The 137247-nt window shown below is 43.8% G+C and overlaps 1 protein-coding gene and 1 pseudogene across 3 annotated transcripts; both read right to left on the bottom strand.

The window, feature by feature from the left end:
• Window positions 1-37167: 37167 nt before the first annotated feature.
• PGGHG (protein-glucosylgalactosylhydroxylysine glucosidase) lies at window positions 37168-107353 on the bottom strand. 3 transcript variants are annotated; one of them, XM_063438773.1, is made up of 13 exons: window positions 107101-107353; window positions 103223-103430; window positions 102566-102995; window positions 100910-101029; window positions 99667-99798; window positions 87265-87376; window positions 85191-85260; window positions 67458-67594; window positions 66130-66263; window positions 58135-58230; window positions 48029-48126; window positions 39651-39862; window positions 37263-37399 (listed from the first exon to the last, which is right to left on the bottom strand). In XM_063438773.1, the coding sequence occupies exons 1-13, from the start codon at window positions 107351-107353 to the stop codon at window positions 37347-37349; spliced, it is 2055 nt and encodes a 684-aa protein (XP_063294843.1). In that variant the 3' UTR covers window positions 37263-37346. The 3 variants fall into 3 exon arrangements, with proteins under 3 accessions (XP_063294844.1, XP_063294843.1, XP_063294845.1); XM_063438774.1 differs by lacking the exon at window positions 39651-39862 and having other exon boundaries at window positions 37168-37399; XM_063438775.1 differs by lacking the exon at window positions 99667-99798.
• On the bottom strand, window positions 71973-75389 carry LOC134579028 (uncharacterized; annotated as a pseudogene).
• Window positions 107354-137247: the final 29894 nt, after the last annotated feature.

A 137247-nucleotide genomic window follows, 5' to 3' on the forward strand; every position in this document is an offset into this window, starting at 1 on the left:
CTCTGGCGGCAGAAATCAAGTGGAATGAGCAGGCGTATATGGATGTATTTTTGAATGGCCTATCTGATGTAATCCTTGATGAGGTTGCTACCAGAGAACTCCCTGAGAATTTAGAGGATTTAATTTTGTTCATCTCTCGTATAGATGAACGTCTAAGAGAGAGACAGAACACTCGAGAGAGGAACCAGAGACCTTCTTTTAGGTTAGCTCCCGCTTTTCCAAGTCCTGACTCCACGATATCTTTGCTTACTGAACCTATGCAGATAGGGTATACCCGCCTCTCTGAGGAGGAAAGACAGTACAGGAGAAGAGAGGGTTTGTGTATGTATTGTGGAGCCAAGGGTCATTTACTCTCGAACTGTTCTAACCGCCCGGGAAACGCTCGCACCTAAGTCTCTCTAGAGGACAGGCCTTGGGTGTTTCTATTTTGTCCTCTACTCCTAATTATAAAGATCACAGGCTTCTGCTACCAGTTTCCTTAACTTGGGGGAAGGAAGTAGTAAGGGCTATGGCATTGATAGATTCCGGTGCTGCTGAGAATTTTATCGACCAAGCCTTTGCTAGTAAGAACAATTTCCCATCCCAGCTAACGGAGACACCTTTGACCGTTGAGGCCATAGATGGTAGACCACTACTAGACCCTGTTATCTTTCGTGAGACCATATCCATTGATTTAAATGTTGGTATCCTACACGTGGAGAATTTATCTCTTATGCTCATTTCGTCTCCTTCCGTTCCCATAGTTCTGGGGTACCCATGGTTGAAAAAACATAACCCTATTATCGATTGGGAGTTAGGAGAGATACTCTCGTGGGGCCAGGGCTGCCAGGATCGGTGTTTGTGCAAGGTCTCTCCATTAGCTAATATTAACATACCGGAGAATCCTACTCAGTCCACAAAAAGACAAATACCAGACCTTTACCTAGACTTAAGGGCAGTGTTTGACAAGAAGAATGCCGATTCTTTGCCTCCACACAGGTCATTTGACTGTGAGATTAAGCTTCTACCCGGCACTATGCCTCCGAGGGGCCATGTATATCCTTTGTCTGTTCAGGAAAACTCGGTTCTAGAGGAGTATATTCGGGAGAATTTAGAAAAGGGATTCATCAGGAGGTCTTCTTCTCCGGCCGGGGCTGGGTTCTTTTTCATTAAGAAGAAGGATGGCACGCTGAGACCTTGTATCGATTACCGAGGCTTGAATAAAATAACTGTCAGAAATGCCTATCCTATCCCACTGATTACCGAGTTATTTGATCGTCTTAAGGGCTCCAAAATCTTCACCAAGTTAGATCTCAGAGGGGCTTACAATTTGGTGAGAATCCAGTAAGGTCACGAGTGGATGATGGCATTCAATACCCGGTATGGCCATTACGAATACACTGTTATGCCATTTGGACTATGCAATGCTCCTGCAGTATTTCAAGATTTGATTAATGAGGTACTTAGGGAGTTTCAGCATGATTGTGTTATTGTTTACCTGGACGACATACTAATACACTCTAAGGAGATTGAGACTCACCATAGACAGGTCAGAAAGGTATTACACAAGCTGCTGCAACATGGTCTATATTGCAAATTGGAGAAGTGCAGTTTTGATCAGTCTCAGGTAGACTTTCTTGGATACGTGATTTCTGGGGAAGGTTTTAAAATGGATCCTGTAAAACTCCAATCTATTTTAGACTGGCCCTTGCCCAAAGGACTCAAGGCTATCCAAAGGTTTATTGGTTTTTCCAACTACTATAGGCGCTTCATTAAAGGATACTCCTCTATCATTGCGCCTATTACCAATATGACCAAACAAGGGGCTGATACTAAGTTCTGGTCTAAGGAAGCTCTTGGTGCTTTCAAGACTCTCAAGGAACTTTTTGCCTCGGCTCCCATTCTAGTCCATCCTGATACGACTCTGCCTTTCTTGCTTGAGGTCGATGCCTCTGAGACAGCAGTTGGGGCTGTTCTGTCTCAAAGGTTAGGGGTGGATAAACCGTTACACCCTTGTGGTTTCTTCTCTAAGAAATTTTCTGGGCCTGAGAGCAGATATGACATCGGGGAAAGGGAACTGTTAGCAGTCATTAAAGCCTTAAAGGAGTGGAGACATTTGTTGGAGGGGACCCTACACCCTATTACGATTTTGACGGACCACAAAAACTTGTCCTATATTGGGGAGGCTAAGCGCTTATCCTCTAGACAAGCTTGTTGGTCCTTATTCCTGACTCACTTCAATTATGTACTGACTTACAGACCTGGTTCTAAAAACTCTAAAGCCGATGCATTATCTCGCCAATATGAACCTTCTACTGTACCTGAACCAGTTCTTTCTTCTATAGTTCCGAAATGCAATATCATTGCTAATACGAATCTCAGGATTCATTCTCCATTACTGGCCGAGATCATTAAGTTGCAACATCTAGCACCTAAACAGACTCCTGCGGGCCGTCATTTCGTTCCTCCTGCTCTTCAACTGGAACTTTTACAGTGTTTACATAATAGCAAGATGGCGGGACATCCTGGTATTCGCAAAACTTACGCGTTGATCTCTAAGGACTTCTGGTGGCCTGCTTTACGGAGGGATATTGAGGAGTTCATCGCTGCATGTGAAGTTTGTACTAAAACCAAACAACCCCATACGCTTCCATGTGGATTCCTGCACCCCTTGGAGGTTCCAGAAAAACCATGGTCCTGTTTGGCCCTGGACTTTATTGTCGATCTACCTTGGCAGAGATATTCGCTAAGGAGATTTTTCGCCTACATGGGATACCCTCTCAAATTGTATCGGACAGAGGCTCCCAATTTGTTTCCCGCTTTTGGAGGTCCTTCTGCTCTCAACTTGGTATTAAATTAAACTTTTCTTCTGCCTATCATCCTCAGTCTAACGGAGCTGCTGAACATACCAACCAGAAAATTGAACAATATTTACGATGCTTTGTTTCTGAACACCAGGATGATTGGGTCGGTTTGATTCCTTGGGCGGAGTTTGCACACAACAATCTTGTTTGCGATTCTACTCATTCTAGCCCCTTCTTCATGAATTATATGGTTTTCATCCGTCTATTCTTCCTGCGGATTCTCCTTCCCAGGGGGTGCCGTCGGTTGATGTTCATGTTGCCAATTTGAGGAAGTTGTGGGATCAAACTCGGCAAATCCTTGTGCACAACTCTATGTTGGTCAAGAAACACGCTGATAAACGTAGAAGGGCGGCTCCGGTCTTTGTTCCAGGTGATAGGGTATGGCTGAGCACGAGGAACATCCGTTTAAAAGTGTCCTCCATGAAGTTCGCTCCTCGTTATATTGGACCCTACAGGGTGCTGACCCGTATCAATCCAGTTGCGTATCGTTTAGCTCTTCCTAATACCTTACGCATCCCGAACTCGTTTCACGTTTCATTGCTGAAACCACTCATATGTAACAGATTTTCCTCCACAATAGCCCCTCCTCGCTCCGTTCAGGTGGAGGGTCAGGAGGAGTATGAGGTTAACTCTATTATTGATTCTCGAATCTCCCGGGGGAGAGTACAATATCTGGTTGATTGGAGGAGAGGAGTTGGGTACCTCAGGAGGATGTTCATGCTCCCCGTCTCCGCAGGGCGTATCACTCTCGCTTCCCATCTCGTCCCGGTTCATTCCGCCCGGTGGGCGTATCTGAGAGGGGGGGGTACTGTCAGGGTACCTGTGGTCTCTACCTCCGAAAGAGGTAGAGACTTAGCTGTTCCTCCATCCAGACGGTCTGATGGCTCCCTTCCCCGCGGTCTATCCGGTCATGCTAGGCCGGCCGCGAGGGAGTGACTGCCTTTTACAGCATCTAGGCAGGAAGTAGTCATCAGGACACTCCCCCGGAACGACCTGTCAGTCAATTGCTGCAGGACCAACCAGGACGCCTCGGAGGCGTGGTTACTGCTCTGAACAGGGTATTTAACAGAGCTTCTTTCATTAGCTCATTGCCCTGTCGTGGTTCTAGCTTGTTCTAGTCACTCAGTGCTTGTGTATTCTATTATCCCTTTTGGTTTTGACCCGGCTTGTTTACCCTACTCTGCTTATCTATGTTACCATTGATTCGGCTTGTCTCTCGCTTACCTGTCTTCTGTTACCCTCGACCTCGGCTTGTCTTTGACCATTCTCTACTGTACTACTTACGTTAGTCCGGCCATTCTAAGGTCCGGTATACGTATCTGGCTACTGTTTGTACTCTGCGTGTTGGATCCCTGTCCCGATCCTGACACACCCTCAGCGGGAGATTACCAAATAAAAATGTCAATTTGGGGAGAAGGTAGAAGTTTACTGCTTCAATCCTTCCCAACCAGGACAATTCCAATCCCTTCCAGTTTTTTAGGATGCTCCTAAATTGGGTAGCAATTTCTGTATAATTAAGTTCTCCAATTTCTCTGTAATCTAGAGATAGTCTTACCCCTAAATATTTTATATTCCTTGCTTCCCAGTCGCATTTAAATTCTTTTTTAAGTTTGTTTACCCCAAGTCCAATTAGACCTTTTGTCAGGATTTGTGTTTTCTTTATATTTATTTTGTAACCTGAGAGTTTACTATACTCGTTAATAAGCCGAAATACGGCTGGGATAGATCTAATAGGGTCTGTAAGGGTCAATAGAACATCATCTGCATAAAGTGCAATTTTGTTCTCCAAGCTATTCCCTTTTAACCCACTGATGTCATCGTTCTGTCTAATCGCGGCTGCCAACGGTTCTATAGAGAGGATATATAGCAGGGGTGCCAAAGGGCATCCCTGTCGCGTCCCATTTCTAATTGGGAACCATTTTGATTGAAACGTATATCCTGAAACTCTAGCTTGAGGATCTTTGTATAACGCCATTGTGCACTCCTTAAAAAGACCCTCTATGCCAAAGGCCTTCAATACCTCCAACAAATACTTCCAGTTAACCCGATCGAAAGCCTTCTCGGCATCGAGGGTAACCATGGCAAAAGGAGACAAACTTTGATCCGCATGATATAAAACATTCAATAGTTTCCTAATGTTATCAGATGTACCCCTACCCTCTACGAACCCACTCTGATCTAAGTGTACAATATCAGGTATATTTTGTTTGGTCTGTCAGCCAAAATTCTAGAGTAAATTTTAATATCTAAATTAATAAGAGAAATTGGTCTGTAATTCGGGGTATATATTGGGTCCTTGTTTGTCTTAGGAATTGGTATTATAGAAGGTTTGTAAGTTTTTAAAATGTTTCTTAATAAACATTATTTGAAGAAAATGTAAAGTGTTTCTAAGCTATAAAATATAATACTTAAGTGCACATAAAGAGAGTGTAGAAAGTTACAGTTGAATAAACATTTAGCATAACTGATCTATACTTCAGTAAATACAGAATAGAAAGTTATTTTAACATCTAAAAGGTTAAGGACTACTAGGCTTGAGCACAAATGTAATCACACTGTTTCAACTGGCACACAAGAATCAAATGCAATCTCCCAAACAAATGGATTTGTGGGTTTACCTGTGGAGTCTTATTCAATAAATAAATATTCCTTTTTTTTTTTTTTTTTTAATCTACGTCCACATGAACCAATACATCCAAGATTTCCCTGTGAAGTCTTAATGCATATGATTCTACAGGTAAATCCCAGACAGATCTAGTAGTTTGGGCGTAGCTTCAAATATATCTCCAGCATCCGCCAGTACATGCTAAAAATCACCTGATAGTATCCCTGCAATCCTCACTATAATAAAGCCGCTTTTTTTTTTTTTTTTTTTTTTTTAATGCCCCACCTCCTTCAGGTGAATGATCAACAACACAAGGGTTAGTTCTTTAACCCTTCCTATGCCAATAAAAACATGGTTGGTTAAACCTTCATTTTAAACACCACTATTATGAGTTTCATGGCCAACAATAGTCATCTAATAGTTCATAGTACTTAAATATCATCTTAAAAGCAATACAGTCTAAAAATAATGGTTCCACTTATTACAATTGTCCAATCCTGGAATGGAAGGGGACTGCGTTCTCTTAAAGGGACACTCCAGGCACCCAGACCACTCCTGCCCATTGGAGTGGTCTGGGTGCCATCTCCAACTACCCTTAACCCTGCAAATGTAATTAGTGCAGTTTTTCATAAACTGCACTAATTGCCTAACAGGGTTAAGTCCTCCTTTAGTGGCTGTCTATGAGACAGCCAGTAGAGGAGCTTCCAGGTTCTTAAAACACTTTTAGTGTTTTAAGAGATGCTGGACATCTTCACGCAATGCATGAGGACGTCCAGCGTCGCCGGAATCCCAATAGCAAAGCATTGAATAATGCTTTCCTATGGGGTGGTGTAATGCACGCTGCCGTTGCCGTGTGCGCATTAGGTCTCCCCCGCCAACTGACGGCGGGTGAAGGAGAATTGGCGGAGCCTGACCCAGCGGCGAGGGACATTGTCGCTGGGTACAGGTAAGTCACTGAAGGGGTTTTAACCCCCTCAGCAACCTGGGATGGGAGGTGGGAGGGAGAGGGGACCTGCAGTGCCATGAAAACAGTTTGTTTTCCTGACACTGGAGAGTCCTTTTAAAGTCTCCCTTGGTGTTGCTGTGGCCTCCTCCTTCAGTGATGTCATTCTGGATTTGTGCCGCCAGGATGACTGTCATAGAGGAGCATTGTGGACCTTAGGCACATGTGCAGCACTCATCGTGATGCAATTACAATTCTACCATAAAGAATCATTGAATGCCAGGATTCTCTATGGCAGACCACGATGGCCCTGCACATGCACAAATGTTACAGTATGAGAGCGGAAAGTAGATGTCCCGGCTCTCATATCCAGGGGCTTGAAGGCGTGGAATGAATTTGTGCTTCCAAGCTTTCTAATTATTAAAATTAGGTTTCGGAGGTAGGTCAGGTGAGGCAGAACTGAAGACACTATAACAACTTCAATACGATGAAATCATTATGGTGCCTTTAGTGTATCTTTAAAGTGATACACACATGCATCAAACCAATCAGTAATGCTAGCCGCAAAAAATAAATACTTTCCCATGTGTTCCATTGAGTAGATATATGAATACTCATTAGTTTCACAGCTAATACACAACTTAATGGGGAATGACTGCCCTCTAGCACATACATTTAATTTGTATTTATGAATGTATATATTTTATATATATTTATAACGTTAAATTGTTCAGACTTTTTAGATTGTTGAGCCTTCTGTTTAAGATAAAAAAAAAAGTATAACTCATCTTTAATCCAGTGCAGTCCCTGTCTCGGCACTGCAGTGACTCCCTATTTGAGATTGTGACGGTAGTGATCATCTCCTGGGGTTTCATACAGACATTTTATGTAGAACCCTGGACTATTCCTATATCACCCTGTGTCCATTGTGGGAGCAGGGTGTGTGTGTAATGTGGTTGTTTGGGGTTAAATGTTAGTGTGCTTTCCTGTCTTGCTAATGCTTGCAATCAACTAGGTGGATTTGGCTGTGGAGCCTGTACAGCGCCAACTGTTCATTGCAAGGATCTAGCCACCACGATATGCACTACTTGAATAGCAAGGCTAGCTAATTTGCATATTCAGGTAGATTTGCATATTGCTAATTCTGCAGACAGGAGAGTTATTTTCTGTTAAATATTGTCTTTGCCACCTGTTTTTAGGAATCCCAGTGACAGAGACTTCAGACCTGTTTGCTGGCTGAAGAATCCCTCTAGCCGTGGAATAAGTCAAGAGAGCTAGTCCTGATAGCCACACATGCCTTTGTAAAGGCAATAGCAAGCACTATAAGCAGAGCTCCAGAGAAATAGGCATAGGGGACGATACCTGCCTGGAAGGAGAGCTGCAGCCTGGTCGGGTGAAAGAGCTCCGGAGAGATACCAGTCAAGCTTCGGCGACTGGTGCTGAAGCGTTCCAGGGTGCCTGCAAGCGACTAGGGAGGGGACTGGGCGTAGGTACTCGGTCAGAGTACAGGAGTTCCGTCACAGAGATCATACTGACCGTTAATGTCTGTCCAATCCAATGCTTCCAAAGCAACGGGGACCTACTTTGCATACACAAGAAGCATTCATGAAGACTCCAATTATTAATAGCCTTCACTAAAAAATGTCTCTACTGGAAGACTTTTTGTCTGCGTTCTGACTGACAAATGTAAAGTTTCCATTTCTCACCAATGACAAAGTTTAAATTTTTCAGACGAAAGGTTCTTTTCTCCAAGTGAAGTTCTTGCCACATCTGTAACTACCTTCTTATTTTTCATAGCATGCAGACATTAACTTGGAGATAACCGAGACAAAAGAATGCACAATATCTGGTGATTTCTGTGAACTATTTAGTTCAGTTAAATGCAATAAATTAGTGTTTTGTTTCATGCTTCATGCTATTGGCATTAGATGAGTGGGAAGACTATTGAGGCCCATTGTATGAATGGTTTTATCGTTGCCTGCATTAAGTCTTTATCCAACAACTGTTATAATTTATTTTGCTTGTAAGTGCAAAAATGAACCAATCACATTCCCACTATTGTCATTACATACTACATTATTTTAATTTATTTATCACAGGTTTTCTTTCTTTTTTTTTTTTTTACAACTGTTTTTGTCTATATATAAAGACTGGCATGTGACTAGCAATCTGATTGATCATATAAACAATACGAATTTGTTTGCCTTTTTGTTGACTTCACAGAAGGTGTATCAGGCTTAGAAGAGGAGTCCGTCTTGGCACTTAAATATATTTAATGTCTTTATTTATTTACTTATTTATTTATTTTTTCTTCTAATTAAAGTGATTCCTTAATCATTTTAATTTTAAAAAATGTGGTTATAGGTCAAACTAGATTTGACCTCTCTCTGATTTATATCACATTGTGATGTTTTATTTGTACGGTATATTTGTGTACCAGCAAATAAAAAAATAAAAAATGGCAAAAATAAAAATGGAAAAAAAATGAAAGTATGATGAATGTATGATGAACCCTGTCTATTTAAAATTACTGGAGTCATACATATTATTTCCCTTTTGAGCTGGTTGTATTTGGCATAGTGGTATAGTTGAATACAATTATTCTAGATTCTATTTAGAAACGTTAAATGCCCTCCCCATTGCCCACTCATGTAAGATGTCGGAATCTGTCCTTCCAACCTCTATACTATTCCACAAATTAATCTTTTGCAGAGCAATTACATCACAAGCACAGGAAACAAAGAGAAATCTAATTTCACTAAGGCAGTGATGGACAGTTTAGGTATGTAACAATTTAAGGGTTAGCTTCCCCAAATCCAATGTGAACTGATCAGTTTATTCTCTTTTTTGCCCTGTCCACATAGGATGTCCCACCTATCCACCTGTGTGTGTGTATCTTTATGTCTGTGTATCTGTATGTGTCAGTTTGTGTATCTGTGTATGTGTCATTGTGTGTGTCAGTGTGTGTATCTGTATGTCCGCGTATCTCTGTGTCAGTGTTCATATTTGTGTGCCAGTGTGTATCTGTGTATGTGTCAGTGTGTGTATCTGTATGTCTGCCTATCTCTATGTGTCAGTGTTCGTATTTGTGTGTGTCAGTGTGTGTATCTGTCAGTGTGTGTATCTTTATGTCTGTGTATCTGTATGTCAGTTTGTGTATCTGTGTATGTGTCATTGTGTGTATCTGTATGTCTGCGTATCTCTGTGTCAGTGTACGTATTTGTGTGTGTCAGTGTGTGTATCTGTATGTCTGCGTATCTCTAAGTGTCAGTGTTCGTATTTGTGTGTGTATCTGTATGTGTCAGTGTGTGTGTATCTTTGTCTGTGTATCTGTATGTGTCAGTGTGTGTACCTGTGTGTGTGGCAGTGTGTGTATCTGCAGGCATGTCCCACCCGCGGCCTGCATGCAGCCCTGAACCACTTGTAATGTGGACAAGTTGCCATCCAAGCTGCTGGGCGCCCATTACTTGCTGTGCTCTTTCTGCAAACCTCCCCCGCATGCCCTGCAGCGAGTCGGAAGCTGAAATATGACATCTTTCTGACATCGGCATCACTACTGGGTATGCAAGAAACCTGTGCAAAAAGCACGCAGTGATCCCATCACAGCAGCAACCACTGGCATATTACACCCTTTAATTTATACATTTTGGACTTTAAATGTCTCTCTGAAGTGCCTATTCTGTCCAAAAATGCCTGTATAAGATGTGGCTAGTCCGAAATATATGGAGGTAGAAAGTTCAGTGGGACACGGCTAGCCTCTGATCCGGCGCAGAGTTCCAGATTTCTATATAGAGTTCCCTGGTCACCTAAAACATGGCATTTGCCATGGGCAATGTAGCTTCCTCAAGTCTTTGATGTCATTCGATGCCTCTTCATCTCCTCTGTTAATTCTCTAAAAAGCACCCTGATTGAGTGTCCTGGGACTGAAAGCACTGTAGTTAAAGTTTTAGTGGATCGCGATGACTCTGCGATCTGCTTTGGAGTTCCATGATAATTTAGAGTTGCTCCCACTCAGACGCACCATGTCTCAGCGGCCCCCATGGCAGAGGACAGGCGGTTCTGGGCAGCCGAAAAGGTGTGCTAGGCTGGGAGACATTGGATGGAGGGTTAGTTTCTAGTGTTATAGTCTTTTCAGAGGAGGTGGAAGCCTGGGGAAGAATATACCTAACGTAATGTCAGGTCTTACCTGTCGGCTCCGCCGTTACTCAGACACTTCCAGGTAGATGGAGCAACACCACGCCCCCTTCTCTGATGCGGCCTCCTTACGCTACATAGGGAGACCGCGCCAGTTTCAAAGTGCTTGGTTATTGTTGAGGCTTCCTCAAGATTCCCTGACCAGCTACCAAAAAACTTGCTTATACTAATTATTGTGTACCGAACCTCTGGACTGATTACTGACGACCCTCTTTCTCCTCTCCCTGACCTCGGATTGTTTTAAACTATTCTTCTCCTTCTTCATCAAGAAATTGGATTACTTTCCCTGAGCTTCAACATTCCAGGACTTTACAAAACGGACGTGGAAGTCAGTTTTCAGCTACACTTAAGTATTAACATTCTGCTTAATCAAAAGTAATTATCTGGACTGTGCCTGCTTTCTTTGTTGCAACAGCTACATAGTCGCTACATTTCTGCTACTCTTTCTGTTACCAGCAATTAACTACTCATTGGAATTGCATTAATATTTACTTGGACGTTGTTGCTACACTATTGCACTCTGATACTACTAATCTCCTGCTTGTAACTGCTTTCAGCAATTAACCTTTAAGGAAAAATCCTTAAAGCTACAGGTCTTATTCTTCTTAAGGTCTCTATAAAATTATTTTCTGTTCCTGTAATTAAGGAAACTATCTTAATCTTTCTGCAGTTGTGTTCCACTTCCTATTTACCAATTTAGCATAACGCGTAGCTGACCAGAGGGTCTGGCATAATATTTATGTTATGCTAAATACATAGCTTTTCAGACATTGCACACAATCTCACTGATTTTTTTTTATATTTATTTTATTTATTCAATAGAAATTTCAATAAAAAGAAAACAGTTTCTTATCCTATGTAACTTTATCAATCCAAATATTTAGATATATGTAACAACAGGTAGGAATGTCATATACATACGTAAAAGATAACAAATCAAGTTAATACATGTCACACACTTACATAGGAGTTGACAATTCAATAGCTATTTTGTATATAAACATTAACAATAACCAAAAAAAAAAAAAAAGGAAAAAGAAAAGATACATAACACATATTCTGGTAAATTTTGAGGAGCGAAGAGAACAACCAATAAATACAAGTTACTTGTACTAAGAGGCTATGAAAGTCCAGGGGGACCAAATCTCACTGATTTTAAGCACTCTCACTCAGTGGCGACTCTAGACTTGGCGAGGCCTTAGGCAAAACTCATACATGAGGCCCCCACTAACACTATTATTGAAAAAAATAGCAGTTGATTTGTGTGTGTATAAGAAGCTGAGTGTGTGTCTGGCAGTGAGTATCCTTGTATATGTATGTATGTATGTTTCTCTGAGCATGTGTATGTTTGTGTACTGCCTGTGGCCTTTGGCACTGAGTTTATGGCAAAGCTATGTTTCATGACAGTGTGTATAATTATTGCCTTCAGGGGGTGACAGGGTGAGTAAAGGGGTAACTGTGGCAGGGTAAGTGTAAAAGAGCAGGAGGGTGCCAGATTGTATGGAGGAGGGTGCCAGAGTGTTGAGGACTGACAGTGAGAATGAAGGGAGGTGCCCGAGTGCGGAGAGTGGTGCCTGTGTGCGCGGAGAGTGGTGCCCGTGTGTTTGGAGGGAGAGATAGTGTGTATGGAGGGGGGTGACAATGTGTATGGAGGGGGGTGACAATGTGTATGGAGGGGTGACAGTGTGAGCCGAGAGTGGTGTCAGTGTGTGCAGAGAGTGGTGTCAGTGTGTACAGAGAGAGGTGACAGAGTGTGTGAGGGGGTTGACCTAGTGTGAGAGGGAGGGTGACATAATGTAGAAGGGGTTACAGAGTGTGAGGCAGGGTGACATTGTGTAGGGGGGTGACAGAGTGTGAAGGGGTGGCATAGTGTGAGAGGAGGGTGACCGTGTGAGAGGGGGGTGACCGTGTGAGAGGGGGAGACCTAGTGTAAGAGGAGGGAGACCTAGTGTAAGAAGGGGGGAGACGTAGCGTGAGAGGGGGGGTGACAGAGTGAGAGTGGGGTGACAGAGTGAGAGGGAGGGTGACAATGTGTAGGGGGGTGACAGAGTGAGAGGGGGTGACATTAGTGACAGATTGTGTAGGGGTGACAGAGTGAGAGGGGGGTGACAGAGTAAGAGGGTGGTGTCATTAGTGTGAGAAGGGGTGACATAGTGAGAGAGGGTTACACATAGTGATAGGGGTGACAGAGTGAAAGGGGGGTGACAGTGTCAGAGGGGGTGACAGAGTAAGAGGGGGGAGACATAGTGTGATGGGGTGACAGTGTGATGGGGTGACAGAGTGAGAGGGAGGGCGACATAGTGTGAGGGGGTGACAGAGTGTGAGGGTGTGACAGAGTGTGAGGGGATGACAGAGTGAGAGAGAGGGGGGATGACAGGGTGAGAGGGGGGTGACAGTGTTAGGGGGTGACATACTGTTAGGGGCTAAAAGTGTGAGGTGGGGTGGCAGGGTGAGAAAGGGGTGACAGGTGGGCTGGCAGGGTGAGAGGCGACAGGTGGGGTGGCAGGGTGAGAGGGGGTGACAGGTGGGCTGGCAGGGTGAGAGGTGACAGGTGGGGTGGCAGGGTGAGAGGGGGTGACAGGTGGGGTGGCAGGGTGTGAAAGGGATGACAGGTGGGCTGGCAGGGTGAGAGGTGACAGGTGGGGTGGCAGGGTGAGAGGGGGTGAAAGGTGGGGTGGCAGGGTGAGAAAGGGGTGACAGGTGGGGTGGGTGACAGGTGGGGTGGCAGTGTGAGAGGGGGGTGACAGGTGGGGTGGCAGGGTGAGGGGGTGACAGGTGGAGTGGCAGAGTGAGAGAGGGGTGACAGGTGGGGTGCCAGGTTGAGGGAGGTGACAGGTGGAGTGGCAGGGTGAGGGGGGGTGACAGGTAGGGGGGCAGCATAGGCGTGCGCACGGGGTGTGCCAGATGTGCCTGGGCACACCCTAATCCCTGCGGCACGCCTATGGAGTGAGACCGGCAGGGGAGATCTCAGGATCCCCCCTGTCGGCTCATGCAGAGCCGGCGCTATCCGAGCGCCGGCTCTGCTCTCAGCCTCCCCTTACCGACCCACAGACAGTGAGGGAGGCAGAGAGGACCCGGGGAGCTCTTGCCAGCAGCTCCACCGGGTTCCTCTCGCCAGCAGCTCCACCGGGTTCCTCTCTGAGCAACGCTCAGATCTCGCGAGAGTGAACTCTAGCCCCACAGGCTAGAGTTCACTCTCCACTGGACCACCAGGGATGGCAGCAGGAACAAGGATCCCCCCTCCCAGGCATAATGTAAGAAGGGAGGGGGGATATTAAACAATCTGCCCCCACCTCCACTGGACCACCAGGGAAGGCAGCAGCAGCAAGGTCCCCCCTCCCTACATAAGGTGAGAAGAGAGGGGGGATATTTACTAAACGGCCCCCACACAATACACACAATCCCCCAAACATCCAGCACACACACACAGCACCCACATACAGCACACAAACAGCACCCCCCACACACAGCACCCTCACACATACAGCACACACACAGCACCCTCACACATACACACTAACAGCACCCTCACACACACATAACCCTCACACACACACCACACCCTCACACATACACACTAACAGCACCCTTACACACACATACAGTGCCCTTACACACACAGCGCCCTCACACACACACAGCGGACTTCACACACACACAGCGCCTTCACACACACGCAACGCCTTCACACACACACACAGCACCCTTACACACACACAGTGCCCTTACACACACAGCAGCCTTACACACATCGCCCTCACACACACATCACCCTTACACACACAGCGCCTTCACACACACACAGCACCTACACACACACACACAGCAGTATATGTGTGTGTATGTGTGTGTGTATATATATGTATATATATATATATATATATATATATATATATATATATATATACGCAGCGTGTGTGTTTTCGCTTTAGGGTGCACACCCTTATACAATAGGCTGCGCACGCCTATGGGTGGCAGGGTGAGGGGGTGAAAGGTGGAGTGACAGGTGGGGTGGCAGGGTGAGGGGGTGACAGGTGGGGTGGCAGGGTGAGAGAGTTGTGACAGGTGGGGTGGCAGGGTGAGGGGGTGACAGGGGGGGTGACAGGTGGGCTCTCCGGTCTGCAGCTCTGCCGGGTGTGAGCTGCAGACCTCATGGTGAATGTCTCGCGATCTCCAGTCAGAGTGTTGCTGTGGTAAGAGAGATCATGAGATACTTCAGTCTGCAGCTCACACCCGGCGGATGGCGGAGGCTGCCTCTCCCGGGCAGACTGACAGTAGGCATACAGGCAAGCTGCCGGGCCCCCCCCCTGTGTCGGGTCCTCGAGGACCTGACACATGTCAGTCTGTCCTATGGTGGTTTAGGCGTCCGCGAGGCCCCAGAAAGTGCGAGGCCTTTGGCAGCTGCCTAAACCGCCTAATTAGAGAGCCGCCTCTGCTCTCATTGACAGTCACACACACTCTTACTGACAGAAATACAATACAGAAAAACACTCACAGTCACACACACACACTCACTGACAGACACACACTGACAGACACACACTTACTGACAGACAAACACACACACACTTGGAGACAGACACACACACACTCACTGACAGACACATTCACACATTCTTGCATACTCTCAAAAATTAATTTTAATTTTTGTGGTTTTATTTTTAAGGGTCCATCCAGCCTCTCTACCTCTCATTGGGGTCCAGTTAAGATTTTCTCCCTAGCTTCCAGTGTGGGGCTGTGCTGTAATCTTGCAGTTCCTTACTCTTCCTGCGCACTGTTTAGTATGCCGAGGCCGGAATAATGTCATATTTTGGCTACTAGCATCATAGAGGATGCGAGAGAGGAGTGAGGAACTGCAAAATCAGTGTTTCCTCCTTGCCGCCAGCTACCTGCCTCCCTCCTCTCCTCCCCCCTCCCTATGACACATATCAGCAGAGTAGGTGTTACGGAGCTAGGTACTCAGCCTGAGCATCTGCGTTAAAATCCCTCCTTTTCCAGCACGACACCTTCAATGATTATAGCAGCTCACCCAAACATCAGTCTAGATTTAAAGGGTGAAAACAAAAGACACTTTATTTAGTTCAAATGTACATTGATAAAGGCAGCCAGTTGGTGCCGAAACGTTGGGGGGTTTGGTGACTCGTGTTTCTGTCTGAGGCTTGTAAGGATTTTTGTGTTTATTTATAACTATTATTTTATTGTATCTGCCTTTACTTCTATTACTTTGTTTATATTCATTTTTTCTTATATGTTTTCATTCTGGTACTTTTTTGTACATAATAAAATTAAAATATTTTTTTGAGATTGTTATGGTGTGCATTCTATGTTCTATATACATTTGAATATTAACAGTGTTCTGTGCACATCCTGCCCTCATTGGGACTGGACAGGGTTATAACCAGATGTGCATTAACTCCAGGCTGACATGCCCCTTTTTCAGACGGGCCATCCCCATTGGCAAAACCCAAGAAGTTTGTCTTCCCTAATCCGTTGTTGGGAGGTATGTTTGGGTAGAACATCAGTGTATGTGATTGCATGTTTTTGTGACTATGTCCAATTGCTTCCGGTCTCTATGTATCACACTGATTTGTGTCTACAACCTTTCTGTGTCCCCAAGTATGTTGTGCCAGTGTGTCCTAGTTTTCTGTCATTTCCCACCAGTTTTGTGTGCGTGTGATTCCCAAGCTCTCTGTGCCAACTGAATTGTGTGTCTATATCCCTCCAGATTTCTGTATTCACCAGATTTCTATTTCTGTGCCCAATAGCTTTATATATTCACTAGATTTCTGTATGTGTCTCCTATATTTCTGCCTTTTTGTTTCTGCCCAACCTCTATGTATCCCTCAGCTTTCAGTGTTCTCATGTCTACCAAAAATAGCGTTCTGTCAAACCTGTTCCTCTATCTGAATCTAGTGCAGCCTCTCCTTGTGTCTGTTCTCTCCCATCCTTTCTTCTTGTCATTTAGGAGCTCTTTGTGCTCTACTTGCAGTCTTTCCTAGTCCCATCCTCATCACAGTGTGGCAGAGCCTATGCCAGGCCAGCAGATCAACCTGTGCAGGACTATAATTTACAAACTTTACAACAAGAGATAATCACCCCCAGGTTCCCTCTATCCCTCTATCCCTCTCCTAACCTCCACGCTGTTGAGTGCTCTAAGTCCAGCTTGTAAAACTCACCCAGGGGTCTGGAGCAGCCGCAACATTTTCAGCGGGATGGGGCACTAATTTAATGGAACTCAGAGTTGGCCTGGTCTCACGCAGCTGCCCCGGTTAACTAATGGTCAATCCTTCTACTTGAATTTAATACCTACAAGAGCACTTTTTGGAGGGGAGGTAGTGAAGAGGGAGGCTATCAATTGCTATCTAAGAGCCAGTGGGAGCCCCCCTTCCCCACGTCAGAAACAGGCAATTTTTCAGTAACCGACCCTTAGCAGCGGCAGCCTGGAACTCCACGCTGGATCACAATGCAATATAGCTTTATTTGACAATTTCTCAAGCTAGGCACATCCAATCTGGGGCACTTTACTTGGAAAAATTAAACCTGTTCAGGGATCTATAAAATTTACATGAAAGATATGTGAGTTATAAATTTACACTTTTTTATTACTTGTCCACCCTCGTGTCTGTGGACTTAAAAATATTAAGGGTCTTTAATTAGTTTATCTCACAGACTCAGAGATGCCAGGGCAGTAACCCATTGTTCTTGTGTGTGATCCTTTCCTCAAATTATCCTTACATGAAGCAGTTTGTGATAAAGCCAGTTCTTGTACCCAGCACTTTATGTAGTCTAGTATTGTAGGAAGCTATAATCACTGAAGTGTGACTTTCTCTTGGAATAAGAAAATTATAACGGAGGTAGCCAGCCTGGGAACTAAGCTCCACTAAATATCATATCTGTGGTGGATTGCCTCTGTACCACTGCCAAGTATTCCCTTTCCCATAGTGTTATAGCTCCTTCCAGTGTAAGTAGTGCTTATAACTAGTATAGCTTTCCCCCATATATTATCCCAGACTTAATGTTGGGAGAAGATCTGTTTTTATTCAGTACAGCACAGCCATTTATACACAGACCCCAGCATGGGGTCCCTATTCAATAGCAAGTAATTCCACCTTGGTGCCTCTGTGTCTGGGAGATAATTGAGTTGCTGCTCGCTAAACTAGTTATCTCCTGGATACGGAGAGCACAACCGAAAAACATCCCAAAACATGACAAAATATACAGGAACCTCAACACATGATATATCCCCAGGTAGCTCTGATCCGAGTGCCTATGTTGGCAAAATAGCACCCGGATCCATGAAGAATTGACAAATCGCCATCAGGGTAAAGTTTTGACCGAATGCTAAAAGAGTCCATACCCAAAAGAGTTCCAGGATAAATGGGGCTTTAGCCGGTCAAATGTCAGGAGTTCATGTGGCAGATATAAGGGGAACTCCCCCTGGTTCTCAGGAAGTGATTGTTTCCCATAGTCTGAGGCACCTTTCCTCCAAACACGCTCTTCTAGCTGTTCAGGAAAGTTGACCAGGAGATGGGGTTAACCACGGCCGACCCATAGTTCCAGGGGAGTTGTAGAGAAGTACTGCAATAGTCCTCGCAGCTTTCTGGACTCCAGTTAAGGCCAGAGGAAGGGGCATTTAATACAGAGGTGTATTTGTGTGTAGCGTTGGTGTTTAAATGCTGAGATATATGCACACATACACTGTCACAAACACTGATACACACACCGATACATATGCAGATAAGCAGACATACAGATACACACTGGCACAGATACAACCAGATACGCACTGACACAAACTTGTGCAAGAATGTTTTTCCCCTCCATTGCAAGGGTGTCCAAAAGGTAGATCCACACACAGACACACATATAGAACACTGACACACATACTGACACACAGAAACACACATTCAGACACACATACTGGTCAAACCTTTAGCCGCAATCCAGTTTCCTCACTTTTGGAGGCAGGAGGGTGGATTCTGCCAGCTGAGGCTGTTGGGGAACAGAGGTTGGCTGTAGCGGTTTGCACCACCTCCTATCTGCTTTCTTCTTCTTCTGTCTTCCTTCCCATTTGGTTTATTGTGTGTTAGTTGGGAGGAAGAGAGAGGCTCTAATTTCCTTCCGGGCTGCCAGTATGATGGGGGTCTGCCCATGTTTCTAAAGGGCCGCAGTGCACAACCGGGTCCCTGAAGACACATCACTATGGGATGGCTCAATGTAGATAAGCCACCCAATGGGGCTCCTGAGTGTGCGGTTACATCACATCTGAAAATGGATTCATTATTAAGAACTTGTGGCGAAAACCACTTCACCACTGGGGTTTGGAGGGGACTACTTGCCAGCCTTTTACCCTTTTTACTATGGCCCCTTTAACTTCTTGTGGTTGAGAGACCCTGTTTGTGGCTATTGGGACTTTAAACAATGGTTCTTCAAACTCCCGAACTGTCGAAGTGGCCGCCATTCGAACACGTGGTGGCGTCCATCTTGTTCGCATGGACCAAAACCTTGAAAAGACTTCAGGGGGACAAAGCCGCAAATGCCCTGGAACTATTTCGGCATGAAAACCTTGTGGCTCCCGGTCCTTCAGCGGCACTTAGCCGCAATTCTATGGAACTGTTTTGGGCATGGGACCATGCCTGCACCTGGGCAAAAATACGACATCCATAAAATTTCTTAACCCCTTATCTGATTTGGGTGATTTATGGATATGTTGTTCACCCAGATCATTTATGGGGATATGTTGTGTTTTGGGGTACTTATGGTACTTTATAAAAATGTGTTATTTCTGCCTGTGGATAATTAAGTTAATGCATTATCTGCCTTAATTATATCACAGGCAGAGGGGAGGGATTGTGTAATGTATGTGGAGTGTCATTCATGGTCACATTGTTTTTATTGGCTGTACACTTTGTGTCCCTGTGCCCAACAAGGTCCACCTGGGCATCACCCTTGTTGGGAAACTTGCATAAATGGCCAGTATGCCTTCATTAAAATTAAGTTCCTGTTTAACCCTCAACACGTAGCCTTGTCTTGTGATTGGAGGGAAACTGCTATATTCACACTGGGAATTGCTATACTCTTTATACTCTGCTGGGTTCTAATCACTAGCTCTTCTAAGAGCTGTTCCTGCCACGCTCTTTGGAGTAGGAGATGTCTTTCCCACTTGGTCCTGGATGTCAGAAGTTGTTCCAGGGTTGGAGGAAGAAGGGGAGATTCCAGTTAAGCTACGGCGGTTGTGGAGTCTGATGTGCTTGTGGTGTCCAGTGCGGTGATTATGGTATTCAGCGTCAGCTAGGAAGCATCTATTGGTGGAGGTGCCCAGTCGGGGTTCCAGGTGATCCGTTACAGAACTGTGCAATAAAAAGACTATGCAAAGAACCCGAGAAAGGGACAGATTTATATGTCAGAATTCTAAAGTGACTCTGCATTCCCCTAATAAAAGAAATGCAGATAATGTGAGTTTCATTAATTCATTAACAGGACATTGCAAGCATAAAAACAGAACTGTACTTGTGACAGGCCACCTGTTCACCTTGGATTGGTATATGTCTCCCAACCGCCACTTTCCTCCAACAAGGACTATAATTACTAATTGTGGCGAAACCAACCTCGCCACTGGGCATTGGAGAAGCCTGTTTGCTCGCCTCCTGACTATGGCCCCTGGGAGATTTGACCCTTTAAATACAGTATTTGGGCATATTGTATTTTATTATGCTGCTGCTGGCCCTTTAAGAACCATCTGGGGACATACTGTGACTTTTGGGAACAATGCCCCTTTAAGACTATGGCCCCTGGAAGATATTGCCTGTTAAAGACTATTTTAGCAGATTGGATTTGAAAAGACTTGCTGCCCCTTTAAATTGTATTGGAGCAGTTCTGCAGCTTTAAATTGGCACTTCGGATGCAGCTGAAGTGCCGAAGTAGTCGAAGTGGCCGCCATTGAACAAACGAACACGTGGCGGCGGCCATCTTTGTTCATTCGAACAAGGTCAGCGGTATGTGTAGCCAAATTCATGGAACTGAAATCGGCTACACATTTCAACGAACACCGCTGACCCTTACCTTCTCCTACACACCGTTTTCAGCTGCAGAGACTAAGTCCCGTTCGGCAGTTTGAACTCACTGCTATACTAAGCTAAATGCACAAATGGCCCCGTTCGTGCATTCGAATGGGACTTAGTCATTTTTCTGTGTAAAATAGACCGACCGCACAGCCCAAATCTATGGAACTGTTTTGGGCAGGAAAATCTGCTTGCGGTGGGTCATAAAGGACTCCCAGCTAACTTTGTATCTACTGGATGGATTTATATTTCAAGTACGCTGATTAATAATATGTAATTTTTATGAAGATTGGATGTATATTTTTAAAGTTATAGTACATATATAAAAACTGTATTTTTCCTGCTTGTGATAATTATGTTAACCCATTGTGTACCACAATTAGATCACAGGCAGAGGGGAGGATTTTGTGTGTAATTGCTGGGAGTGTTTTCTGTAATGTACGTGTGTTATTGGTTGCTCTGTAAAACCCTGTGGGCAGTACTAAGTTTGTGGATTGGGAATAAAAGAGGCTGTATGTGCCAGTACAGTCAGTTCTGCTTGACCTCAAAACAAAGTGTCGTCTCGTTATTGGGGGAATTGGATTGTATGCTGATTGCCAGGAGTGTAAGCTGATTGTATGCTTTTCCTGTTAAGCTGTTTACAGCATTCATATGCTTGAGATCATTCATATGCTTCCCCAGTTTGGTGGTTGTGGTGTCTGCTGCAGTGCTTGGAGTCCTCAGGAAGCGCTAGGAGCATCCTTCAACGGAGGTACCCAGTCAGGGTGCCCGTCGATCCGTTACACTTATGTTTAACCTTTCGAGGGGGGCGTGGCCTGAACACCGACCGAGATGGCCGCTTGATCTCTGAGCTCCGCCGAACCATACCCCGATAAAGTGATCCACCGTTAGCAGCAGAACACAAATGGGTCGCAACCGACGTTCAGAGCACCCACAGACACCTAAGACCCCACACCCGAGCTCTCAACAGGGACCGATGGACGGTTACCTGCAACCCCCGCATGCTGCCGCCGGCAGAAACGAAAGCCATAGCTGTTCAGGAAAGTTGACCAGGAGATGGGGTTAACCACGGCCGGCCCATAGTTCCAGGGGAGTTGTAGAGAAGTACTGCAATAGTCCTCGCAGCTTTCTGGACTCCAGTTAAGGCCAGAGGAAGGGGCATTTAATACAGAGGTGTATTTGTGTGTAGCGTTGGTGTTTAAATGCTGAGATATATGCACACATACACTGTCACAAACACTGATACACACACCGATACATATGCAGATAAGCAGACATACAGATACACACTGGCACAGATACAACCAGATACGCACTGACACAAACTTGTGCAAGAATGTTTTTCCCCTCCATTGCAAGGGTGTCCAAAAGGTAGATCCACACACAGACACACATATAGAACACTGACACACATACTGACACACAGAAACACACATTCAGACACACATACTGGTCAAACCTTTAGCCGCAATCCAGTTTCCTCACTTTTGGAGGCAGGAGGGTGGATTCTGCCAGCTGAGGCTGTTGGGGAACAGAGGTTGGCTGTAGCGGTTTGCACCACCTCCTATCTGCTTTCTTCTTCTTCTGTCTTCCTTCCCATTTGGTTTATTGTGTGTTAGTTGGGAGGAAGAGAGAGGCTCTAATTTCCTTCCGGGCTGCCAGTATGATGGGGGTCTGCCCATGTTTCTAAAGGGCCGCAGTGCACAACCGGGTCCCTGAAGACACATCACTATGGGATGGCTCAATGTAGATAAGCCACCCAATGGGGCTCCTGAGTGTGCGGTTACATCACATCTGAAAATGGATTCATTATTAAGAACTTGTGGCGAAAGCCACTTCACCACTGGGGTTTGGAGGGGACTACTTGCCAGCCTTTTACCCTTTTTACTATGGCCCCTTTAACTTCTTGTGGTTGAGAGACCCTGTTTGTGGCTATTGGGACTTTAAACAATGGTTCTTCAAACTCCCGAACTGTCGAAGTGGCCGCCATTCGAACACGTGGTGGCGTCCATCTTGTTCGCATGGACCAAAACCTTGAAAAGACTTCAGGGGGACAAAGCCGCAAATGCCCTGGAACTATTTCGGCATGAAAACCTTGTGGCTCCCGGTCCTTCAGCGGCACTTAGCCGCAATTCTATGGAACTGTTTTGGGCATGGGACCATGCCTGCACCTGGGCAAAAATACGACATCCATAAAATTTCTTAACCCCTTATCTGATTTGGGTGATTTATGGATATGTTGTTCACCCAGATCATTTATGGGGATATGTTGTGTTTTGGGGTACTTATGGTACTTTATAAAAATGTGTTATTTCTGCCTGTGGATAATTAAGTTAATGCATTATCTGCCTTAATTATATCACAGGCAGAGGGGAGGGATTGTGTAATGTATGTGGAGTGTCATTCATGGTCACATTGTTTTTATTGGCTGTACACTTTGTGTCCCTGTGCCCAACAAGGTCCACCTGGGCATCACCCTTGTTGGGAAACTTGCATAAATGGCCAGTATGCCTTCATTAAAATTAAGTTCCTGTTTAACCCTCAACACGTAGCCTTGTCTTGTGATTGGAGGGAAACTGCTATATTCACACTGGGAATTGCTATACTCTTTATACTCTGCTGGGTTCTAATCACTAGCTCTTCTAAGAGCTGTTCCTGCCACGCTCTTTGGAGTAGGAGATGTCTTTCCCACTTGGTCCTGGATGTCAGAAGTTGTTCCAGGGTTGGAGGAAGAAGGGGAGATTCCAGTTAAGCTACGGCGGTTGTGGAGTCTGATGTGCTTGTGGTGTCCAGTGCGGTGATTATGGTATTCAGCGTCAGCTAGGAAGCATCTATTGGTGGAGGTGCCCAGTCGGGGTTCCAGGTGATCCGTTACAGAACTGTGCAATAAAAAGACTATGCAAAGAACCCGAGAAAGGGACAGATTTATATGTCAGAATTCTAAAGTGACTCTGCATTCCCCTAATAAAAGAAATGCAGATAATGTGAGTTTCATTAATTCATTAACAGGACATTGCAAGCATAAAAACAGAACTGTACTTGTGACAGGCCACCTGTTCACCTTGGATTGGTATATGTCTCCCAACCGCCACTTTCCTCCAACAAGGACTATAATTACTAATTGTGGCGAAACCAACCTCGCCACTGGGCATTGGAGAAGCCTGTTTGCTCGCCTCCTGACTATGGCCCCTGGGAGATTTGACCCTTTAAATACAGTATTTGGGCATATTGTATTTTATTATGCTGCTGCTGGCCCTTTAAGAACCATCTGGGGACATACTGTGACTTTTGGGAACAATGCCCCTTTAAGACTATGGCCCCTGGAAGATATTGCCTGTTAAAGACTATTTTAGCAGATTGGATTTGAAAAGACTTGCTGCCCCTTTAAATTGTATTGGAGCAGTTCTGCAGCTTTAAATTGGCACTTCGGATGCAGCTGAAGTGCCGAAGTAGTCGAAGTGGCCGCCATTGAACAAACGAACACGTGGCGGCGGCCATCTTTGTTCATTCGAACAAGGTCAGCGGTATGTGTAGCCAAATTCATGGAACTGAAATCGGCTACACATTTCAACGAACACCGCTGACCCTTACCTTCTCCTACACACCGTTTTCAGCTGCAGAGACTAAGTCCCGTTCGGCAGTTTGAACTCACTGCTATACTAAGCTAAATGCACGAATGGCCCCGTTCGTGCATTCGAATGGGACTTAGTCATTTTTCTGTGTAAAATAGACCGACCGCACAGCCCAAATCTATGGAACTGTTTTGGGCAGGAAAATCTGCTTGCGGTGGGTCATAAAGGACTCCCAGCTAACTTTGTATCTACTGGATGGATTTATATTTCAAGTACGCTGATTAATAATATGTAATTTTTATGAAGATTGGATGTATATTTTTAAAGTTATAGTACATATATAAAAACTGTATTTTTCCTGCTTGTGATAATTATGTTAACCCATTGTGTACCACAATTAGATCACAGGCAGAGGGGAGGATTTTGTGTGTAATTGCTGGGAGTGTTTTCTGTAATGTACGTGTGTTATTGGTTGCTCTGTAAAACCCTGTGGGCAGTACTAAGTTTGTGGATTGGGAATAAAAGAGGCTGTATGTGCCAGTACAGTCAGTTCTGCTTGACCTCAAAACAAAGTGTCGTCTCGTTATTGGGGGAATTGGATTGTATGCTGATTGCCAGGAGTGTAAGCTGATTGTATGCTTTTCCTGTTAAGCTGTTTACAGCATTCATATGCTTGAGATCATTCATATGCTTCCCCAGTTTGGTGGTTGTGGTGTCTGCTGCAGTGCTTGGAGTCCTCAGGAAGCGCTAGGAGCATCCTTCAACGGAGGTACCCAGTCAGGGTGCCCGTCGATCCGTTACACTTATGTTTAACCTTTCGAGGGGGGCGTGGCCTGAACACCGACCGAGATGGCCGCTTGATCTCTGAGCTCCGCCGAACCATACCCCGATAAAGTGATCCACCGTTAGCAGCAGAACACAAATGGGTCGCAACCGACGTTCAGAGCACCCACAGACACCTAAGACCCCACACCCGAGCTCTCAACAGGGACCGATGGACGGTTACCTGCAACCCCCGCATGCTGCCGCCGGCAGAAACGAAAGCCATAGCCCGGCCCCGCGGTCCCCCGCCTCGACAACGGGCGGCGACTCCCAGACACTGGAGCGGATAAGCGTCAAGCTGAGGACCATGGCGGCCGCCATGGTCACTAAGGCGGACCTACTCACCCTCACAACAACAATCCAGGACGCACTGAGAGCAGAGATGGCGGGGCTCCGGGCAGAGGTGGACACGCAAGCAGGCCGTATACAGGCCTTGGAGCAATCGGCCGAGGCCCAGGCGGGAAGACACATGGCCACAGACACCGCAGTTGCCCAAAAAGGGGATCTGATTCTCAACATGTGCAGACACATGGAAGACCTCGATAATAGAGGCCGAAGATGTAACATTCGGATAAGGGGGATCCCGGAGTCCGAGAGGGAGGAGAACACAGAGGAGGTCCTCACAGAACTATTCAACTCCATACTACGCGCGGACGCTCCGCAATCCTACAAAATTTGAAAGGGCACACAGAGCCCTGAGGCCACGAGTGCAAGAAGAAGGTCCTAGAGACATAATCTGCTGCCTCCACTCCTTCCCCATTAAAAACACTATTATGAGGAAGGCTAGAGAACAACCCACATGGCTCTTCAGAGGCTCCCAAGTGTCACTATACAACGATTTATCCCCACTCACACTGGAAGCCAGGCGAGCACTTAGACCAGTGACGGCGCTGCTCCGAGAAAATAATATTACATATAAGTGGGGCTTCCCATTTGCGCTACTGGCGAGACACCACGACTCCTGGATACCAGCCAGATGGCCCGAAGAAGTCCCCCGGTTCTTGGAGGAACTCAACCTACCACCCACACCGGTCACTAACTGGGTCCTGGGCCCAGTGGAACAGGCACCTCGACAGCAGCAAGCCCTGCGCAGACGCAGAGGTGGATCCCCGGCCTCCTCAACTCCGCCGCCAGGGACATGGAGGTCGGGACGCGTGAGTACATCCCTCCCCCACTTAGTTTTTGCCCCTCACGCTCCCGGGTCGAGACAATCTTCCCATCGCCACCGAAGCCCATACCGCCAACCGGAGACCCGCTCCTTGATCACGTTTTATTTTATTTCCTTTTTTGGGAGGGATGTAGGGTGGCCATGGATAACGGGGATTGCCGCAGGTCTGGGGGGCGAGTTAACCATCGATACACCTGGTGAGACAGCCCCCCCTGTTAGTCCGACTAGGGCCCAATCTTCATGCCCCACGCCACCTGGCTGGAGGGGGCCCCCTCCTGGAAACATACAGCCCTGCTGACCTCTGGTCACCTCTACACAACCTGGGGAGGGCGAGAACCCCGTTTCTCCTTTTGGGTGGGGGACGGCTCCAAGGTATGATGGGGACTGGTCCCCATATGACAAGTGGTTATCCCCTCAACACCCCCACAGGCTCTACCCTCCCTTCTTCCCCAACCTGGGCCCTACCTGCTGAGACACCCTGGGTCCCGGAAATATGGCCCGTATGCTACATCACATTGCCACCAGATCCGCCAGCACGGAGCCATCATGTGAAAGTTGTGACTCTGGGATGGCATGAAGCATCCTCGGGACTAAGGTATTGGGGTGGGGGCACAGGGGACGGGGCACTGGGACTGTGAGGACCTCAAATACTATATGGGATAAGGGAATAATGTGATCAGGATGCACTGCATGTAATATCGAAAGTTATGTCGACAACCTTTACACCCTCATCTATGTCTAATATCATATGCAGTTTGAGGGTATTGCACATCTACCTGTTGACCTCACGCTACACCCACACACTGACTGGGGGGGATGTGAAGACTTTAGCAAATCGTCACCTGGGACTTCCCCAGGCAAAGGCAGACGCCCTAACCCCTATGACGACACAGAGGATCCCAGTACCAGCCCACCCAAGACGTGACAGGCTACTGTGACACATATAGGCTACGTGATGTACACCACCCAGGTCACCTCACCACATGACTTTATAGTGATAACCACCACTTACGTGACGCACTGGGGCGCTAAGCTTCCTGATGATCGGTGGGCTTCGTACCACTCCACCACATACTGAATAACCATCGAGATAACATTTTAGGAACATGGCCCCTCAACTCTAGTCACTTTACCGCCCCAACCTAGCACACATGCCTCGGGGAAACAGGGGAACGGATCAGAAAACATGTCAGGCTGTGACAAAATAGGTGAAGAGACCGGTTGGAAGGGGGGGGCGGAGATGACCAACCAAAAGCGGGTGATGGGAAGACTTCCTGGGAAATATAGGGGCGGGAAAGCGAGTGGGGGCAGGGAGGGATTGATACCTCACCATACGGTTACTTACATGGCACCACTATGCCAATTTTGATGTTCTGTTGTACGAGCACAGTTAATAAGATGTAATTATACCCTTATTGTTGTTCTGTTATTTATGCACATTACTGACTGAAATGGATCACTCTTCATCATCTCTAATATTGCGTACTAGAGGGGGTCGGTTACGGAGACCCACTTGTATAACCACATACTACTCCATTCTCGGCTGGTGCTAGGCCGCACACCCCAACACACACTCGTGCTTACCCTGCACAGCGGATGCCAGAGGCTTCCTGCTACCTGGACTGGAAGCCGGAGGGGGACCTCTGGTCTCTAGCTGTAGCACGAGTCTCCTCCCTAGCGGAGGTGGTCCTTCTGAGACACCTGCGGTCTCAGTTGTGAAGCCTGTAAATACAGGCACCTATCTTTTACCTCTCTCCTCTTCGCCCAATCTCGGGTTCCCCTCTTTCTGCGCTGTCCTACCTAACCTCCCTTTCCCCCTACCTCAGGCCCTGAACTACCCTATCCCTCTGTGGCTCTCTCTGGCCTGGTCCGTGGGGGCGGCGACCCCCCTGAGGGATCGTGCCGCTGCAGCGGGTGGGAGAGGTGAGACCGGGCGGGGCTACCATGAACGCCGACAGACCGCCTGATTCCCCTGATGCTTATCGCCCCGCTCCCCTGTCTGTCCTCACCCTAAACTGTAGAGGTCTGAATATACCGGAATGACGGACCCACTTACTACGAGAGCTAAAAAGAAACCGTATATCGGTTGCTATGCTGCAAGAAACACATTTCCGGCAGGGAGCCACTCCCAAACTACACAACAAGTCCTACCCATCCAACCACTTCTGTGATCACCCTACGGCACGGAAGGCGGGAGTCGCCATCCTGCTAGCGGCAGAACTGGAGTTCCAAAAATTGGACAGTATATTAGACCCACAAGGCCGCTTTCTTTTTGTTAAAGGTACAATAGGCTATACACGTTTGCCACTGCTTACGTGCCTAACAGACGACAGGCTCCGTTTCTAAGGGACCCTCTAAACAAACTGAGCTGCTTCTCCGAGGGAACACTAGTCTTTGGAGGGGACCTCAACGCTCCCCTGGACCCACTCCTAGACTCCTCTACAGGGCACAGTAGCATCCCGCAACTCACCATACGCTCTATGAAGAGATCGCTGGGGGACCTTGAATTGGTAGACTGCTGGAGGACACTGCATCCCTCCACTAAGGACTTCTCATATTACTCGGCAGTACATGGTCGATACTCCCGTATCGACTATATTTTCATTCGCCAAGTAGGGCTTCAACGACTGATCTCAGCCACCATAACCCCCGCCACTTGGTCTGACCACGGCGCGGTCGTGGTTGAACTTGACTCGCCCCTTTTTCGACCTTCTACGTGGTCCTGGAGGCTAAATGAAGCACTCCTTCTAGAACCTGAAACACGCACACAAATTACCCACGCACTGGAACACTACTTTCAGGATAACGACACACCGGACATATCCCCGGTATCAATATGGGAGGCCCACAAAAGCATTATCAGGGGCGTACTTATCCAAATAGCCTCCAAAAAGAAAAAAAGACACCGCCCGAGAAATGGCGGCTCTCTACAAGTCCATTGCGGAACTGGAGCAACGACATAAGCGTTCCCAGTTGCTTGAGACATATGGGGCCCTCATGCAGGCTAGGCGCCAACTACGAGACCTCCTCACGAAACGCTATCTCAGATCCCTACACCGATCTAAGGGGTTCTTCTATACCCATGCCAACAAGGGTGGAAAATACCTGGCACACCTCCTGAAAGGGAACACACCTCGCTCCCAGGTCCGCGCATTACGCACTTCATCAGGCGCAACAACGATCTTCCCGAGTGAGATTGCGGGAGAATTTAGGAGCTACTACAATTCACTCTATAATATACATTCGCCTACAGGACCTACCGACTCTGACGTAGAGGAGATCAGGATGCGGGACAACCTACAGGAATCTGTCACACGAGTGATCGACCAAGACACAGCGGAGAACCTAGATGCCCTAATCTCTGAGGAGGAACTCTCGTCAGCCTTAAAATCGGCAAAAAAAGGTAAATCCCCGGGCCCAGACGGACTATCCATCGGATATTATAAATCGTTCTCCTCCATATTAATACCCTGGCTCACGAAAGCGCTCAATGCGGTCGCCGCTGGAGAGACTTTCGGGGCGGAATCCCAAGCGGCTATAATAACAGTTATTCCGAAACCTGGGAAAGACCCGATGATCTGCGGCAATTATCGCCCGATCTCCCTGCTGAATGTGGACGCCAAACTGTTCACTAAAGCCCTGGCAACGAGGCTTCAGCCGGCCGTGCCTGCGCTGGTGCATATAGACCAAACGGGTTTCATACCTGGCCGCGAGGCGCGGGATAGCACCCTGAGGGCCTTTGCGATACAGCATGAAGCTAGAATAACGAGAAAACCACTGCTGCTCCTTTCCACGGACGCAGAAAAGGCGTTCGACTGGGTGAGATGGCGATATCTGCTGGCCACCCTCAGTACAATGGGGATTGGACAGAGGCTCCTCACATGGATTCGGGCGCTGTACCACAAACCACGGGCCTCGGTGCATGTGAATGGGGCACTCACCGCTGACTTCGCCATCTCAAACGGTACGAGACAGGGATGCCCGTTGTCGCCCTTGCTATTCGCCTTGTCCCTGGAGCCCCTTCTCCAGACAATCAGACAACATCCCGACATTCGAGGATACCCAGGGCATAGAGCGGAACATAAGGTCGCCGCGTACGCGGATGACCTTCTGTTCTTCATCACCTCGCCCAGAACCACGATACCAAACCTGATGGAGACGATAACTCGATTCGGCAAGCTATCGGGTTTCAAGCTCAATTTATCCAAATGCGAAGTACTTAACATCACTATCCCGGATGCGGAATACCGAGCTTTGGACTCCCTGTTCCCATTCCGATGGTGCTTCTGCAAGATGAGATACCTTGGAATCTGGCTTACGACGGATCCGGGGGTACTCTATTCTCACAACTTTGACCCGCTGCTGAAGAAGGTCCTAGCAGACATGGAGAGATGGTCATATCCACACATAACATGGTTCGGGAGGATTGCTGTTCTTAAAATGAACATCTTACCCAGGCTCCTGTACTCATTTTAGACAATCCCGTTATGCCTACCACCTCACTTTTTCTCCACACTGAGGTCAGCAGTTATCCGATATGTGTGGATGGGGAAGAGACCACGGCTTCGACACGACCTGCTCTGCCTACCGAGACACCGCGGGGGACTAGCACTGCCGGACTTTCGACGTTACCACCAGGCTACTGTCTTACAGTGCATTCTGGAATGGCATGCCACCACACGTCGCAAACAATGGGTGGCACTAAGAGGTTCACCTGAAATCTGCCATTTGGACAGGAAACATCAAAACCGGCTGCAATTGGGAATCAGGAGGCATCATTGCTCAAACCCTTACCAGCTGGAACCGGGTGAGAGACCAACCCCATATATCCACTGTCCCGAGCCCATTACTCCCAGTCGCATACAACCCGGCGATAGGTGGGGGATTCCCACTGTGGCTGTGGCCCTTCGCAGAAGGTCGGGAATATGTACCCTTCTCCATGATCCTACGAGACGGAGCTCTGCGATCCCTGGACTCCTTGCTGGGTCTGGCGCCCCGGACGCCCCTGATCATTCTGAGATACATGCAAATACAACACTTCTACAATACCATGCGAGACAAGCTACGGTTGCACAGGGACCTCACATGGTTTGAAAAGAGGTGCGACAGGGGCTCCACACTCAGTAAACCAGTATCCACCCTCTACCAACACCTACTAGTAGGACATCTAACGGAAAACAATACATTCCGTAGACAATGGGAGACAGCCCTGGACACCACATTCACAGATCAGCAATGGGAAAATGCCCTGTTCTGGCAACATAAGAGCTCCATAAGTACCCAATTCCAGGAAACAAACTACAAATTAATCTCATCATGGTATAAGACCCCAGCGCTGCTCCACAGAATCTTCCCCACGACATCCCCCACATGCTGGAGATGCCTGGAGGAGAGGGGCACGCTAATCCATATATGGTGGGAATGTCGCTTGATAACCCCATATTGGGATCTCATCAAGGATAAGATAATGGAAATCTTGGGAGGTGCGATGGATTGGTCCACGGCTCTTGCCCTTCTACACATTTCGCAGCTCTCAAGAACCAAGTACAAACGATCTATCCTACGCCATCTACTTAATGCGGCCAAAGCCCTAATCCCGCTATACTGGAAGAAAACAGAGGCACCAGGAATTCAGGAATGGATCCGCAGGGTCGAGGACATTCAGGGTGCAGAGGCAATTCAAGCCACATTAACGGGCAGGGAGGACAGGCACGCGGAACTGTGGCGGCCGTGGTTCGTGTTCATTTCAAGTAGCGGATAGGCCACAGGTGAGCAAGTTGGGCGGTGACTGGGTGGGGGGAGCCCGGACCCGCGGACCTGGACTGGGACAGTTCATAGAACTCCTACCCCTCCTAAACCTTCCACCCCCTCTCCCCTCTCATATTCCTCACACTCTTCTCAACCTCTTAACTCCATCTACTTCTCTTCTACAATCTCTGTCACATTCGCGTACACATATATCTCAAAAACACACTCATAGACACGATAACATCACGCTTTTGCAAAACACACGCACCCTGGTTGGGACCGGTCAGATGGCACACGAGCAGAGGGCACGGCAGCCACCTCTCACACAAACGCCTGCTTCCACGGCAGACACGGAGATATGTCAGTAACAAAACACGCATGCGCATATCCACACTTGACGGATGGCACAACACCCCAGTATAGCCAACCTTTCCGATTATCACTAGGAATCCGACAAACATGTGACATCCTCACAGCTGAAATATCCAAGACACCCTGGATTGCAGGTTGTACCAGCGACAAGCAACTCACTCTGAGTTTGTTCGGGGTTATGCACACTGACACTAGGAGCTGATAGGTGATGAAACGTAATATTATATGTTATTTGTCGACCCATATACGTGTGTATGATACGGCTGGCCTCCACCAGGCCGAAGCATTCCTGTTAGTTAACTCCTATAATATATATTTGTGTTCCATGGCATTTCTGAAAACTCGAGGACCTGCGTGTCCGACATGCTATTCTCTTATGCATTGTATTGATTGTTGCAACAATTGTCTATCTTCTTCTTGAAAATCTAATGACAGATTAAAAAAAACAAAAAAAAAACCTTTCAGCCCTTGCCTCCTTACCTAGCGTCCCTTTTTCAGAGGCCAGGAGTCTTCATAGGCTGGCCAGGAACCCACTGAGGCAATGTGCGCCCCACCCGGAGCAACCCTCAAACCCTCTGGAACTCCTCATTGGATCACAGAGTTGCCGTAATCCAGTAAAACTTTGACAAGGGCACTTTCGGTCCTAGAACCACCAATCAGGGTGCTTTTTGGAGGGGTGACAAAGAAGGTGGCAAGGCATTCTACAACACCAAGGATTTGAGGCAGTTCCATGTACTGCCTGAAAGCAGCATAATTGTAGGTGACTGTGATTTCTATCTAGCACTGTGGAAAGCCGGATTGAGGATTGTGGCAGCCTGCTGAAAACAGGTGTGCACCAAGTTACGCTAATTTAGGTCCTACTGGAAATCCCAGTTTGTGCATCCAAACCAGTATCGCTATAAACAGTACATTGATTATATTTTTCTCATTTGGAAAGGGAGCAATGGAAATCTTAATCTCGATCTTAATTTTTTAAAGGTTATGTGGAGTATCAAATTTGCATGTAATATTAATATTTAAAGGTTTTTGGTTTTTTATATCTCAAGATTTTTGTAAAAGATAATGTTTTAAATACACACACTTATTTTAAACAGGTCGATGTGAAAAGCTATATTAACATTGACAGCTGTCATCATCCCCCAATACCTAAGGGGCAGTTTATGCATATACAAAGAAACTGCACCTATGATGACAATTTATTACAGCTAGCTAGATTGTTATATACCCAGTTTTCACCGAAACGTTATAAAGTTGATGAGGTTTTTAAAATTCCAAGGCAACAACGTTTGGAATACAAACAGAAAGATTATTTAATTCAGAAATATTCAATTGAAATGTCAGAGATGCCGTTGATTTTAACCTCTTAAGGACCGCAGACGTACTAAGTACGTCCACCAAAAAAGGTCTTTAACCCCTTAAGGACCAAACGTCTGGAATAAAAGGGAATCATGACATGTCACACATGTCATGTGTCCTTAAGGGGTTAAGGACCGCGGACGTACCTAGTACGTCCACGGCAAAAATGAGTGCTGGAAGCGATCATGATTGCATCAAACCACTCTAAGGGTATTGCAGCGATGCCTCGATGTTGAGGCATCCTGCAATACCTCTCCTGATTGCCAGGCCACTGTCAGGATCCCGCGGGCGGCTGTTAGGGGAGGCTGCAATCCGCTTGCAGCCCGCGGTCTCGCCTTCCTCTACCTGTTGGCGAGCGGCGTCCTCACAGCCCCGGACGGCGCTCGCATCCTCCTTCTCGTCTCCCAGCGGCAGCATGTATAACGCTGCACGCTGGGAGACCGCGCATTCATATAAACACCGGGGTTAACCACGTGACCCGGCGTTAAAGTCACAGCACTACAATCACAGTTGGAGGTATAGATATCTCCCACGTGTGATTGTTAATTCTGATTGGAAATGAATCAGGAAAGGTAAGTATATAAATCCTGTGTTTAATTCTGTCTCTCAGTGCCCTGTTGTGGTCTTTGCTTGCTAGTATTGCTACTGAAACTTGAGCTTCTGGTTACATACTCTCTGGCTCGTTTATCTGACTTTGTGACTTTCTCCTAGCCTTTGACCTCGGCTTGTTTCTCGTTATTCTGTCTTCTGGTTCCCCTTACTCGGCTTCTCTCCTGACTATTCTTTGTGTGCTTAGCCCAGCCACTCTAAGGTCCGGTACAGCGCCTTTTCTGTGTGTGTGTTAGCGTGTTTGGTTCCCCGAATCGTGACAGCCACTGAGTGATCACTTCCCAGGAGCAATCACTTCCGGCGCCCAGCAGCATAGCAGAGCATCGGAAGCCATGGATGGGTAGGCTTCCGCTGCTCTGCCTCTGTGCTGAGTACCTCAAGGGATCGAGGCACTAAGTGAAATAAATAAATAAATATAAAATAACAAATATAAAATAAATATAATAGCTAAAATATCTGTTACAATGTAACTCTCGTTAAATTTTGAAAAAAAAGGTTCGGAAATAGCAAAGTGCTACTTGTACTTATTGCCCTATAACTTGCAAAAAAAAGCTAGGAACATGTTAACATTGGGTATTTCTAAACTCAAACTTACAAACTATTTAGCATGGGTGTTTTTTGGCGGTAGTAGATGCGTAACAGATTTTGGGGGTCAAAGTTAAAAAAAGTGTGTTTTTATTTTTTCATCATATTTTTGTAGTAAATTATATATGATGAAAATAATGGTATCTTTAGAAAGACCATATAATGGCAAAAACAACTGTATATAATATGTGTGGGTACAGAAAATAAGTAAGAAGAAAATTACAGCTTAACCCAAACACAGCAGAAATGTAAAAACAGCCCTGGTTCTGAACGGTAAAAAAATGGAAAAATGGTCTGTCACTAAGGGGTTAAACTATTCTGGCAACATTGGAAAAGCAGAAAATAAATGTTATAATTATGTATATAATTCTCCAACAGGACTTAGATCTAAAAGAATTGATTTTTAGAGGAACAAAAAAGTTTCAAACGTAAGTTGACCTGTAGATACGTACCTCCCAAAAAGTTAAAACAGAATAATTTTAGGAATAGTTTTAAGGTAGGATAATAATAAAGTTTATTTTAATTGTGGCTCATGTTACCCTTCCATTAAAACAGGGCTAAAAGGGGAAGGTATAGGGTTTTAGTTTTGTTATATATATAATATTTTATTACTTGATACTAATTAATGTCATCTATCTTACTTGGCTGTGTGAGCACCAATATGTGGGCATCTAGGAAATATAAGAGAGCATCTAGGAAATATAAGAAGAGGCTTTTTTAAACCATGGAGTATCTAAGCAATTTATTTTAGAAACATCAGTCAGACCCTGGGAAATAAGGCCTACATATGGATTTTGATATCACCTCTTTGATCTGATGTTAGTTTTATATAATAAAAAAAAAACGAGGTATGAAACAGCACCAAATAGAGTAAATAGGAGTCCTTGGAAAGGAGGATATGCTTACTGGAAGGTTTTGCACCTGACCTGAGGATCATGTGTGGTTTAAAACATGTACTTTTTCCTGTATTTTACTTTGTTTTACTTATTGTATTAATAAATATTACAATATTTAATAATACAATAAGTAACACAAAGTAAAATACAGGAAAAACCACAACAGCCTTTTTCACCAGTGGTTTGTGGGGATGTCATAATATACATGGAACAAATTACAGCGGGTGGTTGATGATCCTGTTTAAGATTACCTATGTGCCTTCTGAGTGTTGAGCCTACCTACATAAGACTCTACTGTCTACTCTATGTTTGTGACCCAGTTGGGAATCTGAGATATATACAATTGTATTGATGCCCTACATTATGATGTTTTTGTGTATATTTCTACAGAATTACCACAGCCTCATCTACTGAAATTTGTGGGCAGTGACTATATATATCACCGTTATTCCTGTTGTTTTTATATTGTATAGGTGGGGTAGGAGGTGACACTACTATGAGAGAAAACAAAGGAGGGATCTGCACTCTCATCACTAGACCACCTCGGTGCACTGTACCTAGGGCTGGCAAACCCCCATTCTATATAGTGAAGACAATTTAGTCCAGGCACTCAGGGTCTTTTTCAAACAGTAGTTTTATTGGAGAAACACGGCAAACATAGCAACATTTAGATCCACACTTGTCAAGATTTGAGTGTGGATCGAAACATTGCTGTGTTTGCCGTGTTTCTCCAATAAAACTGCTGTTTGAAAAAGACACTGAGTGCCTGGACTACATTGTCTTCACTACTATGAGAGAAGCAGTTGTAATAGAATATTCATTGGGTGACATGTAACACTGTTTTTCTGCCATCACTAGATATTCATATATGCACACACAGACGTTCATATGTACACTCATAATTGCATGCATACACACTGTGACGAAAGCACCTTCGTCACTGGGATTTGGAGAGGCCTGCTAGCCAGCCTCTTGCCCTGTGACTATGGCCCCTGGGATATATTGCCCTTTAAAAACAATATTTGGGTATATTGGATTTTAAATTCACTGTTTCTGCCCCTTGGACTTCTTAAATTGTCCAGCAGTGTTTTGCCGTCAAGTGTATGGAACCTGATCATACCTTGACAAGGAGAGCTGGTGTGAAACCTCATCACTAGGATCCACCTGGGACCGGTCTATGCACGGATTTTCCATCTCCCAGCTGTTATGTCCTGTTGCAGAGGTTGGTATGATTTCATACCCTAGCTCCAGCACCTGTACAGGGAAAGTGCAAAGTAATACCAGCAGACCCCTCTGTTCTTGTGTTTTCTGAATGATTATTTTTAACTGTGCATAGTAGTAAATTAACATCTTCCATCTGTATTCTTAATAAAGAATACAATGTCCTCCACCATGTCATATGCTCTCCATATCCTCCAATGTGAAGTGATGTAACCATTGTAAACCAACTGCTAAAACAATATCCATTTTCGTAACAATAATCACAGCTCTATGAACTACTGTTGTGATTATGGTTCAAATATGTTTTAATGAGACAAGAGGAAAGACACACTTGTATCAAAACGACCAACATCAACTCCTTTGCTTGATGCAACCTGCCTTGGTTGGAAAGGACACTGGCTTTCCTAGAAAAAAGGGAAGAAAAAAAGCGTAAATATTATTTTGTTTAAAATGTGTAAGTTTTGATATCAATTGCTTTAAAGCTTCCAAAAATTATACATATAACTATACATGTAATCTATAATTACATTTCATTAACCATAATATTCTTTTAATAAACGAGAAGTAAACATTTGTTGACAGTTGTCTTTTACAATAAAGTAGTTTTGGTGCTTAAAGTGTCCCTCTACAGAAAATATACACATTGGAATTTCAACAGTTCTTATTTTATAATGTATATCCCAAGTACTTTTTATCTCTTCATTTATTTGTTCCAATTCTTTACTTTCATTTAAAATTCCATTGAGATTTGAAGACTGGCTCAACCCTCTATGCAAATAGTTTTTCATATTACTGCATTAGCATCTTGTGTTTTATTAAACTATTTCCGAAGACATGAGAAGGACACTGTTTCCATTGTAGGCCTTGACATCTGTTCTCATCAAGAAGTATGTATGTTTCAGGATCTCAGCGGGCTACTTTCCCGTGGCGTCATGGGTGGCGGCTTCTGCTAGCTGCGCGCCACCTGTGGCATACTTACAAGTCTCTTTTCCGCGAGCGGTGGGTTCGAGTGACCCTGCGCTGCTCGCGACAATTTTCCTTTGCTGCCCACCGCCAGTGGCGGTATCTGACATCTGTCCGCTGCCCATGGCCGTTTTAAACACTGCAGGAAGGGTGTCTGAGGCTGCACGCTCACGTGCAGCATATTTAAATAGGTGCCTGAGCCAGTCACCTGACTCGGTGCATATTAGTGAGGTCACAGTTTTTAGTGAAAGAACTAAGTACCCCCCACGTGTCATAATTAACTCTGATTAGAAGTTAGCCAATCAGAGTTGCACTAAGCATATATAAACTTACTGTGTATTTTTACTCTGTTTTATATTAAAGTATTTTGTTACTACCTTTTACTTTGGGTTAGTTCATTTACTTTATATGCTGCTGTTTTATCTTGGCTGATTTTTTATCATCATTTTTAACAAGATCCAGTACTGCAAAAGGAATCCCTGGTGGGGATTATTCCACCTACGCCTGTTTCATAGAGCAGTGTGGCTGCTCTGAACACTGTAAGTACGTTTCTTTTTATTTCTTTGTCATTTTTATATATGGAAAACACTATGGGCCCTGCCTTGTGATTTTATTTTTCATAAGACCGGCACTACAAGCATCACTAGAGGAATATCCTACACGTGGGGAGTTCAAATACCACTGTATGCTGTTTTACTTAGAGCTGGTTATAGCTCTTTAGATTGTAAGTTGGCACTCTTAGGACCTCTGTGTTGTCTGTTGTTGCAGTACTACCAAAGATATTGCACCATTGGGTTTTTCCCTTTATTTATTTTATATGCTGACGTCTGTCTCAGAAGTTTTAAAGAATCGTGTGGAGACTCCAATTGCCCAGTTATATCCTACATGTGGGGAGTATCAAATACCACTGTAAGCTGTTTTACCTAGAGCTGGGCTTAGCTCTAAAAATTGTAAGTTGGCATTTCTCTACGTCTGTGTTGTTCGTGATCCTCTCTACAATACGGTTTTGCACTATTGGTCCCCCTCTTCTCTGCTTTTGTGTTTCATATCCAACTACTGCGATTCCAAAGCGAGAACAGAAGAACAGTTACTCAAGGTCTACACTGTACCTATAGAGACTTTTCTTTCCGTGTTTTCATTTTCTTTTATTTTATCCAGCGCACCCTGTATTTGTTGTCTTTTGTTTTCTCCATTTTCTGAAGGGTTTGAGGGTTGCCCTTCCTCTCAGGTGTGCAGCTTTATTCCCCCTTGTGAACAGTACTATAGCGCTGTTCCCTTCCCACCTTTTCTCACTACATATATAAACTTACCTTTCTCATGTCTCGTTGCCCTGTTGTGGTCAATAGCGTGTATACTCTGTCCGTTTGTCTGATTATCTGGTTACCGAATTTTGGCTTGTCACACCATTTGTCCTGCTTTCTCTGATCCTTGACCTCGGCCTGTCTAATCGATTATTCTGTCTCTGTTTCCCTCTGACTTTGGTTTGTATTCTGACTTCTCTCTGTGTGCACAGGCTGGCCACTCTAAGGACCGGTACTGCAATCTCTGTGTGTGTTCTGTCAGCGAGTCTGGTTCCGGAGTTTGTGACAGTGTGTTATCGTCTGCATGTATTTTCACTTCACAGTTTATCATTTGGCTCTTTAAAATACAACAAAAATGCAGAACTTGTGCTCACAAAAGTGATCAACTTACCAATATACAATGGCAAACATGTTTCATGTTCCCCGATAATAACATCCAATGAATAATTTTGTGACTTAAGTGCCGACATCAGCTCTACAGTCATTATATCTCTGGTAAACATAAAGTCCAATTTGTTACCAAGGTAACAAATTCCTTTAATGCAAAGTTTCTTGACATCATCAGGGAATATGGGGTCAAATTTCAAACTCTTATCTGTGATCCTAGGAAACAAAGATTAAAAAAAAAAAAAAATACCTAAGTTAACAGAATGAAAGATATAAAAAATAAATACAAAAAATAAAACAAGTGTAACTTGCCCATAAACATAAATAACTAGAGTGATAAATTGTATGATCCATCTGCTTCGGGACCTTTAACCCCTTAAGGACTGAGCCAAATGTACACGTTGTGATTAAAACAAAACGTAAACAAAACCTGGCATTTGCGCTATATGTCTGTCCAACCGTAATTCACCTCTTTCATATTAAATGCACTCACACTTATATATAATTTTATTCAGGGAAACAGGGCTTTTATTTAACATCAAATATTTAGATATGAAACATAATTTAATATGAATAAAATATTTTTAAAAATGGGAGAAAATACGTTTTTTTTTATTTTTTTAGTTCTACGTGACATTTTAACTGTGTGAATGTCATAATACTGTTTGCTTTAACTGCAATAAAATACACATATTTGTATTCAGCGATGTCTCACGTGTAACACAGTACCCTCTATATACAGGTTTTATGGTGTCTTGGGAAGTTACAGGGTCAAATATAGCATGTTAAATTTTTTCAATTTTTTTTACATTGAAATTCGCCAGATTGGTTACGTTGCCTTTAAGACCATATGGTAGCCCAGGAATGAGAATTACCCATGATGGCATACCATTTGCAACAGTAGACAACTCAAGGTATTTCAAATGGGGTATATCCAGTCTTTTTTAGTAGCCACTTGGTCACAAACACTAGCCAAAGTCAGCGTTAATATTTGTTTGTGTGTGAAAAATGCAAAAAACTAATTTGAACACCAATTTTGGCCAGTATTTGTGACTAAGTGGCTACTAAACATACCCCATTTGCAATACCTTGGGTTGACTACTATTGCAAATGGTATGCCATAATTTGGATAATTTTCATTCCTGGGCTACCATACGGTCTCTAAGGCAACGTAACCAATCTGTCGAATTTTAATGTGAAAAAACTGAAACGCAAGCCTTATATTTGACTCTGTAACTTTTGAATACACCATAAAAGCTGTACATGAGGGGTACTGTTATACTCGGGAGACTTTGCTGAACACAAATATTTGTGTTTCAAAAGAGTAAGAAGTATCACAGATATAATATCGTCAGTGTAAGTGCCGTTTGTGTGTGAAAATGCAAAAAAATTCACTTTCACTCACGATATCATCGTTGTTATACATTTTACTGTTTTGAAACACTAATATTTGTGTTGAGTGAAGTCTCCCGAGTTAAACAGTACCCCCCATGTGCAGGTGTTATGGTGTCTTGGAAAGTTGTAGGGTTAAATATAGTGCTAAAAACACACAGTGGGTCAGCACTAAATAACAAGAGTAAGATAAGGCAGCAACCCTAAGAAGGGGATCCCTCTCAACCCTTCAAAATCACATACAGAAAAAGGGAAACAGATAGAGAAGGGCTGTGCCACAGAAAAGAGCACTTGAAATCTTGTCACAGTAGTGCAAGATATATCACATATAAAATGTCTCTTATTAAAAATAAATAAATGCAGCTGTGGCTTCTGGGTTCTTTGTACTTGGGGGATGTGGAAGGTCTGGGTCTCTTCAGTCTCCGTATGTGGAAAGAGGAAAGACAGAGCGACCTCATAGTGCAGTATGTCTGGGTTTGACGGACAACACATAAGAAGTAAAAAATATTTCACTCACGTATAAAAGAACTATGATCAGCTCTATTATATCTCGCATATAGTGGTATAATCCCCACTTATGGGATATGATGATGGTGGTCTTTCACAGCAGATGATTATCTAGGTACTCAGAGAAGAAGAAATAGCCACAAATAGTGCTCTCAGTAATATAATACAAGTATATTAAAATAAGCAAAATATTACTCACAAGCGTAGAGCAGACTCACTGCTCTATGACGACAGCGTTAGTGGTATGATCCCCACCTAGGATGTTCTTGAGAGTAGAATGGATTAAAGGTCTTTAGGTAAAAATAGATAAAATGCCAGGAAAAAAAATCTCTTTTTTTTTTAAGTAGATTATTGAAATAAGGAGGTAGTAGGTTGTAGTAAAACCAAAATCCTTTATTCAATATTAAAAATCTTATGTCCATAACGCGTTTCACCGTGTAGGCTTTCTCAAATGGATCAATCATTGAAAGCCGTACTTATGACTAGTTAGATGTCCGAGCAAGTCGGTTGTGGTGTGCTGAAACCGACGTATCGGGTAGGCCTGTAATAAAAGAGGGCCCACCTGGTAGTAGTATTGTTGTGTAAGGGGAGAGGTGGGAGGGATGACTCGGAAGCATCAGCCCTGTGGTGTAGGGGGCCCGAGTTTAAATAGCCGGGTAACCCCTTCCACAACTTCAGGCTCCGCCTTCTAATTTGTAGTCAGGGACAAAAGCCGTACTTATGACTAGTTAGATGTCTGAGCAAGTTCGTTGTGGTGTGCCAAAACCGATGTATCGGGTAGGCCTGTAATAAAAAAAGAGGGCAAAAATTGAATGACAATAACTTTATTTACATATCTTTACATGGCAAGATTCATAAAGGCTTGTCTCAACTCTAGCTCTGGTTGCGGTATGTATCTGGAATACACTGCGGACTTCAAGCATCCTAATCTTTTAATGATGTGAGCAGGGACGTTTTGTCTTGAAGAGGCTGAGGCTGCCCCAATTCGGAAAGAGTGTCCCGTAAAGGCAATGGGGTTGAGTCCCAACCTGGTTAAGAGGGTTCTGATATACGTAATGAATTTGGCTGTAGTGAGTGGTTTGCCCTGTATAGTAAATAGGGGCTTGTTGGGGTTTGTGCCAACGAGTGATGCTACAAACTGGTCTAGTGTTTTCACTGGGAACCATTTATTGGCTGTGGGATAGTAATTTATCTCTGTAAGTGGTCCTGATTGATTGGTTTTCATATGACTGATAGTGAGAACGTAGTGATCAGATTGTTTGTTCAGATCTGATCATTTGAGCTAATTTTGGCAGTATGTGATATTGTCTGTCGTAAATTTGTTGGGTATTAAGAACCCGTAGAATGCCAGGTACACTGCAGTCTAAATGGTGAGGTTCGTATTTGGCTCGAATGGATTAGTGTCTATGGGTTGTCTTTTTGCTGTAGTGATGTTATCTAGACGTTGTATACCTCTGAGAATATTCTTCACTGGGTAAGAGGACATGAAAGGTTTGGTACTAGGGTAGGCACTTAATATATGATGTTGTATACTAGTGATGTAAAGTTTTATGGTGTTGAGTAAGAGTTTTAAATTAAAGTGGCAAAAGGAGATGAATGCCACTATGGAATCAAGTGAATGTACGTCAGCAATTTGATATTCGGATGTAAACTTATTATAGATGGCGAAGGCCCTATTGTATGATTTGGAGGTGTTGACTGAGAGGGCAGAGCTAGCCAAGAATCTGCTGTGAGCCATTAAGCGGGTCAATCCAGGATTAGGTCTTGGAACAAGAGGGTTGGGACTGGAGTTTTGTCGGCCAACGGGTGGGCTTCGAAGAATTTATGAAATTTAGAGCGAGACAGTGCGTCAGCTGATAAGTTCATGCAACCGGGTATGTAAAAGCATGTGATGTGAAAATGTGAAGTGGCTGCCAACCATGTGAGGCGTCGGATGAGTCTCATGATGATGAGGGAAGAGGACCTGCCTTTATTTAGGATGTCACTTGCAGCCTTGTTGTCTGTAAAGCATTTAACTGCCTTACCTTACCATAGGTGCCCCCAGGCCTTTGCGGCAGCCACTATGGGGTATATTTCAAACAAGGCTGACGTAGAATGGAATGAGGGCAGATCGATAGTTTTGATTGGCCAAGTGTCCCTAAACCAGGCGAACACCGGTGAGACCTCCAGACTTCCATCTCTGTGCGTGTGGGTGTGATGGGAGTAGTAGGTTAGACAGGAGAAATGGACCGAATTAACTTATGCATTGAGAAATTAGACCGAACGGTGTAGTATGCTTTTCTGTCGCTAGGGGGCAGCGTGTGTCAGTGATTTCACCCATGTGTTCAACTAATTTGTCAGTCACCGAACAGGTGAACTTACTGACTGTAACAACCGTGGAGACAGTATGTGAATGGAGGGTTCATGCGGCTGAACCGTTCGAATGGTGTCAGGCTAGTGTGTATTTGCCCATTCAGGCAGACTGTTCGTGGAACTGAAGACAAGAGGTGGAGAAGCGACCCGGAAGTGAAGGTTTAAGCAGTAGGTCGGCGGAACGACCTGCGGGAGCTGTGGAGCCGACTGAGCGGTAACGGGGAGGTGATTCCAGGGCTGAAGCAGGTTACCGACGTCCAAGGCTGGTGCTGATGAGGCTGTGGCAAACTGCAGAAGTCAGTTGGCCTGACAGGCATGGTAAGTAAATACCAGCGAGATCGTGCGCTTGGTGAGACAGGCTATGTCGGCGAGGGATCGCGTTACCAGGTGAGAACTTGAACCAGAGGTACAATGGTCCTCTATGACTCGGAAGCATCTGCCCTGTGGTGTACCCCTCCCATAACTTCAGGCTCCGCCTTCTAATATATACACCCTGTTCCAAATTATTATGCAAATTCTATTTACGTGTCACAAAGATTAAATATTTTGTTTTTCAGTTTAACTCATGGATGGCATCATGTCTCAGGGCTCTTTTGATCACTGAAAACAATCTCGGACACCTGTGATAATTAGATTGCCAGGTGAGCCCAATTTAAGGAAAAACTACTAAAGGAGGGTGTTCCACATTATTAAGCAGAGCACCATTTTCATGCAATATGGGGAAGAAAAATGATCGCTCTGCTGCCAAAAAGAGTGAAATAGTTCAATGCCTTGGACGAGGTATGAAAACATTAGATATTTCACGAAAACGTAAGCGCGATAATCGCACTATTAAGAGATTTGTGGCTGATTCAGAGCACAGACAGGTTCATGCAGATAAAGACACATTGAGGAAGATTTCTGCCAGATCCATGCATCGGATCAAGAGAGCAGCTGCCAAAATACCATTACATAGCAGCAAACAGATATTTGAAGCTGCTGGTGCCTCTGGAGTCCCACGGATATCAAGGTGTAGAGTCCTCCAGAGTCTTGCAACTGTGCATAAACCTTCTATTCGGCCACCACTAACCAATGCTCACAAGCAGAAATGGCTGCATTGGGCAGAAAAATACATGAAGACTAATTTTCAAACAGTCCTGTTCACTGATGAGTGCCGTGCAACCCTGGATGGTCCAGATAGATGGAGTAGTGGATGGTTGGTGGACGGCTACACTGTTCCAACAAGGCTGCGATGTCAGCAGGGCGGTGGTAAGAGAGCTGGTCGGCCCCTTTATGGTCCCCGAAGGTGTAAAGATGACCTCTGCAAAGTATGTAGAGTTTCTAACTAACCACTTTCTTCCCTGGTACAGAAGGAAGAACTATGCTTTCTGTAATAAAATCATCTTCATGCATGACAATGCACCATCTCATGCTGCAAAGAATACCTTTGCATCAATGGCTACTATGGGGATAAAAGAAAGTCATGGTTTGGCCTACATCCTCCCCGGGCATCAATCCTATTGAGAACCTTTGGCACATCCTCAAGCAAAAGATCTATGAGGGTGGGAGGCAGTTTACATCCAAACAGCAGCTCTGGGAGGCTATTCTGACATCTTGCAAACAAATTCAAGCAGAAACTGTCCAACAACTCACAAGTTCAATGGATACAAGACTTGTGAAGCTGCTATCAAAAGAGGGGTCCTATGTTAAAATGTAACGTGACCTGTTAAAATGTTTAAAAATAGTTAAAATGTTATAAGTTTGATTGAAATAGCTTTTGATTTCAGTAAATACCGTATATACTCGAGTATAAGACGAGTTTTTCAGCACATTTTTTGTGCTGAAAAACACTCACTCGTCTTATACTCGAGTCAGTTGTCTGTATTATGGCAATTTTCATTGCCATAATACAGACAAGGACCGGGGGCTGTCAGGAAGCTGTAACTTACCTTCACCGCAGCTCCTGTCAGCTCCCTTCTCTCTCCTCCGTCCGTGCAGCTCCCAGGTCAGCTCCCTCTGCAACTCTCGCGAGAGCCGCGGGGTCAGAGCGTTGCCATGGGTTACCGTGGCAACGCTCCGCGCGGCCGCGAGAGTTGCAGAGGAAGCTGACCTGGGAGCTGCAGGGACGGAGGAGAGAGAAGGGAGCTGACAGGAGCTGCGGTGAAGGTAAGTTACAGCTTCCTGACAGCCCCCTCCTACAGCCCATCCACTGGACCACCAGGGAGTGAGAGCCCCCCTCCCTGGCCAGCTAACAAGCAGGGAGGGGGGACGAAAAAAAAAATAAAATAAAAAAAATAATAATAATAATAAAAAAACATTAAAAAAATATATATTACAATAATAATTATTAATAAAATGCCCACCCCCACCAATGCTCTGCACTCACACACACACACACTGCATTCATACACACACTCATACACACACTGCACTCATTATATACACACACTGCATTCATACACACACTGCATACACACTGCATTCATACACACACTGCATACACACTGCATACACCCTGCATTCATACACACACTGCATTCATACATACACACATACACACACTGCATACACCCTGCACTCATACACACACACTGCACTCATACACACACACTGCACTCATATACACACTGCACTCCATTCATTATATACACACTGCATTCATACATACACACTGCACTCATTATATACACACTGCACTCACACACTGCACTCATATACACACACTGCACTGCATTCATTATATACACACTGCATACACACTGCACTCATACACACACTGCACTGCATTCATTATACACACACTGCACTCACACACTGCACTCATATACACACACTGCATACACACTGCATTCATACATACACACATACACACACTGCATACACACTGCACTCATACACACACACACTGCACTCATATACACACTGCACTCCATTCATTATATACACACTGCATACACACACAGCATTCATATACACACTGCATTCATACACACACACACTGCATTCATTATATACACACACACTGTAAATAAATATTAAATTAATATAATTTTTTTAGGATCTAATTTTATTTAGAAATTTACCAGTAGCTGCTGCATTTTCCACCCTAGTCTTATACTCGAGTCAATAAGTTTTCCCAGTTTTTTGGGGTAAAATTAGGGGCCTCGGCTTATATTCGGGTCGGCTTATACTCGAGTATATACGGTATGCTGCAAACACAACAAATGACAATTTTCTGTTCTTTACAACCTATAAAGTGTTTTGAAACTTACTGTGTGTAATAATTTGGAACAGTGCATTGTAAGTTTATGTTTTTTTAAAAAAAAATACTGTTATCATTAGGAGGTTTGTTCAATAAAATTTGAATTGTACTCTTAATTGTTGATAAAGAATTATGCTGTTATTTACATCAATTATTTAGGTAAATGAGAAAAATAGCATTTGCATAATAATTTGGAACAGGGTGTGTGTATATATATATATATATATATATATATATATATATATATATATATATATATATGCGCCTGCAGGTGGTCCCTCAGCTCCAGGACATACGGTACAATGGGGACACTACCTTCCCCTGTGTCTCCATCCCAGTGTTTTCCTGTATAAGCCTACCAAGAGGTTCCTCAAGAATCTACATGGTTTTCCCCTTTGAAATATTCTACAGAAGAAGAGAGTCAGGGGATCCCTGTATCTTATACAGGAACACTGGGATGGAGACACGGGGGAAGGTGGTATCCCCATTGTACCGTACGTCCTGGAGCTGAGGGACCAACTTCAGGAAGGAATCTCTCCCAGTTCTGGCAGGAGGCTGTGAACGAACCATTGAAGCATTCATAGAGTCCGTTCATCTGGGGGTGATACAGGGAGCTGAGAATGGGTCGGACCCACAGCTTTGCCAGAGTTGCTGAGTAATAGCCGCAGTGAATTGGGTCCCTTGGTCGGACAAAATCACTCCAGAAAAAGACTACCCATGTGAATATTCTAACCAATGCCTCTGCTACCTGCATCAATTTTAGGGAGGGTGTGTATGCAGTGTGTACACATGCCATGTGTCCTTAAGGGGTTAAAAACATGACTTTGAGTTTTTGTTTTAAATGTGTTTAAAAATTTGTGTTAGAAGATTTTAGCTGTGCGAATACAAACCGAAATCCGGTGTATCCAAAAAGTATTGCCTGCAGAAATCCTCCTATCCCTGTGAGAAAATTTACAGCTCCGGAGCCATCTGCATTCTCAGTCCATATCTAGAACCAATAGTAGATATGCATTTAGCATAGACAGACACATAGGATATCAGTACATTAATAAGACTTGTGCATGGTGGAAAAATTTAGTCATTCCAATACATTCATCAAATTGACATAATTGTGCCTGTTTTGGCAAATTTTGTTTGTGAAAAATTTTTTTGCCAGTCAAAAAAGTAGGTAAAAAGGCAATTTTTAGTGTGCTGCAATGCAAAAATAGCTACAATATTGTGTAAATGCCAATAGCTAGACATCTTTGCAATTCCATTCTGAGTTTGCAAAATTACATTATATACCCGAATTTAAAAAAAATAATAAATAATAAAAATAAATATAAAGTAAACAAACTAATTTTCTAGTGATTGATTGTAATATTTTCCCCTTTGCTATCTTGTATTAAAGAAAAATAAGTGTCAGGAGTCATTTTAAGTTTTGAAATGGGATTTCTCAAAAACTTAAAGGAAAAATTCAGTGGGAAATTAATGGCCCACTCACCAACTCCACCCTTAGGAGAACAAATGTTTCCTTTGCATCCAGTCTGTAGAGCTAGTGATCGTCCTTCAGTGTAAAAAAAAAAAACCCAAACAAACAGTGCCCTAGGTAGCAGACATGCAAGACTCAATCAAGTAGGATGAAAACACTACAATGAGAGGCCTTTTAAAAAAGAGGAATAGCAGGAGTCATTTATTCAGGTGAATTTAGTAGAACTCCAATACCCCCACTGGGTATCTCCTCCGAATATCCTTGAAGCTGGAAGAAGTGCTCTTTAGTGAATAGCTCTATTCCCCCAAGTAACTAGACACAGTTCTGTGAGTACAACTGTTTTTATTGAGCCAAATGCAGCCTTTTTTGCACAGACTCCCAGTGTGGCGAAACCGACCTCGCCACGTGTCCTTGGAGAGGGCTGCTTGCCCGCCTCTTGCCTTTGGACTATGGACCCGACTTTATGTAAATGTGTTAACCCAGATAGCTATGCCATGGAGCCCATTCGTGTAGTTAAAGACTTCGGCTCCATGGCAATTGAACTGTGTGAATAGGATCTGAGCGCTATTTGGTAGTTTTGTGCGCTCAGATCCCAGCTATCTGGGGATATGTGACATGTCTGTGTTTTATGTATAAAATGTAACTTTGTGTATTTTATAGTATTTTAATGCTTTGTGCTCACCATGTGCATAATGGAGTCTTGTCTCTGTCCTGGGAGATAATTGAATTACTTCTCAATTATCTCAAGGATAGAAGACTCTGAAACTGGTCTGGGCCGGAAAGCCATGCTGGCAGGGGTTTTTAAAAGATACTTTACTAACTTTTGAACCCCTGGTCTGATTCATGCCATTTTTTTAATATGTTGTTCCCCTGAATAGATTGATTGTGAATATGTAATTTTTATGTGAATGTGTATGGTTTTAGAGTTATGAAAGTTGGGTAAAAAGTATGTTTTAAACTGTATGTATAATTGGATTACCTCTCAGGCTAAGAGGAGGGAATCTGTGGGATGTAACCATTGTGTGATTGGTGTATTGTAAATCCCTCCCTTGCATGGGAGAATCCTTTATAAGACAGTGTGTGAATAAATCTGGAGTTCCTGTTTTAACCCTCAAGCTGAAGTGTCGTCTCATTCTTGGGGGAGGATTTATTGCATGCTGTTTCAGTTTGACTGCTAGGAGTGCAAACCTATTCGTATGGTTCCTATTCAACTGTCTACAGCATTCAGAGGCTTGATAGGATTTATATGCTTCTCAGATTCGGTGATTGTGGAGTCTGCCAGAGTGCTTGGAGTCCTCAGGAAAAGCTAGGAGCATCCTTTAACGGAGGTACCCAGTCGGGGTGCCAGGTGACCCGTTACATTGGTGGCAAGCGGTGGGATGGCGTCCTAGTGCGAGGTAAAGCAGCTCAAAGACGTTCGTTTGGAGTTACAATTTGAGGGCAACGCTAGTATTCGTACAGCGCCCCTGGTCACAGCAAACATGACCTATCGCTTTGAGGGCGACGCGTACAGGGACGGTTAACCAGATATGGCCCGAATCCTTCAACAGAGGCGCTTATGGCAACCGTACGCAAGTTGGATGCGGAGAATCGAGCGGCATGGGAATGCGAGTGCCGATTGCGGAGATTGGGACTGTGGCCAATTGGTCTCTCTGCCCAGCGGCAGTGTGTGTTACAGGGAGATGAAGGTGCCGTCCTTGCTCCCCAGCGGCAGTGTGTGTTACAGGGAGTTGAAGGGGTCGTCCTTCCTCCCCAGCGGCGGTGTGTACCCCAGGGAGCTGAAGGTGCCGTCCTTCCTCCCCAGCGGCAGTGTGTACCCCAGGGAGCTGAAGGGGTCGTCCTTCCTCCCCAGCGCCAGTGTGTATCCCAGGGAGCTGAAGGTGTCGTCCTTCCTCCCCAGCGGCAGTGTGTACCCCAGGGAGCGGAAGGTGCCGTCCTTCCTCCCCAGCGGCAGTATGTGTTACATGGAGCTGAAGGTGCCGTCCTTCCTCCCCAGCGGCAGTGTGTGTTACAGGGAGCTGAAGGTGCCATCCTTGCTCCCCAGCGGCAGGACAATATATGGATAGGGGAAACAGTTGGTCCCCCTCTTCACCAGCAGACAAGTATGGAAGGTTTTGGAGATAATTGGCTGGCCGAAGTAAGGCAGCGAGTGGCCCAGTATGGGGATGATGTACCATGGAGACACGCCGGGTGATCTGGAACCAGGTCATGGCCGAGCGAAACACAAGGCTGGGCCGAGAATTCCAGCGGGCGAAAGAGAGAAAGCATCAGGGAGAGGAGCTTGTTACCCCCTCTCCCCAGCGGCAATCTACAGTTCAGGGAGAGGAGCTGGTTACCCCCTCTCCCCAGCAGAAGCATAACCCACCAAGGGGAGACACTAAGCCCCTCACCAGAGCAGATGGGACCGTGGTCTCTGCGCCCAAGCTACAGGGAGTACGGAGGGTCAGCCCTGCTCCCCAGCGGCAGAATATTTTACCAGGAGGGGAGAGTCTCGTTCCCCCTCCCCAGCGGCAGCCTAGCCCACCAAGGGGAGACACTAAGCCCCTCACCAGCACAGATGGGACCGTGGTCTCTGCGCCCAAGCTACAGGGAGTACAGATGGTCAGCCCTGCTCCCCAGCAGCTGGAAGTGTGTAAGGGAGAGGAGTTTGCTACCCCCTCTCCCCAGCGGCAACCTAACCCACCAAGGGGAGATGTTAAACCCCACAACTGTGCAGATGGGACCGTAGTCTCTGCACTTGCAGCACAAGGGGTAGGGATGGTCAGTCCTGTCCCCCAGCCACAGAGCAGTGTATCCAGAGGGGAGTCAGTCGGTCTCCCCCTCCCACAACCAGGCTCCAACCAGGCTACTTCCGGGGTAGCGCTGGCACCAGGGCAGAGTACCCCTAGTCTCTGTCCACTCAGCAACCCACCAAGGAAGCCTACCAATCCCCCACACAGCCGTGGTGAGGCACGTGAACAAGTTTCTCCTTCATCCAGGTGTAGTAACTATTTATTGTGGATGGGCTGTACTGCTGTTTGTGCTTCGTGGGTGGGTTGCTGGACTAAACAGGGCACTGACCGGCAGGAGGTCAGATACCCTGTTAGTCTAGATGGTAAAGGGGAGAAATGTGGTGAAACCTACCTGCCACGTGTCCTTGGAGGGGGCTGCTTGCCCGCCTCTTGCCTTTGGACTATGGACCCGACTTTATGTAAATGTGTTAACCCAGATAGCTATGCCATGGAGCCCATTCGTGTAGTTAAAGACTTCGGCTCCATGGCAATTGAACTGTGTGAATAGGATCTGAGCGCTATTTGGTAGTTTTGTGCGCTCAGATCCCAGCTATCTGGGGATATGTGACATGTCTGTGTTTTATGTATAAAATGTAACTTTGTGTATTTTATAGTATTTTAATGCTTTGTGCTCACCATGTGCATAATGGAGTCTTGTCTCTGTCCTGGGAGATAATTGAATTACTTCTCAATTATCTCCAGGATAGAAGACTCTGAAACCGGTCTGGGCCGGAAAGCCATGCTGGCAGGGGATTTTAAAAGATACTTTACTAACTTTTGAACTCCTGGTCTGATTCATGCCAATGAATTAATATGTTGTTCCCCTGAATGGATTGATTGTGAATATGTAATTTTTATGTGAATGTGATGTATGGTTTTAGAGTTATGAAAGTTGGGTAAAAAGTATGTTTTAAACTGTGTATAATTGGATTACCTCACAGGCTAAGGGGAGGGAATCTGTGGGATGTAACCATTGTGTGATTGGTGTATTGTAAATCCCTCCCTTGCATGGGAGAATCCTTTATAAGACAGTATGTGAATAAATCTGGAGTTCCTGTTTTAACCCTCAAGCTGAAGTGTCGTCTCATTCTTGGGGGAGGATTTATTGCATGCTGTTTCAGTTTGACTGCTAAGAGTGCAAACCTATTCGTATGGTTCCTATTCAACTGTCTACAGCATTCAGAGGCTTGAGAGGATTTATATGCTTCTCAAATCCGGTGATTGTGGTGTCTGCCAGAGTGCCTGGAGTCCTCAGGAAATGCTAGGAGCATCCTTTAACGGAGGTACCCACTCGGGGTGCCAGGTGATCCGTTACACCCAGCATTCAGTATATTCAGTGCCCATTCAGGCGCCTCTGTATCTGGGAGATAATAGAGTTGCTGTCTGCTAAACTAATTATCTCCCGGATACAGAGTGCCTAACATAAAAACACACCAAAACATAGTAAATACACAGAGGAACCCCACATGTTATACATCTCCAGATAGCACCTGGACCCATGAAGAATTGTCCAATCTCCATCAGGATAAAGTTTTGACCAGCCGCACAAGAGGTCTAAGCCCAAAACAGTTCCTGCGTAATTATGGCTAGGGCCGGTCAAATAGTGGGAGGTCCTTCGATCCAAAAAAACAGGGCTCCCCCTGGTTTTGTGGGAGCTATTGCTCAAATTGGTCTGTAGAACCTTCCCTCCAATTAGCGCTCTCCTGGAAGGCTGGCAAGTGGAGTAAAACCGTGGATCAAGGTTACCAGGAGCCACAAGATTGCAGTGGCAGTGTTAGCGTTCCAGAGGGTTTGCATCCATGTACTGCTGGAGACCTTTCAGGTGTTTTTTTTAGCCAAATGACTGCGAAAGAGGCATTTTCAGCAGTTAACGTTTGAGAGCAGGGAATGTACTGAAACAGGGGGATAGTGAACAGCTCTTTCAGGGAAAAGATACAGGTACAATGATAGGGTCCACCACACAGCTCCTCCTTAACACAAGTCAGCATGCACACACACATTTACAAGAGCTGTTTTTCGTTGCTGGAATGGTGCTTAGGAAGGTTCTTCTGGGGTGCAGATCGCCACCACTTCCTCTGCCCTCATGGTAGGGTTTGAACATATACACGTGGAGCATGCGTCTCCCCCCAGCACAAGAGCAAGGACAATCACATAGGTGGTATCGCACTTTTTTTATACCACCTGATATAGGATCTACCAGCCAGCCTGCAGCTTGTCTTTGTGGATTGATATTAAAATCAAAACCTTCTGTCCTACTTAGAAGCTACGGTCCCTGGCTCCCTTATTGAACCATGAACTCTGCGGGATAACTAGCTGCTTGGTGGGGATCAGTATTAACCCAGCTACTATCCTTTCTCCCTCTAGCCCAGCTTGACTGGAGGTGACCGGTTCCCTTTTTACTTGGAGCATTGGGTCAGTGGCTACCTCCCTCCCAAACTCAGCAGGGGCATCCCACTATTCTAATGGTGGGGTAATAACTCCTACCTAAACCTCAGAGTGTGAGCGCTGGTCCATGGTGTGAGGCTGTTGCCTGGTGGTTAGAGAGTATGTCTCCTCTGCCATCGGTTGGTGAACAAAAGCAGAAGTAAGCTGTCGTTCAACAAAACGTAGGTAACTCCTGCATCAGCCCCACATTCCCCATCCCTGCTCCCGCACCCCAATTCAAATGTACTTTTGCGGTAGGCAGGCTGTAAACTGCTTCCCCTGCCACCCGAATGGCTACTGAACCTCCTATTCGGGCACAGTCTGGTACCATGTGTCTCTTTACCAGGGTCAAAGTGGCTCCAGTGTCCAGGAGCCCTTGTACAAATTTCTCATTGAGGCAAACTGAGTGCCGGTGATGCTGGTGGTTGTCTGCAGCAGCTTGAACGGGGTCAGCCTCATGCAGAACACCACAGTTCTGTTTCGTGTTATTTTGGCTCATAAAAAAAAACGGGGGATGCCTCAGCATGATAGCAGTGAGCGGCCTCTCGGGAGGTTTGGGGGGTGATCCAGGCCTAATCCACTGGTATCTGTTTCTACCTTGGGTGCATTCGCGTTTCATATGCCTGAATCGCTGGCATTGGTGGCACTGTACCCCAGCTTGTGGTTGAATCCAGGGAGGCACATGGTTAACTGTACCTCTATACCGCTGCAGAATTGGTAGTCCTGCGTTCTGTGGTGTTTTTTGAGGAAACACTCTGGGCTGAGGTCGTTTATGACAGAGGACATCCTGATATTCATCAGACCGCCTGGCTGCTTCAATGAGGATGGTGGGGATTTAATCCTGTACCCACTCCTGGATCTCCGGGGCCAACACATTGTAGAATTGCTCTAGGAGTATATGTTGAAGCAATTCCAGGCCCACTTGGAGCTCCTGAAATCACTGTCGCTAGGCCTCCTGAGTAATTGCATACCGAGCCAAAATTACCTCTTTTACCTGAGCATAGTCTCATCTGGAACCACCCGGTATGCCTCGGCCACTCAACCAGATAATTTGCTGGCCAAAAGTAGAAACCAATCTAAGATTAGTTTGACATGATCTCCCTGAAGTAAGCCCATGTTGTCTCTGATCTTGAAATCCATGTGATTTTAGATGTTCAACAATCCTATCCTATCATGGATTCCATCACTTCCCCCACTACAGAGTAAGCTTACTGGCCCATAGTTGTCTGACTCCTTTTATCTTTCTTGTGAATTGGCACAACATTCGCAAAATTTCCATTCTACTGGGACAACTACTGTTAACAATGATTGGTTAAATAAATCAGGTAACAGTTTTGCTAGTACACCACTAAGTTATTTTAATAACTTTAGGTGTACTCCATCAGGTCCCATCAACTTATTTGTCTTTACGGTTGACAGTTGAAATAGAACCTCTTCCTCTGTAAACTCACATGTAACAAATGACTCAGTCTTATTTCCTAATTGTTCCATTTCCTTCATTTTTATCTGTAAATACCAAACAAAAATATTAATTGAGGCAGTCCGCTACAGATGTATCCTCTTGTACATCCCTTCCTGCTTTTGTTTTTAGTCTAACTAATTATAGTTTTACTTTCCTTTCTCATTCATGTGAGTGGTCTGAAGGCTGACTATGGTTTGCCCTCTGTGGTTCCAAAATTCTTACCAGCTTGTCTAAACCACCATATGCCTACATTCACTTATAGATTGTGTATGGGAAGCCCTCTTTTATCTTGCCTTAAGTGATGGTTAGCCTTCAAACTACAATGGAAATACACAGCAATTCTCCTTGCTAGTAAGATTGAGGATTACTGCATACTGAGGATTTGTCTTCAGAGAAAATATGTGATTCCTCATCCTCAATAATGCAGAACACTGTCAGTAACACTACTACTTGTAGCAACTAGGCACAGAGGGACTCAATTTGTTTTATTTTTTAGTTCACCTGATGAGATTTTAACTATTCCTGTCTGACCTGCCTCTCTCAACCATCACTATCCTTCACAACTGCTTTGCCAAAGAGTGGTGTTAGTAATGGGGATCGTACTGCTGCTGGTGGGAGGCGGTAACAACTGCACATAATCAGATAGAGCACCAGTGGACTTGCTGCCATAGTACTTTCTTGTTCTGAATCTTCCCTCACTAACACAGGCTGGTCGCTGCGCACTTAATATTTAAAGGGACAGTCTGGAAAATGACAGACATGCGTGCATCATCATGCAAGCACATTCTGACGTCAAGTGACCAGAACCTGCCTATCACTGCCATGGGCGTCCGCAGGAGGGTGAAGGGGGGCACTTGCCCCTCCCTGCATTTTTCGCTTTGTTCTGTCAATTTTCGTGTGAGAGTGAAAATACAGTGTAATACCAGCGCCGACCAGTAGGTGACGCTGTGTATGGAGATAGACAGGGATAGGAAGCTTCATCTATCCCTACTTCTCTCTGCTGATTGAAACCGCAGGGGAGCAACACATGCAGCCAGAGACAGCCTACAGATCAGATAAGCATTTGTGTGAGTGCCACTATGCAGTAGCTAGGCCAGAGGAACTTTGTTATATGCAGTACCTGTAGTTATATATATATATATATATATGGGGTGGGGGTGGGTTTAAAATAGCCTAGAGATTAGGGAAGTGAGGGATGGGGGGCAGCCTATAGATTAGGCAAGTGAGGCATTGGGGGGCAGCCTATAGATTAGGCAAGTGAGGCATGGGGGGCAGCCTATAGATTAGGCAAGTGAGGCATGGGGGGCAGCCTATAGATTAGGCAAGTGCGGCATGGGGTGGCAGTCTATAGATTAGGGAAGTGAGGCATGGGGGAGGCAGCCTAAATGAAGAGTAAGCAAGGAGCAGGAAGGGTCTGCAAGGAGCAGGGGCAGCAAGGAGCAGGAAGGGTATGCAAGGAGCAGGAAGGGTATGCAAGGAGCAGGGGCAGCAAGGGACAGGAAGGATCTGTAAGGAGCAGAAAGGGAGCAGAAACATGTATTCCTGACACCATAGATGTAAAAACGCTATTCACCCTGGCTTTATGTGATAATGACTATGCTCCTCCCCTTCATGACACTGTCAAAAAGGGACCAAGCATGGATGTCATTACAATTATGCCTGCCCCCCCCCCCCCCCGGAACAATTCCTGCGGACGCCCATGATCACTGCCAACAGTAAGGTATCTAAACTTATTTCACGTATCCTTCAGTTCTGTCATGGTGTCCACTTGTCGTTATCAGAGAGTGCTTTCATCTTGCTTTCCCTACTGGTATTTTGACTTTGACTTGTTTTTGACTATTCTGATATTCTTGACCTTTTGGTTTGTATCCTCATTATTATGTCTTTGTGTCCCTGAACATTCTCTTTTGTATTAAATTCTAAGGCCCGGTGATACATTTCTTTGTTTTGGTTTCTTTTATTTCTACTTAATTCTGCCTGTTGGGTCATATGTCATCCTGACAAGAAGGCTATGTTCAACTCAACGTTTGTGTGAGTGCCACTATGCTGTAGCAAAGCCAGAGGAACTTTTTTTTATATGCAGTACCTGTAGATATATATATATATTTTATTTTTTTATAGGACAACATACTCCCTTCCCACCCACAAAAAAAAAAAAAAAATAATTTAACAAATACTAAACAAAAATAAAAACTATCAAATTGTAATTTGCTGATTCCAAGTTGGTGTTAAGTGCCAGTGGCTACTAGCAGTAGACAAAGCAGTAACCTAAACACTGTTTTACCTAGCTAGCAGTAGCTCGTCACACAATCACTGCTGATCTGTCTCCCTCAATAACTGCCAACAGTCAGAGTGTCAGGAAGAATCCTACTTGGAAGTATATATTGTTTAACTGCTCCTCCTTTTCTCCTCTATTGTTATGTTGTCACTTGATAGGGGTATAAAATCAACATTGTTTGGCTGTATCAATGATAGTAGTTTAAAAATCAACATTTTTGTTTTAATATCTTAATTGGACAGGAGATACGACCCACATGATTGGACAGACCTCTTGTCCATTATGGAAAAACAAAACTACGGTATTTATTTGCCCCACCAAAAAAAAAAAAAAAAACCTGCTTTTTCTCCATTTCACTCTTTTTTTCCTGGCACCATTACAAATCACATTAAAAATGTTCATGCATTGTGAGAGAGTCGTTTGTTTTGTGATTCAGTCGTATAGCTGTTCAAGAAACAAAAAAGAAAGAAAGAAAAAAGAAAGAAAAGGAAAGGAAATTGTACTGTCACTGCAGGACAATATTTAATCATTTGATTCTATTACGGAAAGACTAAAGATCTAACATGAAAACATCGAACCCCAATTCTCACCTTAAAAGGCTCTGTGATGTTTGCAAAGCATTTCTTCAGTTGGTCCTGCGCCACCTGTGCTTTCTTTAATTCCATCCAGCCGATTGCAAACATGCTCTGCATAGGAAGAGAGTTCAGGAGTTTTATCTTTTAAAGGAGCACTAAAAGGGGAGGTGCTGAGGATGATTCTGTTCACTCACATAGTGGTGTACCACAATAAAAATTTAAATTCCAAAATCATGTTATAAATTTATTATTAGACATTATGAACTCGTACAAAGATCAAATCAATGTAGCTTTCAAAGCTACTGCAGTACCTGTAGTTCAAATGTGCTTAAGTTCTACACATGTTTAAAGGAACACTAAAGCGGTAGGAATACAAACATGCATTCAAAACGCTATAGTGTTCATCTGCTTATTTAGTTGTCTGCTCCTCCCAGTTGAGTGTTTGAAAGCTAAGATTTACCCACCATGTAGACTGTGGTAACATTTGGTCTCACCACGGCCACCCGGTGTCAGGGTACCTGAGGTCTCTACCTCCGAGAGAGGTAGAGACTTAGACGTTTATCCGTCCGGACGCCATGTTTCTCCTGTTCCTCGCGGTCGACCCGTTCACATAGACGCCGGCCGCGAGGGAGTTACTTCCTTATGTAGCATGGTGCCCGGAGACCGACGTCATGACGCCAATCCGGAACGACCTGTCACTCAATCCGTTGGAGACCAATCAGGACTCGTCGGAGCGTGTCTATCCTCTCTAGCCAGGGTATTTAAACATACTTTGCCCTGTTGCTCATTGCCCTGTCGTGGTTCTAGCCTGTCTAGTCACACAGTGCTCTGGTGTTTTCAGTTATCCTTTTGGTTACGACCCGGCTTGTTTGACTTACTCTGTTTACCTCTGTTATCCTTGACCCGGCTTGTTACTCGCTTACCTGTCCTCTCGTTCCCTCGACCTCGGCTTGTCTCTGACCATTCTCTATACTCTCTGTACGTTAGTCCGGCCATTCTAAGGTCCGGTATACGTACCCTGTACCTGTTTGTACTTTGCGTGTTGGATCCCTGACCCGATCCTGACATTACGACAGGGCCAATGGATCCTGCAGGTACAAACAGTCAGGTTTGTCCCTCTGATTCCAGGTTTGAAGCCATGGAACACAGAATGGACCAAATGGCCTTAGCACTACAGGCGTTATTATCTCGTGCTAATAACCCACCAGAGGAGACGCGTACTACTCCAATTTCCTCTGTAAATTCAGGCCTAGAGGTAGCCACTGTAGGTGCCTCTTCCCGTATTACCCCACCAGTACGTTATGGTGGTTCACCGGAGAAGTGTCGTGGTTTTTTTAAACCAGATCAGTATTCATTTTGAATTACAACCTCGCTCCTATCCTACCGATAGGGCAAAGGTTGGATTTATTATCACCCTACTCATTGAGAAAGCTCTGAGATGGGCCAACCCATTATGGGAGAACGATAACCCGTTGGTATATAATTATAATGCCTTTGTAGCTGCCTTTAGAAGAACTTTTGACCCGCCTGGTAGGAAGGTCAATGCAGCCAGATTACTGTTGCGCCTGAGACAGGAGAACCGAACACTTGTGGATTATGCACTAGAGTTCAGGTCTCTGGCGGCAGAAGTCAAGTGGAATGAGCAGGCTTATATAGATGTATTTTTGAACGGGTTATCAGATGTTATCCTTGACGAAGTTGCTACTAGGGAGCTGCCTGAGAATTTAGAGGACTTAATTTCGTTCATTTCTCGCATTGATGAGCGTTTAAGAGAGAGACAGAACACTCGAGAGAGGAATCTTAGACCTACCTTTAAGTTAGCACCCGCATTTCAAAGTCCTGATTCCAATACCTCACTGTTTCCTGAACCTATGCAGATAGGCAATACTCGCCTTTCAGAGGAGGAGAGACAGTACAGGAGAAGGGAGGGATTATGTATGTATTGTGGAGTCAGAGGTCACTTGCGCCTGAATTGTCCTATTCGCTCGGGAAACGCCTGCACCTAAGTTTCTCTAGAGGACAGGCCTTGGGTGTTTCTACTTTGTCCTCTACTCATGATTATAAAAATCACAGGCTGCTGTTACCAGTTTCTTTAACGTGGGAGAAGGGAGTGCTAAAGACCATGGCCTTGATAGATTCCGGTGCTGCTGAGAATTTTATCGACCAAGCCTTTGCTACCAAACACACTATCCCATCCCAGTTAAGAAAGATACCTTTGGCCGTTGAGGCCATAGATGGTAGACCGCTACTCGAGCCTGTTATCTCGCGTGAGACTATACCTATTAACTTGACTGTTGGTATCTTACAAGAGGAGAACTTATCACTTATGCTCATTTCGTCTCCCTCTGTTCCCATAGTTCTGGGGTACCCATGGTTAAGGAGACATAATCCTATTATCGATTGGGAGTTAGGGGAAATACTCTCATGGGGTCAGGGTTGTCAGGAGAGGTGTTTACGCAGGGTATCCCCATTGGCTGTAATTAACACACCAGACAGTTCTACCCAGTCTAAGGGGATACAGATACCCCCTCTATACCTGGATTTAAAAGCAGTGTTCGACAAAAAGAACGCTGATACGCTACCCCCACACAGGACATGATTGTAAAATTAATCTATTACCTGGTACCATGCCGCCCAGGGGTCATGTATACCCTCTATCCACTAAAGAGAATGCTGTTTTAGAGGAGTATATTCAGGAGAATTTAGACAAGGGATTCATTAGGAGATCTTCCTCTCCAGCCGGGGCTGGATTTTTTTTTGTTAAAAAGAAGGATGGTTCACTCAGACCTTGCATCGATTACCGAGGTTTGAATAAAATAACCATCAGAAATGCCTATCCTATTCCCCTGATTACCGAGCTCTTTGACCGGTTAAAGGATTCTAAAATTTTCACCAAGTTGGATCTCAGAGGGGCATATAACTTGGTGAGAATCCAGCAAGGCCACGAGTGGAAGACAGCGTTTAATACCCGCTATGGTCATTATGAGTACACGGTCATGCCCTTTGGTCTTTGCAACGCACCTGCAGTTTTTCAAGATTTGATTAACGAAGTTCTTAGGGAATTCCAACATGATTGTGTTATTGTCTACCTGGATGACATACTCATACACTCTAGAGAGATTGAGACTCACCATAGACAAGTCAGAAAGGTGTTACACAAACTTCTGCAACACGGTTTATACTGTAAATTGGAGAAATGCAGTTTTGACCAGACCCAGATAGACTTTCTGGGATACGTGATTTCTGGGGAAGGCTTTAAGATGGATCCTGACAAACTCCAGTCTATTCTAGATTGGCCATTGCCTAAGGGACTCAAGGCTATTCAGAGGTTTATTGGGTTCTCCAATTATTATAGGCGCTTCATTAAGGGTTACTCGTCTATTATTGCGCCCATTACCAATATGACCAAACAGGGGGCGGATACTAAGACGTGGTCTACTGAAGCTCTCGTTGCTTTCAAGAATCTCAAAGAACTTTTTGCCTCTGCTCCAATTTTAGTCCATCCTGATACGACTTTGCCGTTTCTACTCGAGGTCGATGCCTCTGAGACAGGAGTAGGTGCGGTTCTGTCACAAAGGTTAGGGGTGGATAAACCACTACACCCGTGTGTTTTTTTTTCCAGGAAACTGTCTGGGTCTGAGAGCAGATATGACATCGGAGACAGGGAACTGTTAGCGGTCATTAAAGCCTTAAAGGAGTGGAGACATTTATTGGAGGGGACCTTACACCCTATTACTATTTTGACGGACCACAAAAACTTGTCCTATATTGGGGAGGCCAAGCGTCTGTCTTCTAGGCAAGCGCGTTGGTCCTTATTCCTGACTCACTTTAATTATGTGCGGACTTACAGACCTGGTTCTTAGAACTCTAAAGCCGATGCTTTATCTCGCCAATATGAACCTTCTACTATACCGGAACCAGTTCTTTCTTCTATAGTTCCGAAATGCAATATTGTTGCTAATACGAATCTCAGGATTCACTCCCCGTTACTGGCCAAGATCATTAAGCTGCAACATTTAGCACCTAAACAGACTCCTGCGGGTCGACATTTCGTTCCTCCTGCTCTTCAACTGGAACTGTTGCAGTGTCTCCATAACAGCAAGATGGCGGGACATCCTGGTATTCGCAAAACATTTGCTTTGATCTCCAAAGACTTCTGGTGGCCTGCTTTACGTAAAGATACTAAAGATTTCATCGCTGCTTGTGAGGTTTGTACTAAAACCAAACAACCCCATACTCTCCCTTGTGGATTCCTGCATCCCTTAGAGGTTCCAGAAAAACCATGGTCCTGTTTGGCCATGGACTTTATTGTCAATCTACCTATCTCTAAAAAACAGACTGTTATTCTCACCGTGGTTGACAGATTCACTAAGATGGCTCACTTCATTCCTCTGCCTAAACTACCGTCTTCTCCCGAATTGGCAGAGATATTCGCTAGGAAGATTTTTCGTCTACATGGGATACCCTCCCAGATTGTATCTGACAGAGGCTCTCAATTTATTTCCCGATTTTGGAGGGCCTTCTGTTCACAACTAGGTATCAAGTTGAACTTTTCTTCTGCCTATCATCCTCAGCCTAACGGAGCTGCTGAACGTACCAACCAGAAAATTGAACAATATTTACGATGTTTTGTTTCCGAACACCAGGACGATTGGGTCGGTTTGATTCCTTGGGTCGGAGTTTGCACACAACAATCTCGTCTGCGATTCTACTCATTCAAGCCCCTTCTTCATGAATTATGGCTTTCATCCGTCTATTCTTCCTTCGGCTTCTCCTTCCCAGGGGGTGCCGTCGGTTGATGTTCATGTGGCCAATTTGAGGAAGTTGTGGGACCAAACTCGACAAATCCTTATGCACAACTCGATGCTGGTTAAGAAACACGCTGATAAACGTAGAAGGGCGGCTCCGGTCTTTGTTCCAGGTGATAGGGTATGGCTGAGCACAAGGAACATCCGTTTAAAAGTGCCCTCCATGAAGTTCGCTCCCCGTTATATTGGTCCTTACAGGGTACTGACTCGAATCAATCCAGTTGCGTACCGTCTAGCTCTTCCTGCTACCTTACGCATCCCTAACTCGTTTCATGTTTCATTACTGAAACCACTTGTATGCAACAGATTTTCCACCACAACAGCCCCTCCTCGCTCCGTTCAGGTGGAGGGTCAGGAGGAGTATGAGGTTAACTCTATTATTGATTCTCGAATCTCACGGGGGAAGGTTCAATATCTGGTCGATTGGAAGGGTTATGGTTCTGAAGAGAGGAGTTGGGTACCTCAAGAGGATGTTCATGCTCCTCGTCTCCGCAGGGCGTATCACTCCCGCTTCCCATCTCGTCCCGGTTCCTTCCGCCCGGTGGGCGTATCTGAGAGGGGGGGTACTGTCAGGGTACCTGAGGTCTCTACCTCCGAGAGAGGTAGAGACTTAGACGTTTATCCGTCCGGACGCCATGTTTCTCCTGTTCCTCGCGGTCGACCCGTTCACATAGACGCCGGCCGCGAGGGAGTTACTTCCTTATGTAGCATGGTGCCCGGAGACCGACGTCATGACGCCAATCCGGAACGACCTGTCACTTAATCCGTTGGAGACCAATCAGGACTCGTCGGAGCGTGTCTATCCTCTCTAGCCAGGGTATTTAAACATACTTTGCCCTGTTGCTCATTGCCCTGTCGTGGTTCTAGCCTGTCTAGTCACACAGTGCTCTGGTGTTTTCAGTTATCCTTTTGGTTACGACCCGGCTTGTTTGACTTACTCTGTTTACCTCTGTTATCCTTGACCCGGCTTGTTACTCGCTTACCTGTCCTCTCGTTCCCTCGACCTCGGCTTGTCTCTGACCATTCTCTATACTCTCTGTACGTTAGTCCGGCCATTCTAAGGTCCGGTATACGTACCCTGTACCTGTTTGTACTTTGCGTGTTGGATCCCTGACCCGATCCTGACACCCGGCCTCTTCGGTTGAGATCACTAATCCTCACAGCTGAGAAGCAGCCAATTAAATAACCGAGTCTAAATCGATTATAGCAGATTAAAATCAGCTCTAGTGGCTGTTAGGAAGACAGTCACTGGAGGCATGTTAAACCTGTAAATAAAACCTTACTGATTGAACAAAACCTAAATGTTTTACATTGAGGTTTTGCAAATGACAGGGGCGCTGCACTAAAACCACTTCATTAAAATGAAATGGTCTGGGTGCCTTTAAGATCACACTGTATTTAAACAGCTAGCCATAAAATCTGGGCTGTTCGTGATTCTAGAAGACTGGTTTAATAAACATTAAAGGGACGTTATAGTTAGCAGAACCATGACAGCTTAATACAGTGGTTCTGGTGTTTACAGCCTGTCCCTGCAGGCTTTTCAATGTAAACGCTACCTTTTCAGAGATCAGGCAGTGTTTACATTGCTGCCATCAGTCAGATGGCCACTCAAGATGCTTCCTAGTCCATGCAGAGCATGGAGACACTGAATGTTCCCCATAAAGATGCTGTATTTTGCTTCACATTGCGTTTGCAGTTGTGACGGTAGTCACCATCATCAGGAGCTTAAGATGGACAATTCAATTAGGTCCCTGGATGGCTCCTATGTTTAAGTCACCCTGTGCCATTGTGGGTGCAGAGTGTATGTAATGTGGTTGTTTATGGTTAAATGTTTTGTGTGGTCTCCTTCCTGCTGCTGCTATGAACCAACTGGGTGGATTTGGCTGTGGAGCCTGTACAGTGCCATCTGTTATACGGGTTTTGAAACCCCTATATGCACTACCTTAATAGCAAGACTTTTTAACTTGCATATTGAGAAATCTACAGGCAGGGGAGATATTTCATGTTAGTTATGGTCTTCCACAGCCCTTTATAAATATGTTATAAGTTCCTGTATAGTTTCCGATATGATTTGGCTATTTGTTGAGTTGTCATAGCAAGTTTAATTTTATGCAAATATGGGCTAGTCCTGAGTAAAACTATAGCTTAGTATGTTAGTTTTCTTGTGACGAAGCCCCTTGTACCCCGACTGGGTACCTCCGCCAAGCTTTCTTCCTAGCAGCCACATTAGAAAACCTGGAATGCTTCTGCCCCAGCTTGACTGGAGTCTTCATGGAACTTTTACACCCTGGATCAGTACACAGTGCTATAATTGTATAGCAGTCTCACCCAAACACTAGTCGAGATTTCGTAAAGGGTGAAGTAGAGCTGATTTTATTAAACACAACACAGGTTTATATAGGAGAAATCACAACATGGGGTCATCAAACGAAAAATACAAGTCACTCCCTGGAGTCTTGGTGTTCAAGACATAATTAGGTTAATTTTCCATAATTGAATTACCTGCCTAACACCAAGACCCATTGCACAATAGCTATTGAATAATAAACTAATTATTTTCTCCTCATATACACACAGACATGATAACACAATTATCTCCCATAGTACAAGAAAACTCCTAAAAACACATGTAATACTATACATCCCTGCCTGGGAAAGGAGCTGAAGAGAAAAAGCCAGAGGGAACGATACCTGTCTGGAAGGAGAGAACTACAGTCTGGTTGGGTGGAAGAGCTCCTGAGAGAGCCCAGTCCAACTTCAGCGACTGGGGCTGAATCAGTCCAGGGTGCTCTGAATGTGGCTAGGAAGACGACTGGGCAGAGGTACTCAGGCGTAGTATTGGAGCCCCGTCATATTAACCATAGAAGTCAGCCACAGCATGACCGACACAGCGTGGGAGTAAAGAGTTCAAAAGAGGGGCTGGACACCTAAACAGCCACTTCAGGGCCATAGTGTCAGGAATAAATGTTTGTATTCCTGGCACTATATTGTTCCTTTTATGCATTTACCTCTTTTATACATTATATTACTACAGGAGATTTAAGTGCTCACAATGTACTACTGAGGCCTGTTTATATTTGTGTAGGACATTAGTGATTGCTAAAATTTAATTTTAAAAACTAGTTGTGTTACATAAAAGTATTTAAGTAAACTCTTTAGTCAGATTATAGTAATCCAAGAAACATCAATCAAGTATCATTACCCAAGTCATTGCAGGACCATCAACATCAGTTACGGATTCATATATTTCAAGGTCATTTTTGCGTTGCTCAGTGGTCATTTGAAACATCATGGGATAACCTAGCAAGACAACATCTGCCTGTTTCACCTTCTCACCTATGAAAAAGAAGACAACCCTTAACATATATGGTAATGGAAAGAATCCCAAACTAGATTGTGCGATTGTACATTGAATATTAGTTAATTCCCACTTTTAAGCTGGAGTTGTCTCTCTCTCTCTTTTAATACAATATACATACATAGGATGTTCTGTTTCTAGAACTGCGGTTTTTGCAGAGACTTTAATTCACTCATACAAACCAAACCGTACAGTAGTTGGATACCAAAAATGCACCATACCTCCAAAATAGTCATACTTAGAGGAGGTATGCGTCTGCAAAAGAAAGAAAAAATAATAAAATAAACAAACGGCTGAGATTTCCAAGCTATTCTGGGTCCTCCAAACGCTTTTGTAGAATGGCTGCGTATATGTTACAAAAAGACCAACTATGCAAGGGTTTAAGACACCTATAACAAGACTTGTGCAATTAGCTTTTAGTTAACGTATTACATTGGCACAACTATTAATATGCATTTTTTTAACCTGTTCCTCTTAGAGCTGTATAAGCCTGATGCCAGTTTGCTCACTACAGCTACTCATTGAATTTGAAACTCACCACTGAGATGACAATCTCAGCAAATGAATGAATGCTTCCATCATCAAAAGGCTTTTCCTGCTAGCAGCAGGACCAAGGTAAGAGTCAAACTAAAACAGCACCAGGGAGCTACTGGCACTACACACGGTCTCTTGGGCAGATCCCTGTTTATAACATTTATAATGTATCCTTTTGGAGCTTGAGTGAACTTGGGGAGTTAAACAAGTACCATTAGCCTGTGTCTATCTTTGATAGAGTTGCATAAACAGCCATAGAGGGTGTAAAACGGAGTGCTGTCCCAGCTCCTCCCATGTCTGTATGTGAGAATAGACAGGAAGTGTAAGGGAATAGCAGGGATAGCACTGAGTGATGCATATCCCTTTTCCCCAACCCTAAATTTAGCCCCTCCCAGAACCTAAATACTTTCCTTAGTCCCAAATTTAAAGTGAACCAGTTATGAAAACATAACTTCCCTTAAATCACACCCACATACATTGAACGCATCATATATCACAAATATAGAATAATTACAGTTTTCATTAACTGATTACACCTAGGGATGCTTGGTAGCTTCTGTCATGTTATGTTTACCATCTTAGAGGATGCTATAGAAAAACACATTCATCTACAAAATTAATTCAGCATTTAGATTTACCAATTGTGTATCCATCATATTCTGGGTGATAATTCATTTTGGAATCATATGGCAATTTGATTTTATTTGCGATGTCTTTCCATAAATCAGGGACATTTTTTTTTAATTCACCAGCCAGGTCCATAGCAAATTGTAAACTGTACATAAAACACAATAAGATAATTTAGTAGGTAAGGTAATTATTTTAGGATTTAATTAATTTCATCAAGACTGATGACAACAGAAAGTCATTACAATCATACACTTAGGTAAAAATAACTAAACAGCAAACATTGTTTAGATAGTTTACTCCCCCTCTTTACACTATTAAAGGATAAAATATGCAATTCTCCAATTTCCAGCTTAATCAAGCACTGGACACAGAAACCAATTTTTAGTTTAAAAATAATTGTATGTACATTCTACGTCAACTGCCTGGCTTGCAAATTGTAGATTATACTAGCTTTAGTGTAACTATAATCTTATTTATTAATGACAGGAGGCGAATATTTGCTTAAGTCTCTCTTTACTAGAACTCCACAGCAGCACATTAACATAGAGATAAAAACAGCAGAGACAAAAAAAATCAGGAATCTATAAAAGGCTTCTCCCAACTAACTATTTCCTCTTTCACACTGCGACAAATAAAGTATATAAAACAATACACCACAAATACAATAACAGGAGAAACAAACATAACATAACGATGAATGCCATCCGAAATTGAAACCGTGGAACCAGTGGGTGAAGCCTTGACCTTTATCCTGTAGAGTAGTCAGATCTAAGAACTGTAGCCTAACCATTAAACTGAAACAAGATAAACAGAGTCGAAAACACTGATTAGCGAATGAAATGTACTGAGAAAACATGAATCCCCATCGTAAATACTGACAGTATAATATCCTAGATAGTGAAAAAACCTGAATCCCCATCATAAAATACTGTTGGTACCATATCCCAGATAAACCCCAACTTCCCCAGATAACCAACATAGCCCAGGAGACCAGGTGAATAAACAACAAGTCAGTCAAACCAACAAACAATAATAGACAAGGGCGGGTGAATGGTAGTGAGACCCAAGTGCAGGCAAGCCTCTGTATACAGGTCACTCCAACCTTAAACAAAACATGCAAACAAACCGTAGAAGGTACAGGGCGCCACAGTCACTATATGGGTGATCTCATAAATAGGGTTAAGAAAGAGTAAAAAGTAGAGTAGATAAAATACAAATTTATTGAAAGTATTGAACAATATCAGCACACAAGATGTGCAATGGATAAAAGATAAAAAAAGCCACAATGGGCTATAGGTTCCTTAAGTATAGCAGCTCGATGCAATAAAGTACAATGGTGCATATAATGTGTGAAAAGGTGCAAATGCTAAAGTGCAAAATCAACATAAGTGGAGAGGCAAAAAAGCCCAATCACTAGTGGAGATTAAAAACAGCACTAAATAAAATACAAATGCAGCACAACCAATAATAACCAAAGTACAAAAAAGAGACTGCTACTACCAAAGTACAGGGTCCCAGCTGTTGCTCAACGCGTTTCGTCTGAATGACTTCGTCAGGAGCATCTTCTTTCTTCCCATCTTCTTTCCCTTTTAAATCTGCCAGTTCGCCGGTCTGTCCTTCCGGAATCGTGATTGCGCATGCGCACGTCACGTCACGCGCTTCGACATACGTCATGACGCACACATGACCGATCGGCGCATGCGCAACCACGCTGGAACGCAGAGAAACTTTATTGATATTGTACACATCCACATTATGATCGTTTTACAGCAAAAACGCTCCTATTTCTTGTGGAATGTGTGTACAAACCTGCCTGGCCACCAGCTAACCCCTAACATAAATCACTATCAGCCACAAAAAAGGACAAATGAATATAAATAGGACTGATGGGGTATAGAAATGCATAAAAACAGGGTTTATAAAAAAATGGGTAAAGATAGACTTAGAAAAAAGGTATAATAATTAAAACATAAATGGTTAATAATAAAAAGTAAACCATAAAAAATGGATAATAATAAAAAAAGGAAATAGCAAATTAGAAAAATAGTCCATTTATATTCCTGATACCAATAATACATAAATTACATATATCATGGCTATCTATACATAATAGTAATCTAGCTATATCAGAGGATTTAAAGGTGTAAAAACCAATCGTGGAGGTATATCTTTCATAGGAAAAATAGTGCGGTGTCACAATAACAAATATATATGTAAATTCGTAGATACGTAAACATTGAGGATCGTAATATATAGTTTGGTCATAGATAATAGATAATAAAATAGTAATAAAAGGAAGCCATAATATTAGGCTATAGAAAACCAGAGCCTTCAAACATATTAGTACTATATGACGTACATCAATGATTTGTCTTATTTAGTCTCATCTAAACATATGTTAGAAACATTAAAAAACATTAAAAAACACAGATAAAAAAGGAACATCCAGATAAGATCAAAAAATACACTGAGAGTTACTTAATAATAAGGGATATACTGAGAGACACAATGAGAAAAATAATAATTAATAATAATAAATAATTAATAAAATGGAGTGATAAAAAATGAGAGATAAAAATGAGAAATAAAAATGGAGATAAAACAGAGGGGTTAGTACAAAATTAATCAATGAAGGCCAGTATATCTAAATCCGTATTGAGTCCTGAGGGGACAGAGGATTTCATTTTGTATATCCATTCTGTCTCCCTCATGGCTAACGTTTTCTCAGTATTTCCACCCCTCCAATGTGGTGTAATTATGTCAATACCAATGCAAATAAAATCCTTAAAATCAAACTCTCTACAAGTGTTACAATGTCTAGGTACACTATGCTTCACGTTCTTGTTCTTAATTCCATTAAAATGTTCCAATAGTCTTACGTGCAATTTTCTAATAGTGCGTCCCACATATTGAACCCCGCATTTACATTGCAACATATAAACCACATTCTTGCTTTGACAATTAATAAAGTGCTTGATTTTAAAAGTCTCTTTTGTCACCGTACTACAAAATTCTGTGACCTTATTTTTTTGGAATTTGCAAGTGGTACATCTTCCACATCTGAAAAAACCATTAGGTTTCCCTGATAAAAAGTTAACTCTCTCCTTAAAACTCTCTTTCTTAGGTAAAATACTAGGGGCTAAAATATTCCTCAAATTGTTAGATTTCTTATATATTACTTTAGGTCTCTTCGGTAAAATCCTTTTTAAAAAATTGTCTTGTAGTAAAATAGGCCAGTTTTTCCGAATTGTCTTCTCTATTAAATTAGCTTTGTTATTAAATTTTGTTAAAAATGCAAATTCTGAACAATTCTTGTTATCCTTCTTCCTTTTGCTCACATTTGTTAAAAGGTCTTTTCTTTGAAGGCTCTCTATTTCTCTCTGTGTGTTATGTAAAAGTTCTTTAGGATAATTTCTATCTGAAAATTTTTTATTTAAAACCTGGACCTGCTCTTTAAAATCTTCTTTCTCTGTGCAGTTTTTAAAAATCCTCCATATGTTGTCCCTTAGGGATATTAGTTAACCAACAAACAACAAGGGGAGGGAGAAACTGGGAGGGAAATATTTGCCTCCTGTCATTAATAAAATTAAGATTATAGTTACACTAAAGCTAGTATAATCTACAATTTTATAGCATGACAGGAGGCTTCATATTTGCTGTTTTAACGCTCGGACAGCAAAGACCAAAGAAACACGATCCGCCGTACCAACCTAAACTCTGCGAAGATAGCTCCTCGTGACCGGCAGGAAAGCGTACGATGTCTTGGAGAAAAATCACCCGCCAAGTCGGTACCTGAAGTCGCAGTGTTACGGACTGAAGTGAACCGAAAAAAACCTATACGCCCCGCCAATGCCAACCAGAACCAAGCGGTACATAAAGGGCGAGAAAAAGCGAAGAACCATTTAAACAAACGGTGACGTCGAACACCGCCTAAAGTTGGGAGCGCTACCAAAGTAAGTATATGACCCTCGGGTCCGACTAAGGTCCGAACCGCCGAACCCATCTGAAAGAAATATAATTACGGAAATGAATCCAGAATCAGTAAATGGGCAAAACCCGACAGAACCCACCATAAGAGCATGACAAAAATGCTTGTACCCCCTGGGGAGATGAATACCCGTCCTCAGGAATCGTAAAGGGAATTCTAAACAGAGCGAGGCCCGCCGACAACAGTCGTACGCGCTACCTAATCTAATTAATATGGCAGTCCCAGGTAATAAAGTGAGCGAACAAAACCCGAACCCTGTAAAAGCGGTAGCAAAGTTAGGAGATCCGTACCAGACCCAACTACATCAGGGTCGCCATGCAGACCAAATTCTCACAATCCCTGAGATCCAATGAGCAAGGGTCCAGGGAATCCAGGAACTAGGTTAGTCTCTGCCGAAGCGGAGATCATAATTCCAAAGTACCAGCAGACCGAGGCACCTGTAGAAAGGTCCTGAGACCTAATGGAGGAGACTCGTCCGCGTCTTCGTGTCGAACACTCCTGGAGGGAGGCGTCCATCGCTGAGCAAACGGGTCCGTCATCCAGCCGAACTGGTCGGGGCCTGATGGGTCCTCCTCCGTGGACTAAAGTCTTGACGTCGGGTCCTCCCAGAGAAAACTATTCCATACGTACGAGAACTCTGGCAGAGAAGAGCGTAGAGGAGAGCGTCCAATCCGCCCTCCAGGACTCCACTCCTTGAGATGTAGAGGAGGTCGATATTTTCCTGGTTGAAAACGAAATCCAGGGACTCGAACAACGGAAAACGCAGGGAGCGTCTGACCTTTCGGTCTTGGAGGTGCCTTGCAGAGGGTCCAGGAAGCCCGTCCAGGTAGACTGCACAGCAAGATGTCCTATATCGATGAAGAGTCGCGTCCAGGTCCCAACGCGTGGAAAACGAGAAAGATCTCTTCAGGTAGTTCTGGTATTCCTGAATGTCCTCCCAACCAGGTTGTATTGTCGCCCAAATAACTGATGCACAAGATACCTATCTCACCAGGAAGAAAATAGAGGCCACCTTACAGTTTCTAGAAGTTTCTTGAGGGCCACGTCTAGTTCAAAGTAACTAATGAATGTACGTTCAATCGTAGACTCGTGCCGGGACTCCGAGGGGCTCAGATCCCTTTATCCCAAGCACCTCCAGCGGTCCAAATTGCGTTTAGGATAGGGTCGTCTGCCACCCCAGACTCGGGGCCCCGTCTGGGATGGCATCCGAAAGTGGAGGCAAATGTGAAATTCCGGGTCAAGGGTCCAATCCCCTAGAAAAAGTTACGGGTTGGAGCTGAGATAAGCCGTCAAGTATTTCCATGTAAAAAAAGGACACATCTTATACTTCCTCGTATGTTCCGCTAGCACAACTCACTCGTGTAGCGGAGAACAATCGGCTTGCCAGTAAGGACTTAATAGTATAGGCACTGCAGTGGGCCGCACTCAGGATCTCCTGAATACTAGACATGTGCTTAACCAGCAAAACCGCAGTGCCCCATCGGGGTCTAAGTCTGGGTTTGCGGCTACTTTGTTCGGGAGCCCGGCTGGGAATACCGCTCGAATTATCCTGCGGGCTTCTCAAGCACCGATGGGTTTGTTTAAGGCGATCCACGAGACGATCTCTTCTTCCACGGACGTCGGGGCCCCTGTAGTGGACTTTGTTCTACATCTCATGGTGCCACTAGGGATCATCATCATAATCCACACCCCCATCGTCCTCTCCCTCCGAGGGGAACCGGTCCGCCCGCCATTCCGCTAGTGCGGCCATGGTGGGGGGGTTACGGGGACCTTCACCCCTGCGCCACATAGGCAGTGTCGTCTGGCCGTCAAGACCGATCGCATCAGGGCTAGACACTTCTCCAGAGTCTAATCTTTCTGGGCGTCTGGTTCCGGGCCTTCACCCTACCCATAGTGCTTATGCGCCCTTGCCCGCTCTCCACTTGGAGAGTCTGACTCCTTCAAGTCGTCTGCCTTTTTAAGAAGGTGGTCACTGCCACGTCCAGTGGTCATCTCCTCCCCCGCACCATATAGGCAGGTCCGTCTGGCCGATTGCAGAGGGGTTAGCCGCTCCTCGGAGTCTTATCTTTCCGAGCCTGGTTCAGGGCATTCACCCTTCCAGTAGCGCTAATGTGCTCTTGCCTGCTCTCCTCTAGGAGACTCATTCAAGTCGCCTGCCGTTTTAAAGGTGGGCCCTCTAGCGTTACGCTCCTGATAAGCTTAAGGGAGGACCCTGGCTGAAGCCTAATTCCACGGAGGCGGTCACTGCCATAGTAGTCATTGTCTGTGCTGTTAAGGGTTCTCCTATGCAGCGGTCCCCGGCAAAGCAACCTCAAGGAGTATAGAGGACAAGTGTCACCGGCAGGGAGTTAGGGGCAGCACCCCATATAGTGACCGAGGCAAGTTGGGCAGCGCATGCAATGCACAAGCGTGAGTATGTGGCAGTAGGCTTGGCATGCAGACATTCTGGCACAGACAGCACAGGCCAGATTAATGGGGCACAGACGAAGCAGGCCAATCAATGGGGCACAGGCAAAGCAGGCCAATCAGTAAGGCACGGACAAAGCCGGCCAAGTACATTCTTCTGTGTATGTGTACATAACACTCTTCTGTGTAACTGTATATAGCATTCTTCTGTGTAACTGTACATAGTATATTACTGTGTAACTGTACATAGCCTTCTACTTTGTAACTGTACATAGCATTATTCTGTGTAACTGTACGTTGCATTCTACTGTGTAACTGTACATAGTATATTACTGTGTAACTGTACATAGCCTTCCACTGTGTAACTGTACATAGCATTCTTCTGTGTGACTGTACCTAGCATTCCATTGTGTAACTGTAGATAACGCACTTCAGTTAAATAATGCCTGACACTCCGTAAATAGTGAACTTGCATATTGAGTACACCTGTAGTCAGGGAACTCACCAACTGAGTTACCTCACAAGAGGTGCTCCATTGGTCAATATGATAAAACAGAGCGCTGCAAGCAATCATCTGAACAAACAAAAAGGGGGGGGGTGAGTATAAGTGGTAACACTGCCAGTTGTGCCTGTAACCCTTCAGGGGTTGTGCACAGTGGTGTATCTTGGTTTTGTGCTGCCCTAGGCAGGACAAAACTCAGACACCCCCCCCCCCCCGCGCCACCCCACCTAACCCTTCCCCCCTGCCCCGCCTTCTAAATACACACACATTCACTGACAGATACGCATACACTAGCTAACAGACAAACACAGTCAGACACACACAGTCGGGGACACACACTAACAAACACACACAGTGAGACACACACACTAACAAACACACACAGTCGGACACACACACACTAACAAACACACACAGTCGGACACACACACACTAACAAACACACACAGTCGGACACACACACACTAACAAACACACACAGTCGGACACACACACACTAACAAACACACACAGTCAGACACACACACACTAACAGACACACACAGTGAGACACACACACACTAACAGACACACACAGTGAGACACACACACTAACAAACACACACAGTTGGACACACACACACACTAACAGACACACACAGTGAGACACACACACTAACAGACACACACAGTGAGACACACACACTAACAGACACACACAGTGAGACACACACACTAACAGACACACACTGTCGGACACACAGTCAGACACACAGTCAGACACACAGTCAGACACACAGTCAGACACACAGTCAGACACACAGTCAGACACACAGTCAGACACACAGTCAGACACACAGTCAGACACACAGTCAGACACACAGTCAGACACACAGTCAGACACACAGTCAGACACACAGTCAGACACACAGTCAGACACACAGTCAGACACACACACTAACAGACACACACACACACACACACACACAGTCACAGACACACACTAACAGACACACACACACACACTAACAGACACACACACACTAACAGACACACACAGTCAGAGACACACACACACTCACATTAACACATTTTTTTTTTTATTTACTCCCCCCCCAGCCTCCTTACCTTTGGGAATGCTGGGGGTGGGGGGGTTCTCCCATTACCTGGTGGTCCAGTGGCTGTAGGGCGGCACTGGCGGGCAGGCTGGGCGGCCGGCGAGGGAGCTCTTCCCCTGAGCTCTCTGCTCAGCTCCCTCGCGTGCCACCCGCATAGTGAGACTGGGAGCCGGAATATGACGTCATATTCCGGCTCCGCCTCCCAGCCTCACTCTGCGGGCGGCGCGCGAGGGAGCTGAGCAGAGAGCTCCCTCGCCGGCCGCCCAGCAACCAGCCCAGCATGTCTGTTAGCCGCAAGGAAAATGCCCTGGAAAATGCCGCCCAAGGCAAATGCCTTGTTTGCCTCGCGGCTAATACGCCCCTGGTTGTGCACAGCTCTATATAGCATGCCTGTGATCTAGATCATCCACTATGGTTCCCAGTAGCCTAACCTGCCAGCCACATGGGGCACAAAGCCAGGACAGCCCGAGGGTGCAATGCGCCCAAGTCATAGCTGAGTCCAAGTCAAAGCTACAGCACTAATGCGGTAAGTCTGGTAACTGGCCGGCCCCGCCCCCACCCGACCACGCAGTTGCGGGGAAGTGGATGCTCAGGGCCGCTGCACTGCATGGGAAGGTAATCACCCCCCTACCCACGCCGCGGGAGCAGTTATACCGCAAGCGGAAGCGTGGGTCGGTGGTGGGTGGAAGCAGAGGATCTCGCTCGGCGGACGGAGCCGGCGGACGGAGCCGGCGGGCGGGATCCAACACGTGGGGTCTTACTCCGGGTCCCGGCGGTCGGCAACGGAAAACGGTCGGAGGACAAACAAATAAATCCCTGCAGCCATAATAATGTAGATGCAGAAAAACAGAGTAAATCAATCAAGCAATCACTACAGCACTAAGCAGGTATGTGTAGAAAATACAGATTAGCTAAATAAACCAATCACTAGAGCACTAAGAAGGTAGATGCAAAAATACCCTCTAAATAAATAAATCAATACAGTAATAAACATATAAATACAGTAAAATATCCACAACCACCCATATATAACAGGAGGCAGTGGTACTCTGACCTGTACTGACTGCGGAGCAGCAAAGAAAGAGGAAATAGTTAGTTGGGAGAAGCCTTTTATAGATTCCTGATTTTTTTTGTCTCTGCTGTTTTTATCTCTATGTTAATGTGCTGCTGTGGAGTTCTAGTAAAGAGAGACTTAAGCAAATATGAAGCCTCCTGTCATGCTATAAAATTACATACATTTGGAAATATTAAAGAGGGGGGAGGGGGGGAGAGGCATTTAGCAGATGTCCAGTCCCAGCGTTTCAAAATGTTGCAAGTTTCTCAGCTTGCATAATTGAACTCCAATGATAATTTAAGGGTAATTGTATCTATATATTAAGATAACTTATTGAATTGGTAGATAATGTAAAATGTATATTACCACTTACCCTGTACAACCAAAAGTAAAGCAATCCTGTGGCACATTACATAAGGTGTCTGGAATGGTTGAGGTTAACACTACAAACATCCTTATGGCTAGCATCCCCACAGACATACATACTTTATTTTTCTGACAATACAGCTAACACAACATATATATTCAATTATAAGTGGAGAACATTGAATCCCCATCTTGCATAATTGCACCTGACACACTGCTTATCCAATTGTGCTGCAATAATTAAAAATAATAATTTGTCTGGAATTCAAAGTGGCAAACAGATTTAGCTTTAGATCGCTCTGTTGTCAATACAATATATTATGTGTTGGTTTTAGGTGATGAACTACTTATTATTGTACTGCAAAAGATGCAGAGTTCTGTCTGGATAATCTCCACCTGCATAATGAAGTACCAGTTGTGAAGAACCAGTATTATTTTTACTTAAAAGACCTATATTTACATAAAATGACTTCCCTGAACCTTTTTCAGGCACCCCCAGCGAGAGTGCTCTAGCTAAGACCTACCCGGCACCTTCGGCATGCCGACCAAGGCCAGAGGGGAGCACTATTTCCAGGTCAAAACTTTAACCACGTGGCATTTCTTTTTTCAGATGTGTGGGGCTTACCACTGTTACCTGTGTTTTTGGAGGCTGTTTAAAGTTTGGGAGACAAGTGTATTAAGCGCCTGGGAGTTGATTGAATTAGCGATGTGTGTTGCAATCCTCTCTCAGACACAGAGGTGCCTGGGCATGCTTACCTACGCTTTTGCTAGATACCTCATGCTGGGGCTCTGTGTATATAAACACATGTTTCACTCAAAGTGTTCACTATTTTCACCCTTCATCAAGTCTTTGTTGATGTGAATAATCACCAACTACTTTGCGGGTCCAGTAAGAGTCCTGGAGTACACCTACACCTGTTGACTGTACGTCTCACAAATGTCAAACTTTTTATGGAGGTGTTAAACCTTGCTGTTATATTATAAATAGTGTGAATTGTCCAACACCCTTTTTTAAACATGACAGTACTTACTGGCCTTTGCAGCTACTGCCCAACACTGCACATTGCTGTTTTATCTGTAATAATTTCCAAGTCCTTTACATTTAATATCCATAGCTTTACCCAATTTAGAGTATATGTTGCCTGTGCAATGTTCATCACATAATAAGGGAATGTGCCTTTATCTGCACCTGTCACTTGCCTGCCTGGTTCCCTAATTTTTTGTACTACCTATGCAAAGAAGAATCAAACTAGTACACTGCAGGCGAAATGTTATTTTCCTTTCCCAGCAAGAAAGGAGCAGGTTATGAAAAATGCAGTTTGATAACATGACCTAAACTTTAATTATTTTACCATTAATTAACAACTAATATGTGATATTTTACTATTACTTAACAATTGAATCCTAAAAAAAATATGTAGTAATAAAAGAACCAAAACAAACTTTAATTAAAAAATGTTATTAAAAACTTATTTAAAAAAAAAAAAAATACGAAAACAATAGTATCTGGGTTATTCATTAAAGTGTGTATTGTCATGAATTCAAAGTGAATATTGGATTTTAAGCAAAATTAACCAAATTGTAAGAATATCTTTGATTCTGTTATGCTTCCAGAAAATAACACACAAAAGCTGAAGAAGGTGTTGTTTGGCAGGGAGTTTGTAAAATATCACTAAAAAGTTAAGAACTGGGGGGCGGGGCCTGGCCGCAGAAGGGAGCAGACGCATGTTGATGCTGCTCCCGTAGCTGATCCGACTTATTGCCGATTTTCGACTAACGGAGACCGTGAGCTGGCTCAAGCCGGAACCCACCCGACTGGGGAATCCGAGATCTGCTGAATGACACCACAAACGTGGACTTTGGCGGAGGGTCAGTGCCTATTAATGTTGCGGCCTACAAGCATGGCGGCGGCGGCGGGGGAGACGGCCGCTCTCCCACCGCTCCCAAACACAGCATGGCAGAAACTGAGTCCCCGTTCCCCCCCCTATGGACCGGCGGGGGTAATCCCGGTCCCTACCACGCTGACACACACTGCCCATCGACCCTTAATTGCCCACTCAAGCCAGGGTTCTGGATGCTCCAGACCCGGCAACTTGCTACCCCTCACGAAACCGCATGGCGAGGGCCCTAAGCGTGAAACAATGCAGGACAAATCGAGCTCGGCAAAGATGGCGGCACGAGAACAAACTACTGCTAAGTGACTACCCATTCAGCCACCTAAGCATGCACTGGAGTTCGTGACCCGGCTCAGCACCTACCTCCGGGCAAAGTTCAAAACCCAGAGGCAAAACTACAACCTAGCGTTGAAGGAGGTGAAGGCGTGGATTCGCCCAGCCACCCGGCGCCATCTGTCGGTTAACCCACCTTGTAACCCGCGAACAGCCTCCAGAAGGAAGGCACACCGCTCAGCAAGGCGCGAAACAGAAACGGGGCCCACACTCAGCGACGCCCGCGACCTCCAGCCCCAAAGCCGGACCCGGCGATCCACGCGTCCAACCTCCCACCCAGCAGAGCAAACAACACCGACCCAGCTCAGAGGTGACCCTCAAGGTACTGACCAGCCTCACAGACTACACTCCTGGGACGTATGGGACCAGCACTCAGCAGCACCATCGGTAGACCCGATAGCTTTGGCCTCACCCGACCATAAAATGAACTGTCCTCGATGGCCCGTAAGAGGTATTGGCTGAAGAACTCTGACTTCATCGGCGCCTCTCCTGTTGCCTGGTACACGGACTGATCTGAGACAAACCTCAAGTAAACTCTACTAATATCGAACCAGCCTGTGATTTATAATCGATACCCCATATCATAATAGTAGTTTTACCCTGTTAACTACCTGGAGGTGTTATTTAGTCAGTCATGTAGACAATTTGACGAAATTTGGCAACACACCTGTGCTCACATGTTTTAAAAATGTCGTAACTTGTTCATAGCTTAACTTACCTGACCAGTACCACTAACGCTGAACTAGCCAGACCTGCTTGCATATTGAAGTTAGCATGTACCTAGCATAAGTAACTAATGTTTTTGTTTTTTTTTTATTTATGTGTAACCTGTCGCCTGACTAGCATGACCTAGCGAGATACTAATCCGGATCCTACGATCCTTAGCTTGTATTTTCAAATTGGAGCTTAACTACGTTACATAAAAAAAAAAAAAAAAATTAGGCATTGAAAATCTGGAAATGTACTTTAACTTTGTGTATTGTTGTACCAACCCTATAATGTAACTCGCTTAAACGTTTCCTCCGTCTTCTCTTTTGTACCCCATACTATATGCCTTAATAAAAATCAGATTGACAAAAAAAAAGTTAAGAACCAAACAAAAAACACTTATAGTATAATATAAAAAAAAAAAACTAATTGAAAACGGATGATCAAGAAAAAAAAAAAGTATATAAAAGCAAGAACCTGGACCCCAATATGAAATTAATCCCAAACATTGTTACAAATAATGGAGATAATAGTGAGAAAATACTGCATATCACCTAGATTCTGTGTGTGCATTTTGTTCAACAGCCAATTTGTAGAGCTATAGGATTTGCTGGTAGTATATTGCAACTGTATCCGTAAAGTCTAATCTGTGACAATTGTAGCAGCACAGGGTATCAGTAATTATTTGAAACAAAAGTGGTATGATCCTCACCCAGGATTTGTAGGACCAGAATGCCAGTAGGTGACAGAGTTAAAAATCCAAAATTAATTACATTTAAAAGGATTAACTTTATTAGAATATAAAAAGCAACACAAGTATGTAAATTAATTAGGTATAGTATAAAACCACACTTTACGCAGTTTGCCTTGGGGTTTCATCAAAGGTTCAATTTACAAAGACAGTTTATATAGGTAAAATCATTGTACATTAATTATATCAGCTGTTTAAGAAACCGTAATAATTATCTTTCAGGGTTAACTCCATCTCTAGTGGCTGGGGAGGGCCACTAGAGGGACTTTTGGTCACCTAACTGATGCTGGACGTCCTCACGCTATGCATTGGGATGTCCAGCGTCACCCAAAACCCCATAGGAAAGCATTGGGGAAATGTTAATGTGAATGCGGCCCTTGCCATGCATGCGCATTAGGTCTCCCCCACCGGCTGACATTGGCAGGGGAGGAGCAAAGAGATCCGATAAAGCGCTGAGGATCATCAGCGCTGGACCCAAATCCCAATATCTCCGCTGGTACAGAAAGTAATCCATGGAAAGCACTGAAAATGAAGGCAATATTCCAAATCGACGGCAAAACCCCGCTGGGTCTCCGAGAATAAAGATGGCCGCCGCCACGTGTTACGCCAGTACGCGAACGGCGGCCACCCGCAACATACATTAATTGGACCTGGCTACAATGTTGCAAAGTACTTAATGGGGGAGACATGACCTGCTGGGGTGGTCTCTCATTCGGTACTTTGCTGGTTCCACAAACAGTGTTGCGATTCACTGTTCGTGGATATCCCAGCTGACTGCTGGCGGTTAGAAACACACGAATGCTTTTAACTCTGCACTTTTACCTGCCTACATTGCACATAGGGAATACAATTACAGATCAATGAATTACAAATGCAAACATGGGCAAACAATTTTAAAGGGATAACACCATATATATATGTAACATAGCAGTCCGAAGTGGCTAGGTTTGCCACACCATGTAAGGGACATAAAGGGTTTATAACCTCTTCTGCACCACCGGGGCGGACGCGAGGGAGGGTGAAGCTATAGTGCCAGGAAAATAAGTTTGTTTTCCTGGCACTATAGTTTCCCTCTACGTCTTAATACCCAAGTTTAGATTGTTAGTATTATTTTTAAGATCCAACAAATTCTGTATCACTCTACAATTGCTAGACAACAAACAAGTAATTTTTGCTTAGGGCCCTTCTCAAATCAGCTTACACTTTAAGGGGAGTGTGGCAGACCCTGCCTTATTTGTACTATTTCCTGCATCCAATAGACTAGGTCACTACCCCTGGCTCTTTCAACCTAATCCTCCAACCTAATATGTACCACCACTAAGTGCTCTCTCTCTCCACAGTGCTGGTTTATGGTTCAGGGTGAGCCGGAGAAAGCCGCCTCGTCTTCAGCAGGACCTGGCCGTGTTCATCTGAAACTCCGGCTTGGAGGGAAGATACATTCCCTGAGAGTCAGGGAGAGTGTCCCCATTTCACTCCACAGGAGCTCCCGTAAGTTGACCAACAACTCACGCTGAAACTAATTTCGTCCACAAACTCAGACGAAAGGTCAATTCTACCGCAATGGCGTTTTGTCAATTTCCTATGGATCTGAGCACTATTACCAAAATGGGCACTTAGCTAAGACCTTTCCAAGGATGTATCATGCGTAGGAGGTTGGGGTTGTTTCTCTAATGTTTGTGGGGTTATTGTATTTTGTTCTGCTCTGTGTCCAGGAGATAGTTACTTGAATACGGATAGTTAAATTGTCTCCCATAGACAGACACCAGGGAGGGACTACCTATACTGTTAATGGACCGCTAACAGTCTGTAAAGGGTTGCATTATCCCAAATAAAGTTTATCATTGCCCCAACATCAAGTGTTGTCTAATGTATGGGAGAATAAGTGCTACAAACACAATTTAGTGCTTTCATTCAGCTTCAGAGATATTCCAGCTGAGATACCCAGCCGGGGTATTGGAGCTTCACTCAGGGAGTGGGATAATATGATACAAGGGATAAGGGTATGCTGTATTTCATGTATGGAAAAAGTAGATTGCTAAGAGAGATTACAATGAAGGTGTGACAGTAGTCACTATCACCAGGAGTTTAAGATGAACACTTTATATAGGTCCCTGGAGTACACCTATATCCAAGTCATCCAGTGCCCATTATAGGTGCAGGGTGTGCATTGTTGTTTTGCATGCTCTCTTGTCCTGCTGACGCTTGCTACCAACTAGGTGGATTTGAATGTGGAGACTGTACAGCGTCAGCTCTTGATGGCAACAGCTAAATGCACTGAATAGCAAGGCTTGTTAATTTACATATTCAGGTAGATTTGCATACTATGCTTTCTGCAGGCAGGAGAGAAATTTCATGATCGTTATTGTTTTCCACGCTCTTTTATTAATATATTAATGTGTTATTATGCGTGCCTGTATGTTTCTCCACATGATTTGATTTTATGTATATTTTTAAGCTTTATGTAATGATTATGTGGGCTTGTCCACAGTAAAAAAAATAAAGCTTTGCATGTTAGTTCCTTTTGGAATTGTGTATTCTGTGTGGATTTTTAGGGATCCCAGCAACTGAGTCTTCAGACCTATTGGCTGGCTACACAAACCCTCCAACCAAGGGGCAAAAAGAGAGCTAGGCCTGAAAGCCACAAGGTTCTTTATAAAGACAGGAGCTATCACATTGCAGGCAGAGGTGTATACCTGCCTGAAAGGGGAGCTGCAGATGAATAGACAGAGGGGACAATACCTGGCTGGAAGGAAATGACCCCAGTCAAACGTCGGTAAATGGGGCTCAAGGGATACAAGGTCCTGGCAAGCGGCTAGGAACCGCACTGTGTGGAGGTACTCCATCAGAATACAGGAGTTCCACCACAGAAGGCATTGGTTTGGGTTTTTGTTTTTTAGATAACACAGCTATAGGACAGGAAACAAGGTTGTATAGTGATGTCATGGTAACGAAGGCAGTTGAGTGTTAAGGGATTTTTGAAAAGGAATGGTGTTACAGTACCTACCTTGTATGCCAAAATGTTTCCCTAAAGACTATCACTCACTCTGGTTTTCCCTACCTTCTCTTCTGGACCTACCCTGAAAGCGCTCTTGCCTACTCTACCTCTCAGTGGTTCCAGGAAGCCGGAATAAGCTATTCGTACTTAAGCAGGCCATAGCTGTAATTGTCTGGAACTCCCGCTCTGCCATTAGAAGTATCATCCTTGTTTTCCCCTACTTTCACTCTGTCCATAAGAGCGCTAATTGAAGGGAAGGTACAACAAACATTGAGGAACAATCGCTCCCTAAAAGCCAGGAGAAGCTCCCTTTTGTCACTGCACAAGAGCTCAAGTAAAATGAACTGCCATGGGCACTGAACTTATGGAACTTATTTCAGCTGGGATTCAATGAACAGCCTGTAAGAACTTTAACCTGGTGGTGTTTCCCCAATTCTTTATGAATCTGAGTGCTTTTTTGTCAGAATGGGTGCTCAGATTAGACCTTTACAGTGATATATTACTTGTGGGGGTTCGAGGTTGTTTCATTGCTGGTTTTGATGTTTCAATATACAAGGCTCTCTGTATCAGGGAGATAATTTGTTTAGAAACAGAGACGCCGAGGAGGAACTACCTCTGTGCACAAAGGAGACCCCCTGCCGTGGGTCTGTATAAAAAAAAATCCCCTAGTCCCATTAAACTTTGTCATTGTCCCAACATCAAGTGTCATCTAATGTATGAGGGGAATAAGGACTATATCACTAAACAGCGCTTTCTTCCAGCTTAAGGGATATTCCAGCGGAGATATCCAGCCAGGGTATAGTAGCTACATACCCTATGTCCACTTCCATAGACTTTGTCCCAAACAACTGGCACTCCTCACCATTACCTCCAAACCCATTCACCAGAAGCACCCCTTCCCTTGGCCATCCAGGGAGTTCAGAGAGCAACGAGAACTATAGAGGGATTTATCTACAACTTCCCTGGAACTCTGACCCAGTCACAGCCAACTCCCTCTCCCAGCCAACTTCTACCTCCGTTTTCACTCACTTCCCGACCAGCATGGAGACCTTTGGAAGGAATAGACCATAAACTCTCACGAACAATTGCTCCTGGAGAACCAGAGAGAGCTCCCCCTTTTTCAGTCCACAGGAGCTCCCGATATTTGACAGACCAAAGTCCCTTTCACCCTGGAACTTTTTTCGGCAGAGACATTGCTAGCAGCCGGTCAAATCTTTACCTCCGTTGCGATTCCCAAATTCTACATGGATCTGAGCACTATTTTGCAAACTTGGGTGCTTGGATCAGAGCTACACAGTTACTTTAGCTGAATGTTTGATCTGAACCCAATTTAGTTCTTATAGAATAACCAAGAGAGAAGCAAGCCCCATCATACTTGGGCTGTGGCCATTCACTACCGATCATACATTGTGATATGACATCTGTGGCTATATTCGGCCCTTAAAGAGGAGCTGTTACAAGATTAGGTGCAGTGCCTGTGTGAGACTGCCTAGCTTAAAGTACAAGTACAATTAGACACAGAATGAAAAGAAACAATGCTCATGTATTTTTAACTTGCACCGAATATCAGTAACTGCTACAATCTGCAAAGTCTAAATTATATATCAATAAAATGTAATTAATTTGAATATTAAACAATGTATTACCTGGTTTGCACCAAAGCATTTGTATATATGGAGTTGTCAACACTATGATATTCATCCGGTGGCATCACACCTGAAACAGAAGTACACAGGAACCAATGAGGTTTTGAAATGCAGTAATTGAGTATATCACAGTCTAATCCAAATACATAAAAACCAATATAGTAGGGTTGCGCTCAACATACAACTTGTATTATCATAAAGCAATTGGCTCTTAATGAGTGCATCAGTGAGCATACATAGTAAGTATAGCACATAATAAGACCATATATAAAAAGATAGTGCAGATCAATAAAGTAAAATAACAGTAAAGTAATTATTGGGAAAATTATATGGATTTCTGCACAAATTGGTCATAAAATGTGATCTGATCATCATCTAAGTCACAACAATAGACAATCACAGTCTGCTTAAACTAATAACACACAAAGAATGAAATGTTGCCATGTTCTTATTGAACACACCATGTAAACATTCACAGTGCAGGTGGAAAAAGTATGTGAACCCTTGGATTTAATAACTGGTTGAACCTCCTTTGGCAGCAATAACTTCAACCAAACGTTTCCTGTAGTTGCAGATCAGACGTGCACAACGGTCAGGAGTAATTCTTGACCATTCCTCTTTACAGAACTGTTTCAGTTCTGCAATATTCTTGGGATGTCTGGTGTGAATCGCTTTCTTGAGGTCATGCCACAGCATCTCAATCGGGTTGAGGTCAGGACTCTGACTGGGCCACTTCAGAAGGTGTATTTTCTTCTGTTTAAGCCATTCTGTTGTTGATTTACTTCTATGCTTTGGGTCATTGTCCTGTTGCAACACACATCTTCTGTTGAGCTTCAGCTGGTAGACAGATGGCCTTAAGTTCTCCTGCAAAATGTCTTGATAAACTTGGGAATTCATTTTTCCTTCGATGATAGCAATCCGTCCAGGCCCTGACGCAGCAAAGCAGCCCCAAACCATGATGCCCCCACCACCATACTTCACAGTTGGGATGAGGTTTTGATGTTGGTGTGCTGTGCCTCTTTTTCGCCACACATAGTGTTGTGTGTTTCTTCCAAACAACTCAGCTTTGGTTTCATCTGTCCACAGAATAGTTTGCCAGTACTGCTGTGGAACATCCAGGTGCTCTTGTGCAAACTGTAAACGTGCAGCAATGTCTTGTTTGGACAGCAGTGGCTTCCTCTGTGGTATCCTCCCATGAAATCCATTCTTGTTTAGTGTTTTACGTATTGTAGATTCGCTAACAGGGATGTTAGCATTTGCCAGTGACTTTTGTAAGTCTTTAGCTGACACTCTAGGATTCTTCTTCACCTCATTGAGCAGTCTGCGCTGTGCTCTTGCAGTAATTTTTACAGGACGGCCACTCCTAGGAAGAGTAGCAGCAGTGCTGAACTTTCTCCATTTATAGACAATTTGGACTGATGAAAAGCAAGGCTTTTGGAGATACTTTTATAACCCTTTCCAGCTTTATGCAAGTCAACAATTCTTAATCGTAGGTCTTCTTAGAGCTCTTTTGTGTGAGGCATCATTCACATCAGGCAATGCTTCTTGTGAAAAGCAAACCCAGAACTGGTGTTTCTTTTTATAGGGCAGGGCAGCCTTAACCAACACCTTCAATCTAATCTCATTGATTGGACTCCAGTTGGCTGACATCTCACTCCAATTAGCTCTTGGAGATGTCATTAGTCTAGGGGTTCACATACTTTTTCCACCTGCACTGTGAATGTTTACATGGTGTGTTCAATAAAAACATGGAAACATTTCATTCTTTGTGTGTTATTAGTTTAAGCAGACTGTGATTGTCTATTGTTGTGACTTAGATGATGATCAGATCACATTTTATGACCAATTTGTGCAGAAATCCATATCATTCCAAAGGGTTCACATACTTTTTCTTGCAACTGTAGATCTCCACCAAGGAGGCGGGGCAAAGCATAATGAGAACAGTGCGGCGCTGGAAATGAGGTGAGTAAATTACCTTTTTGAAGTCAAGCAAGGGAGCCTGCTTCTAAACAGCACTTGTTTGTATTCTTGACACTATAGTGTTTTTTTAATAGTGTCTTGGTTTGTTACATACCATTTACATGATAACACTGCTCTTCTGTGTTCCAAATAACCCTGCTGCACCAATATTCTGCAATTGCATTCACCACATCCCAACCTCCAGCAGATGCAAATAAGTCTAAATCCTACAAAAGTGGAATATATACAAAACGTTTGCAAATATGGCATCAGTGTCAATATCCCTAAAATTCTACAGTTAACATTTAAAATAAATGCATTATATGATTTTTTTTATATATTGGTTCACAATAATGTTTATTATCTTTTTATTTTGTCTATATCCATGACTTTTATTTAGTGAAAATAAAAAAAGGGTTAGAGCATTTACTCACATAATTTCTTCATCTTAATTAACCCTTTCATCATCAGTTCATTTTCAAAAAGCAAGAATTAACAGTGAACATGGGGCACAAAGCTAAATTGTAAATTTAAGACAGAACAGTAAATTAATGTTTACAATGCATTCATAATTATATAAACATGTAGAATGTACTTGTTATATTTGATTGTAGAGTAGTTTAGGAATGGTGGTGTATAAAATGTAAAATGGACATGCATTTCTTCTGTGGGGGTAAGGAGAAAATGTTAGAAAGAAAAATATACATTTCATATATCACATAGGTGGGAAACTAACACAAATAGTCAAAAACCATCTCAGATATTAGTATAAGGAAAAAACCTCTGGCACCCATCTGACACAATGAAACTGTGACAGCTCTGTGTCTATTTCTCAGAACTCAGTTAGATAGCACAAAGGGAATAACACATGTATAGAAATCTTACTGCTAACAGTTGGTAAATGGTAACTAAATGTACACATCAGTCAGTCCCCACATGGGGAATGCCAAATAAACACAGCTTCATCTTCCAAGATAAATTAAATAGCAATACATGTATTCCTTCATTTTAAAAAAGACATAAATTGGTGATCAAGAGGAAGAACTCTACACATGGAACTTGGGACCACTGTCTTCTGCGATTTGAGCATTTAGCACTTCATCTGGTCTCAAATGTGTAAAAAATGTGTAAGTTTGGATATGTAAGTAGAGGTGGTGTGTATATACATTTTTTACATGTGGAGTGCCTGTACTTTAAATGCGGAGGCTGTTATCCAGATTCATTCTTCTTTTGCTCCAGTATCAAAGTAGTTTATATACACCACTTAATAAGCAAAATAAGACATGCGATCAAAGGCAAATATCTGATCTGAATACAGTAAATAAAAATCCTAGACATGAGTCAAGTCAAGCGAATGCAACTTGGACGTAAAAACCCAAGGGCAGAGTATAGGATATTTAATGCCCTACTAACTTCAACATCTGAGGAATGGGATCTAGGAGTAATTATTTCAGATGACTTAAAGGTAGGCAGACAATGTAATAGAGCAGCAGGAAATGCTAGCAGAATGCTTGGTTGTATAAGGAGAGGTATTCACAGTAGAAAGAGAGAAGTGCTCATGCAATTGTACAGAACACTGGTGAGACCATACTTTGACAGGGCTGGACTAACATAGGGGCTGATGGAGCTGCAGCTCCAGGCCCTGGCCCATGGAATAGGCTCACTGATTTAAAAAAACATTTTTTATTTTTTTTTACTCACTACTCTTAGGGTTGCCAGGTATGTCTCCTGTATTTCTTATGGTTGCCAGGTATTTCTCAGAAGTATTTCTCAGGTATTTGAGGCTGCCTAGACAGTGCCGGTATATAAACAGAGTATAAACAGAGATTATTCTGCAATACCAGCGACAGCCAGTAGGGGTCGCTGTTTGTGTGGAGAGAGGCAGGAATAAGAATTAACAGCATCTCTCTCCCTGCCTCTCTCTACTTACTGATCCGGGGGGGAGCAGCTCTGCACAGAGAGGCCAGACAGCAGCTCCGAACCTGCTAGACATGGGGACGGTGAGAAACTTGGGGACGCTGAGACATTGGGACACTGGGAGACACAGTGACTCATGTTTCCCAGTGGCCCATAGTTGCTCAGTGTCCCCATGTCTCCCAGCCAGTGTCCCTAGTGTCTCAGTGTCCCCATGTCTCCCAATGTCCCTGGTGTCTCTCAATGTCCCTAGTGTCTCTCAATGTCCCTAGTGTCTCCCAATGTCCCTAGTGTCTCTCAATGTCCCTAGTGTCTCTCAATGTCCCTAGTGTCTCTCAATGTCCCTAGTGTCTCTCAATGTCCCTAGTGTCTCTCAATGTCCCTAGTGTCTCTCAATGTCCCTAGTGTCTCTCAATGTCCCTAGTGTCTCTCAATGTCCCTAGTGTCTCTCAATGTCCCTAGTGTCTCTCAATGTCCCTAGTGTCTCTCAATGTCCCTAGTGTCTCTCAATGTCCCTAGTGTCTCTCAATGTCCCTAGTGTCTCTCAATGTCCCTAGTGTCTCTCAATGTCCCTAGTGTCTCTCAATGTCCCTAGTGTCTCTCAATGTCCCTAGTGTCTCTCAATGTCCCTAGTGTCTCTCAATGTCCCTAGTGTCTCTCAATGTCCCTAGTGTCTCTCAATGTCCCTAGTGTCTCTCAATGTCCCTAGTGTCTCTCAATGTCCCTAGTGTCTCTCAATGTCCCTAGTGTCTCTCAATGTCCCTAGTGTCTCTCAATGTCCCTAGTGTCTCTCAATGTCCCTAGTGTCTCTCAATGTCCCTAGTGTCTCTCAATGTCCCTAGTGTCTCTCAATGTCCCTAGTGTCTCTCAATGTCCCTAGTGTCTCTCAATGTCCCTAGTGTCTCTCAATGTCCCTAGTGTCTCTCAATGTCCCTAGTGTCTCTCAATGTCCCTAGTGTCTCTCAATGTCCCTAGTGTCTCTCAATGTCCCTAGTGTCTCTCAATGTCCCTAGTGTCTCTCAATGTCCCTAGTGTCTCTCAATGTCCCTAGTGTCTCTCAATGTCCCTAGTGTCTCTCAATGTCCCTAGTGTCTCTCAATGTCCCTAGTGTCTGTGTCCCTAGTTTCCCAGAGTCTCCTAGTGTCCCAGAGTCCCCATGTATCTGTGTCCCCATGTATCTCCAGTGTCTCAGTGTCCCCATGTCTCACAGTGTCCCAATGTCTCTAAGTGTACCCTAGTGTCCCCTAGTGTCCTAGTGACATCGGGACACTTGAAGACATGGGGACACAAACTCTAAGGGATACTGGGAGACATGGGGATACAAACACTAGGGGACACTGGGCGACATGGGGACATTGGGGGACACAGGGAGACACTGGGAGACTTTGAGACCTGGGTGACATGGGGCACTCCCAGTATCCCCATGTCTCCCAGCCAGTGTCCCTAGTATCTCAGCATCCCCATGTCTCCTAGTGTCCCTGGTGTCTCAGTGTCCATAGTGTGCCAGTGTCCCTAGTGTCTCAGTGTTTCCTAGTTTCCCAAAGTCCCCTAGTCTCCCAGTGTCTCAGTGTCCCCATGTTTCCTAGTGTCTCAATGTCCCCTAGTATAAAAGAAAAAATCTCAGGCACTCACTGTGATAGATTTGGGCAGGTTTAATGGACAACACAATGTTTTGACCTGTACCCAGGTCTTTATCAAGTCTCCAGTGTCCCCTATTTATCAGGGTGTCTCAGTGCCCCATCTCTCCCAGTGTCCCTGGTGTCTCTCAGTGTCCGTGGTGTCTCATTGTCCCCTAGTCTCTCAGAATTCCTAGTCTCCCAGTGTCCCCATGTCTCACAGTGCCCCCAAGTGTCTCAGTGTCCCCTAGTATAAAATAAAAAAAATCTCAGGCACTCACTGTGATAGATTTAAGCAGGTTTATTGGACACTGCAACGTTTTAACCTGTACTCAGGTCTTTATCAAGTCTCCAGTGTCCCCTATATATCACAGTGTCCCCTATGTATCACATTGTCTCAGTGCCCCATCTCTCCCAGTGTCCCCTCATGTCTCAAAGTCACCCAGTATCCCCAGGTCTTCCAGTGTTCCCTAGTATCTCAGTGTCCCCAGGTCTCCCAGTGTCCCAATGTCTCTCAATGTCCCCTAGTGTTCTAGTAACATAGGGACACTGGGATACATGGGGACACAGACACTAAGGGACTGGGAGACATGGGGACACAGAAATGCCCCCTTTTTGGGTATGTTCGTCCCTTTCGGCAGTTCTGGTTATGTGATTTGTGTCAGTGGCCCACCCTTTTACCCCATCCATAGGCTTCCTGCTTTACTGGACACTGCTGTTAGGGGGTATGGGTTTACTTGAAAGCGTGAGATTAGCATAGGGTATGTGTTTTCTCATAGCTGCATCCTATGAGTTTCCCTCCAGCACCATCTCCATCAGATACATGACGCTTAGGAGGTAGGACTGTTTTTAGTGTTTTTGGTCAATAAGATTTTGTAATTAGGCCCATCATAATTGTCAGCACCAGGCCCATTGGGTTCTTAATCTGGCCCTAACTCACGCCCTACCTAGTCCGCTGACAATGATGCAGGACTGAATGTGGTGTGTATAGTGGAAGTGAATTAGAATGTGTGTAATGGATGTAGTGTTTGTGTGTATTAGATACTGTTTGAGCAGTGAATGCAGAGTGTGCTTGTGTAGCGGATGCAGTGTGTATAGTGAACGCAGAGTGTGCTTGAGTAGTGGATGTAGTGTGTGTACAGTGATGTAGTGGATGTAGTGTTTGTGTGTACTAGATGCAATGTGTTTAGTGTCTGTAGTGGATGTAGTGTGTGTATTAGATGCAGTGTCTCTGTATAGTGAATGCAGAGTGTTTCAATGTGTGGTGGATGTAGTGTGTGTACTGTGAATACAGGATGTTTGTGTAGTGAATGCAGAGTGTGTGCATAGTGTAGTGAATGCAGAGTGTGTGCATAGTGTAGTGAATGCAGAGTGTGTGTTAGTGTGTAATGAATGCAGTGTGTGTTAGTGTGGTGAATGCAGAGTGTGTGTCAGTGTAATGAATGTAGTGTGTGTTAGTGCAGTGAATGCAGAGTGTGTGTAAATGTGTAGCGAATGCAGAGTGTGTGCTGTATTAGTGTATGCAGAGTGTGTGTTGTATTAGTGTGTGCAGAGTGTGTGTTGTATTGGTGTATGCAGAGTGTGTGTTGTATTGGTGTATGCGGTGTGTGTGTGTTGTATTGGTGTATGCAGTGTGTGTGTAAATGTGCAAACTAGGGGGAAGGAAGGGGCATTTTCACATGAAATTTAATTAAATGTTTCTCCCCCTCCCTGCTTCTTACCTGTGTCCAGGGAAGGGGGAGATTCCATTCCCTGGTGGTCCGGTGGCATGGTGGGGCCCCCGGCTCGCTGTTACCGCAGAGGGGGCCCAGCACACTGCGTCTTCACATTCAGTTCATTTCCTCCAATAACTCTCGCAAGACCCGCGCAGAGCGTTGCCATGGTAACCCGTGGTCGCGGGTCTCGCGAGAGGTATTGGAGGAAATTAACTGAAAGACGCAGTGTGCTGGGCCCCTTCTGCGATAACAGGGAGCCAGGGGGCCGCAGCTGCACACATAGGTAGCGATAAAGTTACAGGGTATGTGTAAAAACTGCATTTTTACGGTCTGTGATAATTATGTTAACCCATTGTGTAACATAATTATATCACAGGCAGAGGGGAGGATTGTGTGTGTAATGGCTGGGAGTGTTTTCGGTAATGTACGTGTATGATTGGTTGTTTTGTTAAACCCTGTGGGTGGTCCTATCTAAGGGAAACCTTCATAAAAGAAGGTTCTTTTGGTGCCAATAAACAGATTGACTTGACCCTCTAACTTGCAGCCTTAAATCATGTTTGTAGGGGACAGCTATAATCACTACAGGGATTGCTATGCTCTTCATACTCCCTTAGCTACTGAGCTCTTGTAAGAGCTCTTGTTCCTGATTCTGCTTCGCTCTACAGAAGGAAGAGGTTCACCTACTGGAACCTGGAGCCTGGTTGTAGGTCCAGGGCGCAGAGCAGACGGCGAGATACCAGCCCAGCAGCGGTGGTTCGTGGAGTCTGCAGCACTTATGGTGGCTACGCAGTAGTTATGGTGTCTACGGTGCTGATGGTCCTTTGGTGAGCGCTAGGAGCATCCTTTTCTACGGTCCAACTTCCAGCCAGCCTGGAGGCAACCGTAACAAGGCGACTTGGCCTAGATAAGAACAGTTGTTTTGTCCCCTTCATAAAGTCTTGGCGGATTTTTGGGTATGCAAGAGGCAGAGCTCTATAATCACTGGAGGCTTGCGGGAATCAGGAGAACAAGTGGTTCATCACACAGCACTATATTGGGAGTATAAGGGCACGAGGGCCAAACACTCTCTCTACCGCAGAGTAGCCAACTTCCCAGGGAAGGAGCCTCCTGCTGATGTAGGCTATGGGATGTTCTCCTCCGTCCTCCCCCGACCTGGCTTAGAACAGCCCCCAGTCCAAACATTGAGGCATCTGTGTGGACAATGAAACGTTTCTTAGGATCTAGGGCGGCCAGGACGGGGGCATGAATTAATGCATTTTTAAGAGACTGGAAGGCCTGTTCAGGGGACCACAGGACCTGCCTGGGAAGATTATTTTTTGTCAAGTCTGTCAAGGGTTTGGCAATGGCACTATAATCTGGGACAAAGCGTCTGTAGTAGCCGGCTGTCCCTAAAAATGCCATGACTTGGGTCTTAGTTTGGGGGGTGGGCCAGTTAACAACACCATCGATCTTTGCCAGCTCTGGCCATTGCTTCCCGCGCTCGACCCAGTGTCCAAGATACTGGACCTCAGCCATCCTCAGCCATGTTGAGCTGGCTGCCCTGATCTTATCCAAGACCGTGCCTACGGGGGTTAAGTATTCCTCCCAGGTATTACTAAAGACCGCAATGTCGTCCAAGTACACGCACATAAAGTCCTGGAGGCCATCGAGGAGTCTATCCACCATCCTTTGGAAGGTCGCCGGGGCATTCTTCATCCCGAACGGCATAACTCAAATTGGGGTGACGATGGCCGAATTGGAGAAGGGGACAGGGGAATCTGCCAGTACCCTTACATAGGTCAATAGTGATCAGATATTGTCCCCTGGCAATACGGTCCAATAGCTCATCTACTCTGTGCATTGGATAGGCATCTGTCACAGATTTGTCATAAAGGCATCGATAGTCTACACAGAAGCGAGTCGTTCCATCCTGCTTCGGTACTATTACTACCGGCGAAGCCCATGGGCTTTTGGAGGGTTTTGTAACCCCTAATCGTAGCATTTCATTGATTTGCTTCCGCATCCCTTCCTGGACTGCCTCGAGAATGTGGTAAGGGGGCTGCCTAAGAGGGGTCTGCCCTGGGGTTTCTACCATGTGGACCACTATCTGGGTGTACCCGGGGTTCTGGGAAATGGTCTCCTTTTCGACCAATAACTGTCTGGCTTGCTCTTTTTCTCGGGGGTTTAACCCTTCCCGTAGCTGCACTTGTTCAAGGTCTCCCTCACAATTCCCTTTTCCCAGGAGGTGGAGACGGGGCAAGCTATCTGGGTCATCTGAGGAGGGGGCACATACTACGGCCACGTCCTCTGCTCTCTCATGGCACACTTTCAACATATTTATGTGGAAAGTGCGCCTGAGCTGCTTGTTTGGTACAACTAGCCACCACATAAGTGGTGTCGCTTAATTGTTCCACTACCTGGTAGGGCCCTTTCCTAGGCTGCTTGCAGCTTGCCATGTCGAACTGGTTTGAGGACCATCACTTTCTTGCCGACATGCAAACTATGAGTTCGGGCACCTCAGTCATACCAAACCCACTGTTTTCTTTGAGCAGCCAGTAGGTTCTTGCGAACCGTCTGAGTCAGCTGTTCCATCCGGTCCCTTAGCTCTAGCACATATGGCATGATCAGGGTGCCTTTGATCTGTCTCCCCTTCCCGGTGCTCTTTAATGAGATCCAGGGGGGCTTGCACCCTTCTCTCATACAAGAGCTCAAATGGGGAGAACCCTGTGGATTCCTGTGTCACCTCTCTATATGCGAATAGGAGGTGCAGTAGGAACCTCTCCCAGTCTCTACAAGCGGTACCAAAGGTTCAAAGCATTTGCTTCAGCGTTCCGTTAAACCACTCACAGAGACCATTGGTCAGGGGGTGGTACGGGAGCTGTGTATGAGCTTTATCCCACATAGCTTCCAGAGTTGATGAGTAACTTCGGCCGTGGACTGGGTACCTTGGTCTGAGACTATCTCCCGGGGAAACCCCATTGTAGAGAAGATTCATACCAGAACATCCGCAACTTTTTCTGCTTGGATGTTCGTCAACACCACTGCCTCTGGATAGCGGATAGCATAGTCCACAATGGTGAGAATGTACTTCTTACCAGAGGGACAAGGCTTAGCTAGGGGTCCTACGATATCTACTCCTACCCTCATGAAAGGTTACCCTACAATGGGCATCGACTTTAACTTAGCCCGTGGGCGGTCTCCGTTTTTCTTAGTTTTTCTCAACCCATTGGCAGGTATCACACATCTGGCCATACTGCCAAACGTCTCGGGAGACCCCCGGCCAAGCCTTGGGTCACCCGATACAGCATTTGACGTATACCTAGATGTCCTGCCAAGGTTATATCGTGCCCAATCCACATGAGCTCCCACCGGTATTTCTGAGGAATTACTAGTTGGCGCTTTAGGTAGTGGGCAGCCCTACCAATTTGCACTTCAGAGAGTCAGTACAGTCGCCCTTGTTCCCATACAATACGTTCCTCTCCTAGTCCTCCTTGGTCCGTTAGAGCTTTGGCTTGGTACTTATTAAGGGTCCCTACTTCCCGCCCAAACTCCTCCGAGTTGTCTCAAGCTAGAGGGGGTTCAACTATAATCGGGGCAGGGTCTGAGTGTCTTACCGGTGGTGTCTCCGAGTGCGAGCCAGTCTCAGCCGGGCTTGGAGTTGGGTAATTACAGGGTGGGCCTCTGCTGGTGCTTGTGGGGCAAAGGCTGAAGTCAGAGGACCAAGGTCATTTCCTAGTAGGACCTCAGCAGGCAAGTCTTTCATAATTCCTACTTCCATGTGGCGAGCTCCGGCCCCTCAATCTAGATAAACCTGGGCAGTGGGTAACCGATGGATGGCGCCTCCAGCTACTCATGAGGCTAATGACTTCTTAGGATTTTCTGTATCTCCGGCCAAATGCTGTTGGATGAGAGTCAATGTAGCCCCAGTGTCCAGGAGTCCCCGGGCAGTTTCTCCATTTACCAGCACGAGTTGGCAATGATGCTGGCAGTTGTCGGTAGATGCAGCTTGAAAAGTGTCTTCTTCCTTATGTAAAATACCCCATGATTCTTCGGGGTCTGTCTCATTCAGTTGTATAATCCAAGCAGTGGGCTGTGGCTCGAAGGGCTGGTGGCCTCGGCCAGTTTGCATTATTGCAGTTGGCTTCCAGCAGGTAGTCTCTCCGGATGTGTCAGTTGTTCTGGCATCGGAAGCAGCAATTCCTATTTCACTGGTTCAGTGCTGGTGCAGGCCTTTGCATTGGTCGAGGAAGGGGACATGGTAGGAGTGCAGGGGTCTCTAAGCATTGAGGTGTTTGCTGGACTTGTCAGTCTAATTGCCTGTCATCCACATATTCGTCTGCCAGGCGGGCGGCCACTGGCAAGGTGAGGGGTCGTCGTTCTCGTACCCACAGTTCCGGAGAAAATCACTGAATAATAAAATTGTTCCAGGAGTATCAGCTGTATCACCTCCTCTACTGTAGTGGTAGTTTGTCACCCATTCACCCAATGTATGGCTGCTCTATGGTCGGCATGACCATTTAGGAAAGGAGTCTTTTTTTACTTTTCGCAATTCATGGATCATAGCTCGGTAGATCCTCATTTGGTACCGCCCAAAATGCTTTGACGGCTTTTCCAGTGAGCTTGCAGGCAAGAATAGGTACCAAATCTCGGAGGGGTATCCAGTGTAAAATACATTGTCTTTCAAAATCGTCTAGATACCCATCAATTTCCTCATCAGCTTCGCTGAAGGATTTAAAAAGCTGCAAAGAGTATCATCCGCGGCTCCGTCACTGTTGGTGGAGGTACCTCTGCCAGAGGTACTGGTCTCTGTGCTTCTGCCAGCTTTATCTCGTGGAGCCGTTTTGCCTGCACCACAGCATCCACACTGGCCATCACTTGCAAAACAATCTCCGGTCAAGGGTTTGGACCCATAAGGGACAACCGGACAATCTGGATGTCAAAGGGACAATCTGGATGTCCCGCATATATGCCTCTTCGGAGGAGGAGACAATGAAGGCACCGAGGATACTGAACTGGCGTTATCGAGCTCCAAGAGTTCAGTGCACAGTACTGTTTTTGACTGGTTGCTAGCTGGCTTCCCTCGGATTTCCAGGAGGTCATTGAGAGTGGAGCGCTTCAATCCTTCATGGAGTTTCTCCATCCGCCGCTGGTTCCACTTCGGATCCCAGGAAGAGGACCATCCCACTGCTGCCACCATATGTGGCAACATACCCTCCAGAAGATGGGTTACTACCGCCTAGGTCATCCCTTCCAAGTTGTGAATAGCTCCAGAGTGATTATAGCGTCCTGCACAAATTACCCCGGTCTCACCCAAGCATTAGTCGAGACTTTGTGAAGGGGGAAGAAGAACTGGTTTTAGTAAGGCAAGGTACACTGAATTTATACACAGACCCCCAGCAGGGGATCTCCATTCAAAGTAACATAAGCCCACCCAGGCATCACTGTGTCTGGGAGATAATTGTGTTAACTCTCTGATTAATTATCTCCTGGACACAGAAAGCCAAACATACAAAAACCCTGAAAAGACATACAATGCAGTAACGCACTCCCAGATGCCATACATCCCCAGAAAGGTATTTCGGGACCACCCAATCTGTCCAGAAAGCTCCCAGATTGGATATGACTAGCCCGAATTTTTACACGCCTTTCACCTTTACACGCCGATTTCCACGAATACAAAGAGCTCCCCCAAGTTCTAGGTGTAATTTGATGTCTCTCTCCCTCTCCTCTATTAACCCTCCAATTAGATCTCTGAAATATGGTCCTGGGACTGAGAGCGCTCTGTTCAAATTTTTTGTGCATCGCGGTCAAGCCTACTGTATCCCAGCTGCTGGGGAACTCTAAAAGTATGGTGCTGTAGCGCATGGACCATCACAGATCCTGTGCTTGTACCAGTACTGTCCCCTTGAAACTTATTCTCTATCCCACTGGTTCTGTACTTTCTCTTCTACCGAACAAATTGTCGAACATACTCACACTGGCAGATGGCTGCCATTTTGTTAAACCAATGACCCCAGCGGCGGTTAGCCATGAACATTGTGGAACCAAATACGAATACTTGACCATGCAGTTCCCAGTCCACTTGCAGGACTGTTTTATTGTACTTGCTGACATGCCAGGAGGGCGCTATTTGGAGGGAAAGTACTACAACCTACTTGGATCAATAGCTCCCAGAGAACAAGGCTGAGCCCCTTTTGTTTGGACACAGGAGCTCCTGATATTTGACCAGCAAAAGCAACCTTTGCACTGGAACGGTTTTGGGCTTAGTCCTCATGTGCAGCCAGTCAATACTTTACCCCGGTGGCGATCAAACAATTCCTTATGGATCTGAGCGCCAACTTGGGTACTCAGATGAGAGGTATCTGGGGATATAGGGTACTATGTACAAGACAATGGAGACCCTCTGCTGTGGACTGTGCATAAAAGGCTGAATTTGGCTGAATAAAGCCAGAACTATATGTCGTCTAGTTACTGGGGGGAGAGTTATATTCATTGAGCATCGTTTCTACCTGCTTCAAAGAGGATTTGGCAGAGATAACTAGCCGTGGTATTGGAGCTCTGCTACAATGAAGTTGTTAAACAATATGTTTTTGTAAGATACATTGCTTGTTGTCTATCTAATAAAGATTTCATTGAATTGTATTTTTGGAGTGTTGCAGTTTTATATTATTTGTACATTTCCTATTGTGACCACTAGAGGGAGTGGTTCCTTTCTGATCTATACCCTTTACCTTTATCATTTTTAAATCAGGTAAATTTATGTGTGTGCTACTTCATACTAATGACACTAAAAATACATGGGGCTCCTTGGTGTGAGCAGGAATTTAACACCAAAACTGTATGGTTTTCCTTGTAGTCCTAAACACATTAAAGTCCACTCTGTGTAGGCTTGCATGGAATGTCCTAACATCGGGAGAGTACCGAGAGTACCTGTAGGATGGATTTCCCAAGTATCCAAATTAATCTAAAAAGAGCAAGAATTAGCTTGCTAGAATCAGACATGCCAAAATGGGGTACATTTTTGCTGTGGCAAGCCTATAAATCATATGATTATATATTGACACAAAATCCCCATTATTTTGCCTAAAACAAGTGATTTTAAATAACTGTTTAGTTGAATAAGTGTGCTGAATTCTGTATTGTGTATAAATTTGGTCTCAGCAGCACCCTTATATTGTATACATGTTTAGGTGAGTGCAGCCTTCCTGGTTTCATAATATTAAAATAATGCATATTAGTTTTAAAAAAAAAGAGATTCGAACTGTTTGTAAAATAATATATTGTTATCATTACCTTTGTCATGTGATAATATTGTTTGAATGCTACTAAAACATCTCCATTAATATGAATTTCTTGCTCTCCATAAATTTTCTCTGGGCAAACTTCATACCCTGTTAAAGCACTCTCCCAGGGGAATTTAGCACCCTAAAACAAAATAAAAGCCAAACATAAAAATATAATTTTACTATGTTGTTTATTCCCTAGTGTAACCAACAAAAGCATTTTTTATTTTTATTTTTTACTTGTGCATCACACTAATCATGACCATTCGGCTTTCAAACATGTAGTCTATTTTTATTTATTTATATTTTATATTCATTTTATTTGGTAAATTAAACTGGACAATTATCCTGTAAATTATATTTAGTTTTGTGTAACTCATAAAGAAATGCAATATACCAATGTTGCAGCATAAGAAACATCTCAACAAATTTAGAGCTTTAATTTCAAATACCTTAGACCAATGTTTCCCAAACCAGTCTTCAAGACCCACCAACGGTCCAGGTTTTGTCAGTATATCCATTGGAATAAAACAGGGGAATATATAAATCTTTGATTGTTGGTGGGCCATGAGTACTGGTTTGGGAACCATTGCCTTAGACATTAATAGAACACTAAGTATCAATACAACTTTAGCCTAATGAAGTGCTTTTGGTGTATAAATCTTGTCACTGCAGTCTCACTATTCAATCCTCTGCCATTTAGGAGTTAAATTATTTTGCTTACACAGCTCTTGTCACTCACCTGGCACTCATACAGCTTTCCTACCCACGTCCCAGAAAATTACCTAATTTTATTTAGCTTCCCTTCCATATACATTGTGTTTAATTTATAATTTCTTATCTCCTGCTCTGTTAATTTTCTGCTAGAGCCTCTGTGTGTGATTAAAGTTAAGCAGAGCTGGATATAAGAAGTTCTAAAGTAAACACACTGCTGTAGAAATGAAACTTTTGTTTTTAATAGAGGCTGTGTGAGTCACTGCCAGGGGTAGTGTGGCTAGGGGTGTACAAACAAAATTATGTAACTCCCAAACAGCAGAGAGGAGTAGTGAGACTGCTGGGGCTTGAGTTGAGATAAGCACTATAGTGTGTTGTTGTGGTTATGGTTCCAGGTGTACCCTAATGTAAGTAGTCAAACCATTTTAGAATGGTTTGATTTCCCACCTGTGATCTTCCCAGCACTACTCATCACCTTCCTATATACAAAATGTATGCTTTATAATCAAGTCACAAATCATGTATTGTTTCCCACTCACCTTATATCCTTGTTGCTTTGCATTCTCCCCCGCACCACTCAGAGTCCTAATTCTGTATTTCAGAATGTGAGCAGCCATTTCTGGATAAAATAATAGAATATTGGGATATATCCAAGTGTCCTAAAACAACAGAGAAACAGGCAATAATACAATTTGTAATACATAACCTACTAAAATTACTGGTCTTTTACTAAACACATAAAATTCAGTAAAAAGGAATGCGGCAAAATTTATTTATAAAATATTTTACCAGGAAAGATACATTGAGATTTCTCTTGTTTTCAAGTATGTCCTGGGTCCACAAAACATTGCATTGATACAATAGGGTGCAATAAAATACAAAAACAATATTAATACACAATATATACTAAATTTAACATAGAAAAGGTAGGAAATATCTAATCAACCATGACAGGTGCATTCTGTTTTGAGGTATTTAGAGAGGGATCTCTTAAAGGACTTTAGGCTTGGGGAAGATTTTAAAGTGTGCGGGAGGTCGTTCAATAATTACAGTCCTCTGTAGGAAGAGGAGGATCAAACCGCTTTCTTTTTGTATTGAGGTAGACTAAATAAAGTGCTGGTACTGGATCGGAAGTTATGGGAGGTGGGAACAGCCGGGGAGAGCATTCTGCTCAGGTAGGGTGGGAGCTTCCCAGAAAAGCTCTTAAACACAAGGCTGGAAAGATGAAGGGTGCATCTGGATTCCAGCGACAGACAGTTTAGTTATTTTAGCATGTCACAATGGTGGTTTCTGTTATTACATTGTAGAACAAATCTGCAGAACAAGTTATACAATGTATTTAGTTTATTAAGGTGGCTTTGCGGTGCAGGTGCATATACTACAACCCCATAATTAGAGTTGAGCGAATCCGAACTGAAAAGTTCGGGTTCGTACCGAACATTAGGTTTTTTGGACCTTGGACCCGAACACGGACATATCACTGTATGTTCGGGTTGGAGTTCAGTGTTCAGCGATTTAATGGCGCAAAGGCTGCAGGGCAGCCAATCAACAAGCGTTTGACTCGTGTGCCCTTAGAAGCCATCACAGCCATGCCTACTAATGGCATGGCTGTGATTGGCCAGTGCAGCATGTGACCCAGCCTCTATATATATATATATGCTGGAGTCGTGTAGCGCCACACGCACATGCGGTCTTATTAATGTAGGGAGAGGATGCTGCCGCTGATAGGGACAGCTTAGTTAAGAATTCTGCAAACTAGTACATTAGTGGGGTGGGGTGCACTTCATATCGGAGAGTCAAATAGAATCGTCAAATATTGCTGTCACATTGCAGTTTTAAAACTTAAATTTTTTTGGGTGCTAAAAAGTACATTAGTGGGGTGCACTTCATATCTGAGAGTCTAGAAAATCTATACAAATTTATTTTTATTTGTAACTGCAAAACAAAAATGGAAAAAATAAACTTGAGTGCTTAACATACTGAATAGTGGAAATTGTATTGCTTGTGTCACATAACGGTTCAATGCTAATAGCTAGAGGCAGATTAAGTAGTAAAAAAAATTTCAATAAGTGACTGAGAAATATTACTCCGTTATTTTTTTCTAAATTACTCTATAAAAAACATGGTGCCATCATTTCTACAGTACTTTATACTGAACTAAACATGATGTTTACAAACAACTCAATGTACCTCACCTGATCCCAGAAAACATGGCCCCAGTAATCTTCATTTCTGCTTCCATTGGATAGACCTCCAGGGCTAATGCCATGAAATTCATCTGTAGAGCCCAGGGGTGGAAGGGAGCTTAGCAGATAATAGAGACATCCATAAATAATCGGTTTCAGATCCAATGAACTTTCAATGTCTATGCAACTTCCCATCCATAACTCATCCCAAGCCTTTTCATGGGAGAGATATAGCTGACCTTCATCAGATAGTGCTTGTCCCTCAACAAACTTTTCTTTTACGTCTTTTTCAGACTCAGACACTGCTGTAAGGAACACCCAAGATTTCTCCAGCTCAGTTTCCAGAACCAGTGACTGAGGTACTGCATTCCAAATCATATGAATAGACTTTCGTGGACATGATTCAACCTCTGGGACAAGAATATTTCCATAGATATACCTGAAACAAAGATCAAAGCAGAAGCATAATATATAAAAATAGATGTTTCCGTTCCACAATGGTTCATTTAATACATTAAAAGAGGAACTGTCATTTTCCTGGGGAGGTTAATGAATATACTTTAAGTACATTACAGACTATATCACATTTACATTTGGTCAATTTCTAACACATATACCACCAACATTGTAGTAACAACCCCGGATCCAACCTATAGTTCAACTTACTGAGCTTCATGGAAAGTATGACCTATATGTAGCTCCAGGTCCTGGCTTTCAACTTTCATTTCAGTTTGGAGATTTAAGCTGACTGGACTGGATTCTCCTGTACGTTTTAATGTTATAATGTTGACCAATAGGTGGCTGTGAGAGCGATGAGCGAAGATCTGCTGAGTTGCTGTAAATGAAGAGCACTGGAGGATGTGGCTAAACGTACCTGAGTGGGCCATGAAACAAAGCAAAATTATACTGAATGATGTGTACATTTAAAGATGCTAATACCCAATTGCTACATCACGTACTATTTTATGTAAATAACTGCAAGATTGCTGTTTGAGCTCACATGTCAGCCCTCAAATTGGCAAATAAAAAGAAAATCTCCTGTCAATCAAGGTATACAAGCCGCAGGCAGATTTATTGGTTCAAAATAAAGAGAAGCAATGTTTCGACCTGATACGAGGTCTTCGTCAAGCCCTCAAATGTGGGCATGAAACTAAAATGTAGTGGAATATGTGTTATCAGAGAGATTACTTCACAAAAATATCTCACACGTCTGAGTTAAAGGGAGAATATTGTATTTTAAAAATGTAAAAAAGTGAAATAAAAATCTAAAATACTTTCACATTTTTGTAGCGATACATATGTACATGTCACGTTCACAGTAAATGATGTGGAACACAACTGCAGATTTCTTAGGACTTTGATCTTTTATTAAGACACGTAGATGGAACTGAGACTTCAGTTCCAGAATTACAATTACTGTTTCTTTAAATAATAAACGGTTTGTTTCATTTAGCATTGACAAGGTTCAGAATTCATTAGAGTCCGTTATTCTTGTTAACAGTTCAAATTATAAGAGATTAAATACATTGGAATTATCAGTAGCAAGAATGGTGCAGCAAAACTTAAATAGTACTTGTTTTGAGGGATGCTGTAGCAGGCTTGCTGAACAACTTAACAGCAGACTTTAGTATGATGAAATAAGATTTATCTGTAGCAAGACAGGTACAGCTGAACTTGAATAGTACTTGATTTGAGGAAAGCTGTAGCAGGCTTGCTGGAGAACTTATAGATAGCAGACTTTAGTAAGTTGAAATAAATCTTTAGCATTGGTAGCTCTTAACTCAGAGACTGTAAGTTACTTAACTTATAGAAGTAGAGGGATTGTGTCCCCAGCTCTCCTCAGAGGCGGTTGCTTCAGTGAATGGTTGCCGAGAGTGCTGGTAGTTGTCTGTGATGAGGAGAGATGATGGGGACTTGAATATTCCTCCAGTCCGGTCTAGTAGCGAGTGGTCGTCTCTGCGAGGTATGTGAGCCGGTGAGTTTGGCGCGGTTCGCGTTTCAATAATCCAGCGTCTATCAGCTGGTGCGGTCGCATTAAATAGCAGACCGCGGCAATGGGGGTGTGGCTAAGCTCCGTCAAACCCGGAAGTATGAGGAGACATCGGGAGGCTTAAGGCCTGACAGTACAACTCCTATCCATTAGAGATTTAACCCAACAAAATATTTTACCTCTTGCAGTCCAATGTCAGATTAGTACCAAGATACTCCGTGCCGGGTGCCACGAATGTGAGTGGCATGCACTTTCATGGCACTCTGCACAGAGGACTGAAGGTACTCTCTAGGGAACATTCGATAATGGACCGCCAGAGGTAAAATATCTTGTCAGAAATATTCCGACATAGGACTCGAAAGTGTTAAAGCAATGATGCTGAACATTTTTAGACATGACAGCCATTCAGATCTCTTAATATACAGGGCAGAAATGTATAACAATGTGTCTATTGTTCTGGGATTAGGTCCACAATTGTAATATTTACATTAGCTGTAAATGTCAAAAGGTAATGAAGAGACTTTTGGGAACACAAATCTCCTTCACAGTGGCTCTTTGCAAAACAGATTCATTAAATCTTGCACTTATTTTGCACAATGTTTTGCAACCACAGTCAAGTATGCAACTGAACCTCACTAATTATTTGTGCATTCTACCCACCATAACTTGTATACAAGAAAATATTCATTATATAACACTGCAGCAATAAATGCATCTTAGACTTTCTATATTTCTAAGAAGAACTGTTGCATTTTATGTACAGATTTTTTTTTATTTTGTATAAAAATAATGTCTTTAGCTTTCATATGTTATGCTTCACTGTGTTGGGGAAAAAATGATGAGAGTATTACTTATTCTTCAAAAAAACTTTAATGGATATCTTCATATTTTACTCTGTACATAAAATGTATTGGCTCCTATTTGCCAGAAGAGTACAATAAGGGAATGCAAAGACTATATATTATCCGAGTCTGCTAGGCTTACAGTCAATCCTGAACATAGTAGTTAGTGTATCAGGTAGGTGTTAAAAGATAAAATCAATACAATCTAAAACAGTGAGTAAAATGTTCAATCTTTGTATCAATGGAATCTAGTCATTCCAGAATGCATAGTAATACTGCTACAATTTAATACTATCAGGCTTAGTAGCCAATGTGAATATTCAAAGCGAATTAAAAGTGAATTTCAAATGTAAGGCTAATGACACCAAACTGGAAACATAGTTTACTTTGAGACTTTTTCTGCTTCAACTATTTTGACCTTAAACTTGAAATTCGCTTTGAATGCTGACTTTGCATTGAATAACTTTGTAAATGTTATGTTTTAATTTGATTTGCCGGTAGATAGCATGCTAGTACAAGAAAGTGAATCACTTCCCAAAGATAAAACTAGTGAGTCATCAAAGATTTATGTTTCTTGGACCTGAGCATTATTCTCTGATAAAATATCTGAGAAAAGAATTATATAAATTTAAAAGAATTAATTTGTAGTCAAAATTAGACCTGGAAAAATTCTCCAAATTTTTTTTCCCACTTTTCATGTTTGACCTACATTTCCTAGTGAATTGTCCATAATGCCACAGTTTAGTGAATAAATCCAATTATATTATTTAAGCTTAGTAACAGTGATTATGTACAATGAGTACTGTCACAGAAGAATGCATGTTATTTTTTCTAAACACAACCCTTTAAGAAGTGGTCATATCATCCAAAATATCATATTTAACTAAACCAAAACAATTGACTACAAACATTGTACTAGAAAAATCACCAGCAAAGATATAAGAGATTTAGGGACGGACTTCCCACAAGGACACCAAAACCATGTCCTCGGGGCAGCAGGCAGGAGAGGGACAGCATGTCTGGTGGAATTTCAAAAAGATCTCCCTCACCAGCCAGCAGATTCTCATGCCATAGGGAGCCCATCGAGCTTGAAGTTTCATTGAACAGGAAATGGCAGTTTGTCCTTGGTAAACCATTTTTAGGGAATTTGCCAGGACTTGATGAATATATGTGTTGCCAAGGCTTATGGATGTTCCTTTGTTGGAAACACCGTGGACTTATTAACCCCTTAAGGACAGATGACGGATATATTCCGTCATGATTCCCTTTTATTCCAGAAGTTGTGTCCTTAAGGGGTTAAAAAGCTATGAGGAGTCCAACACAGAGGTTAGGAACCTCTGCTGGGCCATATTTATCCTCGTTGTCAGTTTCCTCAATGCACTTACCTCCCATGCCCATTATCGGCATATCTCAAGTTATAGACTTTGAGAAGTCCCCCTTGGGCACAGAAACTTAAGAAATCACATATCTACAATTATCCTAGAGTTCCAAGTTTGACATGCAAATGAGCACAGAAAGGCATTGTGTTTCAGACTTCATCTTGCATTGCTACAGATACCCTCAGCAATGAATGTAGTTTTAAATAGTGTTCGTTGCAAAAGGACAATCAGTTGTCAGTCATAATGGTTTATGGGAACAGGCATCTATTTTTTATACTGTTTTATAATTTTGCATAATTTCCATTTCAGATATTTAGGGTGAACACGTTTTACCTGTTTTGATACTTAAAGAGAAGCTTTCATCTACAATTTCTTCTTTGGTTGCACAAAGCCTAACGCTCAGAGGACTGGGTACATCTGCTCTGTGGCAATCACCAACAGCCCCATTGTAAAGACCATTAACATGAAGAACATCTCCAAAAATGCGAGTGCCAAGATATCCATTTGCCACTGTTGTCATGAGACGAGGGTCTGATGGTAATGAGTTGGTAGAAAATGTCCATGGGTCATTCGTCACCTGTGACATTTTTTTTTTACTACAAGAAAACAATAATCAATAAGGGAACAAAATCAGTGATCATAAAAGTACCCTGTACAAATCATCTTTTACTTGATTATTTTGAACTTTCCAAATATGTATTTTGTTAATGGTTAGGCAACAGTGTTAATTGACTTCCACTTATCCTTGACATTCATCTCTCTAAATTTAAAATCGACACAGTCAACTCCCTCCCCCAGTCCAAAATGTACCTTGCTCATGTACAGACTCCAAGGAGACCGGTGTGTTGCAATTCTACTGTTCTCCCTGGGCACCTTCTGTTCAGGTATAAAAGGTGTGACCATCTGACAATAAAATCAGCTCTTTACCCTTGACTTAGTCTCGGCTAGTGTTTGGGTGAGACAGCTATAACCCAGCAGCAAGGTTTAATCATTCTGGGCTATAAACATAACGGAAAAGGGGACCTTGGCGGTAACAACCCAGATACTCGTGGGTATACTGCCACACATCTATATAGCTCCCTCTGAATGAATTTTTTTTTCCCCCTCAATGCGTCAGTTTTCATAAAATAAAGAAACTACTTTTCCTGACAAAACTTGACAATGTGCAGAAGTCCAAAAAGCAGACATCATTGACAGAGGTTAACACAATAGCTGCAATCAAGTATTGAGATCTGGCACAAGGAAGAAAAGATAATTATACTATGACCAGCCTTAACATTAAAACCATAGACAGGTGAAGTGAATAACAATTATTCTATTGTAACAATTACAATGGCACATGTCAAGGGGTGGGATATACTGGGCAGCAAGTGAACAGTCAGATTCTTAATTTCATGTGTTGGAAGCAGAAAAAATGGGCAAGCGAAAATATCTCAGTGACCTTGAAAAGGGCCAAATAGGGATGGCTAGATGACTGAGTCAGAGCATTTCCAAAACGGCAAATCTTCTGGGGTGTTCTCTGTGTGCAGTGGTCAGTACCAACCAAAAGTGATGCATTGAAGGACAACCAGTGATCAGGCATCAAGGTCATGAGCTCACAAGGCTTATTGATGCACATGTTCAGCGAAGGCTAGACCGTCTGGTCCCATCACACAAAAGAGCTACTGTAGCTCAAATTGCTGGAAAACTTAATTCTGGAAAGGTTAGAAAGGTGTCAGTACACACAGTTCACAGGGTTCTTGCTGTGTATTGGGCTGCATAGCCACAGACCAGTCAGAATGGCTATGATGATGTAGCGGTACTTATCCTTTCCAGGGGCCGGCCGGGGTCCTCTGTTCGAGCCGCGCGCGGTCCTGCTGCTGCACGAGCCGCGCGTGGCTCATCCGACGGCTGGAACAGGAAGGCGGGCAGTGACCACGAGAAGCGGTCACATGTCCCGCCTGACTTTAAGAGTGCGCCGCGGGTCTCGGGCGCGCTCTTAAAGGGACAGTGGAAGCCTAAATTGGAAAAGGCCTCCCATTGGTCCCTGTCATGCCACACTCCCCATACACTTACCTTTTGGGGGCGTGGATATGACAGGGGCCCAATCAAAATAGGTGTTTAGTTATATATACTCACCTTTTTCCCTTAGTTCCTTGCCCTATCGTGTTTTCTGTTTCAGTTCCCTTTAGCGCTTGTTGTATTCAGTTGTGTTCCTTCGTACTTGACCTTGGCTTTGTTTTCTGACTACATTATCTTTTTATCCTTATCTGTTCTGTTTGCTGGCTTGCTATTTACGGTGTACCAGACCCGGGCTAGTCCTAGTTTACGCTGTCTCTTTGTGCCCTTGACCTCGGATCGTTCCTGACTCTGTACTTCTCCTATATACATCGAGTCCGGCCACTCTAAGGTCCGGTAGACGTATCTCCCCTCTGTGTTGTCTTCTGTTTAGCTGAATCCTGCGTGTTGGGGTATATTTCCGTTACAGATGACCCCTGTACACTGGCAAAAGTGTCTTCAATGGGGATGTAAGTGTCAGAACTGGACCACAGAGCAATGTAAGAAGGTTGCCTGAATCATATTTTTCTTTTAGATCAGGTGGATGGCTGGGTGCATGTGTGTCATTTACCAGAAGAAGAGATGGTAGAAGGAAGCACTAAGGATAGAAGGCAGGCAGACATAGGCAATATTAGGTTTTAGGGAATGTTCTGCTAGGACACCCTGGGGACTATCATTTATGTGGATGTTACTATGACATATACCACCTACCTAGAGATGGTTGAAGACCAATTGTGCACATCCATGGCACTGGTGTTCTTTGATGGTCTCTTTCAGCAGCGTAATGCACCCTACTACACTGCAAAAATGTTCAGGAATGATTTGAGGAGCATGACAAAAAGTTCAAGTTGACGCCTTGGCCCCCAAATTCCAAAGATCTCAATCCGATTGAGCATCTGTGGGGTGTGCTGTAACTACAAATCCGATTCATGGAGGCCCAGCGTCGCAACATGCAGGACATAAAGGATCTGCTGCTAATGTATCGGTGCCAAATACCACAGGACACATTCAGAGGTCTTGTGGAGTCTATGCCTGGAAGCATCAGAGCTATTTACACAGCTAGTTTTAAAATTGTGGCTGGTCAGTGTAAATAAAGGCAAGTGGCAAGGAAAGACAAGGAATGTCACTAGGAATAATTGGACATACTGGTATCTCGGGTCATTCAGAAACTCTGCAGCACGGACAACCCAGAGTGGGACTGACAAGGCTGCAGATTTCCATAGAAATTTACACTTTTATACATTAACCAGGTTACACCACCAGTATATTGCCGCCACGTACTCCCTTTCCTAAGGTGAAGTAGCTCGATCGACCATGAGAGTAAATATCGCTGGTATAGCCTCCCCCCCCACACACATTAGTCGAGACTGCGTGCTAGGAGTAGATCTGTTTATTGCAGGCAAGCATTCTCAATTTATACATACAGTACACTCCTCCCTGTGCCTGAGAGATAATTGAGTCGGGAAACTTACAACCCAATTATCTCCCAGGTAAAGAAAAATATTTAAAAAATGTAACCCATTAGTGACCAGACCGTTTTTCAATTTTCTTACCGTTAAGGACCAGGGCTGTTTATACATTTCTGCAGTGTTTGTGTTTAGCTGTAATTTTCCTCTTACTCATTTACTGTACCCACACATGTTATATACCTTTTGTCTCGCCGTTAAATGGTCTTTCTAAAGATACCATTATTTTCATCATATTATATAATTTACTATAAAGAAATTGTAAAATATGATTAAAATATGATTTACCCCCCAAATCTGTTACGTATCTACAACCGCCAAAAAACACCCATGCTAAATAGTTTCTCAATTTTGTCCTGAGTTTATAAATACCCAATGTTAACACATTCTTAGCTTTTCTTGGAAAGTTATAGGGCAATAAGTACAAGTAGCATTTTGTTTTTTCAAAACCCTTTTTTTCCCCAAAATTTAAGCAAGTTACATTGTAACACTAATTACTGTCAGGAATCCCTGAATCACCCATACATGTATATATGTTTTAAAAGAAGACAACCTACGGTATTAACCCCTTAAGGACCAAACTCCTGGAATAAAAGGGAATCATGACATGTCACACATGTCATGTGTCCTTAATGGGGTTAAACTTGGGGAACACACAAAGAATAAAACGTTGCCATGTTTTTATTGAACACACCATTTAAAACATTCACAGGTACCACACTGGTGACAAGCCCAAGCTTGGAATATGCTCCATTGACTACAACCCTCTGTTGCCTGTCACTCAGCCACTGCCTTACACATTTAACAATATTGGAATCCAAACTTAAACATTTCAATTTATTGATAAGCCTTCTATGTGCAACAGTGTCAAAAGCCTTATTGAAATCTAGGTAAGTAATGTCTACTGCACCACTCTGATCTATTATTTTAGTTACCCAATTAAAAAAAAATAAATAAGATTAGTTTGGCATCATCTCCCTGAAGTAAACCCATGTTGTCTCTGATCTTGAATTCCATGTGTTTTTAGATGTTCAACAATCCTGTCCTTTAACATGGTTTCCATTACTTTCCCCACTACTGAAGTAAGGCTTACTGGCCTATAGTTGCCCGACTCCTCCCTACTACCTTTCTTGTGAATGGGCACAACATTCGCTAACTTCCAATCTTCTGAGACTACTCCTGTTAACAATGATTGGTTAAATAAATATGTTAATGGTTTTGCTAGTACACCACTAAGCTATTTTAATAACTTGGGGTGTATTCCATCAGATCCCATTCACTTGTTTGTCTTTACTTTTGACAGTTGAAATAGAACCTCTTCCTCTGTAAACTCACATGTAACAAACGACTCATTTGTCCTTTTTCCTAACTGAGGTCCCTTTCCTATATTTTCATTTGTAAATACTGAACAAATATATTCATTGAGGTAGTCAGCTAGACCTTTATCCTCTTCTACATACCTTCCTTCTTTTGTTTTTAATCTAACTAATCCTTGTTTTACTTTCCTTTTCTCATTAATGTATCTAAAAAATGTTTTGTCCCCTTTTGTTACTGACTGTGCTATTTTCTCTTCTGTGTGTGATTTGGAAGCTCTTGTAACTTGCTTAGCCTCTTTCTGCCTAATCTTATAGATCATTCTGTTTTCCTCACTCTGTTTTTTTTATAATTAATAAATGCTAACTTTTAGTTTTTTACTATTTTGGCCACATCTGCAAAGTACCACAGTGATTTCTTTAATTGTTTGCTTTTACTGACAAGCCTAATGCAATTTTCTGTTGCCTGCAGCAGTGCAACTTTTAAATAATCCCATTTCTCTTGGACTCCATTTAAATTGCTCCAGTCTGATAATGACTCCTTTACACATATTCTAATTTTAGAAAAGTCTTTTTTTTTTTTTAAAGTCTAAAACTTTTGTTTTTGTGTGGTGTCACAGTTCTTATATTAAACCACACTGACTGATGATCACTGGATCCTAAACTTTCACATACAGTAATATCTGATACCAAATCTCCATTTGTTAACACTAAATCTAGTATGGCCTCTTTACGAGTTGGCTCCTCAACTACATGTTTTAGAAACAATCCCAGTAGGGAGTTTAGAATATGTGTGCTCCTGGCACAGGCAGCTATTTTTGTTTTCCAATTCACATCAGGAAGATTAAAGTCACCCATGATGATAACTTCCCCCTTCATTGTCATTTTAGCTATTTCCTAAACTAGTAGATAATCTAACTCTTCTATTTGTCCTTGGGGCCTATTAATCACACCTACACGAGTTACTGTGTGATTACCAAACTCTAACGTAACCCAAACGGACTCTTTGTTCGCCTCACTAACTTATATTAGGCTAGATTTTATGCTATCCTTCACATACAGGGCCAGAGTCTGAAGAGATTGTTTCGTATCGGTAATATTGGTATATTTTGTCTACTAGTTCTTTGTTGCTCGGGCTGTATATCGATTTCCAGTGAAGTGCTAGAAGATTTCTGGCCGCCAGTCTGATCAAAGTGGCAATTTTCCTGATTTCCAATCTCCAGGTATCGGGAAATATCAGAAAGAGACCTATTGTAGGTGTAAGAGAGTATGTTTCAACTGTTTCATCTTGTAATAGTGTGTGTACTTGTGTCCGGAAGGGTTTGATATCATTGCATTCCCACCATATGTGAGTCATGTGACCCTCATCTGCACCGCATCTCCAGCATTTAGGATCTATTGCGGGGTATATTTTATGCAGCTTTTGTGGAGTGAGGTACCACCGAAAAACCACCTTCTTGTGAGCTTCAACATGAGAGAAGCAAGATGTGATGCCCGTAATGCATTTAATGCTTTGAGCCATTGTTCCTCTGTGAACTTGGGTATTCCTTCATTCTCCCATTGTGTTACATATTTAAAAGAGCTAGGTGGAGCTTTGTTTAAGAGGGTCTGGTAACAGATAGACAAAGCTTTAGGTTTCGTTGGGGCTGAGAGACATCTATTGTGGAGTAGCATGACGGGATTATTTTGTGGGGTGGACTCGTCCGTTGGGAACGTGACTTTGGTATTTATGATGCTCTTTAGCTGAAGGAATGAGAAAATAAGTGAGTTAGGTAACTTGTATTTCTGTTGTAGATCAAGGAAGGGTAGAATCGTTGATTGAGAGCATAGATCACAATTTTTTTTTACACCCATACCCAGGGCCGGATTAACATAGGGGCTGATGGTGCTGCAACTCCAGGCCCATGGAATAGACCCACTGATTTAAAATTATACACACACACACAAGCGAAGAAAAATCAGCACTCCCAGGATTTATCCAAAGTGAAATGTTATTTCTTTATTCCAGTAGTCAACGTTTCAGTTCCTCTGGGGAACTTTCATCAGGACAGAATACCGAAAGTTCCCCAGAGGAACTGAAACGTTGACTACTGGAATAAAGAAATAACATTTCACTTTGGATAAATCCTGGGAGTGCTGATTTTTCTTCGCTTGTATCTATTCTGTGCAATCAAGCACCGGGTCCGTATTGATGTGAGTTGGAGTGCAAGGCATTTTTTCTTTTTTATTTTTATATATATATATATATATATATATATATATATATATATATATATATATATATATATATATATATATATAATTTTTTTTTTTTTTTTTTTTTTACTCATTACTCTTAGGGTTGCCAGGTATGTATCATGTATTTCTTATGGTTGCCAGGTATTTCTCAGAAGTATTTCTCAGGTATTTGAGGCTGCCTAGACAGTGCCGGTGTTGCAGTAATAAACAAGTATAAACAGAGATTATTCTGCAATACCAGCGACAGCCAGTAGGGGTCGCTGTTTGTGTGGAGAGAGGCTGGAATAAGAAGTTACAGCATCTCTCTCCCTGCCTCTTTCTACTCACTGATCCGCGGGGGAGCAGCTCTGCACAGAGAGGTCAGACAGCAGCTCCGAGCCTGCTAGACATGGGGACGGTGAGAAACTTGGGGACGCTGAGACATTGGGACACTGGGAGACACATTGGCCCCATGTCTCCCAGTGGCCCTAGTTGCTCAATGTCCCCATGTCTCCCAGCCAGTGTCCCCATGTCTCCCAATGTCCCTGGTGTCTCTCAATGTCCCTAGTGTCTGTGTCCCTAGTCTCCCAGAGTTCTTGGGAGCATGAAGTCGTATAGCTGACTCAAGGATGGCCGCTTTGTAGTAGGTCAACAGTTTCGGAAGACCCAAGCCTCCTTCTGTCAGGTGTAAATGGAGGAGTGATAAGGGTAAACGTGGTTTCATGCTTCCCCACACAAATTTGTTTAGTGTGGTTTGGACGGTTTTGAATAGTTGTAGCGGAACTTGTACGGGTAACATCCTGAAAACATACAAAATATTTGGTAGTACTACTATCTTGATTGTGTTCAATCTCCCCATCCAAGACAGGTGTACCTTTCCATTTCTGGAAGATGGAATTGCATATGTTCGTTAGCGAAGCATAGTTGAGGGATATCAATCGTTGTCTATGTAGAGTTAGTTTAACTCCCAGGTATGTGATGTAAGTTTTTCTCCAATTGAACTGATACGCAGTGTGTAACTTTTGAACTATTTGCGTCGGTATTTTGATCGATAAAGCTTGTGTTTTAGTTTTATTGAGTCTGTAGTATGACACCCGACCATAAGATTCTAAGATTGCTAGAAGCCGCGGTAGTGATGTCTCTGGTTTGCTAAGAGATAATAAGAGGTCATCTGCGAACATTGCTGGGCGATACTCGTTTGATTGCATTCGGATTCCCGAGATCAACGGATCTTGTCTGATTTTGTGGGCTAGTGGCTCTAGTGATAATATAAACAAGAGTGGGGCTAGCGGGCACCCCTGCCTCGTGCCATTAGTAAGATTGAAGGGCTTTGAGAAAAAAACGGAGTTGGAGACTTGTGCTAATGGGTTGCCATATAGTGCCGAATTGCCCAGTATAAGCTCCGGTGGAAAGCGGTATTTGGAAAGGAATGTCGACATATAGGCCCAATTGAGCCTATTAAATGCCTTTTCAGCATCTAAGGCCAGAAATAGGCTTTCTGTACCGTGTCTCTCTACGTGGGATAATATGTTTAGTATTTTCCTAGTGTTGTCGCAGCCTTGCCTGCCATTAACAAATCCTGACTGGTCATTATGTACAAAATGGGGTATTATCGTGGCTAACCTACTCGCTATGAGTTTAGCATATAACTTGGTATCACAATTCAATAGGGACATGGGTCGAAAGTTAGGGCAATGCGTGGGGGGTTTACCTGGCTTCGGTAGTATGGAAATATTGGCCTTCAACATGTCATTGGGCATGGTGCCTGTTCTGAAGCAGTGGTTAAATAGGTCCGTCATATAATGAGCCAGGATGTGTCTAAACGTGTGGTAATAGAGGTTAGTGAACCCGTCAGGCTCAGGCGATTTATGTTTTGGTAACTGTGCTATGTTTTGTAGGACTTCTTGAATCGTGAAAGGTTCGGTCAGTTTTCGGCCTTCTTCAGTCGAGAGGGATGGTAGCTGAACATCTCGTAGAAAGTCATCAATGTCGCTTTGCTGGGGTGTGGGGGAATCACTTGGCATCAGCCATGTTATACAATTTGCTATAATATTTGCTGAATTCTTCCACTATATCTTGTGGATTGGTAATCTTATGGCCTGCTTCTGAGTGGAGGAAGGCTATTTTTGACATTGGAGACCTTGCCTTAATTTGGGATGCTAAAACTTTGCTAGCCCTGTTGCCGTCTTTAAAAAGTTTATGTTTCATTTTGGTGAGGAGATATGTAGTCTTAGCTAGATCCATGTCTTTTAAACGGGCTTGGAGTTGGAGGATTTTTGTAGTGGTGTCATAAGAGGGAGATCTCTTGTTTGTATTTGTGAGTGTGGCCAATTCGGTTAGAATGTTCTTATATGTTAGGAGGCGTTGCTTTTTATTATAGCTAGTGTGTTTGATAAGTTGGCCTTAAGGACTGCTTTGTGTGCTTGCCATAGGGTATCTACCGCTACCTCACCGGTGTGTCAGGATATTTATATCGGCAGACATTTTGTGCTAAGATAGAAATTAAAAGTGTATATTGCCAGAGTCACTCAGAACAGAGCGGACTCCATTTTGGATTTCAGGCTAACAAAGACACATACATTTCTTGCTTTCAGTAAGACTAGCCACTAGCCTGAGCTAAATAATGCATTATATTAACAAGCCAAGTGATAAGCAATGAAGCAGGGGGATGGAATGCTCTGTTTAAATGTCCATAGAATATAATTAATTTTAAACACAGACACTAGTGACAGAGAAGACTAAGTAATTAATTTTACTTTCTAAATTTTACAAGGTCCCATTGTAAGTAAGGGGTGAAATTGAGTTTAGACATGTCAATTTTAGAAATTACGATCAAAGTCGTTGCCACAAAGACTGAGGCAAACGCTTTGGACTGACAGCAAATTTAAGTTATGGTAGTCATTTTAGATAAGCCAAATGACGTCAAAATCGTCATCAGGAAAAGTTAACTCTTTCCTGGATAGGAAAGTTTAATTAGGCAATTGCACCCTCTATGGACCAAATACCTAAATTGCGATCTGCAAGTTGACCACACCTTCAGTATCCTATTGGTTATACCAACAAATGACGTACAGAGAGTCTGGCCCTTTAAAAAGTTAGGACAAAGGGAAGATTTGGACATTCAGAGAGATCCAGGACAGATATTCACTCTGGGACTACCTACTCATCTGATGAGAATATCTACTTAACTGGTAATTATGCTGGTTTTATTTAATTAATCTAAATTAATAAAAAAATCTAATAGCATTGTAAGAAATTATGACCCTCTTACAAGGATATTCTTTTAGGGAATGTGTGACAAATAAGACACAAACACAAGTGTATAATAAAATGTATTGTTAATATTAATTTAAGGATACTGTTAGATTTTAAAAGGATATACACATTACACATTATAACCATAGTCAGTCCAAAACCAAAAGATACATAATAAAAGGGCAATACTTAAACATTTCAATGGAGGTCTTCCCCTTGCGCCTTCATCTTGGATAATCTGGGACAGACTATCAGTTCACCATGGCCCTGCTTGCTGTGCTGTCCTCTCCAAAGAGACAAAGAGAGAGAGCCTTCCTTGGATGTTGTCCTTTTAAAGCCTGATTCTTGGAGTAATAAACTACAAGTCCCAGAATTCCTTTTCCCTCCCAAAAGTGGTTTATCCCGCCCTCTTTCTCCAGAGAGTTCTGTCTTTACACAAGTCTTTTGATCTCTTCCCTCCAGCTATACTGTAATGTTCTGAAAGAAGTTAGGGTTGGTTTCTGGGTAGGTTAGACAGCTTGGGAAAACACACACAATTCCATGGTTACACCTAGATGTTAATTACTCTGATCTCCTGATAACATACATGGAATACTGGGGGGATGTAAGCTTTTGTTTTAGTTGAATGTTGTACAATGCAATTGAAAGCTTTGATCCTTATCACACTTTTATCATTTAAATGACCCCAACTTGTGAAACCAGTCACATACACAGAAAGGTATATACAATATTGCAGTTTGGCATATCAATTTCTTACAGCATGATATATGACTGGATAAATCACGGTCAGATTTCAATATTAGAAATCTTAGTTAACTAAAGAATATATAGTTATAAACATTTCATTCTGCAGGTGGAATTAAGAATAATTATATATTAATGTGATATTATCACGTGTTAGCATACCGCTGTTTTTATCCAGGTATATTGATTTGCTCTAAATAAGATAAGATATCTTTTTAGGCAAATTACAATTCGGCTTATAGAATCTGGAGATTATTCTTATTTGATGGTTCCAGGAAATGATTAATGAGCTGGTTTGAATGTTATTTTAATTGAAAATTACATGAGAATAGGATATTATAGGCCTAGGAGGATCTAGCCAGCATTGAAAGAGTTACTCAGTTGATCTAACTGTTAGCCAAGGTTTTATGGCTTTTCGCTGGAAGTTTAGCTTTCTGTCTGTGAAGTACCCTCATAAATATTGTAAGTCTTGACAGTTGATGCTGTTAGTCATTGGAATGTGTTTAGCCATTGTATTGCATACTTATGTTATACTTAATATTCACTGATTATAATCATGCATGCTGTCTAATATTATTATTTTATTTGTCACAATAAATTATATCTATTTTTATAACAAATTGTGATTTTATTTGTATGGAATACATTTCACTTACATGATAACGATCTCTAAGATCTAAGAGAATTGAAATAGTGGGCAATTCTCGACTGTTTAATATTATCATCACATAAATATCCCCACAGGTGTTATTGAGAGAGAGAAATACATCTCCAGGTCTGGAGTTGTGTGGTCAGAGTTTGGTCTGTCAATAGAGTGTCGTTGAGACGCCAAGTACATATGTGACTTTTGCCTTGATGATGGGGCCCAGGTATAGGAGCCCCAGCATGTCTGTACAGTTCAAGCTTAACAACTTTATCAACAATAACATTTAGGCATTGGTTTGAAAATTGGTAGTTTGTGGGTTGCATAGATTCTCTGACTATGGCAGGGTTAAGGGAAACCTGTAGATGTTAAGCATAATTCGGTCACTTAGCTGTGGCGACATTTTGCCAGTCCTGGGTCAGCTTCATTGGTGATTTGGAGGAATATCGTTGGGAAGAGGACTCGTTGGCATTCGCCTCTACGGGTAATCTCCATTCCGCCAAAAGCTTGTCTCCGTCTTCTGGTGTGGGTAGATGGTGTTCCATGCCATTATGGAATATTATAAGCCTCGTTGGGAAGTCCAACTTATAAGGGATGTTTGCCGCCCGTAGTGCCTTTGTGATTGGGATGAAAGACCTCCGCATCGCTAAAGTGGCTGCCGAAAGGTCGGTGAATACCTGAAGTTTGCTGTATAACTCTGGAAGCGTCTGTAATTTCTTTGCTGCTTGCATGATAGCCTCCTTCATCGTGTAATAATGTAGTCTTGTGATAGTATTCCGCGGGACGGTTGTTGGGAGATGTTTAGGTCTGGGGAGTCTATGGATCCTGTCTAGTAGGAGCTCAGACGTCGGGATATCCGGGAGCAATTCCTGAAAAAGTGTTTTTACATAAATCCCTAACTCCGCAGGGTTAACGTCTTCAGGTATGCCACGAATTCGGATATTATTCCGTCTATCCCTGTCTTCGTGGTCCACCAGTTTTGTGAGTATGGAAGTTAGTTTAGTGTCCATCACTTCATATGCAGAGGCCACATTGTTGTGTGCTGAGATTATTTCTTCCGTCTTCGATTCCAGGTAATCTGTGCGATCGCCCAGGGCTTTCACATCTGCTCTGATCTCTTTAGCCAGTTTGGCAAAATCTGATTGCAGGGAGGTTTATAGTTCATTAAGCATTTTCTTGATCGATGAGTCAGTACCTGGTGCTGCTGTAACTGATATTGAGGTTTCGTCGCTTCTCCCGGAACTTGAGACCGGCGATGTGGGCCTACCTGCACCATCTTATGCGCGGCAGGTCGGCGATGATAAGGCCGTGATTTGTAGTTCGGCTGGCTTCAGCTTTGATTTTTTAGCTGGGCGTTGTGACATTTTTCCCGTGGTGACACCCGGTAGCTTGGGTAGAGAAAAAAATTCACTATATGCTCGTCTAATTGCTGCAATAAGCGAGCTCTCTCCGGGAGCTGATAGCTTACACGTCCGTCTCCTCCAGCGGTCAGGACACGCCCCCTACCTTTTCTATATAAAGAGTACCCTGGTATTGCTATGTCCCAGTCATTTTTCTCATTTACCATGTCTCAGTAACAGCGACTAAATCTACATTATCAGTTGCCCTTATTGCCACAAGTTCATGGATCTTATTCCCTAAACTGCAAGCATTTGTAGGCATGACTAAGCTTATCATTTATTAACACACTTTCTACAGGCATCTTCTGTTCATGTTTTGGGGGGCAATTGGATTGATGTTTTATCAACCTTTTGCCCCCCCCCCCCCCACCCTTCCCTAGTTTAAATACGTCCTAGCAAAACCTCTGAACTACTCACTGAGAACATTTGTTCCCAATTGAGAAAGATGCAAACCATCTTTTTTGTAAAGTTTATTTCCATTCCAAACAGAGCTACCATGAGAAATAAAGCCAAATCCTTGCTCCCGACACCATTCACCAGGCCACAAGTTAAAGTCCCTAATACGCATCCACCTGTCGTTCTGAGTGTTATGCACAGGCAGAACTTCAGAGAATGACAGTGTGGAAGCAACCTGCCGTATATCATTGGCAAAAACACTAAAAACTTCCTTAACCTCTGAAACCTCATTGCAAGCCATGTAATTTGTCCCTAGATGGACAAGTACATCCAATTCCCCTTCCTGCTTTGCTCGCTTAACAATATTACAAAACGTCTCATGTCTGTGAGCAGTAGTTACGGGAAGACATCTCACAAGACCACCATTATCCATCTCCACACCTCTTATGATGGAATCCAACAACAACTGCTCTCTATTAGGCCTCACCATAGTCTCCACAACACCACTACCCTCAGTGCCTGAGCCTGTCTCCACAACACCATTAGCCTCAGTGTCTGAGTGTAACGAGAATATACCCCTACACGCAGGATCCAGCTAAACAGAAGGCAGTACAGAGGTGAGATACGTCTACCGGACCTTAGAATGGCCGGACTCGACGTATATAGGGGAAGTACAGAGTCAGGAACAATCCGAGGTCAAGGGCACAAAGAGACAGCGTAAACGAGGACAAGCCAGGGTCTGGTACACAGGAAACAGCAAGCCGGCAAACAGAACAGACAAGGATAAAGCGAAAACGAAGTCAGAATACAAAGCCATGGTCAAATACAGAGGAACACAACAAGCGCTAAAGGGAACTGAGACAGAAACCACGATAGGGCAAGGAACTAATGGAAAAGGGTAAGTATAAGTAGTTTCAAAACTAATGTGATTGGCTCCTGTCACTTCCACACCCCCCAAAAGGTAAGTGTATGGGGTGTGTGGGATGACAGGGGCCAATGGGAGCCTTTTGGCAATTTAGGCTCCCACTGTCTCTTTAAGAGCGCGCCCGAGACTCGCGGCACGCTCTTAGATTCAGGCGGGACATGTGACCGCATCTCGCGGTCACTGCCCGCCTTCCTGCCAGAAGCGTCGGATGAGCCGCGCGCGGCTCGTGCAGCCGCAGGACCACGCGCGGCTTGAAGAGAGGACCGTGGCCGGCCCCTGGGAAAGGTGAGTAACGCTACAGTACCCCCCCTGAGGACACGCCTCCGGGCGGGCAGGACTAGGTCTGGCAGGAAAACGTGAATGGAAATAACGCACAAGGCGGGGAGCATGAACAGCATCAGCAGAAATCCAACTGCGCTCCTCAGGCCCATAACCCTTCCAATGAACCAAGTACTGAAGCCGACCCCTAAGAAAACGAGAGTCAAGAACAGCAGACACTTCGAATTCCTCATGACCCTCCACAGAGACAGGAGGGGGAGGAGGAGCATGCCGGGTATAGCGGTTGCGCACGTAAGGCTTCAACAACGAGGTGTGAAAAACATTAGGTATGCGCAGATTCTTAGGTAGACCCAAGGCATATGAAACGGGATTAACCTTATGTATAACACGATAAGGACCAATGAAGCGGAGAGCCAATTTCATAGAAGGCACCCGGAGGCGAATATTCCGCGTGGAAAGCAAAACTCTGTCCCCCACAACATAGGAAGGAGCCGCTCTGCGATGCTTGTCAGCCTGAGCCTTCTGGCGAGCAGCAGAGTCAACCAAAGAACGCTGAACCTGCTCCCAAGTATTACGCAAACCAGCTAAATGCTCATCCAGAACTGGCATGCCCTGTGAGGAGAATGCAGAAAACGAGAGAGAAATACCCATTTCTGAACAAAAGGCTTTCCAGAACCTGGAAATAAATTGGCTACCCCTATCGGACACAATGGATAAGGGAATGCCATGTAACCGAAATACTTCTCTAGCGAAGATAAGGGCCAGTTCCTTGGATGTGGGCAACTTGCGAAGAGACACAAAGTGAGCCATTTTGGAAAACCGATCAACTATCATCAGGATGACTGTGTTACCATTCGAAGGGGGTAATTCAACAATAAAATCCATTGATAGGTTAGACCAAGGCCTCTCGGGAACGGGTAACGGATGCAACAGCCCACAAGGAACTCTACGAGAGGATTTCATACAGGCACAAGTAGTACAAGCACTTATATAGTCAGTGACATCCTTTCGTAAGGAATCCCACCAAAAATACCGAGAAACAGCTGACACTGTTTTGGAAATACCAGGATGTCCAGCAGTCTTAGTATCATGATATAGTGACAGAATATCCCGTCTCTCGGGAACGTCAACAAACAATTTATCATTAGGCCTCTCGCTAGGTGCCATGCTTTGTTTCGCTTGTATGGCCTGCAAGAGGGACGAGGAAATAGACAATACAGTAGTTGCCATTATCCTGTCTGGGGGAATGACAGGAGTAACATCAATCTCTTGTTTGTCAATAGTTTCAAACTGTCTGGACAGAGCGTCCGCTTTAGTGTTCCGATCACCTGGCCTATAGGTGATTATATAATTGAAATGGGACAAGAACAGTGACCACCTAGCCTGCCTGGAAGACAATCTTTTAGCTTCGCTAAGGTAGGACAGATTCTTATGATCCGTAAATATGAGGATGGGATGCCTTCTAACAAATGTCTCCATTCTTTGAGTGCTAAAATAATGATAGCAAGGAGTTCGCGATTACCCACATCATAATTCCTCTCTGCTTTGGACATTTGTTTAGAAAAGAAGCCATAAGGATGCAATGGCTTTTCAGGAGACTCTCTTTGAGATTTGCTTCCTTGGTGATAGGTGAGGCCCTACTAGTGCCAAGCGGCTTGAGAGGCTCTATCTATGCGTTGGGCCGAGGGCTATACCACTTAACATAGTGGTGGGGTGTTGGCCTCTCTGTGAGTAGTAGAAGAAAAATAGAATTGGCCGTGACTGGCGAGTCCCTCTCTATGAAACATGCGAGGCGGCTAGCTATGCGTTGGACCGAGGGCCGAATACCTCCGAGTAAGAGGATAGGTGTTGGCCTCACGGGACCACTAATATAAGGCATAGAGGCCTATAGAAACCAAATATTGCTCCTATTGCCCTGACAAGCCAGTAACTCACTTCCTAAGGGACTGAGAAAGGAAAAACGTGTAGGTTTCCTTTGTTTGAATACGTGATACCGGGGAACATACCTGTAAGACTTGTAGCTTGAGTGCATAAGCCAAGTATAGAAGGTTCCCTGATAATTTGTGCACCTAAAGTACGTGGAAGGGAAAATATAACTAAAGGCATTTAGTCTTGGGACCGTACGTAGTCAAAAGAATGACGCCTACCTGGTTTGTAAAGAATGAAATTTAGAAATCTTCGGCAAGGTTAATAATCGTAGAATATCTAGACGTGTCCGTGCGCCAATGCTAGTCTATAAAATATGGCAACAATAGATACTATAAGATGAAAGTATATTCGATCCTCGGTATATGAAGGAATGATGTGACTTAGGTTAATGGAATAAAAAGGTGACTACTAGTATTTAATATAAGCATATTGGCATCTAGGTCATCATAACCATAAGTCTGGTATGAGTAGTGCGACAAACTTGGTGTTCATTTAATTAATTAACACCCTTCTAATTTTGCAGCTAACGTGATGTTTATATTCAACAATATTTAATTAACCATGGATCCCTTAGCATTGAAGTCTAATTTCCGAGATGTAACCCGTTATATATCGTGACAATAGTAATCGTGAACCGTTATTTGTCAAGTTTTTTTTTTTTTTTTTTTTTTTTTTTAACGTTTCAGTGACATGTTTATACAAGATACTGTGAAGGTGTTTTACATTAAGTACGCAATGAGTTGTCATAAGAGCCATAACGTAAATGTACACATACCCTATTATAACCAGCAGAACATAAATTTGTACTTGAGTGGTTAAATTTTATTGATAGAAGCAGCCTATAACCTATATTAACAGAAAGTAACAAAGTTAACTGATATAATGAAACAGAATTTGTGTGATTAATACATATTGCATAGGTAATCAATCGACATGAAAAACAAATACCCAAGGTGCTTCCCTCTTCCTTCTCACTTTCATGTAGTCGAGGTTTAACTCACTGTACAGCAGTATGAATAAGTCTGGTTGGGTAGCTAGGCTGCTCTCGCGTCTGTTTGCACGCTGGATAATTCCCGGAAGTGATGTCACGCTCAAAACGGAACGAATGCCTAGGAGGAGTTTAGTGCCGAGGGTGAGTATTTATATCAGCACTAGCCCCTTCCACAACTTCAGGCTTCGCCTTTACATATACATACATATATATATATATGCATAAACAACCCCTGCCAGGTTACTACTTTTATCCCATTCTGAAGAAGCCACTTATGGTGAAACGCGTTTATGGTTATTAATTCTGTATTTTATTGTGTATTTTAGATCAATAAAAAAGTTTTTTGGCTACTTTATTGTACCAATTCTCTTTTTATTGCACTCTCTATGCACTTTAAACTTTTTTTTACCTATTCCTGGCATTTTAACCTTTCCTGGTTACTTTTACTTCCACTGGCAATTTTAAAGTTCCAGTACTCCAAGAAATCCTAGGTGGGGATCATACCACCAGCACCTATTCATAGAGCAGTACTTCTGCTCTCTTTGTGAGTATTATTTTATTTCCTCTACTACTCTCTTAACCTATCACAATTGAGAGCACTATTGCTGCTTTTTATTTTTCTATATTGGAGCCTTGGATCACCAGACGGTGCTGACGGACGTATCGCCGCTACAAATCCTATAAGCGGGTATTATACCGCTGTACGCTATCCACACCAGAGCTGGCTATAGCTCCCTCAAATGTGAGTTTTTTACCTCTTCTTATCTGCACACTGAACCACATCAAAATTGAGAGCACTATTGTCGCTTTCTGTCTTTCTGTTCCGAGTTCTGGACTACCAGACGGTGTTGACGGAGACCCCCTCCCTACATATCCTATAAGCGGGGATTATACCGCTGTACGCAATCCACACCAGAGCTGGCCATAGCTCTCTTGAATGTGAGTTCTCTACATTTTGTTACCTATCACACCCTGAACTTTCATACTATACCATTAGTCTTCTCTACCTCTCTTGTATTTACATATACGGAATGGTCTACACTAGACGCATCCACAGAGGAACTCTATCAAGTATCCTAGACCATCTATTGGCACCCTAGCAATACTTTACTGGACTATCTACCCTTATTTGGCGCAGCCCTTCCATATCTTTTTGTGTGTGTATATATATATATATATATATATATACACACACACACACACACACACACACATACATATACATATACATATACATATATACACACACACACTTTTATTTCCTATATATGTTTAATATGTTATAAAATAATATATTATACATATATAATGCATATATAGGATTTCATTCTAAGTTTTTTTTTTAGATATATGTGTATATTATATCTCAAAATACACTTATAATGAAATCATACATATGCATTATATAAGTATAATATACTGTATTATAAAATGCTTTATTTTATAATATACTATACATATATAATATATATTTTACATACAATGGTGCATAGAGTACTATAGTATAAAGAAGGATGGGATCAGACAATAGCAAGGGCTGATGGGAGATTGAGGAGGGACAAAGCAGTGTCCCTGGGACAATGCCCTGCTGGGGAAACAATAGGACAGGAAAAAGGGGGAGGGGGAGAGGCACAGACAATCAATACATTCAACATACCCTGCATGAATAATGGGCACAGGGTGACCAAAATACAATAGGAATCTTGGGGCCCACTTATAGTATCTGTCTTCCATTCCCAGTGACGGTCGCTTCCATCACAATACTAATGTTACCGAACCAAGTGATGGGGTATTCCTTCACACACACCCCTGGCTTTCAAGCAGAAAACAGGTAATTTTACTTCCTGGTTTAATTAGCTCATTGCAGCTGACCTCAAGAGGCAGCAATTGCCCAGATCACCTGACATACAAAGACTTCTCATTGAGCTGCATTGGAAAGTCTGTGATTGCACAGCCACAGAAAGTCTGGTGGGGTTAGAAGGGGAGAGCTTGCAAAGGCAGCAGACAAGATAACCGTTTTTAGATTTGTACCCAATGAAAAAAATACATTATTAAATTATTCAAATTTTCATTTTTGTACTGAACAGGGATTTTTATTTATTTTTCTATTTGGGCAGTGGAGTGTCCCTTTAACTGGATACGGTCTGCCTCCCTAAGGCAAAGGCAAGAGGTACTAGTTGCACTCTGTGCAGTAATCTGACAAGCACAGATTGCATTAACATGTGTATACATACCCATTTTTTATTTGTCCTACATATCTCATATTCTTGCCTATCCAGCTCACCTTGTCCTCCTGTTTAAACTTTTTCTTTAACTCACACAGCCTACCCAGCCCCCACACTGTCATCTGAGCTGACCTTCCTTTCCCCATTCCATTGCATCCATCCACCAATCTTTTAACACACACTCAGTTCTTACCTCGTCCACATGTATATTTAATGCACTACTGCAAATCGGATTGTTTCAGTAACTATGCGCAGAGTTTGTTGTTAACTTGTTGCAGGATGTTTCTCTCACTGAACTTGTTCCTCAATAGATATCATCACGCTCGAGTATTTAAAATTCCACAAAAAAAAAAAAAAAACACAGGAAGGAAACTTTTTTTTTCTGTGAAATTCCAGCAAGTTTGACTGTGAGGGGGATGTACCTCAGAGAACAGTTTGGTGTCTGTATGTATTCTTCCATAGTGATAGTATGCTTTTTATGTAACTTCTCCCATTATCCCCAGTCAGAGTTAAAAAAAATGCTCAAGTGGAAAGTCTTTGGAAAATCAAAGAGGAACCTGTCAATGCTAAAACTACTTTAGCTCTTTTAAAAAAAGCTTGAATTTCTATCAATACATTGCACTGGCAGTTTTGGAGATTTGGAGAAAAAAACGATTTAAAAAGGTTTCTCTCCCACCTGACTCTCAGTTCCTCGGCAGACACTTAAAGGACCACTATAGTGCCAGGAAAACAAACTCGTTTTCCTGGCACTATAGTGCCTTGAGGGTGCCCCCACCCTCAGGGTCCCACTTCCGGGGTGCTGAAGTGGGAGGAAGGGTTTAATCCCTTACCTTTTTCCCAGCGCCAAGCTCCCTCTGCGCTGGGGACTCTCCTCCTCCTTCGGTCGTCATTGGCTGAATGCACATGCGCGGCAAGAGCCGCGCGCACATTCAGCCAGTCCATAGGAAAGCATTCTCAATGCTTTCCTATGGACGCTGGCATCTTCTCATTGTGAAAATCACAGTTAGAAGCGCGGATGCGCCTCTAGCGGCTGTCAATGAGACAGCCACTAGAGGCTGGATTAGCCCATAGGTAAACATAGCAGTTTCTCTGGGTGGACCATGCACCCAGACCCAGATTTAGATGAAAAGAGGCCCTAGGGCGGCTATTCCACTTATGAGGCCCTTTCACCTCCCATTTTTAAGTTTGTAAATTACATGAGAGACAATAAAATACATCATTACTGTGATATATATCAATATGTTAAATGAAACATGTGGCGATTGGTACTAACCTTTATAAAAAATGTGGCACGGATAATAAATGAAAAAAAAGTCAAGATGAGGAGAGGGGGGGGTGATTGTGAGAGGGAGGGGGTGATTGTGAGAGGGAGGGGGTGATGAGGAGGGGGGGGTGACTAAAAAAAATTACCTTAAATCCCTGGTGGTCCAGTGGGGGGCTGCCTGGTGGTCCGGTGGGGTCCCTTGTGGTCCGGTGGCCCTCAATTCCGGTCTGCAGCTCCGCAGAGCTGCAGACCATGGATCTCGCAAGACCCAATCAGAGCATTGCCGTGGTAACCCACGGCAACGCTCTGATTGGGCAGTGCACACGAGAACCATGGTCTGCAGCTCTGCACATTGCGGAGCTGCAGACCGCCAGTCTCAGCGATCGCGGCAGGAGGGGCATTGCAGTCTGCCCCGGGCACCCCCCTAGTAAGTGGCACCCGGGGTGGACCGCCCTCCCGCCCCCCCTCTTAGTACGCCACTGGTCATATCATATGCATAGAATTTCTCCTTATTTTCGGTTCAGTGTTTTTAATTTTGCTAACAATTTGAGTGTAGGCCCCTCTTGATCTTGAGGCCCTAGGCGGAAGCCTAGTTAGCCTATAGGAAAATCCGGCCCTGCCCAGACCACTTCATTAAGCTAAAGTGGTCTGGGTGCCTATAGTGGTCCTTTAATGCCAAGTAATTAAGAGACAATGGGAACAGACAAGACCTCTCTGCTCTCCATGCATTGCAACCACAGCGCATGTGCCGGCTAGGAATTATGGGAACAGAGTGACGTGACATCACACCGTACAGACCCCGGCAATAAAGCCTGAGTATTAGAGTTATAGAGGAGGTTTGTCTTGCTTGGGGAAGCCAATGAAGTGCACAGGAGATGGATGTTACAGTAGTGTAACAACCAGGGCCGGACTGGGAAAAAAATTCGGCCCGGGCATTTTTTTATCACAGCGGCCCACTAAGAAGGGGGCGGGGCAGATGAGGTGTGTTTTGCCATCACTAATGATAAACACGCCCCCTCTCAAAGTGAGCATGTTGGTTCAATGCTCTTCCAGGGCAGACCATGCACAGAGCTCTGCTGAATACAAAGCCCTGTATTTGTTCTGCACAGTGCAAGCAAATTTAATAATATGCTTGCACTGTGTTTCCTTGCAACTTGTCTCTGGTGTCTCTATAAATGGATACCAGGAGACAAAAATGTCAGGAAAGAGTATTGTGCATGTGTTTGGAGCCTTCTTGTGGTATTGTGTGTGTGTAGAGTGAGCTGATTGTGGTGTGGTATTGTGTAATATGGTCGGTTTTAGTCGTGTTGTGTTTGTGGTGTAATGTGATGCATATGTGGCTAGGGGCTGTAAAGAATGTGTGTATAGGGGATGTAGCAAGTGTCTGCATACAGGCTATAGTATGTGTGTGTGTGTGTGTGTATATTGGTGATGTAGTGTTTGTAGAAAGTGTGTGTTTAGGGGTTTAGTATGTGTTTGCTTACAAGGAATCTAGTGTGTGTATAGGGGATCCAGAGTGTGTATGTTAGGAGTGTAGTGTGTGTATATATATATAGTGTGTGTTGGAAGGACCCAGAATGTGTATAGGAGATCTAGTGAGTGTGCGTATATTATGGATTCAGAGTGTATATAGGGATCTTGTGTGTGTATATGATCCAGAGTTGGGTAAGGGATCTAGTGTGTGTCTGGAATGTAATGTGTTTAGGAGTGCTGTGTATATATATATATATATATGTTTGGAAGTATTGTGTATGTGTGTGGTGCAGTGTGTTGGGGGGGGTTCTGTGTGTATGTGAGGGGTGTAGTGTGTATGTGAGGGGTGCAGTATGTGTGTGTGATGGATGCTGTGTGTGAGGGGTGCTGTGTGTGATGTGTGTGAGGGTGCGGTTTGTGTGGGTTCTGTGTATGATGTGTGTGAGAGTGCTGTGCGTGATGTGTGTAAGAGTGCTGTGTGTCAGAGTGCTGTGTGTCAGAGTGCCTGGGAGGGGGGAGACCGGCACTCACATGCCATCCCTGGTGGTCCAGTGGTGAGTGAACTCTAGCCTGCGGGATAGAGTCCACTCTCGCGAGATTGGGGGCGTTGCCATGGCAATGCTCCTGATCTCACGAGAGGAACCCGGCAGAGCTGCAAGATAGAGCTCCGCCGGGTCCTCCCTCCCCAGCCGCAAGTCTATTTAAATGGGCAGGTGACCTCCCCTGCCGGCCTCGGCCCATGGCCACCGCGGCCCACCAGCATTTGCCTGGTGTGCCCAATGGCCAGTGCGGGCCTGGTAACAACCACCTCTTTAATGAGATCATGGCACGGGAGCGGAGGGCCAGGTAAGTCGTGACAGTTTTCTTTTAAAGGGTTAACCAGCACTATGACCACTTCTGCTTTTATAAGAGGTAATGGTGGTAGGAATTTATATGTGCAGAAGTTATGCTTTAAATGATACACAATCAAAGATGTTTGCACTTTTGTTGTGGGGTCCACTTGCACAAATGACTTAAGTAGCCCGGGACTATGTTCGAGGGTGCCTAATGTCAATTCTGTGCAAAACATAAGCCTGTTGTCAGTGCGTACAGCGCACTGGCAAGAGATGTAATCAGCTTCACTTTTAAATACAGACCTGGGAACAAGCCTGCAAGGAGAATCCTTGAACTCCCCCACTTCTGTGCACTCCTTTCCTCCTTCCTGAATTGCCATTTAATTTGACTTTTTTTTACAAAATAAATTCTCTCCTTCCTTCTGTCCACAACCACTCCCTCCCCACATGCATATCGGCCCTGTGCATATGCATCCTCAGACCCGTGAAACAGTTCAAAATAAATGCTTTTCTATGAGAAGCATTTGTTTGGATCTCCTGAGGGTAATCTCAGATGGGGAGCTTTGCATGGCACTGGATTGTACGTAGGTTTACTGCGTTTTATTTACACGATTTAAAGGGGAGGAGTCAATTAGTAATCCCAAATTCTAAATAAAATAGAACCACTACTTAAAAAGGTTAAAGTAAGCCTTTAAATGGACACTATAGTCACCAAAATCAGTCCAGCTTAATGTAGCTCTTCTGGTGAGTATAGTGTGTTCAGGCAGTCTCAGCGCCTCCTAAGCCCCGGTCTCCCCTCCTCTGCCCCTGCCCCCTTCCTCTATCCCTTTTTTGTGTGGAGTGTTTGAATGCTGAGATGTATGCACATATACTGTGAAACAGGCAAAAAAAGAGGAAAAGGAAGACTTGAACAAGCACTCAAAAGGTAGGGGGTAACCCTCAGAAACTACCAGGGTAGTCGCAAAAAAAGCGTAAACAGGATGAGTGCCCTGCGTTATTAAAATGTAACCTTTAATAATAATTAAGAAAATAGGTGAAAAACCACCCAAAATAGAGAACAAATAAAATCCGTTATAATTCCGATAGAATTCAGTATCCCACACTACAGATAAGTACAGAGTATATGGGTCTAAACGGATTATATAACAGATGTTCCAACGTGTGAGGGATTAAAACCCAATATTGTAGACCCCCACCATGTTGGAAATAAAAACTGCTGCAAATTCAAAAAAGAGAGAGAGAGAGAGGACAAAGACAAAGGTAACCATTAGCCTCACGGATCTGCCCCTACACGCTAAGGTGAAGGAGGTATTAACACTGATAACAGGTATTATGATAACGAAAATTGGTGGGTATAGCCGTGAGAACCGAAACCTCAATCAAAGGATCCCTGAGGCCACGGGTAGGGCTTCAGATGGTAAATTAGCAATCATAGGTTTATACACTGGTACATAATAGCCCTAGAGAGAGGTCCTGTTCAAAAGTTTTCAGTGTCCTCTCTTAGATACCTATGTGCAAAAGAGCAGTAATTTTGCACGTAACAATTATATAAGAACAACTGAGACCTCTAGTGTATGAGGTATCAGATAGGTCACATGAACATATAGTGTAGAAGATAAGGGTTATAAGCTGTATGCCAAAATAATAGGAACAGCCCTAATGGCAAATGTGAATGAAATTAACACCCCTCTATCTCCAGGGTAACCCTAAATAGCCTAACACATATATGAGCAGGTAGCACACTCAATAGTGTGCCCTAAGTGACAAAACTCCTGATAAGTCAAAGAGAGACTTCAGCATAACCCGGGAGAGACAGGATACAGCCCGGTCAATACAATAGTAAATAATAAAAAGGAAAAAGGGGCTGCTACAGTATCCCAGTAAACCTTAGCCACCTCTCCGGGTTTCGCCTGGTGGGAGTTGAAGTCAACTCAGGATCCATCATATCCCTGTTGCCATGATGCGCTGAGAAAATAGGAGATACAGCTGGATCATCGGCCCCTGACGCGCGCGTTTCACCCGCAGCTCATCAGAGGGGACTTACTGGGGTTTACTGGGACACGTAATGACAGGTAGTCCCCCTGCTGGCTGGAAATCAAATAAAAGATTTAAAAAAAAAGTTAAATAAGTGTAAAAAAAAAAAAAATAGAATATATATATATATATATATATATATATATATATATATATATACATACATACACACACACACACACTATCTAGGTGTATTTTACTATTAATATATGTATAATTATATATATTAATATCAAATTACACGTAGACTGATACTGATTATATATATATATATATATATATATATATATAATTATTGTTATAGATATATTTATATATAATATAAAAAAAATAAATGTGTAAATAAGTTAAAAAATAAAAATAAAAAAATATTTAAAATAAATAATTAAAAAATATATAGATGTGTGTTATTTCGTTCTAACTGTATTGTGATATTAATATATATATATATTTATATCAAAATACACGTAGAACGGAATTATATATATATATCTATATACATAAATATATACGTATATATCACTATATATATACCTATATATAAATAAAAATATTTTAAAAAAATTATATATATATATATAGAGAGAGAGATTATATATATATATATATATATATATATATATATATATATATATATATACACACACACACACACACACACACACACATACGAATATAATGGAAAATCCCTTCATACTTACCGTAATTTTCTTTTCCTGATAATTATACATGGCAGCATTTACTCTTGGGTAGCTCCTCCCCCCACAGCAGAAAGGACAGGAAACAGAACTCTGAAACTGGTATATATAGATCCTCCCCCTACCCATCAGGCAGTCTTTGTAACTAGCTTCACCTCCTATAGTATATGGGTGGGACCGTAATGCTGCCATGTATAATTATCAGGAAAAGAAAATTACGGTAAGTATGAAGGAATTTTCCATTTTCCTGACCAATTCTACATGGCAGCATTTACTCTTGGGGAATACCCAAGCAATACATAGAGGGAGGGACAGAGTTCAAAAACAGCCAATAGCTATAAAACCATTATTGAGCTGTATAAATCGTAGAAGACTTTACAAAGCCAAACCAGAATCAATAGGAAATGGTCATAAAAATCTGCTCAGACAAGACAAATTTCCCCTAGAGGCCGCAAGGTCAGCAACCTCCTGGCATTCAATACCAGAAATATCCTGAAAAGATATAGAGTCAGATAGGAATTAAGGCCATAAAAGCATAAACTAGAGAAGAAAAATGTTACTGATATAAAACCGAATTGATATCATCAAATCAAAACCTCAACAAAGGCATAACTTCCAGTGAGCATACTGTAACACGCAGATAAATGTTGGATGAGAACGGAGACCCCATGCTATTAAACATGGGGAGAATAACACTGAGAATCTTACTACTTTCTGGATGTATTTAATAAAGACGATTCACACCGCTTCCTCTTGCCTTGTGAACTACTTACCTGAAGCAACAGGAACAAATCAATACCTGCCTGTCAGAAAGGGGCAGAGCCTAGTAGAGAAATAAGAGTCGGTCATTAAAACACTGCAACAATTACCCGATGTTGCTAAATTCAGATTCACAACCTCACACAGTGGACAAATTGATACAGCAATGATCAGCCACAGGAGATAAACTAATCACATTACTAGGCAAAAGGCAAGAAGAACCATATACAGATTAGTTGAGGAAAATAAAGAAATATTTCGGTATGAACCATAGAATATGTGGCAACTAATAATCAATAAGGAGGCCAACCATGTCAGTACCTATATTTGTAAAATAGTACAGGTTATGCCAAACAGTTTAATCACATTTACTAGAGACTGTTGTGCAACATAAGCAAGATATACATGGTAATACATGGTAATAGAAAATATACACACACATATTAGGCAAGATACTGATGGGAAGGTGGTAACCAGAGGCACATTATACATTGTGGCAACAGACACACAATAAGCAGGGCAGTAGAAGATATTCAATTAACCCTAGGAGAACAACCACATACTTCCTCTTACCTTATCCTCAGACAGTGAAGAAGTACTTATGGCAGAGCCTATGGTGATAATAAGCCAGGGCCGGACTGGGGATACAAAGCAGCCCTGGAAAAAAATGCCAATGCCAGCCCCATAAGTAACTACGACATGTATTGTCACATGTAATACGTATGGCTATGTGTTGCCACCCGAGATGATTGAGTTATATATATAGATTTTATTTATTTTTTTATGCGTGTATATTACTCAATCATCTGGGGTGGCAAGACATGCATACATATACCTATATGCCTTACATATTATTAATGTGTGTGTGTGTGTGTGTGTGTGTGTGTATGTATATGTATATATATATATGTATATATATATATATATATATATATATATATATATATATATATATATATATATATATATATATATATATATATATATATATATATATATATATATATATATATATATATATATATATATATATATATATATATATATCTAATATGGTGGGGATGGGGGACTGTGAGGTGGATGGGGGGCCTGTGATGTGGGTAGGGGGCAGTATAGTGGGTAGGGGGGCTGTGAGGTAGGTACAGGGGCAGTATAGTGGGTAGGGGGGCTTTGATGTGGGTAGGGGGGCTTTGATGTGGGTAGGGGGGCTGTGTGGTGGGTAGGGGGGCAGTATAGTGGGTAGGGGGGTTGTGTGGTGGGTAGGGGGGCAGTATAGTGGGTAGGGGGGCTGTGAGGTGAGTAGGGGGGCTGTGAGGTGGGTAGGGGGCTGTGATGTGGGTAGGGGGGCAGTATAGTAGGTAGGGGGCTGTGAGGTGGGAAGGGGCAGTATAGTGGGTAGGGGGGCAGTATAGTAGGTAGGGGGGCAGTATAGTAGGTAGGGGGCAGTATAGTAGGTAGGGGGGCAGTATAGTAGGTAGGGGGCAGTATAGTGGGTAGGGGGGGTTGTGAGGTAGGTAGGGGGGCTGTATAGTGGGTAGGGAGGCTGTGAGGTGGGTAGGGGGGCTGTATAGTGGGTAGGGGGGCTGTATAGTGGGTAGGGGGCTGTAAGGTGGTTAGGGGGGCTGTATAGTGAGTAGGGGGCTGTGAGGTGGGTAGGGGGGCTGTGAGGTGGGTAGGGGGGCTGTATAGTGAGTAGGGGGCTGTGAGGTGGGTAGGGGGGCTGTGAGGTGGGTAGGGGGGCTGTGAGGTGGGTAGGGGGGCTGTGAGGTGGGTAGGGGGGCTGTGAGGTGGGTAGGGGGGCAGTATAGTGGGCAGGGGGGCAGTATAGTAGGTAGGGGGCAGTATAGTGGGTAGGGGGGATGTGAGGTAGGTAGGGGGCTGTGATGTGGGTAGGGGGGCTGTATAGTGGGTAGGGGGGCTGTGAGGTGGGTAGGGGGGCTGTATAGTGGGTAGGGGGGCTGTATAGTGGGTAGGGGGGCTGTATAGTGAGTAGGAGGCTGTGAAGTGAGTAGGGGGTAGTATAGTGGGTAGGGGGGCTGTGAGGTGGGTAGGGGGGCTGTGAGGTGGGTAGGGGGGCTGTGAGGTAGGTAGGGGGGCTGTGATGTGGGTAGGGGGCCTGTGAGGTGGAAAGGGGGCAGTATAGTGGGTAGGGGGGCAGTATAGTAGGTAGGGGGGCTGTATAGTGGGTAGGGGGCTGTAAGGTGGGTAGGGGGGTAGGGGGGCTGTATAGTGAGTAGGGGGTAGTATAGTGGGTAGGGGGCTGTGAGGTAGGTAGGGGGCTGTGAGGTAGGTAGGGGGCCTGTGAGGTAGGTAGGGGGCCTGTGAGGTAGGTAGGGGGCCTGTGATGTGGGTAGGGGGCCTGTGATGTCGGTAGGGGGGCTGTGAGGTGGGTAGGGGGGGCTGTGAGGTGGGTAGGGGGGCTGTATAGTGGGTAGGGGGTCTGTGATGTGGGTAGGGGGCAGTATAGTGGGTATGGGGGCTGTGAGGTGGGTAGGGGGGCTGTGAGGTGGGTAGGGGGGCTGTATAGTATGTGAGGGGGGCTGTGAGGTGGGTAGGGGGACTGTCTGTGAGGTGGGGGGCTGTATGGTGGGTGGGGGGGGGCCTGAATGGTGGGTATGGGGCTGTAAAACAGTAAATACCTTTATTTTCCTGTTTGTCCGGTAGGCAGCTTTCCAGCACCGTGCGTGGGGGCGGAGCTTGTGGGCAGGAGGCGGAGCTTCCGTTTGGGGGCGGGGCATGCGGCCAAAATGATTGGAGACTGTGCAGGGAGACTGACAGGTCTCCCTGCAGCTGCTGGCAGCCACACCAGCCCCCAGCTCCTCCCTCCCCTCGGACTGACAGGCTGACACAGTCCGAGGGGAGGATTTATTATAATAATCATCAGGGCTGTCAGCCCGGCCCCAGCTTAATGCAGCCCACCGGGAAATTTCCCGGTATCCCGGTGGGCCAGTCCGGCCCTGTAATAAGCAGCTTGTTATATCTGCAAGATATCAACCCCAATCCAAACATATAATCCACAGGTTGGTCGCAATTACAGAACCTGTTTAGGGATTTCCACTATTGTTCAGGTAGCAGGTGAATTTTTACCTAAAATAGAAAACCTGGTAGGAAGGACTGGGGACTGGAAAGACCTTAAAATACGTGCAATTCACAGCATCAAAGTTACCTGAGCATATGAGCCTAAAATAATACCATTATTGCAGAAAGGAATTTATAATGTTCCCCTTCACAACAGGGGAATTGGTCAGAAGATTCTGATCATTAACACATTAAGAACCAGAAGCATGACACTCCTGACATATACGAAAGGGATTGCCAAACTTTCAGGACCCCAAGGGACAAAAGATAATAAGATTTATGCTTTAAGGAAATGAATTCAGATTTAAAGACCAAAAGGTTATGACCAGGTGAGAGAAAAAAAATAATATTAACAGCTTTGAAATCAGGTAATGGCTTCAGCATTATCTACTTGTGAGCTCAATTAATAGCCCAATTTGTACTCTTGCAACTAGTATGATCTACTAAGCTGTGAATTAGTAATCAGCATATATCTAAAGGTAAGACACTGCCAACAATAGAGAAGAAAAAAAAAAAAAACA

This window comes from Pelobates fuscus, chromosome 12, assembly GCF_036172605.1.
Source record: "Pelobates fuscus isolate aPelFus1 chromosome 12, aPelFus1.pri, whole genome shotgun sequence".
Taxonomy (NCBI): domain Eukaryota; kingdom Metazoa; phylum Chordata; class Amphibia; order Anura; family Pelobatidae; genus Pelobates; species Pelobates fuscus.

Coding starts and splice junctions, on each gene's coding strand:
- PGGHG (XM_063438773.1), bottom strand. CDS start 107,353: ATGTCACAGGTGACGAATGACCCATGGACATTTTCTACCAACTCATTA. Junction 87,377..99,666: donor AATATTATCACATGACAAAG/GTAATGATAACA, acceptor CCACTTTTGTAG/GATTTAGACTTATTTGCATC. Junction 66,264..67,457: donor ATATGATGGATACACAATTG/GTAAATCTAAAT, acceptor TCTTTTTCATAG/GTGAGAAGGTGAAACAGGCA.